The following is a 139889-nucleotide window of genomic DNA, read 5'->3' as shown; positions in this document are numbered from 1 at the left end:
CAACTCTAGATCAACAAATCAAAGACAAATCACTTCCGTGACCAAATCAAAGACCATGGGATCGCATATGATAACACACAAATCTTTAAACAAAAAAGGTTATAAACACATTGACTACAATACCGGTTAGTAAGACGAAGGTGAGTCTCTCATTAGTATTGTTAGTCAGACATTAAATAACTACGCAGGTTAGTATTTATGTCAGGTAACTTCTCGTTATATATATATATATCAGTCTCATTAACGTTTAGGTACAGAGAAAGATCCTATCATTACTTGTTACCACAATTTCCCTTAACTGATTATTATTCAATGATTAAGGATAGGCAGGGCCACCAATAATCTAATGTCTATTCACTTGTGTCAATTTCAGACTAAACAGTTAAACAGGAATGAGAAGATATTTCTCGGCGTTGACAGATTTTATTTCTAAAATTATCAACAAAACAGTTGAATGCAACACACATTTATATTTAAGAAAACTAAATGATATTACACATTCTAGAGTTATGAATCACAGATTAACATTTCTAATTGATTTCTTAAATGTCATGAATCACAAACTCCAAACTGTTAAACTTATCTGAACTTCATCGCAGAGAGGCCTCTCTGGCTTCGGGCTCAGATAACAGCACACGGCACGAGGTCCGTGTGGTTTGGAACAAAGGCAGTCTGGTTCGGCTTTGTCCAAGAACTTCCACTCAGTCGATGCACCTGGAAGTTGGGGTTTCGCGAATGTAGAGTCTTTTCCAAACAGATTTTCCACTGGTTTGAAGGCTCCAAGGTTGTGCACAAAATCTTCTTTGTAAGCAGGGTTCCACCGTAGTTACTTGAAGACAAAGTCTTTGAGGAAAGCAGGGCCCTGTTCGTTCCAAGGGTCAAGTTTCTTAAGACTCAAATAGCTATTTAAATGACTGACACTTTCGTATTCAGTCGACTTAGTCAATTGTCCAGCTGTAAAACTCCACTGATCAGGTGGGTCTGTAAAGTTATTTATTTAATAAAGTCCTTTAAAAGAATTCTTCGTACGGCTGTGTTTACCAGCATGCTCTTTATACTGTAAATGGTGGCCGGCGGCTCTACAGAGGAGGCGGGGTGTGGGTGGGGTTGGGGGCGTGTGTGGGGACACGTGGGTAAATGGGGGGCAGTGGCTCTACAGAGGAGGAGGAGTGTGGGCGGAGTTGGGTGCGTGTATGGGTGCCACGTGGGTACAGTCATTTGTACCCATTAGGCTCGTGTCCATAACAAATATGTGATAACAATTTATCTCTCCAAATGGTCACCTCACCCAGTGTGTACACGTTGTTTTGAACGTGAGACCATGACCATAGCACGCATAGATACAGATGTCTGTTGGAGATCAACTTTATCGGAGTGAAATAGACACCCCAACATACCGCCCCAACTGAATTCTGTAATAAGAACAACATTTTTGGCGGTTTCCTGGTATGTTATGTGGAATACAATTTTGTGTGATTCTTAGAAAAATTATGAAATACCATTTTGCCCCCCCATAAATAAGCCGCTCCAAGCAGTTAATTTTACACATCCAATATAATATATGAAGGGACACACTCTTCATAATGGCATCTGACTGGGGTCCATTTGATGAGGAAGAGCAAGTAAATGCGTTATCATGTATTGATGGTAAGAATGTTTTTTATAGTAATAGAGTTGGGTTTAAAAGTGTTAGTATATCATGCATAGTTCATGGTTTGTATAATTTAAGGTGAGAGAGAACCGAGATATTACAGCACAGAATAACAGAGCCGAGACTGTCGGGCCGAGCACCCCGCAGGGGACCACGGAGAGTGGAACTCACAACCCCCAACGCCTACGTCCCGAACAGCGCCTTCCAAACCGCAGGAGACACGTGTTCTGAAGGTGGGCCAAAGCAATGTGTTTAATGGCCAGTTTTATTCAGATTTCATGGTATGCCATAGAACAAGTTGTTACATATTATGAATTAATTACATCTTCTAAAACATAATATCGTGTACATTTATGTGACCAATGTTTGTTTTTTGATTTGACAGTTGTTTAACCCACATAACTACACACTCCCCCACCCACCCCAAGTCACAGAGCAAACTTTGAATGGAGGTGTGTAACATTCACCGTTTTTACCAATGTTATTAATAATAATAATAATAATAATAATATATTTTGTATTTGTTCGAAATGTAGTGAAAAGTCACTGTATAAAGTGTAATTGACATGTTTGTTTTATTATAGCTAAAAATGCGGCACAGCCTGCATTGCCCTGCTTGAGAGGCGTGTCAAGTGGAAAACAGCTGAAGAGATCCGATCGTGCTGATAAAGGGAGGTCCGTTCTACAGCGGGGGAGACAGCCACCAGTCACACAAAGGGGAAACACAGCGCCCAGAAAAGCCCTGAGTAAGACAAACCGGGTGGCACACGACACCACCGATGTGGGGGTGCAATGTGTGAAAGTGAACCGACCGAGCTCCGCTACTGTAAAAAGAGGTAAACGGGGTAAAAGCACGGTTAAAGCCACCACTAGTGGGGATACTGAGATGAAATGTGATCAATCACCCTGTGTTGACATACAGACCCCTGGTGATTGTAGGGCCCTGGTGTTTAGCAAGATATGCAGTCAGCTTGTGGAGGCGTTAAACACCGCTCAGTGCAAAATACATGTTTTGACAAATTTGTTAAAACAAATAGGGAATTGACCCGTTTCTGATGAGAGTTTGATGAATCTGTAATTCACACTGTGAATCAATCAGTCTCTGCAAGATCGAGAAGGGTTGTTACAAAAAACAACCAATTCTGAAAACAACAATTGACAAACAATGAAAAAGGAGAAGCACAAAAACTGTCAGTCTGCTTGTGTAATTAGGGGGGTAATGCGAAATAAAATTAATGCTGCGAAAAGAATGCTGCGTAGGCTTAAATTTAGAACAAATGTGTCACAATTAGCACGGTCACAGACACTGTTGCACACTCTCCAGACGGGAGGCCATCCGGTAAACTTGGAAATTCAGGAATATATAGATCAGGATGTATCTAAGGAACTAGCATCGGTAGCTAATAACAATGATAATCAGTTCGGGGGTGGTGATGCTGCAATGTTAGAGATGAATAATGAAAATGATGAACAAATGGCTGAGGGTGGCGTTGGCGGGGACCCTCCTCGGGGGTTTTTGGAGATTATTCGTCGCTATGACCGAGAAATTAATAGGTTTCGGGCTATGGAGTTTTATGAAGAATTCAGGTTTGTGAACCTGGATCTGGTACAATCTTATATGAATGCTGTCCGTATTGTGCATGGAGCTGTGCAAGGATTGCTAAATGAAATATCACACAATGTGGGTCCTAATGATTTTGTACAGCTGAGACCGAGCTCGGGGTCATTAAATAATCCTTTCTAATCGAGGAGGCGAAATGTGGGGGAGCTGGACGCTGCAGATTTCTTAGAGAGCATAGCTAATTTACTACAAAGTCACAACAAAATTCTATCACATGTGAGTTTGCGAATAACGGTCACTGTGATTAGAAATATGCAAGGTGGTGGTGGTGCGCGGAGGCGCTTAAAAGGTATTTTATTTAGTAAAATAATAGACATAAACCAAGGTAACAATTTATGTTTTGCTGCCAGTGTGTACCGCCTGTGGAAGGGTAAAGAATGCACAGATTCCGAAATGTTATATGGTGCCAAACGAATGCATAGCCAGCTGGGGTTTTCAATTCAGAAAAAAAAATGTTTATCAGATATTCAGGCATTTGAAAGACTATTGGGGGTCATTATCAAAGTATTGTACCATGAAAACGGATGGGAATATTTTACTACGGGGCCTACACCTATAAATTCTAAGTATCCGTTGCTCTTATCCTGTATCAAGTGTTGCTCATTGCTTCGCTGTCCTCGTCCTGTACCCTCAGTGTTTTCAGAGCCCGTTCTTGATCTTGTAGAAATATATTGCAGAAGAGCAGAACTACAATCACACTTTTTCAATGCTATTGCTGTTTTCTACCTCCCTGGTGAGGTACCAATGCGGGAAGTTTGTGAGAGTATTTCTAAAATGTGTATGATCCAATACACACAGTTATTTAAAAAGCTGACGTCTTGTACATGCTCACCAGAACCAAGCCTAATTAAATAACACATTTAATATTAAATAAGTACATGTGCAGTAGCCACTTGGACAATTACAGATCCCCAGGTCAAAACACAACAGAAAGACATGGAAGATCGTATTTTCAAATCACACCTGTGGCCCCCCTAACTGTAATTTGGTATTAGTGGGTCAAAGGATTTATTTAGTTCAAGTCATAATAAGATTATATTTTGAAAGGAAACACTACAGGATGTAATATTTAAAATGACTGTGAGTACCTTTCATTAACATTGTTTTAAAGGCTGGGACCAATATGGTGGAATATCTCCAACACACGGACATTGAGAGACTCGACCCCTTTGTGCTGCTGCTCAGAGACCAACTCTCAGTTGTCTCTGAGTAGGCTATGGATCAACTTCCTTTCCTAATATGAAGGAGACAATGGATACAAAACCTATAGGCAACTATGAAAAACAGGCGATTATTGTTATTCTTCTCATTATAAACTACTTAATACATCTCTCGCATAAAGTACAACAGGATAGTGGTGACGTCATTCAGGATTGGATTGCCATTGGTCAAAAGCCCTCTGAGAGAAATTGTGTGGCGACACTCCACACTCTTAGAAGAAATTGTTCTGCACAGAACCATAAAGGGTTCCTCGAGTAATCGCTCTGGTGGATCCCTTTATGGTTCTATGTAGAACCCCTTCAAAGGGGTTACATGAAGAACCCCCAAACATAGCGTTCTACACAGAACCATTCGTTTTAAAATGTTATATATAGAACCCATTCAAAAGGGGGACACGTGCTATACCTGAATTTGTTTTCCAAATACAATCTTTAAAAAATGTATGAGTTCATATATACAAACACACATACACAACGTAGAAATCACACTACTAGTGAAGTAACTTCATTTACATTATATGCCACAACTCCTCAATTTGGAAAGCAAAAACAAGACATCTGATGTAAAAGTGTAAACTAATTACGAACAGCACTTTTGATTTTTATCTTCAATTCAGGGGCTACTTATTCGAACAGTAAACTGTATTCTCTCTTCAGAGTGACTGGAATGTTTTTGCCTACATTCAACTTAAATATGAAAGTTTCCAAAAACGGCATAGTTTTCTTTAAGGCTATTCAATGCCAAACACAAAATTCTCTCTGCTTTCAGTGCTTGTCCTTCAGCACAATTACACAGGTTCATGATGTTCTCATTTCAATACATTGTTTTCTTATTTAAACTATTTGACTTTGAGCTTACATTGAGAATAAAATCACGTTTGCAAGTAAAACCTGGCCAAGAAAAGAAGCAGCACTACAATAAAACAATACACAGAATACAAAGCAGTTCCTTCAAAAGTGAAAGTGATAAAGAGTGATGTCTGTCAGTAAATTACGTTGAGATCTATTGCATAATCTACAACACCTTATACATCAAACCCAATTTACTAATATTATTGTTATGCATTAATTTGTCACATCTGCCTTTGTTGGTTAGGATAACAGTACAGGATCATCAATATGTACTGAAACGAAACCTGTCCTAGTAAGGTCGTGTCCTAACTGGATTTGACAGAGGAGCGTGTAGCTGCCACCACCTTTGGTTTACCGGACGGTCCGGTCGAATAACCCTGGAAGCTAAAATTAGTGATGTTAAAGGGAGAGTGAAAAGCCAAGAGGAAGTATATAACCAAGTCTTTTTAATAACCAATTTAATACGCTGGGTACACAATGTGCAATTTAGGCAAATAGAATAACAATCACAGTATCACTAAACAATCCATAAAAAGTCAATATCCATTAAACAGTTAAGTTAATTTCTCCCTCAAATACATACGACCAATTATTATAATAAAACCGCAATTGACCTTCATTAAAGAAATACTAAAATAAACCATACAATAAACACCAATGTAAGTGAAAAGAAACCACAATATAAACATCAGATAAACCATACAATAAACACACCAATATAAGTTACCACAATTACAACAGCAATTTCAACTATAAAAGCACACAATACAAACTCTTCAATGTAAAGCCAAAATTCACAACAAGCCAAAAAAAAAAAAAAAAACGGGTTAATTGCTGTTTTAGATCAATTGATTGGAATATAGCTAATAGGATCAGCAAAATCCAATCAATCAATCACTCACTTGGCCCTGTTACACAGACTGATTAATAGCAGTATGTTTAAGTCTAACCATAAATTCATAAATTAAAGCAAAGAAACTGTTACTATGGGCAAGGACTTGTATAAAACCAAGTTTAAACAATGAAAACATGTAATCAAATACACATAATCCCACAAACAAACACATATAGATTTAAAATAGAGTCAGAGAGCTCCCGTCAACTGAACAGCTCCCCAGTGGCTCCAGAGGTTCAGCTCCAGGCTGGATCTAAACATTTAACTGTATATAGAGTGCATATAGAGTGCATAAGGCATCACAAATTATAAATAAATTATATATTCTATTATGAGAATAATGTTAAAGTAATACACAATATACACTAAATAATAAAAATAAAGTAATAATAAAGTAAATAAATAGTAATGGTGTCGTCTAAGACCCAGAAGGACAAGGATTTGTTTGTTAAAAATCATATTATGGACAAATTCTATAAAGTCAAATTAAAGGGAAATGAAAGGCTGACATCCACAGGAGCAGCACTCTGGTGCAGCCCTGACAGCCTGATGTAAAATCCAGGCAGGAGAATGTAAACAGAATAGTGATATATTATAGTCTTATTTTCAGAAAATGTTTGGGGCCAGCATAAAATACCTGAAATAAATTAGACCTTGGATTTAAGATGAGTGAAGTAGTCAAAGGGTACGAATTTGAAGGATACTATAGAAATATAAAATGACAAGCATTGAAGAAGTGAGCTAAATTAACATTGAACCATTTAAAGGAGAAAATAAAAATAAAATACTATTTTACAACCCAGAAATACAAAATAAAATGTTGAAAATTGAATTTGAGCTAATTTCTGAAATGGGAATCTGAGGAAACAGTAAAATATGGTGAAGATATGAATACATAGATGTAGAACCGTCTCGCAAATAAGTGGAGAAATCGTGGAGATAAAGCAAATAGAACTTTAATCAAGCCGCTCGGAAGCCCCACGTCAGGAATAATTCCTTCAGTGAGAACTTAATGTTTACCAACATGAGTGCAGCTTTATAGGAAAATGACGTAACATCTTATGGCCGTTCATCCAATCAGAAGATACAGGTCCGGGTCTGTTTTATGATCTGTCCTCCCGTGAAGAGGTGATGGATCCAAAGCAGATGTCCGTCTTTGATGTGCACTAGGAAGATGCGATCCCACGGTCGTCATTTACCTAGTGTCAATCGCTCGTTAACAGAAACAATTCCTGCCTATCTGGAGAAACGATTAAGTCATAAACAAATTCTCAGCAGACATCTGTAGGCTATTTCGGCACTGGGTGATCTTTCATTTCTGACAGGAGTTTCTAACAAATCAACCTTGTTGACCCTTTACTTGTGCTGCTAAATCTAATCTGCTCAGTCTGTATACAAACTACTTCTAATGCTAGTATTAATATAAAACATTATATAATTATCACAAAACACTTTCTTCAACTTCCTATACAGAGTCTTCAATAGATAACCAGATACTCCAGGAAATTAAAGGGTCGTTTGGTAGCTGTGAGTTCCACAATGAAGAGTTTTTGAAATTCCCAGATATAAGATCCCTAAATACAATGTGTAGGTAAGAAATTAACTATTGATCAGTTCAACCTAGTTTCGGGAACAGTTCTTCTGAACATGTACCGGTGTAGATTGGACTTCAATAGGAGGAAGTTGACACAATAAGGACATATGAGCCGCGCAGGTGGACAGTCTTAGTGCCCACGCAAACTCTTCATTGGGGAAATCATTGACTGGACACATTTTTTGAAACTTTGTTTTCCTGAGGTACCTGGGAATCATTATTGAAATCAATTAAAAGGCTTATTTTCTAAAAGATATTTTGTTAAGTAAATATTTTAGTTAAAATAATGGAGTGAAATGTGTGTATAAATAATAATAATACATGTCAATAAATATAACTTGAATTTTCTTGTAAGAAATTAGGAAAAGGAGAAAGAACAGCTTTTAGGATACAGAGCAATTTAGTGGGTCTGAGCGATGTTGAGGAAGGTTTGAGGAAGTTGACGAGGGGTTTAAGAGTTGATGAGGCTTGGGAAGCTGGAAAAAGGGAGTTTGATATGTGTGAAAGATATGTGCTGCCACTTTCAGCATGAGAGTTGTGAAGGTGGTTGAATGGAATATGAGGGAAAATAAGGAAGTTACTGAAGGTATAACTTAATGTAAAATAAATAAATCATTGAATGAGATATAGTTTAAAGTCTAAAGTCATGATATTGTATGGAAATAGTCCTTTCACTAACAGAAATACCCTATCAATTAGGAAGGGATTCACCCCCCAGGAAGGAGGGGGGGTCAGTGAAAGTGTCTGTGAGCTCAGCTGGGAAATTGAGAATAGTTACATTACTAATGCTAATAATATTGATGTTGATAGTCTTTGGCAAGATGGGCAAGATGGGCACTGCCTGTGGTATCTGTTCCAACAGAGCTCTCGATTGCTTAATTGAACCTTAATCAGAGCATTTTCATTATTTTTAACTGTAGAGGGTTTAAGTTAAGCATAGAATTGTATGAATAACATATTAAAGAACCAACTCTTTTTTACACAATTTGAAAAGTACAATCTAAGCCGGTTGTTCATTCAATGGAGTCATTGAGTGTCCGGTTGAACAGAAAGCAGCAGGTCGGGGCCTAACCGATGAGCCGCTGCCCTCTGCTCAAACCTGCAGCTCGCCAGGCAGGCGAGTAGATCCAACACAATTCATATTAAAGATGCGACTCGGGTCCGAGACCGGCAGCAGCCAATGAGAGTCGAGCACATCCACGAAAACAAGTTACATTATTTTGAGTTTTTGATTTTGACTTTCATAAGTATTGATTCAAATACCTCAAATAACAATAGTTGTTTTGGGGCATCATGATGCAAAAGACCTAAATTCCGTGAAATCCTGCCTGTCGTTAAATGTGAGCAGCCCACCATTTTAAATATCGTCTGGGATTTAAAGAATCGCGTTAGCGTGGGTCTAGCTTTAATTTCAACACTTGTCAAGACACTTTTGGACTTTTGCACTTTTTTTACACAACATGAAATGAAAGCTTTTACTTTGCAGAACAATCTGAAGCAGAGTGACCATGATTTCACTTCGCTGTAAAATCATGGTTGCTCTGCGTCAGATTGTTGTGCAGAGTAAAAGTGTGGAAGTGGAAACAGTGTAGCTCATTGCCAGAGCCAGGGATCGGACCTGGGGCTTCATACCTTCAGTCTGACGCGCTCCCGACTGAGCTACTCGGGCAACTCCGGAAAGACCCGGAAGAGCGCTATTAACTGTGCGCTGTTTCTGCTGTCACTCATCTCCTGCAACAGGCCCGTAGCCAGCCTAGTGGAAGGGGGGTTCTTTTTTTCAAAAAGTGGACCTTTTTGCAGTTTTTCCCCTCATTTTGTATTCAATTATGAGGTTTAAATACTTCATTTTGGTTACTTTTTATGCACTAATTTGTGCTGGATTAGCTTGTCTGCTGGTATCTTAACGAGGACGCTTTTTGATGCACCGAAAATATTTACTACAATGTTGTCAAATTGCTTACCAAGATCATGTACCACCTTTTTCAGTCCAAACACACGCATGCACGGACGCACACACACACACACACACACACACACACACACACACACACGTGAATGGAGCGCCGACACATCACACATATTCAGGGTAAAAATCTTCTGAATCGGTCACTGTAGCTAGCTAGTCCCACTGGATGGATAATGGTCAGAATTTACTGTGTTCTTCCTTGACCCATGCTACACCCCTCCACTGAGTTTCGTGAAAATCGGTCTTGTAGTTTTTGTGTAATCTGACAGACACAGACACACACGAGTAAAAACATTAGCTACCTTCTGCGTGGAGTTGACGACTGTTTGCTAGCACGTAGTTAGCGTTATCTATCTCAACTGTTAGATTAGGTAGTAAATATAACAACCTTACCCTGTTTGGCAGTGTTTTTGAACATATGTTCAATATTCTGCGACAATGACGCTGCTGCCTGCTTTCTCTCCCGTCTCTCCTGCTCTTTTCACCCCATACTCACTATCCAGCTTGATGTCGTTTGCATAACGTCAGTTGCCGCGCACAGGGCCAATTTGGTGCCCTAGGCAAGATTTTAAGTGGTGCCCCCTGCATCGCAGGGTCATTGTGTTCATACACTCACAGACTGCATAGCTTTATGTCTTTGAGATCTTCTTTATTTTAGAAACAAAACCCCCACACAAACAGTATAAAAACAGTATTAAAGAAACAAGTGACATAAAATGAATTATAAATACAGTATTATAAAAGTATTGCACGAAAAAACGATATTACAGACACCTTAGTGCAATATGCATAATGTAGCAATGTTCTACAGCAGGGGTAGTCAATTATGTTGTGTCAGGGTCCACATTTCTTGGTCAAGGTATAATCAAGGTCCAGACATGGACTAAATCTGTGAATTAGTCATTTACCCCGTTGCTTATATTTAGTACATTCATTTCACAAAGTACAAAAATCAACTGGTTAAATAAATGTATATATTTGTATTAAAACGGTTTCAGACCACTTACATTTTAATTTGTTAAAGATTATTGTAGTCATATAGATAAACATAATAGAAACTTTCAAGCATTTTGTGTCTTATTAGATTCAAGTCTGTACCATTTCCCTTTGTCCCACTGTGCACTGCACAAAATTAGTGTTGAAAAATGAGGGCGAAGACGATTGAGTAATTCAGGGTGCGGGTTCTGGGGAAGATGTTAACAACTGGAGACAAGTCAAAAAACAGCTCAAAATCTCCATGAAATCAGGCAGATTTGGACTCAAACATATCTTTGCTTCACAACCACACATCAGCAGCGGAAAATCCCATATCAAGCAACATTATATATGCAAACTGGACGCGGTGCCGGTGGGTGTGATGGAAACGTGTCGCTGCTGAAACGCGTCTGCACTGAAATCCGCTGCGTCCGCCGCTGCCGGACGAGTTTCTAGGTGAACACAAGCTATGGCACCGTGACCCCCGGTCGTGTGCGCACTTTTATATTTTAGAGGCGAGGTTGACAATGTCCAATTTTAGCTGCTTATGTATAGAAATCAGCAAAACCCAATAGCTGTGTTTGTGTTGTTTTTGACAGTACAAAGTGCCGCTGTTGCCCAGTGCAACTCACTGACTGACTCCCTAACAGCAGCTCTTTACAGGACATCCCATATTAACACTCACATCCTATTGGCTAATAACCAGGAATTGCTGTGACTTGGTTCCACACAATAACAAGCACTGAGTGCAACAAACCTCCGTACAAATGTTCACTCTTTCGGGCGCCCCTAGCATTTGCCTGTTCCGATAGGGCCGGCCTTGGCTTCGCATGTAATACTCCTGTAAAGGATCATTTTAATGAAGACAAAAAAACGGACTTTGGCTACAGGCATGTGCAATGCCGTGTTTATGTGAGAGCTGTGACGCGCTGTAGCAGCAACTACATGTTTTCTACATCTCATCTCTAATGTGAGACAATAAATACATGCATGTGCAAATAGTGCTACATGTTCAATGAATCGGCAGGGACATGTATCTATGTATTTAATATTGGTTTAGTTATTTATTCCTGTAGTGTAAAATAAAAACCGCAAGAGTAGAAAAAGCATTTTTGCACGACCACGGTGTATTTCTGCGCTCGATCATTGTAGCAGTGAATGACGTCATACAAGCCCGCTGTGTCAATCACAGCCAGTGGGCGGTGTCCAGTGCGCTTATTGGCCGACATTATACTTCAGCGTTTAGTGTCACCGTCTCACAAACACTGAAACCCCAGAGGAGATGAGATGTAGTAAACATGTAGTTGCTGCTACAGCGCGTCACAGCTCTCACATAAACACGGCATTGCAGGAGATGAGTGACGGCAGAAACAGCGCACAGTTAATAGCGCCCTTCCGCGCCGATGTTCCGTTGCCGGAGTAGCTCAGCTGGAGAGCAGCAGGGTGACGATCCGGAGGATCCGGGTTCGAGGTCTGGCCCGGCAATGTGTGACTTGACATCCAGCCAATGTTTTTTTATTTGCAGGACGATGTCAAGCAGCGACCATGATTGCACTGCGCTGTATAAGTCATGCTCGCACTGTCCCGGGCCTTTGCTTTTGTATGCAGGATAATCCATGCCAGAATTAAAAATGAATACACAGAGAAAATCATCAATGAATCAATACATGTTGAAAGAAATAAATGAATACATCAATAAATAAATAGACATTTAGACAATAGACATAGGTCAATATGCAGCGGCTCGTTTGGAAAACCGAGCTCAACATCCTTCCCCAACAAATAGGCCACGACTTGCCGCAGCCCTGTAGACGGGGCGTCCATTTTCCACATGAATTTACTAGCTAAGAGTTGTATTGTTGTGCAGAAGCTATTTTTGACTTTGTTCTGAATCGCACTGTCTGTTACACGTGGCTCGAAGCCCAATGTTTGCGCTACAATGTTAACGTTCATATTTCACACTTTCTATTTTTGTCTTTTTTTTAGCCCAAGTGTCCAGGCTTTTCGCGCATGTAGACGATGTGCAAAAAGAAGCGCACTTTCCCGCTCCAGCGCCGCGCTGTTATGTCATGCTGTAAATATAGTAGTACTGTGATGAGCCAGTCGGCTCTGTCACTGAATGAATTGGCTCTTATTAACCCTAATTGGACTGAGCATTGCGACCAATCACGGGATGTCATACCGGGAGCAGATGGGGATATAAGCAGTGCTCAGAAGACACAAGAGAGACTCTTTCTACGGCTAGCATTGCTTGTGTTGGTTTGTGTGCAGATAATAGGGGGCTGCTTGTTTTTACATGTGCAGTGTGCAGTGTGCAGTGTGCAGTGTGCAGTGTGCAGTGTGCAGTGTGCGCCAAATGCTGGGGAGCTGTTCAGTTGACGGGAGCTCTCTGACTCTATTTTAAATCTATATGTGTTTGTTTGTGGGATTATGTGTATTTGATTACATGTTTTCATTGGGCAAGGACTTGTATAAAACCAAGTTTAAACATAGTAACAGTTTCTTTGCTTTAATTTATGAATTTATGGTTAGACTTAAACATACTGCTATTAATCAGTCTGTGTAACAGGGCCAAGTGAGTGATTGATTGATTGGATTGTGCTGATCCTATTAGCTATATTCCAATCAATTGATCTAAAACAACAATTAACCCGTTTTTTGTTTTTTTTTGGCTTTACATTGAAGAGTTTGTATTTTGCTTTTATAGTTGAAATTGCTGTTGTAATTGTGGTAACTTATATTGGTGTGTTTATTGTATGGTTTATCTGATGTTTATATTGTGGTTTCTTTTCACTTACATTGGTGTTTATTGTATGGTTTATTTTAGTATTTCTTTAATGAAGGTCAATTGCGGTTTTATTATATTAATTGGTCGTATGTATTTGAGGAAGAAATTAACTTAACTGTTTAATGGATATTTACTTTTTATGGATTGTTTAGTGATACTGTGATTGTTATTCTATTTGCCTAAATTGCACATTGTGTACCCAGCATATTAAATTGGTTATTAAAAAGACTTGGTTATATACTTCCTCTTGGCTTTTCACTCTCCCTTTAACATCACTAATTTTAGCTTCCAGGGTTATTCGACCAGACCGTCCGGTAAACCAAAGGTGGTGGCAGCTACACGCTCCTCTGTCAAATCCAGTTAGGACACGACCTTACTAGGACAGGTTTCGTTTCAGTACATTTTGATGATCCTGTACTGTTATCCTTACCAGCAAAGGCAGATGTGACAAATGAATGCATAACAATAATATTAGTAAATTGGGTTTGATGTATAAGGTGTTGTAGATTATGCAATAGAGGGCGGTGACGTGCACTAGGAGACTATACTATTTTGTGCATATGGCTCTCCTAATATTTTCGGTCAGCTTATTACCCAAAATATCAAATACTCTTCAGGATTGCATTCCACAAATAAAGCCAATCCGTTTTTAGTGTTTCTCTGAACACATCCAAGCTTACCTAGGCGCTACATATTCTTTTCAATTACCCGTAATTCTGATCTGTATTTTGGCTTGTTAATAGAAGATATTGAAGTTGGACTCCTAATTCAAAATAACCAATATGTATCTCAACGTAATTTACTGACAGACATCACTCTTTATCACTTTCACTTTTGAAGGAACTGCTTTGTATTCTGTGTATTGTTTTATTGTAGTGCTGCTTCCTTTCTTGGCCAGGTTTTACTTGCAAAAGTGATTTTATTCTCAATGTAAGCTCAAAGTCAAATAGTTTAAATAAGAAAACAATGTATTGAAATGAGAACATCATGAACCTGTGTAATTGTGCTGAAGGACAAGCACTGAAAGCAGAGAGAATTTTGTGTTTGGCATTGAATAGCCTTAAAGAAAACTATGCCGTTTTTGGAAACTTTCATATTTAAGTTGAATGTAGGCAAAAACATTCCAGTCACTCTGAAGAGAGAATACAGTTTACTGTGTGAATAAGTAGCCCCTGAATTGAAGATAAAAATCAAAAGTGCTGTTCGTAATTAGTTTACACTTTTACATCATATGTCTTGTTTTTGCTTTCCAAATTGAGGAGTTGTGGCATATAATGTAAATGAAGTTACTTCACTAGTAGTGTGATTTCTACGTTGTGTATGTGTGTTTGTATATATGAACTCATACATTTTTTAAAGATTGTATTTGGAAAACAAATTCAGGTATAGCACGTGTCCCCCTTTTGAATGGGTTCTATATATAACATTTTAAAACGAATGGTTCTGTATAGAACGCTATGTTTGGGGGTTCTTCATGTAACCCCTTTGAAGGGGTTCTACATAGAACCATAAAGGGATCCACCAGAGCGATTACTCGAGGAACCCTTTATGGTTCTGTGCAGAACAATTTCTTCTAAGAGTGTGGAGTGTCGCCACACAATTTCTCTCAGAGGGCTTTTGACCAATGGCAATCCAATCCTGAATGACGTCACCACTATCCTGTTGTACTTTATGCGAGAGATGTATTAAGTAGTTTATAATGAGAAGAATAACAATAATCGCCTGTTTTTCATAGTTGCCTATAGGTTTTGTATCCATTGTCTCCTTCATATTAGGAAAGGAAGTTGATCCATAGCCTACTCAGAGATAACTGAGAGTTGGTCTCTGAGCAGCAGCACAAAGGGGTCGAGTCTCTCAATGTCCGTGTGTTGGAGATATTCCACCATATTGGTCCCAGCCTTTAAAACAATGTTAAAGAAGATGTTAAAGATCTTGTAGAAATATATTGCAGAAGAGCAGAACTACAATCACACTTTTTCAATGCTATTGCTGTTTTCTACCTCCCTGGTGAGGTACCAATGCGGGACGTTTGAGAGAGTATTTCTAAAATGTGTATGATCCAATACACACAGTTATTTAAAAAGCTGACGTCTTGTACATGCTCACCAGAACCAAGCCTAATTAAATAACACATTTAATATTAAATAAGTACATGTGCAGTAGCCACTTGGACAATTACAGATCCCCAGGTCAAAACACAACAGAAAGACATGGAAGATCGTATTTTCAAATCACACCTGTGGCCCCCCTAACTGTAATTTGGTATTAGTGGGTCAAAGGATTTATTTGGTTCAAGTGATAATAAGATCATATTTTGAAATGAAACACTACAGGATGTCATATTTAAAATGACTGTGAGTACCTTTCTTTAGTGACGGTTCTGAGGGGGGCAGGGATTAGTTGAGTGTGCTAATTGGAGCTGTGAAGTGTGCAGAGAAAATACAAATGTTTTCTTTTAATATGAAAACAAAGAACTTTTTTTTAACACCGACCTGGGATTGTGTTTCTTTCCAAGTTTCCTTATTGTTTCTGAGAAGAGACTGTTCACTTGCAAAGTGAACTGGACCCGTGTGACTCGCAGGTAAGGAGAGCCCGTGTTGAACTAAGATGGCTACAGTGAGTTTTCCTGGACAAAGCTCGGGCAAAGGATAGCGCAGAGTGCACCTGCACCTGAGATTGTGTTGAGAAGCTTTGTGATAAGAGCAGGTAAAGAGGGAAAAGAAACACAAGTATTTTCTTTGTTTGAAGAACACATTTTGTTTTAACTGAAACGGGACTACAACTTTTGAAAGGGAAATAGTTGCTAGTGCACTGTATTTGTATTGAGTTTATTAGAAGAAAAAAAGCTTATATTTTGGACAGAACGAACTCGTTTGGCATGCAACTAGCAGCAAACGATGAGAAGCAAACAAAACAGTTAGCAAGTTAGCAAGTTACAGGCTGTCCTAGGTCCGGGGGTGCTTATGGTTGTTTATGGGTTCCCTTACCTTAGCCAGTGTCATGTACGGGTGTCCGTATCTTACTAGAGTGTTTGTTTTTATTATAATATATATATATATAATATATAATAATGTAATATTTCAGATAAATCGTCACAATGAGTGACACCAGCATTATTGGTTTTTTGAGAAATAATAAAACAGAATGTAGAGAAGAAAATGTTGGAAGGAAGTTGGGAGAAAGACTGGTCTTCGAAGGAGCACCGGGACTGGTGGAAGCAACAACAACCAGATAAGACAGAGAAAGGAATTGTGATATTGTGTCAGGTTGGTGAGAATCAAGAAAAGAAAATAACAGAAATGGAAGATCATCATAAACAGTAATGTGAATTGAGAGAAGAAGTTGTGAAAAATACGATAGAATTAATAGAACTACAAGGCAAATTAGAAGGGCAAGAAAAGTGGTCAGAAAAGGTGAAGGTGTAGGTGCGCGATGTGCTGCCGTGTTAGGAGCGCGTCGCGACACAGATCACTCCGAGGACGACAGGCCCGATTGGGATGATTTAGATCGCAAAGCATGGGAATATGAAAAAGGAGGTTTTGCTAGCGCTCCTCCCCCATATAATCCGGAATATAAATCAATCACTGATTTTGGTTATAATAATACATTGTATCCAGATCTGACCGCTCTGAAAACGGTCCCAGCTGCACCCATGCAAGTCAAAAGAGGAAGGTCAATCAATAGTCTATACGACTAAAACCCATGTCCCCTTCTCCCCAGGAGAAAAAGAAATGATATGGGCGTCCCTCCCAAAATTAAAACCAAACCAGGGTAACACAACTTTTTGGGATATTCTAGATGAAAAGATGGTTATTCACCTCCTTCACCCGCACGATGTACACATCATCGTGAAGGCTAAATGTCCGCCCAACATTTGGATACAGTTACTACGAGAATATCAGACCGGGGAGTGGGCTAATGTAGCCTCTACAGATGAGGAGGAAATAACAGAACTTTTTCACAATGGATCAAGAAAACTGAGATAGTGAAATAATGAAATAATCGAGTGGGATTATTTGACATTTTATTCTAAATAATCATAACCTTAAATAATAAGTTATAAGGGCTGTTTGAGACACTGCAGGGTCAATAAAACATGCCACAGATCGGATATCTGAATTATCTTTAGATATCAATGTGTATGTGCTTTGTGTGTTTATGTATATGTATAGTTTGAAGGTGATATAAGGTAAATGTCTATGTTTTGGCAATCATTTTAGAATTATATTTAAAAATGTAACAACAGATTTATCATATTCATGAGGATCTTTGGCTCTATACAGAGTGCCTCAAGCATCAGAAATCAGAAAGAAAGACTATTATAAGAAAAGTAATCCAAAATATACATTGAATAAACAGATGGATAATAATAGTAATACATAAATAGTCATGGTGTCTCCACAAGAAGAACCAGAATTTGTTTGTTAAACATCATGTTATGGACAAGCTCTGTCAAAAGTCAAATTCAAGGAAACGAAAGGCTAGAAGAGAGCCTGGTGCAGCCCTGACAGCCTGTGAAAGCAGGAGAATGTAAACAGTCTGGTGACATGTTACAGTCTTTCAGAAAATGTTTGGTTATTGGTGCCTAGCATATAATACCTGAAATGAAAGTCAAAGTAGACCATGGTTTTAAGATGAGTGATGTAGGAAAAGGGTAAGATACCGCAGAAGTATAAGATTACAACTATAGAATAAGTAAGCTCAAGTAATATAAAATGCTTTACAGGAGAAAAGTAAGAATGGAAAGGAAGAGTAAAAGAGAAGGTGTCCTAGGATTATGGGAATCATTATTGAGATCAATGGCCTATTGGCTAATATTTTGTTAGGTACATATATGACTTCAATAAACGAATAATGGAGTGACATCTGTATAAATATAAATAAAACATATTGATAAAAAAACCTGAATACATTTCTTGTAAGAAATTAAGAATAGGAGAAAGAATAGCTGTTAGAATGCAGAGCAATGTTGACCAAGGTTGAAGAGGGTTTGAGTAAGTTGACGAGGGTCTGAGTAAGTTGATAAGGCTTGGGAAGCAGGAAAAGGCGAGTTTGATGTGTGTGAGACAAATGTGCTGCCACTTTTAGCACAGAGAGCTTCTGATGGTGATTGAATGAAACGTGGGAAAATACGGACGTTACTGAAGATATAACTTGATGTAGAATAAATGAATAAATAATTGAATGAGATATGAGTTAGTTTAAAGTCTAATGTCATGAAACTTTGACTGTATGGAAATAGTTCTTTCACAAACAGTAATACCCTATAAATTAGGAAGGAAGTCCATAAATAAACCAGTGCAAGGGATTGAGATTAGGGAACTGCCTTATGAGTAAATGCAAGTGTTCTACTACAAACGGTGCAACAGTGTCTATAAACTAATGTCCTGGGATATAAGGAATGGTTACATTACTAGACGCAACACCACTTTTGCAACAGGGCCTAACCATCCTCACTGCTCCCTGGACAAGTCGGTGGCTCCCCCTGTCCAGTCCACGGTCCCTGTCACCCCCTGTGTCTGGACCGGACGGACCCCCACTTCTACCATGTCTGGATATCGGAACTGGAATGTCGCCTCATACTCAGTGATAATGTCCTGCTGGTCTATACGGGAGAGTCTAGCCAGTGGGCAGCGCTGGGGCACATCTACAGGGTAGGGGAAAAGATTTAACACTGGCAACGGGACCCTACCCTGGCATACCCACGTGATGGTCCGTGCCACCTGCCGCTCTCGCTCCTCATCCCAAGCCTCTATCAGGACACAGTATTCCGCTATGTGGGGGAACTCTGGCACCTGTGCCCACAGCACCATCTCACTGCAGGGCGGAATCTGGACAGTGGACTGCCGGGTCAGCCTCGTTAACGTTAATGTTAACCCTCTTCTCGCTTTCTCTGTTTGCCGGTTTCCCTGTTTGCTGGTTTCCAGCTGCCCTGCCCACTGCATGGAGGAATACCCAAGCAACACAGCGCCCAGGTTAGTAGGTCCAGTATGTAAACAGACACTGTAATGTTCAATGTCTTTCCTCGATCGCTTATAATCCAAGGAGGGGAGAGGGGTGGGCACAGCAGGAAATCACTCGCAGCTTGGCGTCTTAAACTTCTCTACGTTTCCACACTCCATGGAAATCAGCGAAACCAAAGGTGCACTCACTGTAGCCTCCAGAGGAATCCATCTCTCTCTGCTTCTGTCCTAGTGATGGGAATTCCGGCTGGTTTCAGTGAGCCAGACCATTTGGCTCAATTCAGCAATAAGAGCCGGCTCTTTCGGCTCCCAAATGGCTCTTCATTTAGTACCACTTCTGGCTTTTATAATTCAGGCAAATTTAGCAATGTTTGGACCTATGATTGGTATGTGTGCAAATACATCACTTATTCAATGTAATTATACTTAATCTTATAATTTCCAGAATACCATAATTTACATGTTTTGTATTAAAAAAAAAACGTAAATCATGTGAAAACATCAAACACTATTACACGTGTATTGAACGTTTTATTTATATTGAACTATCCAAAACACAAACCATTCCAAGCAAACCACACTCAAAATGGAACCATATAACAAATAAAAAATGAATTACAATGCGCATAACGGCAGCATCCAACAGTTCTAGATGTATATATTACCAGTGACCTTGTCTTTAGTGCAGACTGGCATTAAGAAAGTCTAAGTGCCTCAGCTTACAGGGGCTGATCCGGTTTCTGTTATTATCTGCCCTGTTTTGGAGAAGATTCTTTCTGAAGGGACTGATGTTGCTACGATGCAGAGTCTCCCTGCCATCACCTTGACCAGTCGTGGGTAGACTGAAGCCTCGGTCTCCCACCAGCTCAGCGGGTCTGTGGCTCTTTGGATAAGGGGCTCTTCAAGATAGGATCTTACTTCCACTATAGCATCTGCTGTGGGATTCCTTCTTGCAGTGTCTCCTGTTGCTCTTTCATCAAAGAACCTCCAAACAGCAGACGTTTGTGGCTCCACTTCTAGTGCCCCTGCTCCCTCTTCTCCCTCTTGGCCTCCTAGTGGTGTAGCCTGCTGGCTGCTGGGGCTGCATCTTGCTGCTGCTGTTACTCTTTGAGGTGCCTCATCAACAGCTCTGTTGTCATTGAAGGACAGCTGTTTGAACCTTGGGTCCAGTATGGTGGTTTCTGAGAGAACAGTATTGTATTCCATTCTGTGGATCTTTCTTTCCATAGATGCACAGAGAGCAGTCACCAACTCTCTCTCTTTCCCTTTGGTTACTGTTCCTCCTGTCTGGTGGTGGGCTGTTATTCTCTGCAGACCCTTGCACAGGAGTAGCATTTTGGAGGCTGTCACGTAGCTGAAAAAAAAAGAGAAAACTCAGAATTATGCTTTGTTTTATTATGTGGTATATGGACTTTGTTCAGTTTATTCTTGTCTATTATTACTGCCATTCCCCTCTAATATGCACCTCAAATATGCAATTATGTAATACTAATGTAAAAACAGTTGTCCATTGTACCTGTCTGCACTGATCTCCACAGTGACTGCTCAAAGGGTTCCTGAACAGTGCATGTCTCTCGCACTTCCTCCCACTCTTCTTGGCTCAGAGCATCAACAGGTGCATTGATAATGGCCAAGGTAGAGATGATTGCATCCTTGGACTCCAGAACCCGTTTCAGCATATGAAATGTTGAATTCCACCTTCTTGTTTGGACCTCAGCTCAGGCATACCCATCTGGCGTTGAGAAGACTTCAGCTTCTCTGTGGCTCGTGTGCTCTTATGGAAGAATTCCCGCATCGCCTTCACTTTGTTCACAGTGGGCTTCATCACCTTCAGGGCATCTCTTACAACCAGGTTGATTGTGTGCACGAGACATGGGTGGTGGGTCCATTTCAAGATGTTAAAAAGCTTTGGTGATGTTAGCTGCGTTGTCAGTAACACAGCAATCCACTTTGTTTTCTACTTGCCACCCTTTTTTTGCACTCTTAGCAGTCCCTCTGCCAAGTTATCTGAAGTGTGTCTGCCACTAAACTCAAAACAGTCCAGAAGATTGGACACCATTTTTTATAATTTTCAATGAAGTGACATGTAGCAGACATGAAGGAAGTGGTGGCTCTGGATGTCCAGCAGTCAGTTGTCAGGCAAACTGCTGTAGCCTTTTTAACCCTTTCTTGCAGTGAAGCACATTGTCTGTCATACAGTCTTGGAATAGTTGTTTGGGAGAGTGTTTTCCTGCTTGGAAGAACATACATTGGATTGAGAGCATGGGTGTAGCTTCTAAATCCCTTGTCCTCCACGACTGAGAATGGTTGGAATTCCCTTGCAATAATTTTAGCCAATACCTCATCAATTGTGTTTGGTCTTGCTGGGGTCATGGCCTTTGGCATAAATTGGCTTATAGAACTATGGGTTGCAATAGGTCGCAGTACCTGATGCCTGAGGGGTGGCTGTGAGCACTGCAGCAGCAATGGTTCCAGTAATCGCACAGGTATTTTCATTTTCAGTAGCAGGCATGCTAGCTTGCCTGTTTTCTTCCAACTGCATTGATGGATTTATAATTCTAATGTGTCTGTGAAGGTTGTTAGTAGACCCTGCTTGATATGATACTTTACAATTTTTACATTCTGCCTTTGTTGTTTATATTATCAAAATGCATCCAAATGCTACTTCGTTTGTGCCTGTCACTCATCTTGTTTTCTGACCCGTAATTAAAGATGAACTTTTCGCCACACTGCTCGGCCGCACCACTCGCACTGACTGAATGTTGTGTTGAGGTGTGTGTGCTGCACCAAACGGGAGCACCGGGACAATGTCATCATACGCAGCACATCAACACAACATTCATACTTTTATTCTGTCTTGTATTCATTTATAAGAAATAAAAACATAAGAACAGACATCCTTTCTCAGACGGGACCCGGCACATTCGCGAACGACATCACTATTCTGTCCCTGTGCGCCGTGTTGATCTGGGTCCTGCTCCCAGGTCTGCCACCTCCCCTCCTGTCTGCTGAAGTCCACTTTCCAATGTGGGAGGTCTCTGCGGCTCGTATCAGACGCTCCCTCCTCTCCTCTCCCAGGGCAGGGTGATTAAGTGGGGACGCGTGTGAAGAGTGCAGGTGGACCCAGGTGAGTTGTGCGGTGGTGATTGGCTCAAAGAAACACAAATAATAAGGCACGCGTGCAAACAATCAAAATAATACTAAGTGAATAACAAATTAAACAATAAAGTGAAAGATAATCAACACACAAAATAATGGCAATATAGAACCAAACAAAATACACAAGCCATATTGCATAAAGTGAAGTGAAATATAAATATAATAAGTAATGGTGATTAAGTAGCTAATTAACACCGTCCGTGACATTTACATTGGTTGGGTGTGTGGATACCAGTAATTATTTTTGTTTTATTGAAATACAAAATAATTCTATTTTTCCGAAGTGCTGAACTTTAATACAGTCTAGAAAGATTAATATTTTTTGTCTTGGGCTATATTATTATTACCATAGTTTTTCTATTGTATAAGTATCTTGGAGTAGGGGCATCTCACCTGTCCTGTAAGATTTGGGAGGGTAGGAATAGTGTAGTTATTTTCTCTGTTTACTTGTTGTGTGCCCCATTACTGTTAGTTCAGGTAGCCACTGTGAATTTAAATCCTGAACCCTACTTTGCCAAATAAGGTCACAGCTTTACTTTGGTATGTAAAAAAAAAAAAGAAATAAGAAAGAAAAGAAAACGCAGGATAGGCACATACCTCAAATTTGGCACATACCCCCTGTGGCCCCCCTAACTGGCACCGTGGACAAAACACTGTCAGCACCCCCCCCACCACTAACATCATGGACAATACACCCCCCCGATGATGGCCCCGCTACGATTACAACTGGCCCCAGCCATGCCCCCCGAGATGAAAGGGGCTAGAACCACCGCTGAATGGCTTGTTAGTGAGTTTGACTTAGGATCATGTTTTTAGTTGTTTAATATCTGCAATATGAATAGCCTACAATCATTAATTAAAGGTTAGATATACTGTATAACTTTGAATACTATTCTATACGGAGACATTATGTATTCTTACCATGGCAACTTCGATATTCTTGTTTCTATTAACTTTTGCATGTAAAGATTACATATTGTGGTTATGGGATACTTCGTTGCATTTTTTGGCATGTTGTTGTTTTCTTTTATGTGTGACTTTTAACTTTATACCCTATAGGATCCAATAACTTTAAACAGTATAACAATAATAATATTATAAGAGAAGACCAGCTGTATTGTTTACATGCAAAACCTTGGAAAAACATACTATAGTAAGCAAATGTAAACTATGAGGAAATATAATATTTGCACCCACAGTATAATGGACTGGGGGATAATCAGTATTTAAAAACTTTAAACTTTCAATATTTCCTTAAGTGACATTACGTGTACATCTAGATTGGTGATTGTTTCGTTACTCTGTAGTATTTCCTTCTCTGCGTCATCCTGCCGAGCTCATGAATTCTTGCCAAGGATGTTTTTCCTTGACTCCTTTGTCTCCGCAGTGAGGCTGACTGGGACGAAGTATGGCTGTGGAGATGGGGGTGTGGGGCCTGCACGGTCATGGTCTCGCAATACCAGCCCCAGTCCAAGAGGATACTGTATATTTTCTGTGACATCTTCCGAGGAACAGTGCCTTCATTGAAACTGTGGCGACATAGAAACTAAAGCAATCTTCTGTCCTATCTCGAAGCAGTACAAGGAGAAGCTGACATGGGAGACGTCAAACAGCAGTTAGATTATTTATTATTATTTGTAAACCTAATAAACTGCCTGGCTTGAAATGTCTCTATGGTGACATAGTGAAAAAAGGTGTTACGAGTTGGACGCCATGGCGTAACAAACTGAAAAAAACAGTTTTCGGCTAGAGAACATTTGACAGTACCTGATATTATGGCAACTGCCCTGTTTTGGAAATTACAACATTTAATATCTTTGGTTTATATTTACAATAGGGCTATTTTGAAACATTAAGGCAGATTGCATGCTTCTCCTGAAACCTCCGAAGTTTTCCTGTCCTGTCTTCCTGTCATGCGATATGTTTATATTGTATATTGTTCAGCTCGGCTACTCTTTCTGATTAGCCAGCTATGTATTATATTGTATTTTTCTCATTGGGTCTGTGACCCGCTCCTATTGGATCAGGGGTCCACTGCCATGATATTGCGCGGAGGCCGCACAAGTGCTTGATTGCCTACACCAGACATTGTGCAAGTAGATTACGGCCTCGCTCCTAGCTGCACTAGTAGAGCAGCCGGCCTTGTTCTTGTAAGTGGAGGGCATAAGAGTTAACCTCTGTAGCCCCGCTTTGTATATGCTGATAGCAGACAGCTCCCGGTAGAGCGTGACTATGGTCCTCGCTCCTGGACAGCTCAGGTGCGGCCCTACGGGATCCCTGAGGTAACTGTCTGGAGTTGTGTTGCCTAGGCACCCTTGCGGTGCACCTCGTGGCAGGCTCCCTTATCAGCTCGCTGCCTCCGCCCCTGCGACGGCTTTGTTATACAGCAACCCCTCCCCCTTGGGCAGTGCTTCCGACTTGAAAGATAACGATAGGTTGCGTATGCAATACAGTACACACAAACCATTATTTGAATAGGCACACAAAGCGCCAACTAAGCATGAATGATAGTATAAATGAAAAACACTTGTGGCTTTTGCTTTTTCATGTACAGGGCATAGCAGTTTGCAATAAAGTTTATTCATACATGTAGTAAACACACATACACACAGGCATCCAAATGTGTAAAGTATGCTTCCAACAAGGCCGACTTCATCTCCGCCTTCGCCTCCCACCACTCTCTGGATTTCCTCGCTCTCACTGAGACATGGATCTCCCCGGAGAACTCATCCACCCCTGCTGCCTTATCCTCTGTGTTTGTCCTGTCCCACTCCCCCTGTCTTACTGGGTGGGGGGGGAATAGGGCTCCTGCTCTCCCCTTCTCTGCTATTCTCTGTGCCACCCCCCTCTCTCTCCTCTATCGCCTCCAACAGCTTTGAATTCCCTCTCACCTCTTTCTTCTAGTTCTCTACTGTCCTCCTGGTCCACTCACCACCTTCCTGGATGAACTCGACTTTCTTCTCTCCTCCCTCCCCTCGCTGTCCTCACCTACCATCCTCTCCAAACCCTCCCACTCTGCCGGATTTCTTCCTCTCTTTTACTCCTTTAACTTCTCTCTCTCCGTCTCCACCCACTCACAGAGCAGGCTGCCAGTTAGACCTCATCTTGTCTAGAGGCTGTTCCCCTTCGCAACTCTTCGTGACACCCCTGGACATCTCAGACTCAGAATCACCACCGAGACGGCTCTCCTGGCAGTCACTGATTCCCCCCGGTGTGCTCGGGCGGCCTCCCTCTCCTCAGTCCTCATCCTCCTTGATCTCTCTGCAGCATTTGACACTGTCGATCACTCCATCCTCCTCTCCTACTTCGCTGACCTCGGTATCTCTGGAACTGCTCTCACCTGGATCTCCTCCTACCTCAACGACTGGACCTACCAAGTGACATGGCAAGGTTCCTCATCCACCCCCCAACCTCTCCTCATAGACGTACCCCAAGGCTCCATCCTGGGCCCGCTCCTGTTCTCTCTCTACACTCGCTCCCTGGGCCCCCTCATCGCATCCCATGGTTTCTCCTACCACTTCTATGCAGATGATGCCCAGATCTTCCTGTCTTTTCCCTCTTCTGACCCTCTCATCCCTTCTCGCATCTCTTCCTGTTTGTCTGCTATCTCCGCCTGGATGCAGTCACACCACCTCAAGCTCAACCTCTCTAAATCGGATCTCCTCTTTTTCCCCCACTCTTCCTCACCTTCTGCTGATCTCCCCATCTCAATCCCCTTGGAATCCACCACACTTTCTCCTGCTTCTTCCGCTAAAAATCTAGGAGTCATTCTTGATCCTGCGCTCTCCTACACCCAGCACATCACCACACTGACAGGCACCTGCAGATTCTTCCTGAGCAACATACGCCGAATCCGTCCCTTCCGCACCAACTTCTTGACTCAGCTGCTCGTCCAGTCACTGGTCCTCTCCCGCCTGGACTACTGCAACTCCCTCCTGGCCGGCCTGCCTGCAACTACTACCCGCCGCTCCAGCTCATCCAGAACTCTGCGGCTCGCCTGGTAATCTCTTTCCCTCGCACACACTACTCCACTGCTCCGCTCCCGCCACTGGCTCCCGATACCGACACAATATTATTATTATTTTTTTTATTTCTTGGCAGACGCCCTTATCCAGGGCGACTTATAAAATAAGTGCAATACAAAGTGCAAGAATACAGTTAAATACAAGGCATCAAACATTACAGATTCAAATTTACATTAAACAAAGCAATTCAAGATATAATACATTTTACAACTTCCAATTTATACAGTTAAGTGCAGTAAGTGCGGACATACATCCTGGAAAGTAAAGCTAAGTGCTGTCAAGATGTAAGGTACAGTCAAGGGTTACAGGAAAGGGAGCAAGGAGGAAAATCAATCAATAATCCAAGAAGCATGACAAAATGCTATGAAGTGCTATCTAACGGGGATTAAAGGGACTAATATTACAAGTACTGTCTGAAAAGATGTCTTGAGTTAGCGCCGGAAGGATATATTAGTTGTAATATTAGTCCCTTTACTCTCCTGTAAGGTAGCACTTCACAACATTTTACCATGCTTCTTGCCTTGTATTACTAATACTTGTATTATTGATTTCCCCCTTGCTCCCTTTCCCGTAGCCCTTGACTGGGACCTAACATCTTGACAGCACTTAGCTTTCACTTTCCAGGATGTATGACTTTACTTATTGTATTTACTTGTGTAAATTGGAAGTTGTAAAATGTATTATGTTTTGAATTGCCTTGTATAATGTAAATTTGAATTTGTAATGTTTGATGCCTTGTACTGAATTGTATTCTTGCACTTTGTATTGCGCTTCTATTTTGTAAGTCGCCCTGGATAAGAGCGTCTGCCAAGAAATAAAAATAATACTAATAATGTGTATTCCCGAACATACAGTGAGGGGAAAAAAGTATTTGATCCCCTGCTGATTTTGTACGTTTGCCCACTGACAAAAAAATGATCAGTCTATAATTTTAATGGTAGGTGTATTTTAACAGTGAGAGACAGAATAACAACAAAAAAATCCAGAAAAACGCATTTCAAAAAAGTTATAAATTGATTTGCATGTTAATGAGGGAAATAAGTATTTGATCCCCTATCAATCAGCAAGATTTCTGGCTCCCAGGTGTCTTTAATACAGGTAATGAGCTGAGGTTAGGAGCACTCTCTTAAAGGGAGCACTCTCTTAAACGTACAAAATCAGCAGGGAATCAAATACTTTTTTCCCTCACTGTAACCCATTATCAATACAAATAAGGGGAATGTTTTTTTTTCTTTCTCTCAATGTTCTAACACTCCTCAAACAACAAAAATGCAGTAGAAGAAAAGACATTTGTGCTAGGAAAAAGAACAGAAAAAATTAGGCTACATCTCACCTTCTTTGTGGGTCTGGCCATAAGACTTCATCCACATCACATGCGATGTTGTCTTGAGCCAGGCAGCATGGAAAGTATCGCTTGGAGTGCCATATCCAGGCCTGGCATGACCCCTGATCGATGTCTCCACAAGCCTCCTCCATTGCCTGTAGAAGGGGTATGCGTTGGTGGGGCTGGCGATCATACACCTTCCAACGTCATACAGAGAAGAATTCTTCAATAGGATTCAAGAACGCAGATTATGGGGGCGATTGAGTTTGATGAAAAGTGGGTGACCTGTGAACCAATTGCGGACCACAGCAGCCCGGTGGAAACTAACATTGTCCCAGATGATAACGTACCTGGGCTTTTCTGGCACCCAGTCATTAGGGATTAGTCTGTTTGTGGAGGGTGTCCAGAAATGTGATGATGTGTGCAGTGTTGTATGGGCCAAGGATTGCATGATGGTGAAGGACCGCACACATTGTTACGTTGCCACCACGTTGTCCTGGGATGTTGATGATTGCACGGTGTCCGATGATATTTCTGCCGTGGCCGCTTGTTTTTGCAAGATTGAAACCTGCCTCGTCCACATATATTAGCTCACGATGCACTGAATCTGCTTCTAGCTCCATGACAAAACAATGTAGCACAGTATGAAAAGACAGGGATCAGTCAATATGATGTAGCACCGTGCACTTCCAGATCCAGTACCAATGATAGGATAGTATAGCTTACGTGCAGATATTCATATCTCAGTTGTTTTACACGGTCTGAGTTTTGTTCGAAAGGAACTCTGTATAGCTGCTTCATCCCAATTCTATTAAGTTTCAGTAGACGAGAGAGTGCCGAGAGACTCACTCTGTTGATGTTGTGGAATGTGTGTTATCTGCCATTATGTGGTCCTGCAGTTCTCTGAGTGTGATGCAGTTATTTTATATTTACAATGTGCGTTTCCTGCTCTGGGGTGAACAGTCGACCAGATACTGGTTTTCTTGCAGTTCTCTAAAAACATTTGAATGGTTTTATAGTTTTTCCCAATTGCATACACACTATTATACCACAATACTCCTAAACTGTTAACACAATGCCCATAATAAAAAGTCACATCTGCTAAACACACACAGGGGAAAATTCTGGCCTAAAAACTATATACACGGCCCTCAAAATCAAAGAATTGGGTCAGAATCACACACACATACATCATATCTGTTTCTCACACTGAGCATTAAGAATACACTGTGTTTAGAAAAATAAAACTCTCTCCTCAAAATGGAAGATTCATGTAGGAAAACAAAAAGAATCCATCAACACAGACAGTAAAGAACTTTATATTATACAATGTTTGATCCTGGCCAGTCGTGGCACAGTGGTGTGTTGCCTTACAGCTCTAGGGGTCCCAGGTTCAAGACCCAGCTTGGGTTGCCTGTCTGTATGGAGTTTGCATGTTTTCCCCAGGTACATGTGGGTTTCCTCCCACCGTCCAACGACATGTGGGTTAGCTTAATTGGCCATACTAAATTGCCCTGTATGTGTGTGTGTGTGTTGCCCAGTGCTGGCCTGGCATCCTGCCCTGGGTGTGTTCCTGCCTTGCACCCTATGCCTGCTAGGATCAGCTCCAGCTTCCCTGTGACCCTAAGTGGTTTTGAAAATGGATGGATGCATGGATGATCCTGCCTACCCAAAAATTATCAATGTATTTATATATAACAAGCAACAAAATGCAATGACTGATAGCAGCCCACATGGTTATGTTTCCACCCCTTTGGCCAGGGACCTGCTCGCTGGCCAATGATGTTCCTTCCCCAGCACCGCCTCTTGAATCCTACCTCGTCCACATAGATTAACTCAATGTGGTCATCGCTGGCATCAAGCTTGAGTATTCTCTGACCATGTAGGAACAGTGATTAGAACATGGTGCATTACTGCACTTCCTGGACCTCTGTCTCTACCAAGTGCACAATAGTACTGTAAACAGATTCATACTCTCTTGCATGTAAAAGTAGCACATCTCTTTCACACGATCAGAGTTCCTCTCAAATGGTACACGATATATTTGCTTCATGCTCATCCTGTGCCTTCTCAGCAAACGATCAATAGTGGATATTGAAACATGGTCTATGTTCTGAAACATCCCATTATCCTCTATTATACACGTTTGGATTTCTCTGAGTCTAATTGCATTATTTGCCATGTGCCGTGTGGGTTTTCTCCAGGCTCTGCAATTTCCTCCCACTGTCCAAAGACATGCAGTTTAGGTTATGTTAAATTGCTGTGTATATGTTGCCCAGCGATGGCCTGGCATCCTGTCCTGGTTGTATTCCTGCCTTGTGCCCTATCACTGCCGGGATCGGCTCTGGCTGCCCCGCGACCCTCACAGGAATTGTGTGTTTTGAAAATGGATGGATGGGTTTGCAGACGTGAAGTGTGTTGTAGTACATTAGCACTTTGAGTTTTGTCTGATGACTCATGTATTGCACAAAAGGTACAGGTGTTTTCTCAATGACAATTGTGCCAACACATTGAGAGTTGCGAGTAATGTTTTGCAACATGAGTGAATTGGACTCACCAATTGAGTTGAAGCAAGGTGAAGGTGTGCATAGTCCTGCAGAAGTGGTTCTGGGATGTTAGCTTGAACCTCGGATCACTCTGTGCATGCTTTCGGTCACAGTGTATAAACGACTGAGAAACTGTAGTGAGAGATCCTTCTCATTATGAAAGTACAGTACATATTACTGTACCAGTAAGACTACAGCACTTACCGGTTTCCATCTCAAAATATCCCAATTATACCTGCAACAGTATAACAGCTCATATTTGATTGAACCCATTGCTCACTTGTTAAATACATTGCCTAAAAGTGTTAATTATTTCAGAGATAGTACTTCAAGAATCACTGTTAGTGTTTAAGCATTCAGAAAAACCTGAAAATTGTCACGAGTGGCAGTGAACAGTGGGTCCAGGGGTGTCGCAAATGGGAAACCCCACCATGCTCTCCCTGGCTTCACCATCAGGATTTATTTTGCCTGGGGCCCCCACATACCCTAGAATCACCTCTGACTGGGTCGCATGAAGTCTCGCTACGCCATCCCAACTGAGTTACGCGAGGTGGGGACTCGCTCCCACTCACTTATTTCCCCCTGCAGGTAAGGTCCCAGGACAGACGTCACCAGTAAGTAAGAAAGGTCTTATTCTAGTCCATTAAATAAAATTCACCATGTACAATACAACAGGGGCAACTAGCAGGGCACGAAATCTGACCGTTCTCTCAATGTTTTTTTTACAATTAAAATTGCCTTTAATCACCTGGGCAAAAATAAAAATACAGAAACCTATACAAAAGCTGAAAATATAATAAACTATACTAAATTCCCAAATAAAACTAAGCCCAGACAATACCCCCTATATTCACAATCAAAAAACGTATGTATGAAACGATGGAGAATGGCGAGAGAATGGTCTCAATTACACAGTCCCAACCCGGCTCGGCCTCCGGTTCCGTCCCAGGCTAGAGATCCTCACAAACGAGCAGCTCGTCCGCACAAGCAGCCCCAATCCAGGACAAAGAGCAGTCTCAGGAGGAGGACACGCTCGCTCACTGGCAAGTGCTGCGATCACAAGCTCACAGGGATATTGAGCGCGTCCCTCTCACCCGTCCGCTATGTGCTTCTCCCTCCGGCTGCTGGTCCGGAGCCCCAAAGTGCCGTCTATCGCCGAGAAGCTGGAAACCGCAGAGCCAAGAAGGCAAGTCCAGGAATACAGTCTTGTAGAAGCCAAGTCAATGTCTCTGGCCAGTAATAGTCCCTTAGATCCTCTTGTCGCTGTCGAGTCACTGCGTCCAGCGGCTAATGTTTCTCCAGGCAGCTCCCGATCTGCAGGGACCCGCTCCGACCCTGCGAGGAGTTAGTGCCTACCGGCTGGCACCCTCACAGCCGATATCCTCTCCTCTGTAACCCGTCCCGCAGTCACTGTCCCTGCTGGTGCTCCGCCGTGCCCCTTTGTTCTGGCAGGGCAGCCTTTATCTCCAGCTGAGTGTCCACAGGTGTAGTGGCCATGAGGGAAGGCGGCCGCTGCTCAGTGATACAGGTGCGCCGCATTGGGGATCAAAGCTTCTGCCTGTTCAATAATAGTGAATATCAATTAAAGTCAATCAATCAGTGAATACAATCAATGAAAACAAACAATTTGAGAACACGACTCAATCAGTGAATAATTAAAATTAAATCAAATAAACAATAATAACAGTATAAGTGCAATAAAGAATCACATGGAGCCTTGGTACAGTCTGTGATTAATGCAACACTGTGGAGTAGTGCTTAGGGCTCTGGACTCATATTGTGGGTTTTGGGTTCAAATCCCAGGTGGGGCAGTGCTGTTGTACCCTTGAGCAAGGTACTTCACTTAGATTGCTCCAGTAAAATACCCAGTTGTATAGACCAACTCTGCCTCCTCCAGAACCGCTCCTTCTCATCCCTGGCACCTAAATGGTGGAACGAGCTGCCCACCGAAGTCAAAACAGCAGAGTCCTTGACCTCATTCCGGCACTTACTCAAGACGCATCTCTTCCGACAGCACTTGTAATATTAGTCCTCTATCCCTGCTAGATAGCACTTCACAGTTGTATTATGCTTCTCGCGTTCTTGATTGTTTTCCTCCTTGCTCCCTTTCCCGTAGCCCTTGACTGTGACCCTACATCTTGACAGCACTTAGCTTTCACTGTCAAGGATGTAGGATGTCACTTACTGTACTTGTGTAAATTGTAAATTGAAAATTGTAAAATGTATTATTTTGAATTGCTGTTTTAGCTAAATTTAATTTGTAATGATTGATTGCCTTGTAGGAGGAGTAGAATTAGACACACGGAAAGGAACATAGAAACTCGCTGCCTAAATCCCACTGCTATTCATAAATTCACTACCCTGTTGCCAAATGCTAGCTTTATCAAAAGAAGGATCTGCAGATGAATTATTAAATAATTTCAACAATACACTAAGCACTGCTTTAGTAGCCCCATTAAGGACACGACAAATAAAAACCAACAAAACACTCACCGTGGTTTGACGAACACACTCGCTCACTTAAAACAGAATGCCGTAGATGTGAGCGTAAATGGAGAGAATCAAAACTAGAGGTCTTCACATGGCATGGAATGACAGTATAATAAGATACAAGCAGGCCCTGTCCTCTGCTAGGTCTGCCTACTACTCCAATTTAATAGAGACGCATAAGAATAACCCGCGTTTTCTTTCTAATACAATAGCGACACTTACTAACCAGAAGGTAAAGCCTTCAGAGGTCATCCCCCCCAATTTCACCTGTAGTGACTTCATGGATCATTTCAATAGCAAAGTTAACAGCATTAGAAAACAGATAGAACAGGAAACATACACAGATACTATAGCTGACACATGCAGTCCTTCACAGCCCCTGCCTACCTTGGACTCATTTAACGTAGTAAATCACCAGAAATTGGTCTCCTTAATTACTAAAATGAAAACAACAACCTGCGCACTAGACCCTATACGCACTAAACTGCTAAAACAATCTCTGCCATGAATTATTCACAGAATACACAATATTATCAATGTCTCTTTATTCTCAGGATCTGTTCCTGAATCATTTAAAATAGCTGTAATTAAACCACTTCTTAAGAAACCCAGTGTCGACCCTAACCAACTTAAACACTATCGACCTATCTCAAACCTTCCCTTCCTTTCTAAGGTTCTAGAGAAAGTAGTTGAAAACCAACTGCAAGCTTTTTTAACCGATAATCATCTTTATGAAGAATTTCAATCAGGCTTCCGTTCCGGCCTTAGTACAGAAACGGCCCTGTTAAAAGTATTGAATGACGTGTTTCAGTCCTCCAATGTAGGGCACACCAGTGTTATTATTTTATTAGACTTAAGTGCGGCTTTTGACACAATCGACCACAAAATCTTGATACACCGCTTAGAAAACAGTATTGGCCTATCTCGCAATGTGCTTTCATGGTTTAAATCATATCTGTCAAACAGACTCCAATATGCACAGATTAACGAGAACCACTCAAATTTAACTGAGGTTAAGTACGGAGTCCCACAGGGCTCAGTCCTCAGACCTATACTTTTTTCATTGTACATGCTCCCTTTAGGTGATATCATTCGACGACATAATATTAACTTTCACAGTTACGCAGACGACACACAATTATATCTGTCAGTAAATCCTAACAACACCATAGACCTAGAAAAACGAATCTGCTGTCTGTCTGAGATTAAAACATGGATGAGAAAAAAAATTCTTATGCTTAATTCTGACAAAACAGAAGTCATAATTTTAGGAGACAAAAATCGAACTGTTCATCATTCACTAACAAAACTGAGTAATGATAACTTTAATTTCTCCCCTAAGGGGATGGCATGAAACCTGGGTGTCATCTGTGATCATAATCTATCTTTTGAATCACACATTCAGAATGTGTCGAGATCTTCCTTCCTCCAGCTTAGAAACATTGCTAGACTAAGACAATTCCTCTCGTTACAGGACACTGAGAAATTGATACACGCATTTGTTACATCTAGATTGGACTACTGTAATGCCATTCTGTCAGGCAGCACAAACAGAGCTATTTGCTTTATTTACTTAAATGTTCACTCACTGTATTCTAGATCATGTAAAATGTTTACAGGTCTATATTTGATTTTATTGTATTTATGTTTTTTATTTTGCTGTACGTTTGTTGTATGTTTACCAGTCTGTAAAGCACTCTGTGGCTACCCTGCGAAGGGCGCTATACAAATAAAAATGGATTGATTGATTGATTGTACTTCACTGTATTTTTGCAGTTATGTTGTAAGTCGCCCTGGATAAGGGCGTCTGCCAAGAAATAAAAATATTAATAATAATAATAATAATAATAATAATAATAAATGGGTACAAATGTAAGTCGCCCTGGATAAGAGCGTCTGCTAAATGACAAATAATGTAATGTAAACTCTGCCACCTACTGTTTGACATGTTAAATAGATAAATTCTGTGATCAAATTGCATTTCAACGATACAAACCAAGACCAGTTAGGGGAATTAAGAATTAAATATTTGAGACCCAAAGAAAGTAGAGATTAACTTTAAAGCTTTCCTTTTATACAAGTTAAAATGGTATTTCCACAACACAGTCCTAAATTCCTGTCATTTCTTTGGGGATTGTGTGCTGGAAATATATCACATTGACCATTTATAATGTGCTCTTTTTAGGGGTTTTAACAACTGATACAGAAAACATTGTCAATAATGTATAATATCCTTACAAAAATGAATTATCTATAGCTGTACTTTAAGATTTACTTGCTTATTTATTTGGTGATCCTATTTTTTAACCCAGAAACATTGTGGAAATATCTCAGGTTCATGTTTAACTTACAGTTTCTCTGCTGTTCCTATGGATGTTTTACACCATCCCCCTTAAAGTATTCTTTATTTATTAATATGCTGTAAATGCATTGTTTGCTAGGGCTGTTAAGAGGGACATGAAGTCTTTGAAAATTGATATGTTTCACTGACTATTCAAAATGTATCAACACTATTTTCCTGGAAATTACACACAATTAAAGGTGAAAAATGCACGTTACTGAGACTAATGTGTTAATATATTTCTATATTGGATAATAATAATCATAGTAATGCAGTAAACTAGGTATTTTGAATAGATGAGTAATGCATTACATGCATTTGCTGGCAGTTTGTAATAGCAGGACTTTCTTTATGTTTGTACACTTATGTCCTCATTACTGGCATATTCCACTGAGGAGCTGTTTCCAATTGTCAACGGTGACTGTTGGGGTAAAATTGCCTCCTATGTATTGTATATACCCACTGTATAACTGTTAGAAAATATAGGAAACTTTCCAGTAAGTTACTAGTTAGGAACTGTGAGTTATTCATAACTTTACTTATTATCTATGTCTTATGCACACTGCTGAAATAGCTTGCAGAACTGCTTGTAATCCAAGCAGCTGTGGCAGACACAAAACATGTTGTTCGTACAGTATGTGCTACATTTTCCCCTTCCCGAAACACAAATATATTATGGGTTACACACATCCTCGGACAATAACATTCCCACGAGGCATGACGTGTACCTGCTTGTGGGAACACTGCAAAATCAGTACTATTATGGTGTGTAACTACATATCGGGACTGCCCCGTAACTATCACTGAAGATGTTTGTTAGACTGTATAAAGGCTGTGTGAAACTTTAAATAAACTGAAGATAAACGAACGGACTACTTCTGTGTCTGTGCATTTTTCTTCCCGAGCGCTCGTCTCCTGCTGAAAAGTCTCCCCTGTAGCTGAAACGCTGACTGGCCTGACTGCCCGATTCACTGGGATCCGAAGGGCTGCTTCAACTGAAGCGTTGTACCTTAACAGTGACCTTGACAGATTTCCCTTCAAATAACCGAGATGTTAGATAGAGTCAGAGGGACATTAGTTATAGAATCAATAGCAAACTGTGATCACAATATGGTCATCTTTGAGGCATTCTTTCTAGAAACAAGGCCCAAGTCTAAAGCAATGGTCTACAATTTTAGAAAAGCAAACCTTGAAGGTATGAGGCGACACTTGGAAGAGGTAGACTGGAGCACACTGGATCAGATTCAGTTGAAAATGGATGGGTATATTTAAGAATATACTACTTGAGGCTCAGGAGAAATTTATACCAAAACTTAGCAAATTGAGGACCAAAAAACATTGGCCAAAATGGTTTAATGGAAGTATGCAAAAAAATTTGAAGAGAGAGAAAATGTGGTATAGCGCATACAAAAGGGATAGAGACTAAACAAAATACAAAGAATATGGTGAACTGCAAATAGATCTTAAGAAAGGGATCAGGAAAGCAAAGAGGGAAATAGAAAGAAACATAGCTCTATAACGAATGCAAAGAGCTTTTTTCAATACTACAACAGCAAGAGGTCAATAAAGGATGAAGTGAAACAGATAGAGGGCAAAAATTGAAGTATTTTGGAAAATGAACAAGATATGGGGTGGGGGTGTGTGGGGTTTTGGCCCAGGGTTGTGTCCTTGAGGACCTTTGCGAAGATCCTCACACCCGTCTTGTTGAGGTGGACGTGGTCATACAGGTGATGTGGCTGGATGTCTCAGTGGTGTGCCAGGTGTACGTTGGGGAGGAGGGCACATCTTCGGGACACTTCTGCGTTGATGGCCTGGATGATGTGCAGGGGCACGTCTGTGCGGGGCAGCAGTGTGGAGATGGTGATTTTGGCAGTTGGGAATTCCTCTGTGGCTTTCGTTGCCACCTGTCTCAGGGCTGAGGCCACATCGCCCCTGCGGGCACTCAGGTCGTTAGTGCCGGTGTGGATGAGGATGTGTTTGACCTGGCACAGCCTCCTCTTGGAGAGCAGCTCCAGGGCTCTCTGTGCTGTCGGGCACCAAAGCTTTTTCACTTTTCACCCAGGGAAGAGGCGCCTCTCATCCAGGAACTTCCCATTGGAGTCGCTCAGAATGACCACCTCTGTGTTGACCTGCCACTCCGGGTTTGCGTCGGGAGTGGTGGGGGCAGCGGGTGTGTTTTGGGGGAGTGGCGTTTCAGGGGTTTGTGTATTAGTGGCAGGTCTGGTGATAGTGGGGGTGTCAGGAGTGGTGGGGAGTGTGGGTGGATCAGTGGGTGCATCAGTGTTGGAGGTGTCAGGGGTTGGAGGTGTTGTGGGTTCAGTGCAGTGCAGTCTCTGTGCTCCAGTGATGTGTAGCTCCTCTCTTAGCTCCTCCAGCTGGCTCTGCAGGCTCCTTAGCTGGCTGTGCTGGGGTGTCCTGGTCAGCTCCTCCCTCGCTCTGCGCAGCTCCGTCCTCAGGGTTTGTCTCTGCTCCTCCAGGTCTCTCACTGCTGCTCTCAGCTCATGGATCTCAGCCTTGTGGTGCATCTTTAGTCTGTGCATCTCATCCCGGAGCTGATCGCACAAGGAGGTCTGGGCCAGGGTGCTCAGGGTCTGCTCCCTGAACTCCGCAAACTCCAGCTCCAGCACTGATAGGCATTCCTTTAGTGTTTTAATGTTGCTGGAGAGTTTTGGGGAGACAGGGGGGCAGTCTGTGGGAGATGGGGCACTGTCTGGCTCCGTGTGGCTGGGGGCAGACTGCAGGGTGGCTGGCTCTGGCACGTTTCTCTACCTCAGTCTGCTGCTTTGAGGTGTGGAAGCCGAGAGATAATTGGTCCAGGCTACTCTCGCTGCCCTGCACCATGATGGTCCCGTTGTGGTATACATTAAAAGTGAGCATCACACTGTCTGTGTCTTTCTCTACCAGCACTGAGATCTGCCTGCCTCTGCTAATGCCCCTCTTGTTGTTATTGGGGTATGTCTGGCACAGGGTTTTGTGAAAGGCGCTGTAGAACAGTAGATTGTTCTTGACCCTGTTTTCTCCATTACCGGTGTAGTCTAGGAAGAGGGTCTCAGGAGATGCTCTCATCACAGCTTGTTTGTAGTCCTTCTTAGCCTGTGCAGAGCGAATGTCTTCAGGGTATCGGATTTCAAAAGGCAGCTCTGCAGTCAGACTGCTGTTCGATAGATTTGTATCAGTCTCAGTGGCAGTTGGGCTCTCTCCTACTGTCACTCTATTCAAATCGGAGCTCTGCATTTTCATTGGCTGAGTCAACTACTGAGAATGCTTATTTATTTTATTAATATATATTGTTTTGTTTAATAATTTGTCTCTATAGGTGAAAGGTCTTACCTCCAATTCTTGTCTTCAGCTTTTCTTTTCTCACTTTTCTTCCAGAACTGTCTCTCTGCTTTCTTCTTTTTGTGTTTTTCTTAAAATTATTATTTTTTGAAAACTTTTTCTTCTGAATTTCTATTCCATGTCTTCAGTGTATGTTTATAGTGCTATATATTCATTTGTAAATGACAAATTAAATCTGCTTATGTATAAAAACAAATGTTTTTAGGAGCTCATATTCCTCTCTCTCTCTCTCTATTTCTCTCTCTCCCTCTCAATTCAATTCATTTGTATTGTCAAAGCAATTGGACATACATACATATACATATATATATATATATATATATATATATATATACATACATACATACATGCTAGAAAGTCATTACTATGTTATCTTAAAGGCTAACTAAGCAGAACATATATCATTATAGAACAGAGTTCATAGGTCTACACATGGTATTAGGGAACAGGCACATAGGTCATTCTGTTTGACATTGTCCTGACCTTCTAGCTTGACCTTATCTTTCTTAAGTATACAAGAAAGAAAAACAGTTGTGAGAAAAGAATTTCTAACTTTCCTTCCACACATACATACATACATACATACATACATACATACAAACCAGAGGCATGCAAAAAATATAAAGAGGAAGAAAATGTTGTATAGCACATACAAAAGGGATGGTGATGAAACAAAATACATAGAATATGTTGAGCTGCAAAGAGATCTTAAGAAAGGGATCAGGAAAGCAAAGAGGGAAATAGAAAGAAACATAGCTCTTGGAGCTACAACCAATGCAATGAGCTTTTTTCAAAATTACAACAGCAAGCGGTCAATTAAGGAGGAGGTGAAACAGATAAAGGGCAAAAATGGAGGTATCTTGGAAAACGAACAAGATGTGGCAAATATTCTAAATGAGTATTTCACAGAGGTTTTTACAAAAGAAAAAACAGATGACATGCCACAGGTTGACAATCAGTCCAGTCAAACCCTAAGAGAGATGAGGATAAATAAGGAGGAGGTACTAAAGGGACTAGCAGAATTAAAATCAAACAAATCACCTGGGCCAGATGGGATATTTCCAACAGTACTTAAAGAAATGAGGGAAATTATGTATAGGCCGTTAACTCGATTATTCCAAATGACACTTAGAACAGGGGATGTTCCCACTGACTGGAAGACAGCAAATTTCATACCAATCCACAAGAAAGTGGAGAAAATAGAGGAGCATCTCAATGAAAAACATATTCTTGGAGATAGTCAACATGGGTTTAGACGAGGCAGATCATGTCTTACTAACTTAATAAATTTTTTTGAACATGCAACTGCAGCTGTAGATCACGTGAAAGCATATGATATGATATACTTAGATTTCCAAAAAGCTTTTGATAAGGTTCCACACCAAAGACTGATCCTCAAATTGGAAGCTGTAGGCATTCAGGGTCATGTAAGTAGATGGATTATGAACTAGTTGATGTATAGGAAACAGATTAGAGGAGTCACTTCTAACTGGAGTGAGGTTGTTAGTGGAGTTCCACAGGGATCAGTACTAGGGCCTTTGCTTTTTCTAATCTATATTAATGATCTGGACTCTGGGATACTTAGCAACCTTGTCAAATTTGCAGATGATACTAAAATAGGTGGCTTAGCAGATACAATCTTGGCAGCACATGCTATTCAGAGGAACTTAGATAAATTCAGTTGTGGGCTGACACCTGGCAAATGAAATTCAATGTGGACAAGTGCAAGGTAATACATGCAGGAAACAAAAATGTCCACTATAATTACACTATGGGAGGTACAGATCTAGATGAAGTAATGCATGAGAAAGACCTAGGAATCTATGTGGATTCACTTTCTCCATCGAAACAATGTGGGGAAGCAATACAAAAGGCATACAGAATGCTAGGGTATATCGTCAAAAGTGTAGAATTTAAAACAAGGGAAGTAATGTTAAGACTGTACAATGCGCTAGACCTCATCTGGAATACTGTGTACAGTTCTGGGCACCACACTTCAAGAAGGATATTGCTGCTTTAGAGGCAGTTCAGAGGAGAGCAACCAGACTTATTCCAGGTCTGAAGGGAAAGTCCTACTCGGAGAGACTGAGGGAACTGAACCTTTTCACCCTGGAACAGAGGAGATTACGTGGGGACTTGATCCAAGTCTTCAAAATCATGAAAGGTTCCTCAAACCAGAGGAGCTTTTCCAGATCAGCAGGGACACACGAACCAGGGGACACAAATGGAAATTGGGCTTCAAGGCATTCAAGATGGAAAGTGGTAGAAGCTGAAAGTTTGGGAACATTTAAAAATAGACTGGATAGGATCCATGGATCACTTAGATATTAATGGACACCAAACGAGCATGATGGGTCGAATGGCCTCCTCTCGTTTGTAAACTTTCTTATGTTCTTATGTTCTTATGTTCTTATGAATGTTCCCTAAGCATGTTTCAAATGTTCCCTAATTTATGTTACAAATGTGCCTTAGCACCTCTCTCTCTCTCTCTCTCTCTCTCTCTCTCTGTAGATGCATCATAGGGAACATATGTAACAATCTCTCTTTTTGTTTACCAAAAATGAGAGTGAACGTATTTCAAGTGGGTGTTGCCTTGGTTGGAAACGTTTTAAGATTATTTACGAAGTGTAAAGTGGATTTGTCTCAGTTCTCCGTAGTTTTCAATGTATGTGCCATTCAGTAGCGTTCATGTTACAGATGTGCCCTATGCAGTGGTAGGGTCAATAAAATGTCAGTAAAACTTTATTTTAGCAATTATGGAGGGGAAGAACTGCAAATAGAGGGTCCCCACTAATTATCTAACTTACCAACAACGTTTCAAATTAGGTCTTGCGAAGCTGCCAAATAATGCTGTATAATCGTATGTGTCTTCATACACCGGCTGCTATAGTCTGATAGCTTTGATTATATATATATATATTTTCTCGTGAACCACAAATGCTATTTGCTTGATTTTTACAGAGTATGTTATAAATACCATTCTTATGAAGCCTGACAAATTGTATGATTATGAATATTTTCAAATCATTTGTTTGTTTTTCCTAACATGTTACAAATGTTCCCTATGTGAAAGATGCATTATATCTTAATAACGTCTAAACAATTAAAGATATACAGATTATTATTTTCGGTAAAGTTATAACACATTGCTATTAACTATGTGTGTCAGTAAAAGTTTAAAAAATCCTAACAATTTTTTATTGATCCTGCAAAATAAGTGTTTAGGGAACATTTGTAACATAGTTAGGGTTAGCCACTGGGTAAGGGTTACATCTTCAGCAGTAAGTTTATTCATGTTAATTATTCTCATCAATGTTAAAGAACAATAAGTTCTATCATGTGTGTCGATAAAATGCTGATATTCCATAACGTTTGCTTGTGTATTCTGCAAAACACATATTTAGGGAACATTTGTAACATTAGGGTTACGATTTGCCATAGACGCGGAATGAGTTTGATTGTGATGTTAAATGGGGTTTAAAGACGCAGTCGCCTCAGTGCTGATTACTATTGCTGTGTTTCTCCACTTCTACTCCATGCTTGGGAACGCCCACATCCAGTGACGTCAAAACCGGTGGAAAAGCGGGCCGGTTCAAAAAAGATCAGCTGGATCCCAGGCCGAGCAGCAGCTCCGGCTCCAGCACCGGCACCATGTCGCTGGAAAAGCGCTAAGTGAGCTCACAGTGAGCTCAGTGTAATGTCTGCTCTGGTGAGCTCACAGTATGACCTAGTCGTGAGTTCACGTCTTCACTGGGTAGTCCTTGACAACTTAATTGACTCAATTCTTGGGCTTAATTGGTCAAAATGACCATTGCAAATCGATTCTGAAAAGCAGAAGTCAGGCCAGCAACACACAGACACAGCCCGGTAAGCTGTACAACCTTAATTAAACATACAGATGGGCTCCAAACAGCACAGAGGAATTTAACAAAGCAATCAGTTCTACAGAAATAACCAACATCATCAACTCTTTCCTCAGCTCACAGTATCAGCCTGACATCTCAGGACTAAATCTGGCCATAAATGATATCAATCAAATATTTCAAATTGCAGCCACAATGGCAAATCTTAAAAAGACAAAGAAAAAGATAAACCAGAATCACACACACACACAGACATGGTTTGATGATGAGTGTAAATCAATACGAACAAATTTAAGGCACCTATCCAATCAAAAACATCCAGTTCTGGGAAATGTGGAACAATTTAAATTCAACAAAACAACAAGAATTGGCAATACAAAATGGAACCATTTGGAAAAAATACTTTGAAAAGCTTTATAAAGATATCCAACAAAATGATCTGACACACAAACAAATTGAACCCAGGGAAAAACTGAAATTACTCGAACAATCAATTAAAAATAATCAAAACCCAACTGATGCTCCAATCACCCTACAGGAAATATCTAAAAAGCTCCAGGCACTTCCACCCAGAAAAGCCTGCATCCCGGACAGCATCAGCACTGAGATGCTCAAACACAGCAGCGCACAACTGCAGGAGGCTGTGCTTAAATTGTTCAACATGGTCCTCAGCACCCCTGACTTTAACCTGGCAGTGAAGGCACTCAAAGACAAAACAAGAAGAGCTTTCTACACAATCAGAAGAAGAACACACCAAACCACGCATGCAGGGCAGAATAAGGCCGCTACCCAACTCTCATTAATATAAAGAAAAGAGCACTGCAATTCTGGTGCACCTGAAGAAAAGTGAGTCAGACTCACTGCAGTACAAGGTCCTCCAAACCCAAGAGTTCAGCCCTGAAAAGAGTCCCCTGAGTCAGCTGGCCCTGAAGCTCACGGCACTGACCCCCGCTAATACTGCGAACAGAGACCAGCTTCAGGTCAGCACTGCTTACCTGCCCCCAATTAGAGTCAACCAAATCATAAAGATAATCAAAACCTCCTATCTGGAACATTGGAACAATGAAACCAAATTCCCAAAGTAAACTGGATTGCTATCGGGCCCTAAACAGAGAAAACACCCTGACAGAGTATCTCTTCACTGTCAGAGATACGAAGCAGAGACGCATCCTGACCAAGTACAGGCTCAGTGACCACAGCCTGGCCATAGAGACAGGCCGACACAGGCAGAGCTGGCTGCCCAGAGAGGAGCGGCGCTGTGGTCACTGCGAGACAGGAGAGGTCCAGACAGAGATGCACTTCCTCCTCCACTGCAATAAATATGCCAAAATAAGGGACACATTCTTTAATAAATTCATAAATATTGTAAAATCATTTTCTGAATTGATACATGAAAAACAAATAGCTATCCTCCTGGGGGAGGGACACACTGCCCCCCTGGCCGCCCAATATGTAGCCGCCTGCCACAGCCTGAGGGGCTCACTGTGAAAACATACAGGAGCACCAGCTGTAAACTTGTTAAGTATAAATAAAGTAAATGTAAATGTCTATTAAGATTTTATTTATACATTATTTTTCTTACCTTTTATTATTTTTCAATTTATGTATATAATATTAACTGCTTTGGCAACACTACGAAACTGTTTGTCATGCTAATAAAGCACCCTTGAATTGAATTGAGAGAGAGAGAGAGAGATTGTGTGAACAGAGCACTGCTGTAATACAGCATGAAAAGAGCCGGTGCAGTGAAGCGATGATTACAATAATGATTATTAAAAGAGTTCTATATGATATTAATGATTTAATTGGGGTTATAATGGACAAGTCAAAAGGTTAAAATGTTTGGCTCTATGTAGGTTTCGAGCCGCACTGTTTGGGGGCCCAGTGCTGCTCCGACGCCGCCGCTCTGATGCTCTGGGCGTTTAACCCGCAGCGCAACCGGAGCAGCACCGTAAAACAACTAGAAGACAGATCTTATAAAGTGTTATTTAGTTGTACATATACTGCACAGCACAAGAAACATTGGGAAAACAAGACAGCTATATGAGTGACATGTAATGTTATATGTACCTTGGATATTTTAGACGTTTTATTAAAGCACTGTCCTGTGCTACTGAAATATCATCAACTATTACAATTTGAAAGCTCCCCAAATCCTTTCAGATGCCTCTCCTAATGAAATGTGTGGAATTCAGATCGGGAATATTTGCCCGTTTGTGATCCATTCGCTTGTTCTACGTGCACATGCTATACAAATGAAAAGAATAGAAACCTATTGTGAATCCAAGGTTGTCTATTAGTGAGTAAGATGTTCATTAGATTCACATTTGAGTTGTATGTCATGTCAGGATGTGAGCGCAGTTGTGAAGGATTCAGAAATCAGTTCTTGGAATCGTATCCTAAACTGAGTGAGGGGCTGGATTTGAACTCATGAAGATTTCAGGATCTTGGATGTTATTCCTTGCCCTGATGAGGGGTACTCATGAAATATTGAAGGGACCCAGAAATCCACATTGGCTCTGCCATGATCTATGTAAGGCCACTACAAAGAGATCTTAATATGGATAAGGTACGAGCTTATTGTTTTTTGTTTTCATGTGTTTCCTAGTGCCAGTACATGATTATTCACCAGTCTTCTGTGCTGGGTTTTGAGGGTTTCACATGAAGCTGTATTGTAACATTTTTTTTGCTGTGAATCATGTGACTGCTGCAGTGCATGTTTTAGGTTCCTGTACTGTCCTTATCAACTGGGCCCCTGATGACGTGCCTCTTTTGTGACGGAGAGAGAATCACAGTGATGGCTGTAGCAGCGGGTATACAGTACTACATGATCTATTTTTAAAGTCTTACTTGTAGCAAAATGTATAAATGTGTTTAGTTGGTTACAGGAAATATGCATTCTAATTTAGTCTTACCAAAATAAATGTAATGCTCTCATTAAATGATTTCAAAATGAAGAAAAGCTGATTGGCTGCGATTTGATTTAATATCGTTTAAACTGTGATTATATGGTGTAGAACCGTGTGGGAAATAAGTGGAGAAATCGTGGAGATAAAGCAAATAGAACTTTAATCGAGCCGCTCGGAAGCCCCACGTCAGGAATAATTCCTTCAGTGAGAACTTAATGTTTACCAACATGAGTGCAGCTTTATAGGAAAATGACGTAACATCTTATGGCCGTTCATCCAATCAGAAGATACAGGTCCGGGTCCGTTTTATGATCTGTCCTCCCGTGAAGAGGTGATGGATCCAAAGCAGATGTCCGTCTTTGATGTGCACTAGGAAGATGCGATCCCACGGTCGTCATTTACCTAGTGTCAATCGCTCGTTAACAGAAACAATTCCTGCCTATCTGGAGAAACGATTAAGTCATAAACAAATTCTCAGCAGACATCTGTAGGCTATTTCGGCACTGTGTGATCTTTCATTACTGACAGGAGTTTCTAACAAACCAACCTTGTTGACCCTTTACTTGTGCTGCTAAATCTAATCTGCTCAGTCTGTATACAAACTACTTCTAATGCTAGTATTAATATAAAACATGATATAGTTATCACAAAACACTTTCTTCAACTTCCTATACAGAGTCTTCATTCTCTGCTGTTTGGCAATAGAGCAAAGCAGAAAGAAGCCAAAAAGTTATGTTTGTCAGTTACAAGCAAATCCCCTTAGGGGTTAGGAAGATTTGACGCTGCGTTTTCAGCTCCTTCATCCCAACCCTTCCCCGTGGGGTGTATATGTGTGTACGGCGAGTGTAAGGGTGTCCCTGCTGTCTGGGAGAGCGATAAGTGTGTGTCCCTAAATGTGAATGTACAGAATGTCCTGAAGGTGTCTCATGGAGCAGAGTGACCTTTGTAATAGTATCTTTCCAATGCATCCTTTGGTTTTCCTTGAGTCATGAGGTTTATTGCCTTTGATACTAAATCCATTTGTCCTCAGTCACATGGAGCCTCCAGAACCAAGGGGATAGAATAAGATTTGTGTCAATGGGTGTGTGAGTTTTGCTCCTCCCGAGTGAGGGACGGTGTCGTTTAGTAGAAATTTAGAGAAAGTCTGCCAACGAGGGTGTTTTAATTGCAGCTGTAACCATAGTAGATACATTATGAGGTTTACAAAGTTGTTGAGATGCTCTTTGAACAGTGTATTTAAGACATAAAAAAGAAACATACAGACATAGCAGAATAGTAACTACCGATATCAATCCATGTAACACAATCATACCCAGATTACCAAAGGTATCAGCAAGCCATCCCCAGAGGGTTTTTCCTCCGGAGGACTGGTGTATCTTTGTAGTTGCTTTGATTATTCTGATCCATCTTCGGTCTAAAGTACCATTCTCCTGTGATGCCTAAGGCATAATCATATGCATACCGTACATTAGAGGCAACTCTAAGTTGTGAATAATCAGAAAATCCTGGAATTGGAATGGGGATCATTGGAACCCCTTTCTTAGTGTCGTGTGGAATGTGGGAACAAACCCAACATTTTGTTTTATTAAGGGCATTTGCATAGGTGCGTGTCATTTGGATACATTTGTTATCTGTCCATGATTCAACTAAGGACATACTCATAATTTTTGATTACTTCTCCTGCTGTTGTTATAAACCCTCTACGTTCCCAGGTTGCCATATAGTCGTGTACTACTCCAAATGCATAGTGACTGTCAGTGAAAATGTTAACTTTAATGTCTTTCGCTATTTTTAATGACTCAGTCAGCGCCACGAGTTCTGCCACTTGGGCTGAACAGTGTCCTGGCAGGGATCCTGTTTTTACGACGGTGCTATCATCCAATACCACCGCCCACCCAGTGTGGGGAATTCCATCTTTTATTTTCCTGGATCCATCAACATATAGTTCCAAGTCAGGGTCTGTGAGGGGGTTTTCTAGGAAGCGACTGTGGTCCTCCTGGAGAACCAGCTCAGAGCATGTATGCTCTTCTCCCTCCCCTAACATCCCATCTGCTGGGTTTACTCGTGTGTCTTTTATTATTTGTATGGATTTATCTCTGGGGAGCAAAACAGCTTCCCATCTAGCTCGTCTACTATCGGAGACTGAACGCAATTTGCCGGTGTGTAATAATTCAACTAACGTGTGTCCTGTGTGCAGAATCAACTGTGTGTTCATTACAATCGAATCGCATGCCTGCACTGCCCAAGAGGCGCAGTCTACTGCTGCCATACAGCGATGCATGCCTGCTGCTACCGTAGGTTGCTTTGTGGAGTAATAGGCGACGGGACGTGTCGGAACTGCTGTATAATAGATCCCATCTTGGGAACAGTAGAGGTGAAATGGTTTAGTATGATCTGGTAACCCGAGGGCGGGGGCATTGCTGAGAGCCTGTTTTATTACACGATAGGCTATTTCCTGTTCATGTCCCCAGTCTATGGGGTCCAAGGGAGCCGGGCTCCCTTTGATTAACGCCTGTATCGGACCTGTGGCTTGTGTGAAATTAGGGATGAAAGTGCGGCAATCATTAAGGAGCCCCATAACTTTACGCACAGCCCTAACATTATGTGGTTTTGGCATATTTAGAATGGCTTCTTGCCTATTATGCGTCATAGATTTTTGTCCTTGTGAAATGTTGTGTCTGAGATATTGAACCTTAGTTAAGCCTATTTGTGCTTTCTTAGGGCTTGCTTTAAATCCTGCCTTTTGTAAGACACCGAGGACTCATCAGGAGACGCAATCAAAAGATCATCCACGTACTGGATGATTAAACTATTCCAGGGTGTCAGATCCATTCCTTCTAAGGTCTTGACCATTGCCTGGTGAAAGAGTGTCGGACTGTTGTGAAATCCCTGTGGCACTCTAGTCCATGTGTACTGTTTGTCACATACAGTAAACGCAAATTTATCTTGGGAATCAGAGTGGAGTGGCAGGCTCCAAAATCCATTGCTAATATCCAGGACGGTAAAAATAGAGTGTTCAGGTTTCAAATCATTTAATATAGTGTTGGGATTGGCTACAATCGGGTGTAACCGGGGTGTAACTTTATTCAATTGTGTGTAATCAATTGTGAGTCACCATGAGCCGTCTGGTTTTGCCACTGGCCAGATTGGAGAATTAGTGGTTGAATGCGTTTCGCGTATTATTCCTTCATTTTGCAATGTTTGAATAATTGTCTGAACTGCTGTAAAAGCTTCTGGTTTAATAGGATACTGTTTATGTGCTTTGTGTACTGGACCTGGGATTACTATAGGTTCAATTTGTGCCAGACCACAATCTAGTTTATGTGTTGCCCAAACATCAGGAAATTCCTGACATACGTGTCCAAGTGGTGTGTCTGGCCATATATGAGGTGTTGACGGTGTGAGTGAGATACTAGCACAATTTGTTGCGTATCTTTGTGTATTCTTTTTATTCCCGTGTGTATTGGTCCATATTATGCAATTATTATTAGCATCCACTAGTGTGCCGGCTTCTCTAAGGATATCTATACCTAATATTGTCCCCTTTTATACAGGTAACGAGCTGAGATTAGGAGCACTCGCTTTAAGAGAGTGCTCCTAATCTCAGCTCATTACCTGTATAAAAGACACCTGTCCACAGAAGCAATCAATCAATCAGATTCCAAACTCTCCACCATGGCCAAAGAGCTGTCCAAGGATGTCAGGGACAAGATTGTAGACCTACACAAGGCTGGAATGGGCTACAAGACCATCACCAAGCAGCTTGGTGAGAAGGTGACAACAGTTGGTGCGATTATTCGCAAATGGAAGAAACACAAAATAACTGTCAGTCTCCCTCAGTCTGGGGCTCCATGCAAGATCTCACCTCGTGGAGTTTCAGTGATCATGAGAACGGTGAGGAATCAGCCCAGAACTACATGGGAGGATCTTGTTAATGATCTCAAGGCAGCTGGGACCATAGTCACCAAGAAAACAATTAGTAACACTATGCAGTGAAGGACTGAAATCCTGCAGCGCCTGCAAGGTCCCCCTGCTCAAGAAAGCACATGTAGAGGCCCGTCTGAAGTTTGCCAATGAACATCTGAATGATTCAGAGGAGAACTGGGTGAAAGTGTTGTGGTCAGATGAGATCAAAATCGAGCTCTTTGGCATCAACTCAACTCGCCGTGTTTGGAGGAGGAGGAATGCTGCCTATGACCCCAAGAACACCATCCCCACCGTCAAACATGGAGGTGGAAACATTATGCTTTGGGGGTGTTTTTCTGCTAAGGGGACAGGACAACTGCACCACATCAAAGGGACGATTGACGGGGCCATGTAGCGTCAAATCTTGGGTGAGAGCCAGTCTCCAGACCTTAATCCCATAGAAAATCTGTGGAGGGAGCTGAAGGTTCGAGTTGCCAAACGTCAGCCTCGAAACCTTAATGACTTGGAGAGGATCTGCAAAGAGGAGTGGGACAAAATCCCTCCTGAGATGTGTGCAAACCTGGTGGCCAACTACAAGAAACGTCTGACCTCTGTGATTGCCAACAAGGGTTTTGCCACCAAGTACTAAGTCGAAGGGGTCAAATACTTATTTCCCTCATTAACATGCAAATCAATGTATAACTTTTTTGAAATGCGTTTTTCTTGATTTTTTTGTTGTTATTCTGTCTCTCACTGTTAAAATACACCTACCATTACAATTATAGACTGATCATTTCTTTGTGAGTGGGCAAACATACTAAATCAGCAGGGGATCAAATACTTTTTTCCCTCACTGTATATATATATATGTGATTTGATGTGTATTCTTATTTGATTTCCTCCCTCCTCAGGAATCACTGATAAAACATTGTTATTTGAAGGAGAACCTGACCACTTAATTCCCTCCATATCGGAAGTCCTGCAATGATCCATGTGCTGCTTGGAGGTGCACCAGAAACGGCCAGTCTTGATATTTATGATTGTCCAGATATTGATGTCCGTGAAACAATCAAATTAGTAAGTATTTCAATGGTTGAAACTTGTGTTTGCTCTGTATTCTAAGTTTCTGTGCCTTAGGGAACCTTTGTGACATACTAAAAGGACATACTGGTAAGATGTTGGGCACTTTTCAAACAACAAAAATGGCATTTGGTTAGTTATAAGGGACATTTATACCAGTCTGTGCAAATATCTATGCATATTCCAATGTTTGCTGCAGGACTTACAGATTGAGTGAGGGGGTCAATATGTTTGATTCAGAACTAACCACTGCTTCTTCAATTTTGTTTTAAACATAATTTAAAAGAAAAGTGGGCTATACATTGGTCTTGATAAAAGGAGCAGTGGTCCCTGAAGCAATTATTTTAGTTTTTTGGTCACAATTCCTAAAACCCATTTTCTGTAAAATATGTTATCAACTTGCATTAATATATTATCCAAAGTACAATCATACTAATCATGAAGATGTTCGTATTATTATATTCTAAGGGTTCTAGTCTATTGTGTATTGTGTTTATTATTAGGCCCTTCTCTTATGTTTTACAGTTGTTATTATTATTCCATACAATACAGGGATTAAATTAAGTATTGTAACCACAAACTTGAAGACAAAGTCTTTGAGGAAAGCAGGGCCCTGTTCGTTCCAAGGGTCAAGTTTCTTAAGACTCAAATAGCTATTTAAATGACTTTCGTATTCAGTCGACTTAGTCAATTGTCCAGCTGGATGGCTGGGCACAGGCGGGCAGCGCAGTCTGTAAAGTTCTTTATTTAATAAAGTCCTTTAAAAGAATTCTTCCTACGGCTCAATCTCCTTCTCCCAGTTTAACCCTTCTGTTGCTGGCAAAGACTTAGTTGGTTTCTGGTTCCGGTTCTGGCAACAGAGATACAAGTTCAGCTGTGGCAGCGAGTTACTGGTTTAGGTGAGAGAGAGATAGAGATGCCGTGCGTTATCCTTTATAGGCCTGTCAGATCAATAGGTGATTGGTTCTTTAGTTTGTGAGATTGGATTCGGCTTCAGCCCCCAGTGTCCTATTGGAGGGGGGCTTGATTTATGACTGATGTCAATCCATGCCATCTTTTGGAAATGCCGGTTGGCACGGGTTCGTAGCTCTGTGTCGGGATTTCGGCTCTCGTCCATTTCAAAGAGTTTTTATTTCCTACAGGCCCCCTTCCCCAGACATCTCACAGCAGGGATTCCAAGCTATTTGGCCCATTCTCGGTGCCATCCTCCCAAGACTGTCACTTTGATGTAAACCAGTTCACATGCTGATGAGTTAAGGAAATCTGATAAATTTGGGGGGGAGAGGTCTTCTTTAGATCAGTGCTTCAGCTCAGAGCTAAAATGCTCTTATCAGAATACACCCAACATAACGCTACACTGGTTAATTCTGTTCTGGGAAAACCACAATCCTGCAGGTTTAATAAGTCTCTCTACACATCAGTCCCTGAGTACCTTCAACCAATGGTCATTTTGACCAATTAAGCCCAAGAATTAAGTCAATTAAGTTGTCAAGGACTACCCAGTGAAGACGTGAACTCACGACTAGGTCACACTGTGAGCTCACCAGAGCAGACATTACACTGAGCTCACTGTGAGCTCACTTAGCGCTTTTCCAGCGACATGGTGCCGGTGCTGGAGCCGGAGCTGCTGCTCGGCCTGGGATCCAGCTGATCTTTTTTGAACCGGCCCGCTTTTCCACCGGTTTTGACGTCACTGGATGTGGGCGTTCCCAAGCATGGAGTAGAAGTGGAGAAACACAGCAATAGTAATCAGCACCGAGGCGACTGCGTCTTTAAACCCCATTTAACATCACAATCAAACTCATTCCGCGTCTATGGCAAATCGTAACCCTAATGTTACAAATGTTCCCTAAATATGTGTTTTGCAGAATACACAAGCAAACGTTATGGAATATCAGCATTTTATCGACACACATGATAGAACTTATTGTTCTTTAACATTGATGAGAATAATTAACATGAATAAACTTACTGCTGAAGATGTAACCCTTACCCAGTGGCTAACCCTAACTATGTTACAAATGTTCCCTAAACACTTATTTTGCAGGATCAATAAAAAATTGTTAGGATTTTTTAAACTTTTACTGACACACATAGTTAATAGCAATGTGTTATAACTTTACCGAAAATAATAATCTGTATATCTTTAATTGTTTAGACGTTATTAAGATATAATGCATCTTTCACATAGGGAACATTTGTAACATGTTAGGAAAAACAAACAAATGATTTGAAAATATTCATAATTACAGCATACAATTTGTCAGGCTTCATAAGAATGGTATTTATAACATACTCTGTAAAAATCAAGCAAATAGCATTTGTGGTTCACGAGAAAATATATATATATAATCAAAGCTATCAGACTATAGCAGCCGGTGTATGAAGACACATACGATTATACAGCATTATTTGGCAGCTTCGCAAGACCTAATTTGAAACGTTGTTGGTAAGTTAGATAATTAGTGGGGACCCGCTATTTGCAGTTCTTCCCCTCCATAATTGCTAAAATAAAGTTTTACTGACATTTTATTGACCCTACCACTGCATAGGGCACATCTGTAACATGAACGCTACTGAATGGCACATACATTGAAAACTACGGAGAACTGAGACAAATCCACTTTACACTTCATAAATAATCTTAAAACGTTTCCAACCAAGGCAACACCCACTTGAAATACGTTCATTCTCATTTTTGGTAAACAAAAAGAGAGATTGTTACATATGTTCCCTATGATGCATCTACAGAGAGAGAGAGACAGACAGACACTAACTCTCTCTCTCTCTCTCTCTCTCTCTCTCAGCTGGGAGTGTGTGGGAGGGGTCTGCAGTGAGCGGGAGTGCTGCTGAGAGCTCTGTCCTTTGGCTGCGTTTTTTTGTTGCTTTACTTTTTTCAGTTTGTTTATTTTGTCTTCTGTTTTCAGTGCTTTTCTTATTGTGGGGGAACAGGGGAGGGGAGGGGGGAGTACCGGTAGTTCTTCCCGGGTCGGGGGGTCGGACCCCCTGAATGCGTCTTTTGAAAAACTGACCCAACGCCATGGAGTCAAGATCGCTCCGGTGCAGTTCTGCCCCCTAGAGCAGTGTGTGTTAGCGGTTGGGGAGGTAGCAGGGTGTGAAAATATCAAGTCTGCTGCCATTGTTATCTTCTTAAAAACCACTGATCTGCTCAATCAGCTAGTGGCTAATGGCACAGTGTTAGACGACACTTTCACCCCGGTGTTGCCGCTCGCTGCTCCTGCCCGGAAGGTAACGCTGTCTAACGTCCCTCCGTTCATCCGCACCGGCTCGGGCAGCTGATGTCCGGCATTAAGAGGGTCCCGCTGGGCTGCAAAGCCCCGCAACTGAAACACGTCGTGTCCTTCCGAAGGCAGCTGTATATGATCCTCAATAACATCAATGAGGATCTTAATGTCATTTTTAAATTTAAGATCGACAATACCGACTACGTCGTGTTCGCTACTTCGGAATCCATGAAGTGTTTCAGGTGTGGGAGCGAGGGGCATGTCATGAGGAACTGTCCCGAGCAGGACAGGGAGCGGGAGGAGGAGCGGGGCGACGCGGGGAGGAATAGAGACACCGGCCCGCAGCCACAGATGCAGCGGGCAGACAGAGATCGAGCCCCGGCGGAGGAGACAGTCGCCGGTCGGACCGATGGTACCACTGATGCCGTGACGGGGGAAGAGCTGCCCGGAGGCGATGACGCACAGCTGGGGGACGGGGTCGAGGCAGCGGGGGATAGTGACGACCGAGACGCCGGGGGGAGATGGTGTTGAGGCGGTGCACGGGGCGCTGGTTAGTGACGAGGAACAACCTCAGCAGCCAGCAGACGGGCGGACAGACACACAGGGTGTAGCCGAGGAGGAGGCAGGGCCAGGCTCGGCGGTACAAGCCGAGGCGCCGGGTGGAAAAAACGCACTAAGAAGGTGCTGGGAGGGAGCACGGACGGTGTTGGTAAATAGTGGCAGTAAAAGAAGTGGTGGCACAGTAGTGAAGCTGGGGTAGCGAGCGGCTTGGTGGGGAAAGGTCCGGCTACACGCTGGAGCATCGCGGCTCGGAGTGACAGTGAGGGCGGCTTCACGGATTCCTCTCTCGCCTCCTCGTCCTCGGTGAGTCAGAGCTGCAGTGAAGGATATCAGGAGGTTTTTAGAGAAAACGAAGGGAAAGAGGTCTGTTGTAGTGGAGCAGTTTTTCCCAGATCGTGCACGCCTGCTGGCCTCTATTAAGTTTTTACAGAAACCCTGACCTATCAATTTGTACAACACTCACTGAAAACCATGGTTGGGGTCAATTCCTGTTTTTCAATTCCAATTCCTCCTACAAATCAATTCAAAATTGCAATTACTTTTTGCATTCACAGAATATTCTTTATTGGAATTGAATTGAAAAGGGAATTAAAAATTGAATTGGAATTGACCCCAACCCTGTTGAAAACAAAACAAAAAATACAGATCTGGTTCTTCAAATCTTCACTCTGGTTTCATTCTGTGTCGTAGTTCATTTATCTTGCTGTTAATTGCACCACCAATTACACTCTTTGGGGTACTGGGCAATTTTTTCAAGGTAGCCCCTAAAAAACATGTATCACATAGATTTAATGACTTGCACATAGATATATAAAAATCTTTTAATAAACATACCACATATCTTTGAGAAGGGTTCATTAGTTACATATTGCCACAGTAAATCAACATTTTTGTGTGTGGGTGTATTTAAACGTTTTGGTGTATGCTCTTAAACTTGTCTTACACTAGTTCATAGTAAAATCTGTACTTGGCGAAGCAGCTATGCAAAGGCAGTCTTTTCTCCATTAATACCTTGCTTAAGCATTACATTGATGTGGCACAACTGGACTGAAATGTGAAGTATTTGCTCAAAAGTCAAATTTAAATGAGACATGAAAGTTTATATTGTCAAGGATCCCATGGCACTATTCATTATTATTATGTATTAATATGTCTGAAGCATTAATCCAAGGTGATTTACAAGGTGTTGTTGAAAGAGTGACGTGGCTGAATTCTAAGTCAGGCTTCCCTCAATCAGGTCTAACAAATTTGTTATGACTCCACCTTTACTGCTGTGTAGTAATCTGCTGGTACAAAATGGCTGCACCCCAGAGGGTGGTGGGTGAAGTGAGTCTGTAGAGCACTTTGGGATCTTTCCAGCTGCTACATGTAAGGTATTATTATTTATTAATAAATTAACTCTAGTCTCTGAAACTAAAACAAAGGCCAAAGGAACATTTCAAATGCTAACCCTTTGTGTTCTATACAGTTAAAAAGGAGAGTTAGAAATTTTGTACAACAGCATTTACATACCATATATGGCTTCCACCTTTAAGCGATCCAGAGGTGTCTTTTTCTCCGAAGTTGGATCTCTCTTGCTGCCACCACCACGAAGATTGCTCTTTAATAATGTTGGAAAGTCAAAGACAGCAACCGTCAGGGTTCTTGCATATGACGTATTCGTGCTGCACCTCTCTGCAAGGATCCAGGACAGTTTGTCAATGTAAACTCCAGTGCCTGGGAATATTTCCACCTAAAAGACAATGGTAAATAAAAAACAAGTTTATCCCCAAACTATTCTTATATTATGTTAAGTGGAATACATTATCAGTAAGGCTGTGATTTTGTTACAGAAATGTGTTATTAAAGACCACAGTATGTCTCAATTCTAAGTTTATTAATTTACAGACATAATAAAGTCAGTGAATCTGTGACACCCATAATTCAATTACATTCTTATTATCAACTATAACTATGAATATAACTGATAATGTAGCATCATTAGATTGTTTACAACCAATATTTGTTTTCAATATATATATTTTTACCTTGTCTTTGTAATATTGTAGACCAAGAGTGTTATACCTGTTTTGGTGATTCTTTGTCAGATTCAGAACAATTTGCTGTGGGGCTGTCAGAACCACTTGATGGTGACACACTTTTGTCTTCATTGCTGATCAATGTGGCTTTTGTTACAATTTTTTTCAGATTGTCCAAAAGGTCTGGAATCTCTGGAGAAAAAAACCTTAGTATTAAATGATAATCATTTCTAGTAATATATTTAATACAAAGTGAAAACAAAACCATCAATGCCTGCAATTATACTTGAGAGACTTGCTCTATGTTATTGGCAAACTGACCTTTTTGTGGGTCATTAACATTAGCTACGAAAAAAATAAAAGAGATAAAATACAAGAATTACCAGGTCTAATGTAATGCATATAGTCATTAATGTAGCATTATGAAGTTATGTTGAAAAACTTTATTTAATAATCAGTATTATTAAACTATTAGACAGTGCACATTAAGAGTCTGTATTGTGGTTCTAGATTACTTCAGTATGATCAACTATAATACATTACTCTGGAATCTAAATTACTGAAGAATAACATTTATCAAGGTAAGGAATTATTTGCTATAAATAAAAAAACTTACCATCAACCATACGGTTTCGAAGACATTGGTTTTCATTTTTAAGTCTTGTGTTTTCCTTTTCGAGCTGCTTAACGTTTTGCTGTAGCTCAACTTCACTGGACTCTTTAAATGTCTGTAGAATATGACGGGATCTAATTCTTGAAGCTCCATCGGTTTTCTTTCTTATTTTGTGCTGTATTCAGAGAGGAAAAGAGTTTAAAATGAAAATATATATATATATGAATATGATTAAAAAAAAACAATCCTGCAATACATTTATTTAATATTTGCAGTAATTATCTCACCGGTAACTGTGGTTCATCAAGGTCACTATCATCTGAAATTTGAAGTTTTTTGTTTGGTTTAGGTACTCTCTTCATTTTAGGACAGGGCATTTTTGTTAGGTCATTAAGTTTTCTTCTTAGTTCGCCTTCTTTTCCTAAAATAAAAATAAAATAAATAAAACCCTGCATTATGTCCACAGATATTTGGGGATTATATTTATTTGTCATAAAAATACTGTGCTTTGACCATACAAATTAAGATGAACAGCCAACACTGAATCAAAACTGAAGTTAAATTATATCTGGTTTAATTTATTTTGTGATTTGGGGGATTTTATTGTAAAGCACAACACACAATAAATCGTTCTTACAAATGCCAGTCAAGTATGACGAGTTTTTAGCGCCCTCACCACCACCTACCATGTTATAAGAGTATGTTAGAAGTACAACACATTAATAACTTAAACATTCATTTCAAATATACTGTGATTGTATATATCAAATAGCATGTAAAGACTTTAATGTTTTTTTTTTAAATAAACATTGTTACCAGTCATAATGATCTGCGCTTCATGGACAGGCCATCCACCTTTTGGAGGTTTGTTCGTGTCTCTCCACTCTGCTCTGAAGTTTCGAGTCGTCTCTTCGTCATCATCAGCAATGCTGAATAAATCAAAATTGCGAAAGCAAGCAGTGGGAATCACGCTGTAAGAGTCTTTGTCGACCCCGCTTTCCCACTTCACCAACGCGTGCATCACCGCCATACTACCTTCACCTTCTCGTCCGTTTTTTCTGCGCCTTTTTCCCCCGACAAGTCACGGCACAAAAAACAGTCCCGCTCTGCATTCTGGTACTTGGCGTTCTTAATAACACCAACAGGGTGTAATCGCATAGACCACTCGAGCATAAAGTACTACATATCCCATCTGTTACAGTTTTTTTTCATCTTCTGAAACTGCAATTTAGCACTTTCAACTGTTTCTTAGTGATTCCTAGAATTACTAACCGGTATTGTAGTCAATGTGTTTATAACCTTTTTTGTTTAACGATTTGTGTGTTATCCTATGTGATCCCATGGTCTTTGATTTGGTCACGGAAGTGATTTGTCTTTGATTTGTTGATCTAGAGTTGAATTTTAATTAGTTTTTCCCTTTTGTATAATTAGTGTAGTGCTACATTTAGTCTTTGTTTTTAAATAAATTTGACAATTTATATCTTTGGAATTGGTGTCTGCGTCCAATTATTACAGAAATTGAGTTCTACAAGACTCCAGGATTCGTGATAAGGTGATACTATGAATTCACTTCTTTAATTGAAATGTATAAGTGTACCTTACGCTACATATATGTATGTATGTATGTATGTATGTCCAATTGCTTTGACAATACAAATGAATTGAATTGAGAGGGAGAGAGAGAGAGAGAGAGAGAGAGACAGACAGACAGACTGACAAACAGAAAAACAGACAGACACAGACACACACACACACAGAGCCAGCCAGCCAGCCAGCTCAGCGATGACATCACGAGCCTCTCTCAGCTGACTGCTATGACATCACAGAGCACGTACATTCCGTTGCTTGCCGTCTGTCAACCACTCAGTCACTGCCAGCCAGACTGGCTGGCTGGCTGGATGGGGGGGCTGCTTGCTGCTGCTGCGTACCTTAGCAAGCTTATTTGCTTGACCGGCCTTCCTACTCCTCTGCCCACATGCCCACCTATGCCCGATCTGCTGTTCACCTGGATCACAGCTCCGCCCCAACAAGGCAGAGCCCCCCAAGAATGGTACAAACTCACCCACGATCCCCTCCACGGAAAGCTTTAGCAAAAGGCAAAAGCGTTATACGTAATGAAGAGGAACCCGAGTCCAAGACGCATCCGACCAGCCATACATATTTGTGTGTATTAAAGATCACATTTTCTTACATTTAGTTTTTCTGTACTTTATTACATCTTATTGTGATTTATAAAAGTATTGTTTCTATTCCATATGTATGTATGTATGTGTGTGTGTGTGTGTGTGTGTGTGTGTCTGTCTCTGTGTGAAAGTTAGTGTGTGTGTCTGTACGTGTGTGTGCCTGTCTCTGTGTGAAAGTGTGTGTGTGTGTGTGTGTGTGTGTGTGTATATGTCTCTCTGTGAAAGTGTGTGTGTGGGTGTGACAGTGTGTGTGAGTGTCTGTCTGTCTGTCTGTCATGTAACTCGCACATCTGTGAGGGCACCATTTTTGCAGAAGAGATGTACACATTTTGGAGCAACATATGCTGCCATCCAGACATCATCTTTTCCAGTGACGTCCCTGCATTTTCAAACAGATCACATTTTATTACACTTTGTTTATCTGTACTTTATTACATCTTATTGTGATTTATACTTGTAATGTTTCTTTTCCATATATATGTATGTACAGTGGGGGAAAAAAGTAATTGATCCCCTGCTGATTTTGTACGTTTGCCCACTGACAAAGAAATGATCAGTCTATAATTTTAATGGTAGGTGTATTTTAGCAGTGAGAGACAGAATAACAACAAGAAAATCCAGAAAAATGCATTTCAAAAAAGTTATAAATTGATTTGCATGTTAATGAGGGAAATAAGTATTTGACCCATTTTCAATGCCCTGGCTTAGGGAAGGAGGTTCTCACCCATGATTTGACGGTACATGGCCCCGTCCATCGTCCCTTTGATGCGGTGCAGTTGTCCTGTCCCCTTAGCAGAAAAACAGCCCCAAAGCATAATGTTTCCACCTCCATGTTTGATGGTGGGAATGGTGTTCTTGGGGTCATTCCTCCTCCTCCAAACACGGCGAGTTGAGTTGATGGCAAAGAGCTTGATTTTGGTCTCATCTGAGACCACTTTCACCCAGTTCTCCTCTGAATCATTCAGATGTTCATTGGCAAACTTCAGACGGGTCTGTACATGTGCTTTCTTGAGCAGGGGGACCTTGCGGGCGCTGCAGGATTTCAGTCCTTCACGGCATAGTGTGTTACCAATTGTTTTCTTGGTGACTATGGTCCCAGCTACCTTGAGATCATTAACAAGATCCTCCCATGTAGTTCTGGGCTGATTCCTCACCGTTCTCATGATCATTGAAACTCCACGAGGTGAGATCTTGCATGGAGCCCCAGACTGAGGGAGACTGACAGTTATTTTGTGTTTCTTCCATTTGCAAATAATCGCACCAACTGTTGTCACCTTCTCACCAAGCTGCTTGGTGATGGTCTTGTAGCCCATTCCAGCCTTGTGTAGGTCTACAATCTTGTCCCTGACATCCTTGGACAGCTCTTTGGCCATGGTGGAGAGTTTGGAATCTGATTGATTGATTGCTTCTGTGGACAAGTGTCTTTTATACAGGTAACGAGCTGAGATTAGGAGCACTCCCTTTAAGAGAGTGCTCCTAATCTCAGCTCGTTACCTGTATGAAAGACACCTGGGAGCCAGAAATCTTGCTGATTGATAGGGGATCAAATACTTATTTCCCTCATTAACATGCAAATCAATTTATAACTTTTTTGAAATGCGTTTTTCTGGATTTTCTTGTTGTTATTCTGTCTCTCACTGCTAAAATACACCTACCATTAAAATTATAGACTGATCATTTCTTTGTCAGTGGGCAAACGTACAAAATCAGCAGGGGATCAAATACTTTTTTCCCTCACTGTATGTATGTATGTATGTATGTATGTATGTAAGTGTGTGTGTGTCTGTCTCTGTGTGAAAGTGTGTGTGTGTGTCTGTCTGTGAAAGTGATTGTGTGTGAAAGTGTGTGTGTCTGTCTGTCTGTCTGTGAAAGTGTGTGTGTGTGTGTGTGTGTGTGTGTGCGTGTGTCTGTCTGTGAAAGTGTGTGTTTGTGTGTGTATGGGTGTGACAGTGTGTATGAGTGTCTGTCATGTAACTCGCACATCTGTGAGGGCACCATTTTTGCAGAAAGAGATGTACACATTTTGGAGCAACATATGCTGCCATCCAGACATCATCTTTTCCAGGGACGTACCTGCATTTTTCAGCAGGATAACGCCAAACCACATTCTGCCCAGATTTCAAGCGCATGGTTGCATAGGCAGAGAGTGCGGGTGCTAGCATGGCCTGCCTGCAGTCCTGACCTGTCTCCGAATTGAGAATGTGTGGCGCACTATGAAGTGCAAATTAAGACAACGAAGGCCCTGTGCAGTTGCGCAGCTGAGGAAATGCATAATGGATGAATGGGGGAAAATCCCGCTTGCTAAACTTAACCAAGTGGTGTCTTCAGTGCCCAAGTGCTTAATAAGTGTTATTAAAAGAAAAGGTGATGTTACATAGTGGTAAACAGTCGACTGTCCCAACTTTCTTGGTTTCTTTTCACTGCTAATGAGATGCTGTAGAGTGAGTTAGTTATATTGCTTTCAGGAGCTCTAATCGTATTGATGAGTTCATGCAGCATTTGTAATTGAATTTCAAAAAGAAATCTTTGCTGTCTGGCCTGTGTGTATGAGATGTACTCTGTCAATCTTTGGCTAACAACTGAAACATTGGTAGAACAGAAATGGCAACATAAAAAAGAAAAGTACATTTTAAAAGAGCACATTAAATAGGATGAATATACAGTTTTTTACAATCACTTTGTCACTAATTTCAGAACCTTGATGTCATTTTTCAAAACTCTAGACACAAAACTCAAAACGGTCATCACTTGTAACACAGGCTGTCCAATGTTCAAAACATTGCATTGTGCATTCATATCTTTAAAGAAACCTAGCACTTGCAGACTTGTTGGTTCAAATAACTCATTTATCATGAAATACCATAGTAACATAGTAACACAGAAGATACCGATAGTTTCACTGTGTAGTTGTTCGTACAATCATTAAATATTGTAGTACAAAATATGTGATACATGTTTCATTATGGTACTACACATAAATACATCACTGTAAAAGGACTAGTAGAGAGAAAACTACAGATTTGATTGAATCATTGTAGCTGCCTCAGTCATGGTCATGCCATGATTTACAACATGTTCTACAACTATTTCTCGGATTTCACTGGACACTATTTGCTGTTGCTGCCGCTGTCTGGTCCGTGGCCTTGTCCTCTACCACGTTCCCCCAACACCTCTCAAATGAGGCCCATGGCTGCCTCTCTGGTGAGGCCTAAGCCCTCCTCTATGACGAGGCCCACGACCACCTCTCAGAAGGGGTGCATGTCCCCTTCCATTCCTTTGACCACCACGTCTTCCTCCTCCCACTGCTTGACCTCTATTGTGACCTGGATGACCTGCCGGCTCCATGTTATCACTGTGTTGCTCGGGTGGATAGCACTCATTTCACTCGATACTCGTACCACAATGTGAAATCAATCATCAATAACCAGTTGGCAGTATTGGAAAAGCAATTACAAGGGCCTGCATACATACAGTAATGTCAAATCTGATGTGGAAGAACAATCATCTTCAACCAGGTTGGAGCGTTAGTTGCAATGCCTTTAATACATGCAGCGTGGAGAGGAACAGTGACTCAAGAAGATCCCAAAGTCGCTCTGCCTTCATTTTAACAGTCAGAGCTTTTATACACAAAAATCAAAGAGCTGGTTATAATCAGAAAGTCATTACTATGTTATCTTAAAAGTTAGCTAAGCAGAATTTATATCATTATAGGACAGAGTTCATAGATCAACACATGGATTAGGGAGCAGGCACTTCAATCATACTGTTTGACATTGTCTCCAAGATTCTCATCGTAAATAACAAGCAGAAATCAAACTACCTTCTGGCCTGACCTTCTAGCTTGACCTTATCTTTCTTAAGTATACAAGAGAGAAAAACAGGTATTAGAGAAAGAATTTCTAACTTTCCTTCCACACTGAAAACATGGTGTGGAAAAGTGCTACATGATGATGAATGATGATGAAATATTACATCCATAGATAATGTAGTCCAACTGGTTCATGCTCCTCGGTTATTGGTGTCAATGGATCTCATTATCCTGAAACTTTCATGATCGAAACATGGAATACTGTTCGTCAGTTTCCATAAAACTATGAATTAAGAGTAATGCAACAGTCACTTATCATTTTGAGCAGCTGTATCAATTGATAGTTAGATCTTTGTAATGAAATGAATAGACAGTGATCTCAGATGTAATGTGTGAATTGCATTTTGAAATGGTAATACTTTGACGTTAAGTTGTATCATTTTAGTTCAATGAACAAATGATCTGAGGTTGATGTGTATTGTATCCAAGCAATTGAAAAATGTGCATTTTGATCATCGGGTGTGAGTTTAGTGTCTAGAGTTTTGAAAAATGACATCAAGGTTCTGAAATGAGTGCCAAAGTGATTGTAAAAAAGTGTAATATCAGGGGACAGTGGCTATTACTGATCTGGCCTTCCGTGGCCTCTGTATTAATGTAACAGGTCACATTGTATGTGTACACTGATACTTGATAGTATAATATAGTACAAGTAAAAAACATACATAGGTATCATAGAAGTATTTTGCAGAAATGATTAAGGATACTTATCAAAATGGAGAGGAAATGCTAAATCCAGTCTCCCCAGGCTGAGCTTCTATTGCTACACCTGCTAAGTGGCTGCTGGCCCCACTATATGGATAGAGCCACACCAAGTACAAGAGTCTCCCCATTGCTATTTATATCTCCCTATCCAGTCTTCTATACGTGTCAGGTATACAAGTGTGTGTGTGTGTGTGTGTGTGTCTGTCTGTCTGTCTGTCTGTCTGTGAAAGTGTGTGTGTGTGTGTGTGTGTGTGTGTGTGTGTGAAAGTGTGTGTGAGTGTCTGTCTGTCTGTCTGTCATGTAACTTGCACATCTGTTAGGGCACCATTAATGCAGAGATGTACACATATTGTTTATTTTCCATATATATGTATGTATGTATGTATGCATGTCCAATTGCTTTGACAATACAAATGCACTGAATTGAGACAGAGAGAGAGAGAGAGAGAGAGAGAGAGAGAGAGGTGCTAAGGCACATTTGTAACATAAATTAGGGAACATTTGAAACATGCTTAGGGAACATTCATAAGAACATAAGAACATAAGAACATAAGAAAGTTTACAAACGAGAGGAGGCCATTCGACCCATCATGCTCGTTTGGTGTCCATTAATATCTAAGTGATCCATGGATCCTATCCAGTCTATTTTTAAATGTTCCCAAACTTTCAGCTTCTACCACTTTCCATCTTGAATGCCTTGAAGCCCAATTTCCATTTGTTGTCCCCTGGTGCGTGTGTCCCTGCTGATCTGGAAAAGCTCCTCTGGTTTGAGGAACCTTTCATGATTTTGAAGACTTGGATCAAGTCCCCACGTAATCTCCTCTGTTCCAGGGTGAAAAGGTTCAGTTCCCTCAGTCTCTCCGAGTAGGACTTTCCCTTCAGACCTGGAATAAGTCTGGTTGCTCTCCTCTGAACTGTCTCTAAAGCAGCAATATCCTTCTTGAAGTGTGGTGCCCAGAACTGTACACAGTATTCCAGATGAGGTCTAGCGCATTGTACAGTCTTAACATTACTTCCCTTGTTTTAAATTCTACACTTTTGACGATATACCCTAGCATTCTGTATGCCTTTTGTATTGCTTCCCCACATTGTTTGGATGGAGAAAGTGAATCCACATAGATTCCTAGGTCTTTCTCATGCATTACTTCATCTAGATCTGTACCTCCCATAGTGTAATTATAGTGGACATTTTTGTTTTACTGCATGTATTACCTTGCACTTGTCCACATTGAATTTCATTTGCCAGGTGTCAGCCCACAACTGAATTTATCTAAGTTCCTCTGAATAGCATGTGCTGCCAAGATTGTATCTGCTAAGCCACCTATTTTAGTATCATCTGCAAATTTGACAAGGTTGCTAAGTATCCCAGAGTCCAGATCATTAATATAGATTAGAAAAAGCAAAGGCCCTAGTACTGATCCCTGTGGAACTCCACTAACAACCTCACTCCAGTTAGAAGTGACTCCTCTAATCTGTTTCCTATACATCAACCAGTTCATAATCCATCTACTTACATTACCCTGAATGCCTACAGCTTCCAATTTGAGGATCAGTCTTTGGTGTGGAACCTTATCAAAAGCTTTTTGGAAATCTAAGTATATCATATCATATGCTTTCACGTGATCTACAGCTGCAGTTGCATGTTCAAAAAAATGTATTAAGTTAGTAAGACATGATCTGCCTCGTCTAAACCCATGTTGACTATCTCCAAGAATATGGTTTTCATTGAGATGCTCCTCTATTTTCTGTCTAATCATTTTTTCCAACATTTTACAGGTGATGCAGGTGAGACTGATTGGTCTGTAATTTCCTGGCTCAGTTTTGTCCCCTTTCTTGTGGATTGGTATGAAATTTGCTGTCTTCCAGTCAGTGGGAACATCCCCTGTTCTAAGTGTCATTTGAAATAATCGAGTTAACGGCCTATACATAATTTCCCTCATTTCTTTAAGTACTGTTGGAAATATCCCATCTGGCCCAGGTGATTTGTTTGATTTTAATTCTGCTAGTCCCTTTAGTACCTCCTCCTCATTTATCCTGATCTCTCTTAGGGTTTGACTGGATTGATTGTCAACCTGTGGCATGTCATCTGTTTTTTCTTTTGTAAAAACCTCTGTGAAATACTCATTTAGAATATTTGCCACATCTTGTTCGTTTTCCAAGATACCTCCATTTTTGCCCTTTATCTGTTTCACCTCCTCCTTAATTGACCGCTTGCTGTTGTAATTTTGAAAAAAGCTCATTGCATTGGTTGTAGCTCCAAGAGCTATGTTTCTTTCTATTTCCCTCTTTGCTTTCCTGATCCCTTTCTTAAGATCTCTTTGCAGCTCAACATATTCTATGTATTTTGTTTCATCACCATCCCTTTTGTATGTGCTATACAACATTTTCTTCCTCTTTATATTTTTTTGCATGCCTCTGGTTTGTATGTATGTATGTATGTATGTATGTATGTGTGGAAGGAAAGTTAGAAATTCTTTTCTCACAACTGTTTTTCTCTCTTGTATACTTAAGAAAGATAAGGTCAAGCTAGAAGGTCAGGAGGCCATAAGGTAGTTTGATTTCTCTTTGTTATTTACAATGAGAACCTTGGAGACAATGTCAAACAGAATGACCTACGTGCCTGTTCCCTAATACCATGTATAGACCTATGAACTCTGTTCGATAATGATATATGTTCTGCTTAGTTAGCCTTTAAGATAACATAGTAATGACTTTCTAGCATGTATGTATGTATGTATATATATATATATATATATATGTATGAATGTATGTATGTCCAATTGCTTTTGACAATACAAATGAATTGAGAGGGAGAGAGAGAGAGAGAGAGACAGACAGACAGACTGACAAACAGAAAAACAGACACACACACAAACACACACACACACACAGCCAGCCAGCCCGCCAGCCAGCCAGCCAGCCAGCCAGCCAGCCAGCTCAGTGATGACATCACGAGCCTCTCTCAGCTGACTGCTATGACATCACAGAGCACGTACATTCCGTTGCTTGCCGTCTGTCAACCACTCAGTCACTGCCAGCCAGACTGGCTGGCTGGCTGGATGTGGGGGCTGCTTGCTGCTGCTGCGTACCTTAGCAAGCTTATTTGCTTGACCGGCCTTCCTACTCCTCTGCCCACATGCCCACCTATGCCTCTACTCCAAGATACTTATACAATAGAAAAACTATGGTAATAATAATATAGCCCAAGACAAAAAATATTAATCTTTCTAGACTGTATTAAAGTTCAGCACTTCGGAAAAATAGAATTATTTTGTATTTCAATAAAACAAAAATTATTACTGGTATCCACACACCCAACCAATGTAAATGTCACGGACGGTGTTAATTAGCTCCTTAATCACCATTACTTATTATATTTATATTTCACTTCACTTTATGCAATATGGCTTGTGTATTTTGTTTGGTTCTATATTGCCATTATTTTGTGTGTTGATTATCTTTCACTTTATTGTTTAATTTGTTATTCACTTAGTATTATTTTGATTGTTTGCACGCGTGCCTTATTATTTTTGTTTCTTCTTTCTTTCACAACTCACCTGGGTCCACCTGCACTCTTCACACGCGTCCCCACTTAATCACCCTGCCCTGGGAGAGGAGAGGATTATCTGCTGTAGTCCACTTTCCAATGTGGGAGGTCTCTGCGGCTCATATCTCATTCAATTATTTATTCATTTATCCTACATCAAGTTTATTTATTTTCCCACGTTTCATTCAATCACCATCAGAAGCTCTCTGTGCTAAAAGTGGCAGCACATTTGTCTCACACACATCAAACTCACCTTTTCCTGCTTCCCAAGCCTTATCAACTTACTCAGACCCTCGTCAACTTACTCAAACCCTCTTCAACTTTGGTTAACATTGCTCTGCATTCTAACAGCTATTCTTTCTCCTATTCTTAATTTCTTACAAGAAATGTATTCAGGTTTTTTTATCAATATGTTTTATTTATATTTATACAGATGTCACTCCATTATTCGTTTATTGAAGTCATATATGTACCTAACAAAATATTAGCCAATAGGCCATTGATCTCAATAATGATTCCCATAATCCTAGGACACCTTCTCTTTTACTCTTCCTTTCCATTCTTACTTTTCTCCTGTAAAGCATTTTATATTACTTGAGCTTACTTATTCTATAGTTGTAATCTTATACTTCTGCGGTATCTTACCCTTTTCCTACATCACTCATCTTAAAACCATGGTCTACTTTGACTTTCATTTCAGGTATTATATGCTAGGCACCAATAACCAAACATTTTCTGAAAGACTGTAACATGTCACCAGACTGTTTACATTCTCCTGCTTTCACAGGCTGTCAGGGCTGCACCAGGCTCTCTTCTAGCCTTTCGTTTCCTTGAATTTGACTTTTGACAGAGCTTGTCCATAACATGATGTTTAACAAACAAATTCTGGTTCTTCTTGTGGAGACACCATGACTATTTATGTATTACTATTATTATCCATCTGTTTATTCAATGTATATTTTGGATTACTTTTCTTATAATAGTCTTTCTTTCTGATTTCTGATGCTTGAGGCACTCTGTATAGAGCCAAAGATCCTCATGAATATGATAAATCTGTTGTTACATTTTTAAATATAATTCTAAAATGATTGCCAAAACATAGACATTTACCTTATATCACCTTCAAACTATACATATACATAAACACACAAAGCACATACACATTGATATCTAAAGATAATTCAGATATCCGATCTGTGGCATGTTTTATTGACCCTGCAGTGTCTCAAACAGCCCTTATAACTTATTATTTAAGCTTATGATTATTTAGAATAAAATGTCAAATAATCCCACTCGATTATTTCATTATTTCACTATCTCAGTTTTCTTGATCCATTGTGAAAAAGTTCTGTTATTTCCTCCTCATCTGTAGAGGCTACATTAGCCCACTCCCCGGTCTGATATTCTCGTAGTAACTGTATCCAAATGTTGGGCGGACATTTAGCCTTCACGATGATGTGTACATCGTGCGGGTGAAGGAGGTGAATAACCATCTTTTCATCTAGAATATCCCAAAAAGTTGTGTTACCCTGGTTTGGTTTTAATTTTGGGAGGGACGCCCATATCATTTCTTTTTCTCCTGGGGAGAAGGGGACATGGGTTTTAGTCGTATAGACTATTGATTGACCTTCCTCTTTACTCTGTCTAGTTTTGACTTGCATGGGTGCAGCTGGGACCGTTTTCAGAGCGGTCAGATCTGGATACAATGTATTATTATAACCAAAATCAGTGATTGATTTATATTCCGGATTATATGGGGGAGGAGCGCTAGCAAAACCTCCTTTTTCATATTCCCATGCTTTGCGATCTAAATCATCCCAATCGGGCCTGTCGTCCTTGGAGTGATCTGTGTCGCGACGCGCTCCTAACACGGCAGCACATCGCGCACCTACACCTTCACCTTTTCTGACCACTTTTCTTGCCCTTCTAATTTGCCTTGTAGTTCTATTAATTCTATCGTATTTTTCACAACTTCTTCTCTCAATTCACATTACTGTTTATGATGATCTTCCATTTCTGTTATTTTCTTTTCTTGATTCTCACCAACCTGACACAATATCACAATTCCTTTCTCTGTCTTATCTGGTTGTTGTTGCTTCCACCAGTCCCGGTGCTCCTTCGGAGACCAGTCTTTCTCCCAACTTCCTTCCAACATTTTCTTCTCTACATTCTGTTTTTTTATTTCTCAAAAAACCAATAATGCTGGTGTCACTCACTGTGACGATTTATCTGAAATATTACATTATTATATATTATATTATGTATATATATTATAATAAAAACAAACACTCCAGTAAGGTACGGACACCCGTACATGACACTGGCTAAGGTAAGGGAACTCATAAACAACCATAAGCACCCCCGGACCTAGGACAGACTGTAACTTGCTAACTTGCTAACTTGCTAACTGTTTTGTTTGCTTCACATCGTTTGCTGCTAGTTGCATGCCAAACGAGTTCGTTCTGTCCAAAATATAAGCTTTTTTCTTCTAATAAACTCAATAAAAATACAGTGCACTAGCAACTATTTCCCTTTCAAAAGTTGTAGTCCCGTTTCAGTTAAAACAAAATGTGTTCTTCAAACAAAGAAAATACTTGTGTTTCTTTTCCCTCTTTACCTGCTCTTATCACAAAGCTTCTCAACACAATCTCAGGTGCAGGTGCACTCTGCGCTATCCTTTGCCCGAGCTTTGTCCAGGAAAACTCACTGTAGCCATCTTAGTTCAACACGGGCTCTCCTTACCTGCGAGTCACACGGGTCCAGTTCACTTTGCAAGTGAACAGTCTCTTCTCAGAAACAATAAGGAAACTTGGAAAGAAACACAATCCCAGGTCGGTGTTAAAAAAAAGTTCTTTGTTTTCATATTAAAAGAAAACATTTGTATTTTCTCTGCACACTTCACAGCTCCAATTAGCACACTCAACTAATCCCTGCCCCCCTCAGAAGCGTCACTAAAGAAAGGTACTCACAGTCATTTTAAATATGACATCCTGTAGTGTTTGTTTTCAAAATATGATCTTATTATCACTTGAACCAAATAAATCCTTTGACCCACTAATACCAAATTACAGTTATGGGGGCCACAGATGTGATTTGAAAATACGATCTTCCATGTCTTTCTGTTGTGTTTTGACCTGGGGATCTGTAATTGTCCAAGTGGCTACTGCACATGTACTTATTTAATATTAAATGTGTTATTTAATTAGGCTTGGTTCTGGTGAGCATGTACAAGACGTCAGCTTTTTAAATAACTGTGTGTATTGGATCATACACATTTTAGAAATACTCTCTCAAACTTCCCGCATTGGTACCTCACCAGGGAGGTAGAAAACAGCAATAGCATTGAAAAAGTGTGATTGTAGTTCTGCTCTTCTGCAATATATTTCTACAATATCTTTAACATCTTCTTTAACATTGTTTTAAAGGCTGGGACCAATATGGTGGAATATCTCCAACACACGGACATTGAGAGACTCGACCCCTTTGTGCTGCTGCTCAGAGACCAACTCTCAGTTGTCTCTGAGTAGGCTATGGATCAACTTCCTTTCCTAATATGAAGGAGACAATGGATACAAAACCTATGAAAAACAGGTGATTATTGTTATTCTTCTCATTATAAACTACTTAATACATCTCTCCCATAAAGTACAACAGGATAGTGGTGACGTCATTCAAGATTGGATTGCCATTGGTCAAAAGCCCTCTGAGAGAAATTGTGTGGCGACACTCCACACTCTTAGAAGAAATTGTTCTGCACAGAACCATAAAGGGTTCCTCGAGTAATCGCTCTGGTGGATCCCTTTATGGTTCTATGTAGAACCCCTTCAAAGGGGTTACATGAAGAACCCCCAAACATAGCGTTCTACACAGAACCATTCGTTTTAAAATGTTATATATAGAACCCATTCAAAAGGGGGACACGTGCTATACCTGAATTTGTTTTCCAAATACAATCTTTAAAAAATGTATGAGTTCATATATACAAACACACATACACAACGTAAAAATCGCACTACTAGTGAAGTAACTTCATTTACATTATATGCCACAACTCCTCAATTTGGAACGCAAAAACAAGACATCTGATGTAAAAGTGTAAACTAATTACGAACAGCACTTTTGATTTTTATCTTCAATTCAGGGGCTACTTATTCGAACAGTAAACTGTATTCTCTCTTCAGAGTGACTGGAATGTTTTTGCCTACATTCAACTTAAATATGAAAGTTTCCAAAAACGGCATAGTTTTCTTTAAGGCTATTCAATGCCAAACACAAAATTCTCTCTGCTTTCAGTGCTTGTCCTTCAGCACAATTACACAGGTTCATGATGTTCTCATTTCAATACATTGTTTTCTTATTTAAACTATTTGACTTTGAGCTTACATTGAGAATAAAATCACTTTTGCAAGTAAAACCTGGCCAAGAAAGGAAGCAGCACTACAATAAAACAATACACAGAATACAAAGCAGTTCCTTTAAAAGTTAAAGTGATAAAGAGTGATGTCTGTCAGTAAATTACGTTGAGATACATATTGGTTATTTTGAATTAGGAGTCCAACTTCAATAACTTCTATTAACAAGCCAAAATACAGATCAGAATTACGGGTAATTGAAAATAATATGTAGCGCCTAGGTAAGCTTGGATGTGTTCAGAGAAACACTAAAAACGGACCTTCCTCACACCCGTCTTGTTGAGGTGGATGTGGTCATACAGGTGATGTGGCTGGATGTCTCAGTGGTGTGCCAGGTGGACGTTGGGGAGGAGGGCACATCTTCGGGATACTTCTGCGTTGATGGCCTGGATGATGTGCAGGGGCACGTCTGTGCGGGGCAGCAGTGTGGAGATGGTGATTTTGGCAGTTTGGAATTCCTCTGTGGCTTTCTTTGCCACCTGTCTCAGGGCTGAGGCCACATCGCCCCTGCGGGCACTCAGGTCGTTAGTGCCGGTGTGGATGAGGATGTGTTTGACCTGGCACAGCCTCCTCTTGGAGAGCAGCTCCAGGGCTCTCTGTGCTGTCGGGCACCAAAGCTTTTTCACTTTTCGCCCAGGGAAGAGGCACCTCTCATCCAGGAACTTCCCATTGGAGTCGCTCAGAATGACCACCTCTGTGTTGACCTGCCACTCCGGGTTTTGCGTCGGGAGTGGTGGGGGCAGCGGGTGTGTTTTAGGGGAGTGGCGTTTCAGGGGTTTGTGTATTAGTGGCAGGTCTGGTGATAGTGGGGGTGTCAGGAGTGGTGGGGAGTGTGGGTGGATCAGTGGGTGCGTCAGTGGGTGCGTCAGGGGTTGTAGGTGTTGTGGGGTCAGTGCAGTGCAGTCTCTGTGCTCCTCTCTTAGCTTCTCCAGCTGGCTCTGCAGGCTCCTCAGCTGGCTGTGCTGGGGTGTCCTGGTCAGCTCCTCCCTCGCTCTGTGCAGCTCCGTCCTCAGGGTTTGGCTCTGCTCCTCCTGGTCTCTCACTGCTGCTCTCAGCTTATGGATCTCAGCCTTGTGGTGCATCTTTAGTCCCTGAACTCCGCAAACTTCAGCTCCAGCACTGATAGGCATTCCTTTAGTGTTTTAATGTTGCTGGAGAGTTTTGGGGAGACAGGGGGGCAGTCTGTGGGAGATGGGGCACTGTCTGGCTCCGTGTGGCTGGGGGCAGACTGCAGGGTGGCAGGCTCTGGCTCGTGTTTCTCTACCTCAGTCTGCTGCTTTGAGGTGTGGAAGCCGAGAGATAATTGGTCCAGGCTGCTCTCGCTGTCCTGCACCATGATGGTCCCGTTGTGGTATACATTAAAAGTGAGCATCACACTGTCTGTGTCTTTCTCTACCAGCACTGAGATCTGCCTGCCTCTGCTAATGCCCCTCTTGTTGTTATTGGGGTATGTCTGGCACAGGGTTTTGTGAAAGGCGGTGGGGTACTGAGTGTAGAACAGTAGATTGTTCTTGACCCTGTTTTCTCCTTTACCGGTGTAGTCTAGGATGAGGGTCTCAGGAGATGCTCTCATCACAGCTTGTTTGTAGTCCTTCTTAGCCTGTGCAGAGCGAATGTCTTCAGGGTATCGGATTTCAAAAGGCAGCTCTGCAGTCAGACTGCTGTTCGATAGATTTGTATCAGTCTCAGTGGCAGTTGGGCTCTCTCCTACTGTCACTCTATTCAAATTGGAGCTCTGCATTTTCATTGGCTGAGTCAACTACTGAGAATGCTTATTTATTTTATTAATACATATTTTTTTGTTTAATTATTTGTCTCTATAGGTGAAAGGTCTTACCTCCAATTCTTGTCTTCAGCTTTTCTTTTCTGACTTTTCTTCCTGAACTGTCTCTCTGCTTTCTTCTTTTTGTGTTTCTCTTAAAATTATTATTTTTTGAATACTTTTTCTTCTGAATTTCTATTCCATGTCTTCTGTGTATGTTTATAGTGCTATATATTCATTTGTAAATGACAAATTAAATCCGCTTATGTATAAAAACAAATGTTTTTTAGGAGCTCATATTCCTCTCTCTCTCTCTCTCTCTCTCTCTCTTTCTCTCTCTCCCTCTCAATTCAATTCATTTGTATTGTCAAAGCAATTGGACATACATACATATACATACATACATACATACATACATACATACATACATCTACACGGAAAATAAATAATAGAATTATGAATCACAATAAGATGTAATGAAGTACAGAAAATGAAAATGTAAAAAAATGTGATCTTTAATACATACAAATAAAGAAAATAGGTTTACTATTTCCAGATTCCTTTTTTGAAATACAATGACATGCATAACAAACAAGTATTTACATTATATTTACAGCCGGTGCTCGTGTGTCACTGTGTCCCTCAGGCTGTGGTAGGCGCTGACATATTGGGCAGCCAGGGTGGCTGTGTGTCCCTCCCCCAGGAGGACTGGCGTTTTTCTTTTTTCTCAGTTTTGTCACAGGTTGGGTGGGCATCCATTATGTTGTTACAGAATTTGTCCCTTATTTTGGGCTAAAGCTTTCCGTGGAGGGGAACGTGGATCAGTTTGTACCATTTTTGGGAGAATCTGCCTTGTTGGGGCGGAGCTGTGACCAGGTGAACAGCAGATCGGGCATAGGTGGGCATGTGGGCAGAGGAGTTGGAAGGCCGGTCAAGCAAATAAGCTTGCTAAGGTACGCAGCAGCAGCAAGCATCCCCCACATCCAGCCAGCCAGCCAGTCTGGCTGGCGGTGACTGAGTGGTTGTCAGACGGCAAGCAACGGAATGTACGTGCTCTGTGATGTCATAGCAGTCAGCTGAGAGAGGCTCGTGATGTCATCGCTGAGCTGGCTGGCTGGCTGGCTCTGTGTGTGTGTGTGTATGTCTGTGTGTGTGTGTGTGTGTCTGTTTGTCTGTTTTTCAGTCTGTCTGTCTCTCTCTCTCTCTCTCTCTCTCTCTCTCTCCCTCTCAATTCAATTCATTTGTATTGTCAAAGCAATTGGACATACATACATGCATAAATGCTAGAAAGTCATTACTATGTTATCTTAAAGGCTAACTAAGCAGAACATATATCATTATAGAACAGAGTCCATAGGTCTACACATGGTTTTAGGGAACAGGCACGTAGGTCATACCGTTTGACATTGTTTCCAAGGTTCTCATCGTAAATAACAAACAGAAATCAAACTAGCTTCTGGCCTGACCTTCTAGCTTGACTCTATCTTTCCGCCTTATATACTTGGTGAATAATTGAGGAAGTAGCACCAAGTGACCACATTAGGCTGCCTGAGGGTTTCTGGGGAGTGTAGTTGTCTAGGGTCGGTTTTCTTCCCTAGAGTGCAGACCTTGCAGCAGACCTGGCCTGACATGTCTGCCATGTATGACCCTGCCCCTTGGTTTGTCCCACATCCTCCCCCCCAGCTGCGACCCCATAGGTCGAGCGACAGCCGCAAAAAAGCATGCACCCGGGACAGCCCATCAACATTCCCCATGGCCTTCCCTGGCCTGTGCTGCAGGGTGAAATGAAAATGTTGGAGACTCAAAAACCACCTCATCACACGGGCATTCCTGTCTTTCGAACGATGCATCCAAGTGAGGGGGGCATGGTCAGTGATCAGGGTGAAGTGCCTGCCCAACAAATAGTATCGAAGACTGTCCAAAGCCCACTTCACTGCCAAACATTCTTCTTCAACTACCAAATAATTTATTTCATTGGATTCCAACTTTCTGCTAAGGAACAACACCGGGTGTTCGTGATCACCCATTCTTTGGGACAAAACCACTCCGATCCCCACCTCAGAGGCGTCCGTCTGGACTATAAATTCTTTCTGAAAGTCAGGTACCATTAAAACGGGGTTGCGGCAGAGCGCCTCCTGTAGGCTCCGGAAAGCCCGGTTTGCTGTATCACCCCATCTAACCATATTGGGTTCTGTAGCCTTAGTCATATCAGTCAGAGGGGCCGCTAAGGTAGCATAGTTGGGAATAAACCTCCGGTAATACCCAGTTAACCCTAAAAATGCCCTAACCTGCTTTTTATTGACAGGCCTAGGCCAAGAGTTTATGGCTTCAACCTTGGATATTTGGGGTTTCACCATACCCCTCCCTACTGTATAGCCCAAGTATTTGGCCTCTTCCAACCCCAAATTGCATTTGGTTGGATTAGCCATCAGGCCTGCTGCATGTATTGAATCCAATACCGCTTGGAGCTGAGACAAATGTGATTCCCAATCTGGACTGTGAATGACCACATCATCTAAATATGCTGCCGCATACGTCCTGTGTGGTCTAAGTATGTGGTCCATCAACCTTTGAAAGGTGGCAGGAGCACCATGCAGGCCAAAGGGCATCACTGTGTAGTGAAACAGACCATCTGGGGTTGCAAAGGCTGTTTTTTCTTTGGCACCCGGGGTCAAGGGAATCTGCCAGTAGCCCTTGGCTAAGTCAATAGTTGAAATATAGCGAGCATTCCCAATATTCTCTAACAATTCATCTACTCGGGGCATTGGGTATGCATCAAACATTGAAATTTCATTAACCTTTCTAAAATCATTACAGAATCTCCAGGAGCCATCAGGTTTGGAAACCATGACTATAGGGCTGGACCACTCACTGTGGGATTCTTCAATAACCCCTGCCTCCAGCATTTCCTTAACCTCATTTCTAATAGTGTTCCTGCGAGCTTCTGGTACCCTGTAAGGCCTCATATTTACCTTCTTTCCTGGGAGAGACACAATGTTGTGAGAGACTAAATGGGTACGCCCCGGTATGCCTGAGAAAACTTCCCTATTACGTATTATCAAGTCGTTCACCTCCTTCAACTGGTCAGGTGACAAGGCAGCTGCAATATTCACCTTCGGTGTCCCTAGTGGCTGAGGGGGGTAAGTCAACATCAACACTTCCCTGTCCTTCCAGGCTTTTATTAAGTTGACATGATATATTTGTTCTGGGGGTCGGCGGCCGGGTTGCTGAACCTTATAGTTCACTTCCCGTATTCGCTCTATAATCTCATAAGGTCCCATCCACGTAGCCAGAAATTTACATTCTACAGTGGGAACCAACACCAACACCCTATCACCAGGCTGGAACACCCTCAGTGTAGCCTGATGATTATAGGCGAATTGTTGGTGTTCCTGTGCCTGCCTTAGGTGCTCTCTCACAATGGGAGTGACTGTGGCTATTCTCTCTTGCATAGCATTGATGTGCTCGACTACACTCCGGAAAGGAGTGGACTCGTGTTCCCACGTTTCACGGGCTATGTCTAATATCCCCCTGGGGTGCCTCCCATATAACAGTTCAAAAGGCGAAAAGCCCAGGGAAGCCTGTGGGACTTCCCTAATGGCAGACATCAAGTAGGGCAGCATGAATTCCCAATTTTTCCCATCCTTATCGATTACCTTTCTTAGCATGGACTTCAGGGTCCTATTAAATCTCTCAACCAACCCATCTGTTTGTGGGTGGTAGACTGATGTTCTCAACTGCTTAACCTGCAACAATTTACACAGATCGGTCATAACCTTAGACATAAAGGGTGTGCCCTGATCTGTTAATATCTCCCTCGGTATCCCCACCCTACTACACATCAACATTAGCTCTTTTGCAATACCTTTTGAAGCCATGGTCCGCAGTGGAATGGCTTCTGGGTACCTGGTGGCATAATCCAAAATAACCAGTATATACTGATGCCCTCTGGCTGATTTCGGGAGAGGTCCCACCACATCCATAGCTATCCTAGCAAAGGGGGTCTCTATGATGGGCAAAGGGACCAGTGGGCTTCTGAAGGCTGGTTTAGGAGCATGTAGTTGACATTCAGGACATGAGCTACAATGTTCTGTCACGTCTGCATGTACGCCTGGCCAGTAAAACCTCCTCAGGAGTCTATCCTTGGTTTTGTCCATCCCCAGATGTCCCCCCAGGATATGCCCATGTGCCAGATTGAGAACTGTTCGTCTGAATGGGGTGGGAACTAGCAATTGCTCCACAATGTCCACCCCTATCTTATTTACACGGTACAATAGGTCATTTTTTACCATAAAATAAGGATAAGCTGTTGGCGGGTCTGCAGTAGTCATAGGGGTCCCATTTACTACCTTCACATTTTCTTTAGCATAGTGTAGAGTGAGATCTCGCACCTGTGCGCTGCCAAAATCAGTGGGGAGTCCCTCTAACACTGACACTTCTACATTGTCAGCTTCAGGGGTCTCTATGAATGGATTCTCACCCACCCTGCTAGTGCTGGGTTCCTCACCCTCCATAGGGTCATCTACGTCACTACATTCCACCCCTATGTTTTCAGTTTAATTTTCCCCAACCAAAACCTTCACTGTCGACTCAACTGGAACCAGGTCTACTTTTAGCTCTAGTTGTGGGATCGAGGCAACTTGTGGCTTACAGTTTTCAGTGTGCATTTCCAATTTACTATGTTTTCTATCTAGTTTTCCAAAATTAGGAAAATATCGTCCCAGTATCACATCATATGGCATGTTGGGTACCACACCGACTTCGTAATCTAGTTTCCCGGCCTCTGTCTGTATGTTTACAAGGGCTGTGGGATAGGGGCGTGTGTCACCATGTGTGCATGTGATACTGAGCTCCTGATGTCTATCCAGCTTGTTGGTCGCTACTAATTTTTCTGTGACCAGTGTAACCATACTGCCAGAGTCGAGTAGAGCAGCCACTTCTTTCTCATCGACTATCACTGTACACATGTGTTTTGGATTAGGTACTCCGCCTATGAAAACATCCGTCCCAACAGGGCAGGCATAAAATACCGGTTTCTCTTTCCCCATATCACACACATTACATTGCATTGGTTCCTCTCTACCTGGGCAGTGGGCCGCAATATGTCCTACTTTGTCACAATTGTAGCAGACAATTGGTTGTGATGGTGACCCCCTATAACCCTTAGTCTCGGCTTTAGGCCCCACCTTTGCCCCCCCCAGTCTTGCTCTTTTCTTCCAATCCAGCGCGTCATGTTTCCCAGAGTACTTTGGAACCATCTTACCCGGTCCGCTGGTTCGTCATGGCCTGGGGAACGAGTTTTAAACCTCCGGTACATGCTCTGCTGCTCCGGCTGTATAGAACCGCTCTACAATGGCCACCAAGGTGTCAGCGGACAGCACCTCATTCTGGCCAACCCAGCGTCGAACGTCCTTGGGCAAACAGCGTTGGTAGTTGTCAAGGACTATGGCCTCCACCACCTCGGCTGATGAATGGACCTCTGGCTGTAGCCATTTCCTGGCCAGATGGATCAGATCAAACATCTGCGTTCGGATTGGTTGTCCTGGTTGGTAGGCCCACTGCTGAAACCGATGTGCCCTCACTGCGGTGGTCACGCCCAATCGGGTCATTATCTCCGCTTTCAATTTATCATAGTCCTGGGCGTCCTTCAGCTCCAGTTCAAAGTACGCTTTCTGTGCATCCCCTGCCAGATAAGGTGCCACAAGCCCTGCCCAGGAATCTTTTGGCCATCCCTCTCTCTGCTGTCCTCTCAAAGGTCATAAGGAAGGCCTCAACATCGTCCTGTTTTGTCATTTTCTGCAGAAAGTGATTGGTGCGGGGAGTGGAATGGGTTGCAGCCCCCTGTGGCCCAATCCTGGTTGCAAGTGCTTCAACACTCTCATTCAGCTCTTTAGTCACCTTTTCCTGCTCTTCTCTAAACATTTTATTTGTATCATGCTGGACCTGCAGTGCTTCCTGATGCATCCGCATAGCATCCTGGTGAGCCACCTGCTGCACCCTGGTCGCTTCCTGTTGGGCTATTACAGCCTGTAGTTTTTTTTTTTTTGGATAAAAAAATTCACTCAGCCAGTCTGGGTTTCATGAGGTGCTGCCCGCATTCTACACCAAATGTGACAAAACGCCTTGGCTGTACACATGTGCGGGTCTTCTCTGTGATCTTCTTAGGAGTAAAAACCAGTCATGACCCAGGGAGGAGGTTGCAAATACAGGGCTGTGCCTGTATGTTTACTTCAAACAAAACAAATCTGAAAACAAAACCTAACTCACACTGGAGTTGTAACTAATCTTACATAATCATTCTATTTTAAACAAAGTCTGGAATAAATAAGTCTTGGCTTTCTCCTTATGAGCTACCTCTGTTTTCCAGATAACTCACCCTATTGTCTCTCACTTCTCTCTCTCTCAGGCCCGCCTTATATACCTGGTGAATAATTGAGGAAGTAACACCAAGTGACCACATTAGGTGCTAGAATGGCTGCCTGAGGGTTTCTGGGGAGTGTAGTTGCCTAGGGTCGGTATTCTACCCTAGAGTACACACCTTGCAGCAGACCTGGCCTGACATATCTGCCATGTATAACCCTGCCCCTTGGTTTGTCACAATACATACATACATACATATACACGGAAAATAAATAATAGAATTATGAATCACAATAAGATGTAATGAAGTACAGAAAAAGAAAATGTAATAAAATGTGATCTTTAATACATACAAATAAAGAAAATAGGTATACCATTTCCAGATTCCTTTTTTGAAATACAATGACATGCATTACAAACGAGTATTTACATTATATTTACAGCCGGTGCTCGTGTGTCACTGTGTCCCTCAGGCTGTGGTTGGCGCTGACATATTGGGCAGAATGTGTCCCTTATTTTGGGCTAAAGCTTTCCGTGGAGGGGAACGTGGATCAGTTTGTACCATTTTTGGGAGGATCTGCCTTGTTGGGGCGGAGCTGTGATCCAGGTGAACAGCAGATCGGGCTTAGGTGGGCATTTGGGCATAGGAGTAGGAAGGCCGGTCAGGCAAATTAGCTTGCTAAGATACGCAGCAGCAGCAAGCAACCCCCCCATCCAGCCAGCCAGCCAGTCTGGCTGGCAGTGACTGAGTGGTTGACAGACGGCAAGCAACGGAATGTACGTGCTCTGTGATGTCATAGCAGTCAGCTGAGAGAGGCTCGTGATGTCATGGCTGAGCTGGCTGGCTGTCTGGCTGGCTGGCTCTGTGTGTGTGTGTGTGTGTGTGTGTGTGTGTGTGTGCGTGTGTCTGTCTGTCTGTCAATTCATTTCAATTCAATTCAAAGGTGCTTTATTGGCATGATCTATCACAATATTGCCAAAGCAGATACAAATGTTCTATCAATCAAGACAAAACATTGCAATACAAGATTCAGTGGAACAAATATAGTACACATTGAAATAAAATTAAGTAGGATATAAACCATATTTGTTGTTTGTATCAAAATTTGTGTCATGATATCAGAAAAATCACTGTTTTTATTTTGTTTTGCAAATGGAGTGCCACAGGCTGGTGTCTACACACTGTCTCGCAGGCTGTGGCAGGTGGATACATATTGCGCTGCTAAGAAGGCAGTGCGCTCCTCCTCTCCCAGCAGGACGGGGAGTTTGCAGCAATCGGGGATCATGCTGAACTCAGGGATATGCATTTTTAATATTTTAAAGTATGTCTCCCTGATTTTTGTGTATTTAGGGCAGGACAGCAGGAAATGCGCCTGTGTTTCGACCTCCCCTAGGTCACACTGGCTGCACAGCCGCTCTTCTCTGGCAACCCAGAATTTTCTGTAGCGGCCTTTTTCAATGGCGAGGCTGTGGTCACTGAGCCTGTATTTAGTTAGATTTTGTCTCTCTTTTATATTTTGGATTTTTAAGTATTCAGCCAATGTAATGTTTCTATTCAGGGCCCGGTAGCATTCCAATTTGTTTTGTAATTCTAATTCGTGTCTCTAATCTTTTGTGTATTTGCTTTTCAGGTACATGTCAATTTTCCCAATTGTTGTTGTTTTGGTCATTGTGTGTTCGGGCTCTGTGAGCCTCAGAGCCGTGGGGGCGTTTCTGTGTACGTGTAAGATGTTTTTATTAAATTCTAGGTGGAATATTTCCATGGGGCTTTTGTCCCAATTGTTGTTATTGAGGTTCATGAGGGGACCCCACACTTCGCTCCCATATAGCAGGATTGGTTGGATGATGGAGTTTAATATTTTAATCCAAATAGTTATTGGTATTGTTGTTTTCCCAAATTGTGTCTTTATGGCATAAAATGCCCGGCGTGCCTTGTCTTTTAATGCGTTTATAGCCATGCTGAAGCTCCCTGACGCACTGATGGTCAGGCCAAGGTAGTTGTATCTGGTGCAGTGCTCTAATCCAGTGCTGCCCAGAGTGAAGCGGTACCTGTTTCCCTGAGATGGGGCTTTTTTCTGGAAAACCATAACTCTGGTCTTGTCCAGATTGACTGCCAGGGCCCATTTCTGACAGTACTGCTCTAGCAGCGCCAGGTTCTGCTGAAGCCCCTGCTCTGTGGGCGACAGCAGCACCAGGTCGTCTGCGTAGAGCAGGAACTTGATCTCTGTGTCATGGAGAGTTAGGCTGCGGGCGTCAGACTGCTCCAACACTGTGGCCAACTCGATGATGTAGATGTTGAACAGTGTTGGACTCAGACTGCAGCCCTGTCTCACTCCCCGCCCCTGAGTGAAGAACTCTGTTCTTGAGTTGCCAATTTGAACTCCGCATTTGTTTTCAGAATACATTGATTTAATGATGTCATAAACTTTACCCCCTACACCACTCTGTAGAAGTTTATAAAATAATCCCTTGTGCCAGATTGAGTCAAATGCCTTTCTAAAGTCTACAAAACAGGCAAATATTTTTCCTTTATTGTTTTGGGTATATTTATTTATGAGGGTGTGTAGAGTGTAAATATGATCGGTTGTGCGGTGTTTTGGTAGGAAGCCAATCTGACTCTTATTCAGGACACTGTGCTTGGTAAGGAAGGCCAGTATCTGGGCGTTGATGATACTGCAGAACACCTTCCCCAGGTTACTGCTCACACAGCTGCCCCAGTAGTTATTGGGGTCTAATTTGTCTCCACTTTTAAAAATCGGGGTGATCAATCCTTGATTCCCGACCTCAGGGAAACACCCGGCTCTCAGCACCAGGTTAAAGAGTTTGAGCAGAGCCTCCTGCAGCTGCGGGCTGCTGTGCTTCAGCATCTCAGGGCTGATGCTGTCGGGGCCGCTGACTTTCCTGGGTTTGAGGATTTTGAGTTGATGTTTTAGTTCCTGTATTGTAAATGGGTTATCTAAGGGATTTTGGTTATTCTTAATGATTTCTTCCAATTTATTTAGGTTTTTTAATATTTTAACCTGTTCTGGCTTTGGATTGTTTTCAACATTTTGGTAAAGTTTTTCAAAGTGTGTTTTCCAGATTTCTCCATTTTGAATTGGTATTTCATTTTTTGTTTTTGGGGTATTTATTCTGCCCATATAGTGGTCTTTTTTCTTACTGAGGAGTTGCTTGTAGTGCCGCAGGGCCTGGCAGTAGCTGAGGCGAGCCTCCTGGTTGTCGGGCTCTCTGTGTTTAGTGTTGGAGAGATGTCTCAGGTGTTTCCTAGAAGTTTCACACTCCTGGTCACACCACTGTTCTTTTTTTCTTTTAGACGATTTCATATTTTGGTTTTTAATTGTTTTAATGTTTGATTTTAAAGCCAGTCTCTCAAATATTTCATTCAGTGTTTTGGTGGCTGAGTTTATTCCGTTTTGGTTTATTTGATAGTGTGAGGATTGATATCTGTCTAACATGTTTTCAATCTCATCACTATTCAGGGCTCTTGTGTAGTTCTCTGTGCTGGGCTCTGACCATCTCTAACTGGGTGGCAGGGAGACCAGTTTTGTGGGAAGTTTGGCTCTGACTTGTGGCTGCGCTGATCTTTTTAGGTAAAGTGTTATTTGGCTGTGGTCTGATAGTGGAGATTGTTGTCTGACTATAAACGCATTGTTGGCTTGTGGGTCCAGGTCAGTTATGGCGTAGTCCACCACACTGCTGCCCAGAGCCGAGCAGTATGTGAATCTCCCCAGAGAGTACCCCCTGGTCCTGCCATTGATGATATATAGACCCAGGCTTTTACATAGGCGCACTACCTGCTTCCTGCTCTTGTTTACCACGCTGTCGTGGCTGTGTCAGTGTGGAGGTGTGTGTGTGGCACAGCGGGGAGTCTCCGAACAGGTGTGTGTTCCCCTCTGTATTGATGTAGTCCATCTCTCTGCCAGTCCTGGCATTGAGATCGCCACACAGCAGTACAGAGCCCAGGGTCTGGAAGTGGCAGATTTCGTTTTGAAGCTCATGAAAGCCTTCCTCATTATAGTAGGGGGAGTCTGCGGGTGGCATATAAATTGCACATAGGTATATATCTGTGTTATTTTGTAGGGTGTCTTTTCTGATTTTCATCCACAGGTGTGTGTCTCCTCTCTGTACTGGGCATAGGGCTGCTCGGAGCTCCTCCCTGTACCACACGATAATCCCCCACGAGGCCCTGCCACACCTGACTTTGGGTTTTTTATAGGAGGGCACAATCAGCTCCCTGTATCCATTGTATCCATCCAGTGTATAGACATATCTGCACAGCACCAAGTCTCTACAAGAATGAAAACATCTGAACTATTTACAGTGTTGATCAGTTCAGGGCCTGTGCTCTTCATTCCAAAAGTTGAGGAGCGTAAACCCTGCATATTCCAACTGCTTATTTTAAAGGACATGTTAATATATTTTATTATACTTGTCTCTTCTACATAAGAAAGTTTAATTTGTGGTCTACAACTGATATTATATTACTATTAATAATTATATATGGATATACATAATAATCACTCAAAGATTTTATCTTTGCATCAAAATATCAGAATAATTAAATCACATTTTTTCTTACTCTCCATCTCCACAACCATATATATGTGTGCTGAGGCTCAGTTAACTCAGCAGTGTGGTACAGATGACACTGAGGAGTTGCCTTATCTGGGCCAGCTGGGCAGCATCGGGCCTCCAGGCTCTGGAAGCCGCTGCTGCGTGGCTGTGTGGCTGTGCTGGTCCCCGGCTGTCCGCTCTGCTGTGCTGGACGGGCCCTATGGGGATGGGGGGGTGGGGAATGGAGCCGCGGGGTCTCAGGGGCTGGGGCTGGGGTGGAGCCGGTGGCTGGGGATGTGGCCGGGGGCTGGGGGGTTTGCTCCTGGTCTCGAGGTGGGGGTGTGTGGGGTTTCGGCCCAGGGTTGTGTCCTTGAGGACCTTTGAGATGATCCTCACACCCGTCTTGTTGAGGTGGACGTGGTCATACAGGTGATGTGGCTGGATGTCTCAGTGGTGTGCCAGGTGGACGTTGGGGAGGAGGGCACATCTTCGGGACACTTCTGCGTTGATGGCCTGGATGATGTGCAGGGGCACGTCTGTGCGGGGCAGCAGTGTGGAGATGGAAATTTTGGCAGTTGGGAATTCCTCTGTGGCTTTCGTTGCTACCTGTCTCAGGGCTGAGGCCACATCGCCCCTGCGGGCACTCAGGTCGTTAGTGCCGGTGTGGATGAGGATGTGTTTGACTTGGCAAAGCCTCCTCTTGGAGAGCAGCTCCAGGGCTCTCTGTGCTGTGGAGCACCAAAGCTTTTTCACTTTTCGCCCAGGGAAGAGGCGCCTCTCAACCAGGATCTTCCCATTGGATTCGCTCAGAATGACCACCTCTGCGTTGACCTGCCACTCCGGGTTTGCGTCGGGAGTGGTGGGGGCAGCGGGTGTGTTTTGGGGGAGTGGCGTTTCAGGGGGTTGTGTATTAGTGGCAGGTCTGGTGATAGTGGGTGTGTCAGGAGTGGTGGGGAGTGTGGGTGGATCAGTGGGTGCGTCAGGGGTTGGAGGTGTTGTGGGGTCAGTGCAGTGCAGTCTCTGTGCTCCAGTGATGTGTAGCTCCTCTCTTAGCTCCTCCAGCTGGCTCTGCAGGCTCCTCAGCTAGCTGTGCTGGGGTGTCCAGGTCAGCTCCTCCCTCGCTCTGCGCAGCTCCGTCCTCAGGGTTTGGCTCTGCTCCTCCAGGTCTCTCACTGCTGCTCTCAGCTCATGGATCTCAGCCTTGTGCTGCATCTTTAGTCTGTGCATCTCATCCCGGAGCTGATCACACAAGGAGGTCTGGGCCAGGGTGCTCAAGGTCTGCTCCCTGAACTCCGCAAACTCCAGCTCCAGCACTGATAGGCATTCCTTTAGTGTTTTAATGTTGCTGGAGAGTTTTGGGGAGACAGGGGGCAGTCTGTGGGAGATGGGGCACTGTCTGGCTCCGTGTGGCTGGGGGCAGACTGCAGGGTGGCCGGCTCTGGCTCTTGTTTCTCTACCTCAGTCTGCTGCTTTGAGGTGTGGAAGCCGAGAGCTAATTGGTCCAGGCTGCTCTCGCTGCCCTGCACCATGATGGTCCCGTTGTGGTATACATTAAAAGTGAGCATCACACTGTCTGTGCCTTTCTCTACCAGCACTGAGATCTGCCTGCCTCTGCTAATGCCCCTCTTGTTGTTATTGGGGTATGTCTGGCACAGGGTTTTGTGAAAGGCGGTGTAGAACAGTAGATTGTTCTTGACCCTGTTTTCTCCTTTACCGGTGTAGTCTAGGATGAGGGTCTCAGGAGATGCTCTCATCACAGCTTGTTTGTAGTCCTTCTTAGCCTGTGCAGAGCGAATGTCTTCAGGGTATCGGATTTCAAAAGGCAGCTCTGCAGTCAGACTGCTGTTCGATAGATTTCTATCAGTCTCAGTGGCAGTTGGGCTCTCTCCTACTGTCACTCTATTCAAATCGGAGCTCTGCATTTTCATTGGCTGAGTCAACTACTGAGAATGCTTATTTATTTTATTAATACATATTTTTTTGTTTAATTATTTGTCTCTTACCTCCAATTCTTGTCTTCAGCTTTTCTTTTCTGACTTTTCTTCCTGAACTGTCTCTCTGCTTTCTTCTTTTTGTGTTTCTCTTAAAATTATTATTTTTTGAATACTTTTTCTTCTGAATTTCTATTCCATGTCTTCTGTGTATGTTTATAGTGCTATATATTCATTTGTAAATCACAAATTAAATCCGCTTATGTATAAAAACAAATGTTTTTTAGGAGCTCATATTCCTCTCTCTCTCTCTCTCTCTCTCTCTCTCTCTCTCTCTCTCTCTCTCTCTCTCTCTCTCTCTCTCTCAATTCATTTCATTTGTTTTGTCAAAGCAATTGGACATACATACACATACATACATATACACTCACCTAAAGGATTATTAGGAACACCTGTTCAATTTCTCATTAATGCAATTATCTAATCAACCAATCACATGGCAGTTGCTTCAATGCATTTAGGGGTGTGGTCCTGGTCAAGACAATCTCCTGAACTCCAAACTGAATGTCTGAATGGGAATGAAAGGTGATTTAAGCAATTTTGAGCGTGGCATGGTTGTTGGTGCCAGACGGGCCGGTCTGAGTATTTCACAATCTGCTCAGTTACTGGGATTTTCACGCACAACCATTTCTAGGGTTTACAAAGAATGGTGTGAAAAGGGAAAAACATCCAGTATGCGGCAGTCCTGTGGGCGAAAATGCCTTGTTGATGCTAGAGGTCAGAGGAGAATGGGCCGACTGATTCAAGCTGATAGAAGAGCAACTTTGACTGAAATAACCACTCGTTACAAACGAGGTATGCAGCAAAGCATTTGTGAAACCACAACACGTACAACCTTGAGGCGGATGGGCTACAACAGCAGAAGACCCCACCGGGTACCACTCATCTCCACTACAAATAGGAAAAAGAGGTGAGACATTCAGATGGTAGAGTCAGAATTTGGCGTAAACAGAATGAGAACATGGATCCATCATGTCTTGTTACCACTGTGCAGGCTGGTGGTGGTGGTGTAATGGTGTGGGGGATGTCTTCTTGGCACACTTTAGGCCCCTTAGTACCAATTGGGCATCGTTTAAATGCTACGGCCTACCTGAGCATTGTTTCTGACCATGTCCATCCCTTTTTGACCACCATGTACCCATCCTCTGATGGCTACTTCCAGCAGGATAATGCACCATGTCACAGGTCGAATCATTTCAAATTGGTTTCATGAACATGACAATGAGTTCACTGTACTAAACTGGCCCCCACAGTCACCAGATCTCAACCCAATAGAGCATCTTTGGGATGTGGTGGAACGGGAGCTTCGTGCCCTGGATGTGCATCCCACAAATCTCCATCAACTGCAAGATGCTATCCTATCAATATGGGCCAACATTTCTAAAGAATGCTTTCAGCACCTTGTTGAAGCAATGCCACGTAGAATTAAAGCAGTTCTGAAGGCGAAAGGGGGTCAAACACAGTATTAGTATGGTGTTCCTAATAATCCTTTAGGTGAGTTCATCGTAGCTCTTAATACTCTCTTTCTGTCTGGAGGAGATATAATTGAAGTATTGTACACGTACCCGGCTACTTTCAACACCCATTGCTGCACTGATATTTTTCCCTCCATTTTTCTTTATCCATTTTTTTTTTGCTGGAAGTTCCGTCAATACCCGTCAGCCTTTAAGAGACATCATGCAGCCAGGCCTCTTGGCTTGCGGCCACACCGTCCTGAACGCGCCCAATCTCATCAGATCTCGGAAGCTAAACGGGGCAAGGGCTCGTCAGTACTTGGATGGGTGACCTCCTGGAGATATCAGGTGCTGCAAGTTATTTCGTCTCCTGGGTAACTTTATCGTAGCTCTAAATACTCTCTTTCAGTCTGGAGGAGATATTATTGAAGAATTCTCACGTACCCGGCTACTTTCAACACCCTTTGCTGCACTGATATTTTTCCCTCCATTTTTCTTTTTTCTTTTTTATTTTGCTGGAAGTTCCGTCAATACCCTCCAGCCTTTAAGAGACATCATGCAGCCAGGCCTCTTGGCTTGAGGCCACACCGTCCTGAACGCGCCCGATCTCGTCAGATCTCGGAAGCAAAACGGGGCAGGTACTGGTCAGTACTTGGATGGGTGACCTCCTGGAAATACCAGGTGCTGCTAGCTTTTTCGTCTCCTGGGTAACTTCATCGTAGCTCTTAATACTCTCTTTCTGTCTGGAGGAGATATAATTGAAGTATTGTACACGTACCCGGCTACTTTCAACAGCCTTTGCTGCACTGATATTTTTCCCTCCATTTTCCATTTTTTTTTTTTTTTTTTGGCTGGAAGTATTGTCAATACCCGCCAGCCTTTAAGAGACATCATGGAGCCAGGCCTCTTGGCTTGCGGCCACACCGTCCTGAACGCGCCCGATCTCGTCAGATCTCGGAAGCTAACGGGGCAGGGCCTGGTCAGTACTTGGATGGGTGACCTCCTGGAAATACCAGGTGCTGCAAGCTTTTTACGTCTCCTGGGTAACTTCATCATAGCTCTTAATACTCTCTTTCAGTCTGTAGGAGATATTATTGAAGAATTGTACACGTACCCGGCTACTTTCATAACCCTTTGCTGCACTGATATTTTTCCCTCCATTTTTCTTTTTTCTTTTTTTTTTTGCTGGAAGTTCCTTCAATACCCGCCAGCCTTAAAGAGACATCATGCAGCCGGGCCTCTCGGCTTTCGGCCACACCGTCCTGAACGCGCATGATATCGTCAGATCTCGGAAGCTAAACGGGGCAGGACCTGGTCAGTACTTGAATGTGAGACCTCCTGGAAATACCAGGTGCTGCAAGCTTTTACGTCTCCTGGGTAACTTTATCGTAGCTCTTAATACTCTCTTTCAGTCTGCAGGAGATATAATTGAAGAATTGTACACGTACCCGGCTACTTTCAACACCCTTTCCAGCACTGATATTTTTCCCTCCATTTTTCTATTTTTTTTTTTTTTTTTTTGCTGGAAGTTCCGTCAATACCCGCCAACCTTTAAGAGACATCATGCAGCCAGGCCTTTCGGCTTGTGGCCACACTGTCCTGAATGCGCCCGATCTCGTCAGATCTCGGAAGCTAAACGGGGCAGGGCCTGGTCAGTACTTGAATGGGAGACCTCCTAGAAATACCAGGTGCTGCAAGCTTTTTACGTCTCCTGGGTAACTTCATCGTAGCTCTTAATACTCTCTTTCTGTCTCCAGGAGATATAATTGAAGAATTGTACACGTACCCGGCTACTTTCAACACCCTTTCCTGCACTGATATTTTTCCCTCCATTTTTCTATTTTTTTTTTTTTTTTTTTGCTGGAAATTCCGTCAATACCCGCCAACCTTTAAGAGACATCATGCAGCCAAGCCTTTCGGCTTGTGGCCACACCGTCCTGAATGCGCCCGATCTCGTCAGATCTCGGATGCTAAACGGGGCAGGGCCTGGTCAGTACTTGGATGGGAGACCTCCTAGAAATACCAGGTGCTGCAAGCTTTTACGTCTCCTGGGTAACTTCATCGTAGCTCTTAATACTCTCTTTCTGTCTCCAGGAGATATAATTGAAGAATTGTACACGTACCCGGCTACTTTCAACACCCTTTCCTGTACTGATATTTTTCCCTCCATTTTTCTATTTTTTTTTTTTTTTTTTTGCTGGAAATTCCGTCAATACCCGCCAGCCTTTAAGAGACATCATGCAGCCAGGCATCTCGGCTTGCGGCCACACCGTCCTGAACGCCCCCGATCTCATCAGATCTTGGAATTTAAACGGGGCAGGGCCTGGTCAGTACTTGGATGGGTGACCTCCAGGAAATGCCAGGTGCTGCAAGCTTTTTACGTTCCTGGGTAACTTCATCATAGCTCTTAATACTCTCTTTCTGTCCGGAGGAGATATAATTGAAGAATTGTACACGTACCCGGCTACTTTCAAAACCCATTACTGCACTGATATTTTCCCCTCCATTTTTCTTTTTCTTTCTTTTTTTTTTTTTTTTTTTTGCTGGAAGTTCTGTCAATACCCGCCAGCCATTAAGAGACATCATGCAGCCAGGCCTCTCGGCTTGCGGCCATACCGTCCTGAACGCCCCCGATCTCGTCAGATCTTGGAAGTTAAACGGGGCAGGGCCTGGTCAGTACTTGGATGGGTCACCTCCTGGAAATACCTGTTGCTGCAAGCTTTTACGTCTCCTGGGTAACTTTATCGTAGCTCTTAATATTCTCTATCTGTCTGGAAGAGATATAATTGAAGTATTGTACACGTTCCCGGCTACTATCAACACCCATTGCTGCACTGATATTTTTCCATCCATTTTTCTTTTTTTTTTTTTTTTTTTTTTTTTTGAAGATGGCAGTTCCGTCAATACCCGCCAACCTTTAAGAGACATCATGCAGAACAGGCCTCTCGGCTTGTGGCCACACCGTCCTGAATGCGCCCGATCTCGTCAGATCTCGGAAGCTAAACGGGGCAGAGCCTGGTCAGTACTTGGATGGGAGACCTCCTAGAAATACCAGGTGCTGCAAGCTTTTTACGTCACCTGGGTAACTTCATCGTAGCTCTTAATACTCTCTCTCTGTCTGGAGGAGATATAATTCAAGTATTGTACACGTACCCGGCTACTTTCAACACCCTTTGCTGCACTGGTATTTTTCCCTCTATTTTTCTTTTTTTTTTTTGATGGCAGTTCCGTCAATACCCGCCATTCTTTAAGAGACATCATGCAGCCAGGCATCTCGGCTTGCGGCCACACCATCCTGAACGCTCCCGATCTCGTCAGATCTCGGAAGCTAAACGGGGCAGGACCTGGTCAGTACTTGATTGTGAGACCTCCTGGAAATACCTAGTGCTGCAAGATTTTACGTCTCCTGGTTAACTTTATCGTTGCTCTTTATACTCTCTATCTGTCTGGAGGAGATATATTTGAAGTATTGTACACGTACCCAGCTACTTTCAACACCCTTTGCTGCACTGATATTTTTCCCTCCATTTTTCTTTTTCTTTTTATTTTTTAATTTTTTTTTGCTGGAAGTTCCGTCAATACCCGCCAACCTTTAAGAGACATCATGCAGCCAGGCCTTTCGGCTTGCGGCCACACCATCCTGAACGCGCCCGATCTCGTCAGATCTCGGAAACTGAATGGGGCAGGACCTGGTCAGTACTTGATTGTGAGACCTCCTGGAAATACCTAGTGCTGCAAGCTTTTACGTCTCCTGGGTAACTTTATCGTTGCTCTTTATACTCTCTATCTGTCTGGAGGAGATATAATAGAATTATTGTACACGTACCCGTCTACTTTCAACACCCTTTGCTGCACTGATATTTTTCCCTCCATTTTTCTTTTTCTTTTTCTTTTTTTATTTTTTTTTGCTGGAAGTTCCGTCAATACCCGCCAGCCATTAAGAGACATCATGCAGCCAGGCCTCTTGGCTTGCGGCCACACCATCCTGAACGCGCCCGATCTCGGAAGATCTCGGAAACTAAACGGGGCAGGACCTGGTCAGTACTTGGATGGGAGATTTTCTGGAAATACCAGGTGCTGCCAGCTTTTTACTTCTCCTGGGGAACTTCATCGTAGCTCTTAATACTCTCTATCTGTCTGGAGAATATATAATTGAAGTATTGTACACGTACCCGGCTACTTTCAACACCCTTTGCTGCACTGATATTTTTACCACCATTTTTCTTTTTTTTATTTGCTGGATGTTCCGTCAAAACCCGCCAACCATTAATAGACATCATGCAGCCAGGCCTCTTGGCTTGCAGCCACACCGTCCTGAACGCCCCCGATCTCATCAGATCTTGGAATTTAAACGGGGCAGGGCCTGGTCAGTACTTGGATGGGTGACCTCCTGGAAATACCTGTTGCTGCAAGCTTTTACGTCTCCTGGGTAACTTTATCGTAGCTCTTAATATTCTCTATCTGTCTGGAAGAGATATAATTGAAGTATTGTACACGTTCCCGGCTACTTTCAACACCCTTTGCTGCACTGATATTTTTCCATCCATTTTTCTTTTTTTTTTTTTTTTTTTTTTTTTTTTTGATGGCAGTTCCGTCAATACCCGCCAGCCTTTAAGAGACATCATGCAGCCAGGCGTCTCGGCTTGCGGCCACACCGTCCTGAATGCGTCCGATCTCGTAAGATCTCGGAAACTGAATGGGGCAGGGCCTGGTCAGTACTTGGATGGGAGACCTCCTGGAAATACCAGGTGCTGCAAGCTTTTTACGTCTGCTGGGTAAGTTTATCGTCGCACTTAATACTCTCTTTCTGTCTGGAGGAGATATAATTGAAGTATTGTACACGTACCCGGCTACTGTCAACACCCATTGCTGCACTGATATTTTTCCCTCTATTTTTCTTTTTCTTTTTTTTTTTTTCTGGCAGTTCCGTCGATACCCGCCAGCCTTTAAGAGACATCATGCAGCCAGGCATCTCGGCTTGCGGCCACACCATCCTGAACGCGCCCGATCTCGTCAGATCTTGGAAGCTAAACGGGGCAGGACCTGGTCAGTACTTGATTGTGAGACCACCTGGAAATACCTAGTGCTGCAAGCTTTTACGTCTCCTGGGTAACTTTATCGTAGCTCTTTATACTCTCTTTCTGTCTGGAGGAGATATAATTGAAGTATTGTACACGTACCCGGCTACTTTCAACACCCTTTGCTGCACTGATATTTTTCCCTCCGTTTTTCTTTTTTTTTTTTTTTTTTTTTTTTCCTGGAAGTTCCGTCAATACCCGCCAGCCTTTAAGAGACATCATGCAGCCAGCCATCTTGGCTTCTGGCCACACCGTCCTGAACGCGCCCGTTCTCGTCAGATCTGGGAAGCTAAACGTGGCAGGGCCTGGTCAGTGTTTGGATGGGTGACCTCCTGGAAATACGAGGTGCTGCAAACTTTTTACGTCTCCTGGGTAACTTCATCGTAGCTCTTAATTCTCTCTTTCTGTCTGGAGGAGATATATTTGAAGAATTGTACACGTACCCGGCTACTTTCAACACCCTTTGCTGCACTGATATTTTTCCCTCCGTTTTTCTTTTTTCTTTTTTTTTTTTTTTTGGCTGGAAGTTCCGTCAATACCCGCCAGCCTTTAAGAGACATCATGCAGCCAGGCCTCTTGGCTTGCGGCCACACCGTTCTGAACGTGCCCGATCTCATCAGACCTCGGAAGCTAAACGGTGTAGGGCCTGGTCAGTACTTGGATGGGTGACCTTCTGGAAATACCAGGTGCTGCAAGCTTTTTCGTCTCCTGGGTAACTTCATCGTAGCTCTTAGTACTCTCTTTCTGTCTGGAGGAGATATATTTGAAGTATTGTACACGTACCCGGCTACTTTCAACACCCTTTGCTGCACTGATATTTTTCCCTCCATTTTTCTATTTAATTATTTATTTATTTTTGCTGGAAGTTCCGTCCATACCCGCCAGCCTTTAAGAGACATCATGCAGCCAAGCCTCTTGGCTTGCTGCCACACCGTCCTGAACGCGCCCGATCTCATCAGATCTCGGAAGCTAAACGGTGCAGGGCCTGGTCAGTACTTGGATGGGTGACCTTCTGGAAATACCAGGTGCTGCAAGCTTTTTCGTCTCCTGGGTAACTTCATCGTAGCTCTTAACACTCTCTTTCTGTCTGGAGGAGATATAATTGAAGAATTGTTCACGTAACCGGCTACTTTCAACACCCTTTGCTGCACTGATATTTTTCCCTCCATTTTTCTTTTTTCTTTTGTTCTTTGCTGAAAGTTCCGTCAATACCCTCCAGCCTTTAAGAGACATCATGCAGCCAGGACTCTCGGCTTGCGGCCACACCGTTCTGAACGCGCCCGATCTCATCAGATCTCGGAAGCTAAACGGGGCAGGGCCTGGTCAGTACTTGGATGGGAGACCTCCTAGAAATACCAGGTGCTGCAAGCTTTTTACGTCTCCTGGGTAACTTCATTGTAGCTCTTAATACTCTCTTTCTGTCTGGAGGAGATATAATTGAAGTATTGTACACGTACTCAGCTACTGTCAACACCCTTTGCTGCACTGATATTTTTCCATCCACTTTTCTTTTTTTTTTTTTTTTTGCTGGAAGTTTCGTCAATACCCGCCAGCCTTTAAGAGACATCATGCAGCCAAGCCTCTTGGCTTGCTGCCACACCGTCCTGAACGCGCCCGATCTCATCAGATCTCGGAAGCTAACGGGGCAGGGCCTGGTCAGTACTTGGATGGGTGACCTCCTGGAAATACCAGGTGCTGCAAGCTTTTTACGTCTCCTGGGTAACTTCATCATAGCTCTTAATACTCTCTTTCAGTATGTAGGAGATATTATTGAAGAATTGTACACGTACCCGGCTACTTTCAAAACCCTTTGCTACACTGATATTTTTCCCTCCATTTTTCTTTTTTCTTTTTTTTTTTGCTGGAAGTTCCGTCAATACCCGCCAACCTTTAAGAGACATCATGCAGCCAGGCCTTTCGGCTTGTGGCCACACCGTCCTGAATGCGCCCGATCTCGTCAGATCTCGGAAGCTAAATGGGGCAGGGCCTGGTCAGTACTTGGATGGGAGACCTCCTAGAAATACCAGGTGCTGCAAGCTTTTTACGTCTCCTGGGTAACTTCATCGTAGCTCTTAATACTCTCTTTCTGTCTCCAGGAGATATAATTGAAGTATTGTACACGTATCCAGCTACTGTCAACACCCTTTGCTGCACTGATATTTTTCCATCCATTTTTCTTTTTTCTTTTTTTCTTTTTTTTTTTTGCTGGAAGTTCCGTCAATACCCGCCAACCTTTAAGAGACATCATGCAGCCAGGCCTTTCGGCTTGTGGCCACACCGTCCTGAATGCGCCCGATCTCGTCAGATCTCGGAAGCTAAACGGGGCAGGGCCTGGTCAGTACTTGGATGGGAGACCTCCTAGAAATACCAGGTGCTGCAAGCTTTTTACGTCTCCTGGGTAACTTCATCGTAGCTCTTAATACTCTCTTTCTGTCTCCAGGAGATATAATTGAAGAATTGTACATGTACCCGGCTACTTTCAACACCCTTTGCTGCACTGGTATATTTCCCTCTATTTTTCTTTTTTTTTTTTGCTGGCAGTTCCGTCAATACCCGCCAGCCTTTAAGAGACATCATGCAGCCAGGCATCTCGGCTTGCGGCCACACCATCCTGAACGCGCCCGATCTCGTCAGATCTCAGAAGCTAAACGGGGCAGGACCTGGTCAGTACATGAATGTGAGACCTCCTGGAAATACCTGGTGCTGCTAGCTTTTACGTCTCCTGGGTAACTTTATCGTAGCTCTTAATACTCTCTATCTGTCTGGAGGAGATATAATTGAAGTATTGTACACGTACCCGGCTACTTTCAACACCCTTTGCTGCACTGGTATTTTTCCCTCTATTTTTATTTTTTATTTTCGCTGGCAGTTCCGTCAATACCCGCCAGCCTTTAAGAGACATCATGCAGCCAGGCATCTTGGCTTGCGGCCACACCATCCTGAACGCGCCCGATCTCGTCAGATCTCTGAAGCTAAACGGGGCAGGGCCTGGTCAGTACTTGGATGGGAGACCTCCTAGAAATACCAGGTGCTGCAAGCTTTTTACGTCTCCTGGGTAACTTCATCGTAGCTCTTAATACTCTCTTTCTGTCTCCAGGAGATATAATTGAAGAATTGTACACGTACCCGGCTACTTTCAACACCCTTTCCTGAACTGATATTTTTCCCTCCATTTTTCTTTTTTTTTTTTTTTTTTTTGCTGGAAATTCCGTCAATACCCGCCAACCATTAAGAGACATCATGCAGCCAGGCCTCTTGGCTTGCAGCCACACCGTCCTGAACGCGCCCGATCTTGTCAGATCTCGGAAGCTAAACGGGGCAGGACCTGGTCAGTACTTAAATGTGAGACCTCCTGGAAATACCAGGTGCTGCCAGCTTTTTACGTCTCCTGGGGAACTTCATCGTAGCTCTTAATACTCTCTTTCTGTCTGGAGAAGATATAATTGAAGAATTGTACACGTACCCGGCTACTTTCAACACCCTTTGCTGCACTGGTATTTTTCCCTCTATTTTTCTTTTTTATTTTCGCTGGCAGTTCCGTCAATACCCGCCAGCCTTTAAGAGACATCATGCAGCCAGGCATCTCGGCTTGCGGCCACACCATCCTGAACGTGCCCGATCTCGTCAGATCTCGGAAGCTAAACGGGGCAGGGCCTGGTCAGTATTTGGATGGGAGACCTCCTAGAAATGCCAGGTGCTGCAAGCTTTTTACGTCTCCTGGGTAACTTCATCGTAGCTCTTAATACTCTCTTTCTGTCTCCAGGAGATATAATTGAAGAATTGTACACGTACCCGGCTACTTTCAACACCCTTTCCTGAACTGATATTTTTCCCTCCATTTTTCTTTTCTTTTTTTTTTTTTTTGCTGGAAGTTCCGTCAATACCCGCCAACCTTTAAGAGACATCATGCAGAACAGGCCTCTCGGCTTGTGGCCACACCGTCCTGAATGCGCCCGATCTCGTCAGATCTCGGAAGCTAAACGGGGCAGAGCCTGGTCAGTACTTGGATGGGAGACCTCCTAGAAATACCAGGTGCTGCAAGCTTTTTACGTCACCTGGGTAACTTCATCGTAGCTCTTAATACTCTCTCTCTGTCTGGAGGAGATATAATTCAAGTATTGTACACGTACCCGGCTACTTTCAACACCCTTTGCTGCACTGGTATTTTTCCCTCTATTTTTCTTTTTTTTTTTTGCTGGCAGTTCCGTCAATACCCGCCATTCTTTAAGAGACATCATGCAGCCAGGCATCTCGGCTTGCGGCCACACCATCCTGAACGCGCCCGATCTCGTCAGATCTCGGAAGCTAAACGGGGCAGGACCTGGTCAGTACTTGATTGTGAGACCTCCTGGAAATACCTAGTGCTGCAAGATTTTACGTCTCCTGGGTAACTTTATCGTTGCTCTTTATACTCTCTATCTGTCTGGAGGAGATATATTTGAAGTATTGTACACGTACCCAGCTACTTTCAACACCCTTTGCTGCACTGATATTTTTCCCTCCATTTTTCTTTTTCTTTTTATTTATTTTTTTTTTTTTGCTGGAAGTTCCGTCAATACCCGCCAACCTTTAAGAGACATCATGCAGCCAGGCCTTTCGGCTTGTGGCCACACCGTCCTGAATGCGCCCGATCTCGTCAGATCTCGGAAGCTAAACGGGGCAGGGCCTGGTCAGTACTTGGATGGGAGACCTCCTAGAAATACCAGGTGCTGCAAGCTTTTTACGTCACCTGAGTAACTTCATCGTAGCTCTTAATACTCTCTTTCTGTCTGGAGGAGATATAATTCAAGTATTGTACACGTACCCGGCTACTTTCAACACCCTTTGCTGCACTGGTATTTTTCCCTCTATTTTTCTTTTTTTTTTTTGCTGGCAGTTCCGTCAATACCCGCCATTCTTTAAGAGACATCATGCAGCCAGGCATCTCGGCTTGCGGCCACACCATCCTGAACGCGCCCGATCTCGTCAGATCTCGGAAGCTAAACGGGGCAGGACCTGGTCAGTACTTGATTGTGAGACCTCCTGGAAATACCTAGTGCTGCAAGATTTTACGTCTCCTGGGTAACTTTATCGTTGCTCTTTATACTCTCTATCTGTCTGGAGGAGATATATTTGAAGTATTGTACACGTACCCAGCTACTTTCAACACCCTTTGCTGCACTGATATTTTTCCCTCCATTTTTCTTTTTCTTTTTATTTATTTTTTTTTTTTTGCTGGAAGTTCCGTCAATACCCGCCAACCTTTAAGAGACATCATGCAGCCAGGACTTTCGGCTTGTGGCCACACCGTCCTGAATGCGCCCGATCTCGTCAGATCTCGGAAGCTAAACGGGGCAGGGCCTGGTCAGTACTTGGATGGGAGACCTCCTAGAAATACCAGGTGCTGCAAGCTTTTTACGTCACCTGAGTAACTTCATCGTAGCTCTTAATACTCTCTTTCTGTCTGGAGGAGATATAATTCAAGTATTGTACACGTACCCGGCTACTTTCAACACCCTTTGCTGCACTGGTATTTTTCCATCCATTTTTCTTTTTTTTTTTTTTGCTGGCAGTTCCGTCAATACCCGCCAGCCTTTAAGAGACATCATGCAGCCAGGCGTCTCGGCTTGCGGCCACACCGTCCTGAATGCATCCGATCTCGTAAGATCTCGGAAACTGAATGGGGCAGGGCCTGGCCAGTACTTGGATGGGAGACCTCCTGGAAATACCAGGTGCTGCAAGCTTTTTACGTCTGCTGGGTAAGTTTATCGTCTCTCTTAATACTCTCTTTCTGTCTGGAGGAGATATAATTGAAGTATTGTACACGTACCCGGCTACTTTCAACACCCATTGCTGCACTGATATTTTTCCCTCTATTTTTCTTTTTCTTTTTTTTTTTTTCTGGCAGTTCCGTCGATACCCGCCAGCCTTTAAGAGACATCATGCAGCCAGGCATCTCGGCTTGCGGCCACACCATCCTGAACGCGCCCGATCTCGTCAGATCTCGGAAGCTAAACGGGGCAGGACCTGGTCAGTACTTGATTGTGAGACCTCCTGGAAATACCTAGTGCTGCAAGCTTTTACGTCTCCTGGGTAACTTTATCGTAGCTCTTTATACTCTCGATCTGTCTGGAGGAGATATAATTGAAGTATTGTACACGTACCCGGCTACTTTCAACACCCTTTGCTGCACTGATATTTTTCCCTCCGTTTTTCTTTTTTTTTTTTTTTTTTTTTCCTGGAAGTTCCGTCAATACCCGCCAGCCTTTAAGAGACATCATGCAGCCAGGCATCTTGGCTTCTGGCCACACCGTCCTGAACGCGCCCGTTCTCGTCAGGTCTGGGAAGCTAAACGTGGCAGGGCCTGGTCAGTGTTTGGATGGGTGACCTCCTGGAAATACGAGGTGCTGCAAACTTTTTACGTCTCCTGGGTAACTTCATCGTAGCTCTTAATTCTCTCTTTCTGTCTGGAGGAGATATATTTGAAGAATTGTACACGTACCCGGCTACTTTCAACACCCTTTGCTGCACTGATATTTTTCCCTCCGTTTTTCTTTTTTCTTTTTTTTTTTTTTTTGGCTGGAAGTTCCGTCAATACCCGCCAGCCTTTAAGAGACATAATGCAGCCAGGCCTCTTGGCTTGCGGCCACACCGTTCTGAACGTGCCCGATCTCATCAGACCTCGGAAGCTAAACGGTGCAGGGCCTGGTCAGTACTTGGATGGGTGACCTTCTGGAAATACCAGGTGCTGCAAGCTTTTTCGTCTCCTGGGTAACTTCATCGTAGCTCTTAGTACTCTCTTTCTGTCTGGAGGAGATATATTTGAAGTATTGTACACGTACCCGGCTACTTTCAACACCCTTTGCTGCACTGATATTTTTCCCTCCATTTTTCTATTTATTTATTTATTTATTTTTGCTGGAAGTTCCATCAATACCCGCCAGCCTTTAAGAGACATCATGCAGCCAGGCTTCTTGGCTTGCGGCCACACAGTCCTGAACGCGCCCGATCTCATCAGATCTCGGAAGCTAAACGGGGCAGGGCCTGGTCAGTACTTGGATGGGTGACCTCCTGGAAATACCAGGTGCTGCAAGCTTTTTCGTCTCCTCGGTAACTTCATCGTAGCTCTTAATACTCTATTTCAGTCTGGAGGAGATATTATTGAAGAATTGTACACGTACCCTGCTACTTTCAACTCCCTTTGCTGCACTGATATTTTTCCCTCCATTTTTCTTTTTTCTTTTGTTCTTTGCTGGAAGTTCCGTCAATACCCTCCAGCCTTTGAGAGACATCATGCAGCCAGGACTCTCGGCTTGCGGCCACACCGTTCTGAACGTGCCCGATCTCGTCAGATCTCGGAAACTAAACGGGGCAGGGCCTGGTCACTACTTGGATGTGTGACCTTCTGGAAATACCAGGTGCTGCAAGCTTTTTCGGCTCCTGGGTAACTTCATCGTAGCTCTTAATACTCTCTTTCTGTCTGGAGGAGATATAATTGAAGTTTTGTAAACGTACCCGGCTACTTTCAACACACTTTGCTGCACTGATATTTTTCCCTAAGTTTTTTTTTTTTTTTTTTGCTGGAAGTTCCGTCAATACCCGCCAGCCTTTAAGAGACATCATGCAGCCAGGCTTTTTGGCTTGCAGCCACACCGTCCTGAACGCGCATGATATCGTCAGATCTCGGATGCTAAACGGGGCAGGACCTGGTCAGTACTTGAATGTGAGACCTCCTGGAAATACCAGGTGCTGCAAGCTTTTACGTCTCCTGGGTAACTTTATCGTAGCTCTTAATACTCTCTATCTGTCTGGAGGAGATATAATTGAAGTATTGTACACGTACCCAGCTACTGTCAACACCATTTGCTGCACTGATATTTTTCCATCCATTTTTCTTTTTTTTTTTTTTTTTTGCTGGAAGTTCCGTCAATACCCGCCAACCTTTAAGAGACATCATGCAGCCAGGCCTCTCGGCTTGCGGCCACACCGTCCTAAATGCGCCCGATCTCGTCAGATCTCGGAAGCTAAACGGGGCAGGACCTGGTCAGTACTTGGATGGGAGACCTCCTAGAAATACCAGGTGCTGCAAGCTTTTTACGTCTCCTGGGTAACTTCATCGTAGCTCTTAATACTCTCTCTCTGTCTGGAGGAGATATAATTGAAGTATTGTACACGTATCCAGCTACTGTCAACACCCTTTGCTGCACTGATATTTTTCCATCCATTTTTCTTTTTTCTTTTTTTTCTTTTTTTTTTTTCTGGAAATTCCGTCAATACCCGCTAACCTTTAAGAGACATCATGCAGCCAGGCCCTTCGGCTTGTGGCCACACCGTCCTGAATGCGCCCGATCTCGTCAGATCTCGGAAGCTAAACGGGGCAGGGCCTGGTCAGTACTTGGATGGGAGACCTCCTAGAAATACCAGGTGCTGCAAGCTTTTTACGTCTCCTGGGTAACTTCATCGTAGCTCTTAATACTCTCTTTCTGTCTCCAGGAGATATAATTGAAGAATTGTACACGTACCCGGCTACTTTCAACACCCTTTCCTGCACTGATATTTTTCCCTCCATTTTTCTATATATTTTTTTATTTTTTTGCTGGAAATTCCGTCAATACCCGCCAGCCTTTAAGAGACATCATGCAGCCATGCATCTCGGCTTGCGGCCACACCATCCTGAACGCGCCCGATCTCGTCAGATCTCGGAAGCTAAACGGGGCAGGACCTGGTCAGTACATGAATGTGAGACCTACTGGAAATACCTGGTGCTGTAAGCTTTTACGTCTTCTGGGTAACTTTATCGTAGCTCTTAATACTCTCTATCTGTCTGGAGGAGATATAATTGAAGTATTGTACACGTACCCAGCTACTGTCAACACCATTTGCTGCACTGATATTTTTCCATCCATTTTTCTTTTTTTTTTTTTTTTTTGCTGGAAGTTCCGTCAATACCCGCCAACCTTTAAGAGACATCATGCAGCCAGGCCTCTTGGCTTGCGGCCACACCGTCCTGAATGCGCCCGATCTCGTCAGATCTCGGAAGCTAAACGGGGCAGGACCTGGTCAGTACTTGGATGGGAGACCTCCTAGAAATACCAGGTGCTGCAAGCTTTTTACGTCTCCTGGGTAACTTCATCGTAGCTCTTAATACTCTCTCTCTGTCTGGAGGAGATATAATTGACGTATTGTACACGTATCCAGCTACTGTCAACACCCTTTGCTGCACTGATATTTTTCCATCCATTTTTCTTTTTTCTTTTTTTCTTTTTTTTTTTTGCTGGAAGTTCCGTCAACACCCGCCAACCTTTAAGAGACATCATGCAGCCAGGCCTTTCGGCTTGTGGCCACACCGTCCTGAATGCGCCCGATGTCGTCAGATCTCGGAAGTGAACGGGGCAGGGCCTGGTCAGTACTTGGATGGGAGACCTCCTAGAAATACCAGGTGCTGCAAGCTTTTACATCTCCTGGGTAACTTTATCGTAGCTCTTAATTCTCTCTTTCTGTCTGGAGGAGATATAATTGAAGAATTGTACACGTACCCAGCTACTGTCAACACCCTTTGCTGCACTGATATTTTTCCATCCATTTTTCTTTTTTTTTGTTTTTTATTGCTGGAAGTTCCGTCAATACCCGCCAACCTTTAAGAGACATCATGCAGCCAGGCCTCTTGGCTTGCGGCCACACCGTCCTGAATGCGCCCGATCTCATCATATCTCGGAAGCTAAACGGGGCAGGGCCTGGTCAGTACTTGGATGGGAGACCTCCTAGAAATACCAGGTGCTGCAAGCCTTTTACGTCTCCTGGGTAACTTCATCGTAGCTCTTAATACTCTCTTTCTGTCTCCAGGAGATATAATTGAAGAATTGTACACGTACCCGGCTACTTTCAACACCCTTTCCTGCACTGATATTTTTCCCTCCATTTTTCTATTTTTTTTTTCTTTTTTTTTGCTGGAAATTCCGTCAATACCCACCAGCCTTTAAGAGACATCATGCAGCCAGACATCTCGGCTTGCGGCCACACCGTCCTGAACGCGCCCGATCTCGTCAGATCTCGGAAGCTAAACGGGGCAGGACCTGGTCAGTACTTGAATGTGAGACCTCCTGGAAATACCTGGTGCTGCAAGCTTTTACGTCTCCTGGGTAACTTCATCGTAGCTCTTAATACTCTCTATCTGTCTGGAGGAGATATAATTGAAGAATTGTACACGTACCCGGCTACCTTCAACACGCTTTGCTGCACTGATATTTGTCCCTCCATTTTTCTTTTTTCTTTTGTTTTTTGCTGGAAGTTCCATCAATACCCTCCAGCCTTTAAGAGACATCATGCAGCCAGGCCTCTTGGCTTGAGGCCACACCGTCCTGAAGACGCAAGATCTCGTCAGATCTCGGAAGAAAAACTGGGCAGGGCCTGGTCAGTAATTGGATGGGTGACCTCCTGGAAATACCAGGTGCTGAAAGCTTTTTACATCTCCTGGGTAACTTCATCGTAGCTCTTAATACTCTCATTCAGTCTGGAGGAGATATAATTGAAGAATTGTACATGTACCCGGCTACTTTCAACACCCTGTCCTGCACTGATATTTTTCCCTCCATTTTTCTATTTATTTATTTTTTATTTTTTGCTGGAAGTTCCGTCAATACCCGCCAGCCTTTAAGAGACATCATGCAGCCCGGCCTCTTGGCTTGCGGCCACACCGTCCTGAACACGTCCGATCTCGTCAGATCTCGGAAGCTAAACGGGGCAGGGCCTCGTCAGTACTTGGATGGGAGACCTCCTGGAAATACCTGGTGCTGCAAGCTTTTTACGTCTCCTGGGAAACTTCATCGTAGCTCTTAATACTCTCTATCTGTCTGGAGGAGATATAATTGAAGTATTGTACACGTACCCGGCTACTTTCAACAGCCTTTGCTGCACTGATATTTTTCCCTCCATTTTTCTATTTTTTTTTTTTTTTTTTTTTGCTGGAAGTTCCGTCAATACCCGCCAACCTTTAAGAGACATCATGCAGCCAGGCCTTTCGGCTTGTGGCCACACCGTCCTGAATGTGCCCGATCTCGTCAGATCTCGGAAGCTAAACGGGGCAGGGCCTGGTCAGTACTTGGATGGGAGACCTCCTAGAAATACCAGGTGCTGCAAGCTTTTTACGTCTCCTGGGTAACTTCATCGTAGCCCTTAATACTCTCTTTCTGTCTCCAGGAGATATAATTGAAGAATTGTACACGTACCCGGCTACTTTCAACACCCTTTGCTGCACTGGTATATTTCCCTCTATTTTTCTTTTTTTTTTTTGCTGGCAGTTCCGTCAATACCCGCCAGCCTTTAAGAGACATCATGCAGCCAGGCCTTTTGACTTGTGGCCACACCGTCCTGAATGCGCCCGATCTCGTCAGATCTCGGAAACTAAACGGGGCAGGGCCTGGTCAGTACTTGGATGGGAGACCTCCTAGAAATACCAGGTGCTGCAAGCTTTATACGTCTCCTGGGTAACTTCATCGTAGCTCTTAATACTCTCTTTCTGTCTCCAGGAGATATAATTGAAGAATTGTACACGTACCCGGCTACTTTCAACACCCTTTCCTGCACTGATATTTTTCCCTCCATTTTTCTTTTTTTTTTTTTTTTTTTTTTTGCTGGAAATTCCGTCAATACCCGCCAGCCTTTAAGAGACATCATGCAGCCAGACATCTCGGCTTGCGGCCACACCGTCCTGAACGCGCCCGATCTTGCCCGATCTTGTCAGATCTCGGAAGCTAAACAGGGCAGGACCTGGTCAGTACTTAAATGTGAGACCTCCTGGAAATACCTGGTGCTGCAAGCTTTTACGTCTCCTGGGTAACTTTATCGTAGCTCTTAATACTCTCTATCTGTCTGGAGGAGATATAATTGAAGTATTGTACACGTACCCAGCTACTGTCAACACCCTTTGCTCCACTGATATTTTTCCATCCATTTTTCTTTTTTTTTTTTTTTTTTAATGGAAGTTCCGTCAATACCCGCCAACCTTTAAGAGACATCATGCAGCCAGGCTTCTCGGCTTGCGGCCACACCGTCCTGAATGCGCCCGATCTCGTCAGATCTCGGAAGCTAAACGGGGCAGGGCCTGGTCAGTACTTGGATGGGAGACCTCCTAGAAATACCAGGTGCTGCAAGCCTTTTACGTCTCCTGGGTAACTTCATCGTAGCTCTTAATACTCTCTTTCTGTCTCCAGGAGATATAATTGAAGAATTGTACACATACTAGGCTACTTTCAACACCCTTTGCTGCACTGATATTTTTCCCTCTATTTTTCTTTTTATTTTATTTTTTTGCTGGAAGTTCCGTCAATATCCGCCAGCCTTTAAGAGACATCATGCAGCCAGGCCTCTTGGCTTGTAGTCACACTGTCCTGAACGCGCCCGATCATATCAGATTTCGGAAGCTAAACGGGGCAGGGCCTGGTCAGTACTTGGATGTGTGACCTCCTGGAAATACCAGGTGCTGCAAGCTTTTTACGTCTCCTGGGTAACTTCATCGTAGCTCTTAATACTCTCTTTCTGTCTCCAGGAGATATAATTGAAGTATTGTACACGTACCCAGCTACTGTCAACACCCTTTGCTGCACTGATATTTTTCCATCCATTTTTTTTTTTTTTTTTTTTTTTTGCTGGAAGTTCCGTCAATACCCGCCAACCTTTAAGAGACATCATGCAGCCAGGCCTCTCGGCTTGCGGCCACACCATCCTGAATGCGCCCGATCTCGTCAGATCTCGGAAGCTAAACGGGGCAGGGCCTGGTCAGTACATGGATGGGAGACCTCCTAGAAATACCAGGTGCTGCAAGCCTTTTACGTCTCCTGGGTAACTTCATCGTAGCTCTTAATACTCTCTTTCTGTCTCCAGGAGATATAATTGAAGAATTGTCCACTTACTAGGCTACTTTCAACACCCTTTGCTGCACTGATATTTTTCCCTCCATTTTTCTTTTTATTTTATTTTTTTGCTGGAAGTTCCGTCAATATCCGCCAGCCTTTAAGAGACATCATGCAGCCAGGCCTCTTGGTTTGTAGTCACACCGTCCTGAACGCTCCCGATCATATCAGATTTCGGAAGCTAAACGGGGCAGGGCCTGGTCAGTACTTGGATGTGTGACCTCCTGGAAATACCAGGTGCTGCAAGCTTTTTACGTCTCCTGGGTAACTTTATCGTAGCTCTTAATACTCTCTATCTGTCTGGAGGAGATTTAATTGAAGTATTGTACACGTACCCAGCTACTGTCAACACCCTTTGCTGCACTGATATTTTTCCATCCATTTTTTTTTTTTTTTTTTTTTTTTTTTTGCTGGAAATTCCGTCAATACCCGCCATCCTTTAAGAGACATCATGCAGCCAGGCATCTCGGCTTGCGGCCACACCATACTGAACGCGCCCGATCTCGTCAGATCTCGGAAGCTAAACGGGGCAGGACCTGGTTAGTACATGAATGTGAGACCTCCTGGAAATACTTAGTGCTGCAAGCGTTTACGTCTCCTGGGTAACTTTATCGTAGCTCTTAATACTCTCTCTCTGTCTGGAGGAGATATAATTGAAGAATTGTACACGTACCCGGCTACTTTCAACAGCCTTTGCTGCACTGATATTTTTCCCTCTATTTTTCTTTTTTTTTTTTGCTGGCAGTTCCGTCAATACCCGCCAGCCTTTAAGAGACATCATGCAGCCAGACATCTCGGCTTGCGGCCACACCGTCCTGAACGCGCCCGATCTTGCCCGATCTTGTCAGATCTCGGAAGCTAAACGGGGCAGGACCTGGTCAGTACTTAAATGTGAGACCTCCTGGAAATACCTGGTGCTGCAAGCTTTTACGTCTCCTGGGTAACTTTATCGTAGCTCTTAATACTCTCTATCTGTCTGGAGGAGATATAATTGAAGTATTGTACACGTACCCAGCTACTGTCAACACCCTTTGCTGCACTGATATTTTTCCATCCATTTTTCTTTTTTTTTTTTTTTTTTTGCTGGAAGTTCCGTCAATACCCGCCAACCTTTAAGAGACATCATGCAGCCAGGCTTCTCGGCTTGCAGCCACACCGTCCTGAATGCGCCCGATCTCGTCAGATCTCGGAAGCTAAACGGGGCAGGGCCTGGTCAGTACTTGGATGGGAGACCTCCTAGAAATACCAGGTGCTGCAAGCCTTTTACGTCTCCTGGGTAACTTCATCGTAGCTCTTAATACTCTCTTTCTGTCTCCAGGAGAAATAATTGAAGAATTGTACACGTACTAGGCTACTTTCAACACCCTTTGCTGCACTGATATTTTTCCCTCTATTTTTCTTTTTATTTTATTTTTTTGCTGGAAGTTCCGTCAATATCCGCCAGCCTTTAAGAGACATCATGCAGCCAGGCCTCTTGGCTTGTAGTCACACTGTCCTGAACGCGCCCGATCATATCAGATTTCGGAAGCTAAACGGGGCAGGGCCTGGTCAGTACTTGGATGTGTGACCTCTTGGAAATACCAGGTGCTGCAAGCCTTTTACGTCTCCTGGGTAACTTTATCGTAGCTCTTAATACTCTCTATCTGTCTGGAGGAGATATAATTGAAGTATTGTACACGTACCCAGCTACTGTCAACACCCTTTGCTGCACTGATATTTTTCCATCCATTTTTTTTTTTTTTTTTTTTTTTTTTTTTGCTGGAAATTCCGTCAATACCCGCCATCCTTTAAGAGACATCATGCAGCCAGGCATCTCGGCTTGCGGCCACACCATACTGAACGCGCCCGATCTCGTCAGATCTCGGAAGCTAAACGGGGCAGGACCTGGTTAGTACATGAATGTGAGACCTCCTGGAAATACTTAGTGCTGCAAGCGTTTACGTCTCCTGGGTAACTTTATCGTAGCTCTTAATACTCTCTCTCTGTCTGGAGGAGATATAATTGAAGAATTGTACATGTACCCGGCTACTTTCAACACCCTTTGCTGCACTGATATTTTTCCCTCCCTTTTTCTATTTTTTTTTTTTTTTTTTTTGCTGGAAGTTCCGTCAATACTTGCCAGCCTTTAAGAGACATCATGCAGCCAGGTCTCTTGGCTTGCGGCCACACCGTCCTGAACGCGCCTGATCTCATCATATCTCGGAAGCAAAACGGGGCAGGGCCTGGTCAGTACTTGGTTGGGTGACCTCCTGGAAATGCCAGGTGCTGCAAGCTTTTTACGTCTCCTGGGTAACTTCATCGTAGCTCTTAATACTCTCTTTCTGTCTGGAGGAGATATAATTGAAGAATTGTACACGTACCCGGCTACTTTCAAAACCCATTACTGCACTGATATTTTTCCCTCCATTTTTCTTTTTCTTTTTTTTTTTTTTTTTTTGCTGGAAGTTCCGTCAATACCCGCCAGCCATTAAGAGACATCATGCAGCCAGGCCTCTCGGCTTGCGGCCACACCATCCTGAACGCGCCCGATCTCGTCAGATCTCGGAATTTAAACGGGGCAGGGCCTGGTCAGTACTTTTATGGGTGACCTTCTGGAAATACGAGGTGCTGCAAACTTTTTACGTCTCCTGGGTAACTTCATCGTAGCTCTTAATTCTCTCTTTCTGTCTGGAGGAGATATAATTGAAGAATTGTACACGTACCCGGCTACTTTCAACAGTCTTTGCTGCACTGATATTTTTCCCTCCATTTTTCTTTTTTTTTTTTTTTTTTTTGCTGGAAGTTCCGTCAATACCCGCCAGCCATTAAGAGACATCATGCAGCCAGGCCTCTTGGCTTGCGAACACACAGTCCTGAACGCGCCCGATCTCGGAAGATCTCGGAAACTAAACGGGGCAGGACCTGGTCAGTACTTGGATGGGAGATCTTCTGGAAATACCAGGTGCTGCCAGCTTTTTACGTCTCCTGGGGAACTTCATCGTAGCTCTTAATACTCTCTTTCTGTCTGGAGAATATATAATTGAAGAATTGTACACGTACCCGGCTACTTTCAACACCCTTTGCTGCACTGGTATTTTTCCCTCTATTTTTCTTTTTTTTTTTTGCTGGCAGTTCCGTCAATACCCGCCAGCCTTTAAGAGACATCATGCAGCCAGGCATCTCGGCTTGCGGCCAAACCATCCTGAACGCGCCCGATCTCGTCAGATCTCGGAAACTGAATGGGGCAGGGCCTGGTCAGTACTTGGATGGGAGACCTCCTGGAAATACCAGGTGCTGCAAGCTTTTTACGTCTGCTGGGTAAGTTTATCATAGCTCTTAATACTCTCCTACTGTCTGGAGGAGATATAATTGAAGTATTGTACACGTACCCGGCTACTTTCAACACCCATTGCTGCACTGATATTTTTCCCTCCATTTTTCTTTTTCTTTATTAATTTTTCTGGAAGTTCCGTCAATATCCGCCAGCCTTTAAGAGACTTCATACATCCAGGCCTCTTGGCTTGCGGCCACACCGTCCTGAACGCGCCCGATCTCGTCAGATCTCGGAAGCTGAACGGGGCAGGGCCTGGTCAGTACTTGGATGGGTGACCTCCTGGAAATACCAGGTGCTGCAAGCTTTTTTCGTCACTTGGGTAACTTCATCGTAGCTCTTAATACTCGCTTTCTGTCTGGAGGAGATATAATTGAAGTATTGTACACGTACCCGGCTACATTCAACACCCTTTCCTGCACTGATATTTTTCCCTCCATTTTTCTATTTTTTTTTTTTTTTTTTTTCTTGGATGTTCCGTCAATACCCGCCAGCCTTTTAGAGACATCATGCAGCCAGGCGTCTTGGCTTGTGTGCCACACCATCCTGAATGCGCCCGATCTCGTCAGGTCTCGGAAGCTAAACGGGGCAGGTCCTGATCAGTACTTGGATGGGTGACCTCCTGGAAATACCATGTAATGCAAGCTTTTTACGTATCCTGTGTAACTTCATCGTAGCTCTTAATACTCTTTCTGTCTGGAGGAGATATAATTGAAGTATTGTACACGTACCCGGCTACTTTCAACACCCTTTGCTGCACTGAAATTTTTCCCTCCATTTTTGTTATTTCTTTTTTTTTTGCTGGAAGTTCCGTCAATACCCTCCAGCCTTTTAGAGACATTATGCAGCCAGGCCCCTTGGCTTGCGGCCACACCGTCCTGAACGCGCCCGATCTCGTCAGACCTTGGAAACTAAACGAGCCAGGGCCTGGTTGGTACTTGGATGGGTGACCTCCTGGAAATACCATGTAATGCAAGCTTTTTACGTATCCTGTGTAACTTCATCGTAGCTCTTAATACTCTCTTTCAGTCTGGAGGAGATATAATTGAAGAATTGTACACGTACCCGGCTACTTTCAACACCCTTTGCTGCACTGATATTTTTCCCTCCATTTTTCTTTTTTCTATTGATTTTTGCAGGAAGTTCCATCAATACCCTCCAGCCTTTAAGAGACATCATGCAGCCAGGCATCTTGGCTTGCGGCCACACCGTCCTGAATGCGCCCGATCTCGTCAGACCTTGGAAACTAAACGAGCCAGGGCCTGGTTGGTACTTGGATGGGTGACCTCCTGGAAATACCATGTAATGCAAGCTTTTTACGTATCCTGTGTAACTTCATCGTAGCTCTTAATACTCTCTTTCAGTCTGGAGGAGATATAATTGAAGAATTGTACACGTACCCGGCTACTTTCAACACCCTTTGCTGCACTGATATTTTTCCCTCCATTTTTCTTTTTTCTATTGATTTTTGCAGGAAGTTCCATCAATACCCTCCAGCCTTTAAGAGACATCATGCAGCCAGGCCTCTTGGCTTGCGGCCACACCGTCCTGAACGCACCTGATCTCGTCAGATCTTGGAAGCTAAATGGGGCAGGGCCTGGTCAGTACTTGGATGGGAGACCTCCTGGAAATACCAGGTGCTGCAAGCTTTTTTCGTCTGCTGGGTAACTTTATCTTAGCTCTTAATACACTCTTTCTGTCTGGAGGAGATATAATTGAAGTATTGTACACGTACCCGGCTACTTTTAACACCCTTTGCTGCACTGATATTTTTCCCTCCATTTTTCTTTTTCTTTTTTCTTTTTTCTGGAAGTTCCGTCAATATCCGCCAGCCTTTAAGAGACATCATGCAGCAAGGCCTCTTGGCTTGCGGCCACACCGTCCTGAACGCGCCCCATCTCGTCAGCTCTCGGAAGCTAAACTGGGCAGGGCCTGGTCATTACTTGAATGTGAGACCTTCTGGAAATTCCAGGCGCTGCAAGCTTTTTTCGTCACCTGGGGAACTTCGTCGTAGCTTTTAATACTCTCTTTCTGTCTGGAGGAGATTTAATTGAAGAATTGTACACGTACCTGGCTACTTTCAACACCCTTTGCGGCAGTGATATTTTTCCCTCCATTTTTCTTATTTCTTTTTTTTTTTTTATTTGCTGGAAGTTCCGTCAATACCCGCCAGCCTTTAAAAGACATCATGCAGCCAGGTCTCTCGGCTTGCGGCCACACCGTCCTGAACGCGTCAGATCTCGGAAGCTGAACGGGGCAGGGTCCTGGTCAGTACTTGGATGGGTGACCTCCTGGAAATACCAGGTGCTGCAAGCTTTTATCGTCACTTGGGTAACTTCATCGTAGCTCTTAATACTCTCTTTCTGTCTGAAGGAGATATAATTGAAGTATTGTAAACGTACCCGGCTACTTTCAACACCCTTTGCTGCACTGATATTTTTCCCTCCATTTTTCTTTTTTCATTTTTTTTTGCTGGAAGTTCCGTCAATACCCTCCAGCCATTTAGAGACATCATGGAGCCAGGCCTCTTGGCTTGCGGCCACACTGTCCTGAACGTGCCCGATCTCGTCAGACCTTGGAAACTAAACGGGCCAGGGCCTGGTTAGTACTTGGATGGGTGACCTCCTGGAAATACCAGGTGATGCAAGCTTTTTACGTATCCTGTGTAACTTCATCGTAGCTCTTAATACTCTCTTATAGTCCGGAGGAGATATAATTGAAGAATTGTACACGTACCCGGCTACTTTCAACACCCTTTGCTGCACTGATATATTTCCCTCCATTTTTCTTTTTTCTTTTATTTTTTGCTGTAAGTTCCGTCAATACCCTCCAGCCTTTAAGAGACTTCATGCAGCCAGGCCTCTTGGCTTGCGGCCACACCGTCTTGAACGCGCCCGATCTCGTCAGATCTCGGAAGCTGAACGGGGCAGGGCCTGGTCAGTACTTGGATGGGTGACCTCCTGGAAATAACAGGTGCTGCAAGCTTTTTTCGTCACTTGGGTAACTTCATCATAGCTCTTTATACTCTCTTTCTGTCTGGAGGAGATATAATTGAAGAATTGTACACGTACCCGGCTACTTTCAACACCCTTTCCTGCACTGATATTTTTCCCTCCATTTTTCTATTTTTTTTTTTTTTTTTTTTTTCTGGAAATTCCGTCAATACCCGCCAGCCTTTAAGAGACATCATGCAGCCAGGCGTCTCGGCTTGTGGCCACACCGTCCTGAATGCGCCCGATCTCGTCAGATCTCGGAAGCTAAACGGGGCAGGGCCTGGTCAGTACTTAGATGGGAGACCTCCTGGAAATACCAGGTGCTGCAAGCTTTTTACATCACTTGGGTAATTTCATCGTAGCTCTTAATACTCTCTTTCTGTCTGGAGGAGATATAATTGAAGTATTGTACACGTACCCGGCTACTTTTAACACCCTTTGCTGCACTGATATTTTTCCCTCCAGTTCTCTTTTTTCTTCTTCATTTTGCTGGAAGATCCGTCAATACCCACCAGCCTTTAAGAGACATCATGCAGCCAGGCCTCTTGGCTTGCGGCCACACCGTCCTGAACGCGCCCGATCTCGTCAGATCTCGGAAACGAAACGGGGCAGGACCTGGTCAGTACTTGGATAGGAGATCTCCTGGAAATACCAGGTGCTGCCAGCTTTTTACGTCTGCTGGGTAACTTTATCGTAGCTCTTAATACTCTCTTTCAGTCTGGAGGAGATATAATTGAAGTATTGTACATTTACCCAGCTACTTTTAACACCCTTTGCTGCACTGATATTTTTCCCTCCATTTTTCTTTTTCTTTTTTTTTTTTCTGCTGGAAGTTCCGTCAATACCCGCCAACCTTTAAGAGACATCATGCAGCCAGGCGTCTCGGCTTGTGGCCACACCGTCCTGAATGCGACCGATCTCGTCAGATCTTGGAAGCTAAACGGGGCAGTGCCTGGTCTGTACTTGGATGGGTGACCTCCTGGAAATACCAGGTGCTGCAAGCTTTTTACTTCTCCTGGGTAACTTTATCGTAGCTCTTAATACTCTCTTTCTGTCTGGAGGAGATATAATTGAAGTATTGTACACGTACCCGGCAACTTTCAACACCCTTTGCTGCAGTGGTATTTTTCCCTCCATTTTTCTTTTTTCTTTTTTATTTTGCTGGAAGTTCCGTCAATACCCTCCAGCCTTTAAGAGACATCATGCAGCCAGGCCTCTTGGCATGCGGACACATTGTCCTGAACGCGCCCGAACTCATCAGATCTCGGAAGCTAAACGGGGCAGGACCTGGTCAGTACTTGAATGTGAGACCTCCTAGAAATACCTGGTGCTGCAAGCTTTTACGTCTCCTGGGTAACTTCATCGTAGCTCTTTATACTCTCTTTCTGTCTGGAGGAGATATAATTGAAGTATTGTACACGTACCCGGCTACTTTTAACACCCTTTGCTGCACTGATATTTTTCCCTCCATTTTTCTTTTTTCATTTTTTTTTGCTGGAAGTTCTGTCAATACCCTCCAGCCATTTAGAGACATCATGCAGCCAGGCCTCTTGGCTTGCGGCCACACCGTCCTGAACGCGCCCGATCTCGTCAGACCTTGGAAACTAAACGGGCCAGGGCCTGGTTAGTACTTGGATGGGTGACCTCCTGGAAATACCAGGTGATGCAAGCTTTTTACTTATCCTGTGTAACTTCATCGTAGCTCTTAATACTCTCTTTCAGTCTGGAGGAGATATAATTGAAGAATTGTACACGTACCCGGCTACTTTCAACATCCTTTGCTGCACTGATATTTTTCCCTCCATTTTTCTTTTTTCTTTTTTTTTTTGCTGGAAGGTCCGTCAAAACCCGCCCGCCTTTAAGAGACATCATGCTGCCAGGCCTCTCGGCTTGCGGCCACGCCGTCCTGAACGCGACCGATCTCATCAGATCTCAGAAGCTAAACAGGGCAGGGCCTGGTCAGTACTTGGATGGGTGACCTCCTGGAAATACCAGGTGCTGCAAGCTTTATACGTCTCCTGGGTAACTTCATCGTAGCTCTTAATACTCTCTTTCTGTCTGGAGGATATATAATTGAAGAAATGTACACGTACCCGGCTACTTTCAACACCCTTTGCTGAACTGATATTTTTCCCTCCATTTTTCTTTTTTTATTTGCTGGAAGTTCCGTCAACACCCGTCAGCCTTTAAGAGACATCATGCAGCCAGGCCTCTCGGCTTGCGGCTACACCGTCCTGGACGCACCCCGTCTCGTCAGATCTCGGAAGCTAAACGGGGCATGGCCTGGTCAGTACTTGGATGGGAGATCTCCTAGAAATACCAGGTGCTGCAAGCTTCTTACGTCTCCTGGGTAACTTCATCGTAGCTCTTAATACTCTCTTTCTGTCTGGAGGAGATATAATTGAAGAATTGTACACGTTCCCGGCTACTTTCAACACCCTTTGCTGCACTGTTATTTTTCCCTCCATTTTTTTATTTTTTTATTTTTTATTTTTTGCTGGAAATTCCGTCAATACCCGCCAGCCTTTAAGAGACATCATGCAGCCAGGCATCTCGGCTTGCGGCCACACCGTCCTGAACGTGCCCGATCTCGTCAGACCTTGGAAACTAAACGGGCCAGGGCCTGGTTAGTACTTGGATGGGTGACCTCCAGGAAATACCAGGTGATGCAAGCTTTTTACGTCTCCTGGGTAACTTCATCGTAGCTCTTAATACTCTTTATCTGTCTGGAGGAGATATAATTGAAGTATTGTACACTTTGTCTTAGGGACAGTCTGGCTAGCAGTGACTGAGTGGTTGACAGACGACAAGCAACGGAATGTACGTGCTCTGTGATGTCATAACAGTCAGCTGAGAGAGGCTCGTGATGTCATCGCTGAGCTGTCTGTCTGTCTGTCTGTCTCTCTCTCTCTCTTTCTCTCTCTCTCTCTCTCTCTCTTCCTCTCAATTCAATTCATTTGTATTGTCAAAGCAATTGGACATACATACATACATATATATATATATATATACATACATACATACATCCATACATGCTAGAAAGTCATTACTATGTTATCTTAAAGGCTAACTAAGCAGAACATTTATCATTATAGAACAGAGTTCATAGGTCAACACATGGTTTTAGGGAACAGGCACGTAGGTCATACCGTTTGACAATGTCTCCAAGGTTCTCATCGTAAATAACAAACAGAAATCAAACTATCTTCTGGGCTGACCTTCTAGCTTGACCGTATCTTTCTTAAGTATACAAGAGAGAAAAACAGGTGTAAGAAAATAATTTCTAATTTTCCTTCTACACATATATACATACATACATACATATGTAGCGTTATGTTGGGTGTATTTGGATAAGAGCATTTGGGCTCTGAGCTGAAGCACTGATCTAAAGAAGACCTCTCCCCCCCCAAAGTTATCAGATTTCCTTAGCTCATCAGCTTGGAACTGGTTTGCATCAAAGTGACAGTTTTGGGGAGGATGGCACCGAGAAGAGGCCAAATAGTTTGGAATTCTGCTATGAGATGTCTGGAGAAAGGGGCCTGTAGGTGATAAAAACTCTTTGAAGTGGATGAGAGCCGAAATCCCGACATAGAGCTACGAACCCAGGCCAACCGGCATTTCCAAAAGATGGCATGGGTTGACATCAGTCATAAATAAAGCCTCCCTCCAATAGGACACTGGGGGCTGAAACCGAAATCCAATCTCAAGAACTCAGGGACCAATCACCTACTGATCTGACAGACTATAAGGAACAGCGGACAGTCTTTCTCTCTCTCTCTCTCTCACCTGAACCAGAAACTCGCTGCCACAGCTCAACCTGTAGCTCTGTTGCCAGAACCGGAATCAGAAACCAACCAAGTCTTTGCCGGCAACAGAAGAGTTAAACTGGGAGAAGGAGATTGAGCGAAGAATTATTTTAAAGGACTTTATTAAATAAATAACTTCACAGACCCACCTGATCAGTGGAGTTTTACAGCTGGACAATTGACTAAGTCGACTGAATACGAAAGTGTCAGTCACTTAAATAGCTATTTGAGTCTTAAGAAACTTGACCCTTGGAACAAACAGGGCCCTGCTTTCCTCAAAGACTTTGTCTTCAAGTAACTACGGTGGAACCCTGCTTACAAAGAAGATTTTGTGCACAACCTTGGAGCCTTCAAACCAATGGAAAATCTGTTTGGAAAAGACTCTACATTCGCGAAACCCCAACTTCCAGGTGCATCGACTGAGTGGAAGTTCTTGGACAAAGCCGAACCGGACTGCCTTTGTTCCAAACCACACGGACCTCGTGCCGTGTGCTGTTATCTGAGCCCGAAGCCAGAGAGGCCTCTCTGCGACGAAGTTCACATAAGTTTAACAGTTTGGAGTTTGTGATTCATGACATTTGAGAAATCAATTAGAAATGTTAATCTGTGATTCATAACTCTAGAATGTGTAATATCATTTAGTTTTCTTAAATATAAATGTGAGTTGCATTAAACTGTTTTGTTGATAATTTTAGAAATAAAATCTGTCAACGCCGAGAAATATCTTCTCATTCCTGTTTAACTGTTTAGTCTGAAATTGACACAAGTTAATAGACATTAGATTATTGGTGGCCCTGCCTATCCTTAATCATTGAATAATAATCAGTTAAGGGAAATTGTGGTAACAAATAGGATCTTTCTCGGCACCTAAACGTAAATGAGACTGATATATATATAACGAGAAGTTACCTGACATAAATACTAACCTGCGTAGTTATTTAATGTCTGACTAATAATACTAACGAGAGACTCACCTTCGTCTTACTAACCGGTATTGTAGTCAATGTGTTTATAACCTTTTTTGTTTAACGATTTGTTAAACGGAATGTACGTGCTCTGTGATGTCATAGCAGTAAGCTGAGAGAGGCTCGTCATGTCATCGCTGAGCTGGCTGGCTGGCTCTCTGTGTGTGTGTGTGTGTGTGTGTGTGTGTGTCTCTCTGTCTGTCTGTCTGTCTGTCTCTCTCTCTCTCTCTTACTCTCTCTCTCTCCCTCTCAATTCAATTCATTTGTATTGTCAAAGCAATTGGACATGCATACATACATACATACATATATATGGAAAATAAACAATATGTGTACATCTCTTTCTGCATTAGTGGTGCCCTCACAGATGTGCAAGTTACATGACAGACAGACAGACAGACACTCACACACACTTTCACACACACACACACACACACACTTTCACAGACAGACAGACAGACACACACACACACACACACACACACACTTGTATACCTGACACGTATAGAAGACTGGATAGGGAGATATAAATAGCAATGGGGAGACTCTTGTACTTGGTGTGGCTCTATCCATATAGTGGGGCCAGCAGCCACTTAGCAGGTGCAGCAATAGAAGCTCAGCCTGGGGAGACTGGATTTAGCATTTCCTCTCCATTTTGATAACTATCCATAATCATTTCTGCAAAATACTTCTATGATACCTATGTATGTTTTTACTTGTACTATATTATACTATCAAGTATCAGTGTACACATACAATGTGACCTGTTACATTAATACAGAGGCCACGGAAGGCCAGATCACTAATAGCCACTGTCCCCTGATATTACACTTTTTTACAATCACTTTGGCACTCATTTCAGAACCTTGATGTCATTTTTCAAAACTCTAGACACCCGATGATCAAAATGCACATTTTTCAAAACTCTAACACTTTTTTACAATTGCTTGGATACAATACACATCAACCTCAGATCATTTGTTCATTGAACTAAAATGACACAACTTAACATCAAAGTATTACCATTTCAAAATGCAATTCACACATTACATCTGAGATCACTGTCTATTCATTTCATTACAAAGATCTAACTATCAATTGATACAGCTGCTCAAAATGATAAGTGACTGTTGCATTACTCTTAATGCATAATTTTATGGAAACTGACAAACAATATTCCATGTTTCGATCATGAAAGTTTCAGGATAATGAGATCCATTGACATCAATAAACGAGGAGCATGAACCAGTTGGACTACATTATCTATGGATGTAATATTTCATCATCATTCATCATCATGTAGCACTTTTCCACACCATGTTTGCAGTGTGGAAGGAAAGTTAGAATTTTTTTCTCTAATACCTGTTTTTCTCTCTTGTATACTTAAGAAAGATAAGGTCAAGCTAGAAGGTCAGGCCAGAAGGTAGTTTGATTTCTGTTTGTTATTTACGATGAGAATCTTGGAGACAATGTCAAACAGTATGATTGAAGTGCCTGCTCCCTAATCCATGTGTTGATCTATGAACTCTGTCCTATAATGATATAAATTCTGCTTAGCTAACTTTTAAGATAACATAGTAATGACTTTCTGATTATAACCAGCTCTTTGATTTTTGTGTATAAAAGCTCTGACTGTTAAAATGAAGGCAGAGCGACTTTGGGATCTACTTGAGTCACTGTTCCTCTCCACGCTGCGTGTATTAAAGGCATTGCAACTAACGCTCCAACCTGGTTGAAGATGATTGTTCTTCCACATCAGATTTGACATTACTGTATGTATGCAGGCCCTTGTAATTGCTTTTCCAATACTGCCAACTGGTTATTGATGATTGATTTCACATTGTGGTACGAGTATCGAGTGAAATGAGTGCTATCCACCCCAGCAACACAGTGATAACATGGAGCCGGCAAGTCATCCAGGTCACAATAGAGGTCAAGCAGTGGGAGGAGGAAGACGTGGTGGTCAAAGGAATGGAAGGGGACATGCACCCCTTCTGAGAGGTGGTCGTGGGCCTCGTCATAGAGGAGGGCTTAGGCCTCACCAGAGAGGCAGCCATGGGCCTCATTTGAGAGGTGTTGGGGGAACGTGGTAGAGGACAAGGCCACGGACCAGACAGCGGCAGCAACAGCAAATAGTGTCCAGTGAAATCCGAGAAATAGTTGTAGAGCATGTTGTAAATCATGGCATGACCATGACTGAGGCAGCTACAATGATTCAATCAAACCTCAGAATCAACTCAGGATCAACTGTGGCCTCAATCATCAGAAATGTCCGTACTGAGAAGCGGCAAGTCTTCAGCATGCACTAAACATTAGGCTACTCTCAATTGTCAAATGACTGTATACTGCATACCAATGTGTAGCACAGAGTATAGTGTGCCTTTTGAAAGAAATGCAGACAGAGTGAAGCAGCTGATGACTGAGTATGTTCAGGTATGTTCAGTTTCAAGATGCCTCTTGTGAAAAATGGTTGTGAGAACCTGAACCTGAACACAGGGCTGATGGAAATTCAGAAGTACAGTAATCAATCCTTTGTTTTACACTAAGCCAGGTGAGGAACACTGCAGTTGACATTTTACTGTAGTTTTGTTCTTTTTTGTAGCTAATTATTGTTGCATGGCTTCAAAGAAACCTATGGTGTGATTTGATTGTATTGCATCAATACATTTCAGATTTTGTTCAATGATTCCACTGTGTCTGTAGTATTCTCTCTACTAGTCCTTTTACAGTGATGTATTTATGTGTAGTACCATAATGAAACATGTATCACATATTTTGTACTACAATATTTAATGATTGTACGAACAACTACACAGTGAAACTATCGGTATCTTCTGTGTGGGTGATCTAAATAAATGTTACTATGGTATTTCATGATAAATGAATTATTTGAACCAACAAGTCTGCAAGTGCAAGGTTTCTTTAAAGATATGAATGCACAATGCAATGTTTTGAACATTGGACAGCCTGTGTTACAAGTGATGACCGTTTTGAGTTTTGTGTCTAGAGTTTTGAAAAATGACATCAAGGTTCTGAAATTAGTGACAAAGTGATTGTAAAAAACTGTATATTCATCCTATTTAATGTGCTCTTTTAAAATGTACTTTTCTTTTTTATGTTGCCATTTTTGTTCTACCAATGTTTCAGTTGTTAGCCAAAGATTGACAGAGTACATCTCATACACACAGGCCAGACAGCAAGGATTTCTTTTTGAAATTCAATTACAAATGCTGCATGAACTCATCAATACGATTAGAGCTCCTGAAAGCAATATAACTAACTCACTCTACAGCATCTCATTAGCAGTGAAAAGAAACCAAGAAAGTTGGGACAGTCGACTGTTTACCACTATGTAACATCACCTTTTCTTTTAATAACACTTATTAAGCACTTGGGCACTGAAGACACCACTTGGTTAAGTTTAGCAAGTGGGATTTCCCCCCATTCATCCATTATGCATTTCCTCAGCTGCGCAACTGCACAGGGCCTTCGTTGTCTTAATTTGCACTTCATAGTGCGCCACACATTCTCAATTCGGAGACAGGTCAGGACTGCAGGCAGGCCATGCTAGCACCCGCACTCTCCGCCTACGCAACCATGCGCTTGTAATCTGGGCAGAATTTGGTTTGGCGTTATCCTGCTGAAAAATGCAGGGATGTCCCTGGAAAAGACGATGTCTGGATGGCAGCATATGTTGCTCCAAAATGTGTACATCTCTTTCTGCAAAAATGGTGCCCTCACAGATGTGCGAGTTACATGACAGACAGACACTCATACACACTGTCACACCCACACACACACACACACTTTCACAGACAGACACACGCACACACACTCACTTTCACACAGAGACAGACACACAAACACAGAGACAGACACACACACACTCACTTTCACACAGAGACACACAAACACATACACTTTCACACAGACACACACACACATACATACATACATACATACATATATAAGGAAAAGAAACAATACATTTAAAAATCACAAAAAGATGTAATAAAGTACAGAAAATCTAAATGTAATAAAATGTGATCTTTAATACACACAAATATGTATGGCTGGTCGGATGCGTCTTGGACTCGGGTTCCTCTTCATTACGTATAATGCTTTTGCCTTTTGCTATAGCTTTCCGTGGAGGGGATCGTGGGTGAGTTTGTACCATTCTTGGGAGGCTCTGCCTTGTTGGGGCGGAGCTGTGATCCAGGTGAACAGCAGATCGGACATAGGTGGGCATGTGGGCGGAGGAGGAAGGCCGGTCAAGCAAATAAGCTTGCTAAGGTACGCAGCAGCAGCAAGCAGCCCCACCATCCAGTCAGCCAGCCAGTCTGGCTGGCAGTGACTGAGTGGTTGACAGACGGCAAGCAACGGAATGTACGTGCTCTGTGATGTCATAGGAGTCACCTGAGAGAGATGTTTGTGATGTCATCGCTGAGCTGGCTGGCTCTGTGTGTCTTGCTGGCTGTGTGTGTGTGTGTGAGAGAGAGAGAGACTTTTTGACTTTTATCAGACTTCATTGCCTGTTTGCAACACGCAATAATTCATACAAAAGAAAATAAATAAATAAATAAAAAATAGTGTTCCCCTTTGTTTGTCTCCCCCCAACAAGCATTAACTCCGCCACTGATCTGTACACTTTTAAAGAAAGCAACCCAATACACACAACAAAACAACCATCAAATACTAAACCCTATAAATGAATTACATAATAAAAACCAACTCCCCGTCATACAATTCACAAAGGGCATCATTAATACACCAGACCTGTTCAAAACTCTCCAAATCATTCATCAGCCTGTAATAGTTAAACTCTAGTCTGACTCTGCACTTGACCAGCATGGCAAACACTCTCACTGCATCCTCACTGCCCTCCCCACACACTCTGTTCTTCCTAGTCTTATAGACGGCCATTTTAGCCTGGCCCAGCAAGAAGTTTACCAGCTGGTCCACATGTTTGGTCTTTCTGGTGTATCGCGCCCCTAAAATAAAAACCTTTGTGTTAAAAATCAGGTTAAGATCAGTAAAAAGACGAGTTAAAAGACTAAAAATGGGTGACAACCGAGAGCAAGTGCTGAAACAGTGAAACACGGTCTCTCTCTGAGCACAGAATGGGCAGGCGTCGGACACAGCAGGGTTAAGAACAGTAATAAAAGAATTGACAGCAATAATGGTGTGTAACACCCTCCACTGCAGATTGCCAGCTCTCTTATTGAGGGGGGCTTGTACAGGCTTCTCCAGGCGGGCGCAGTGTCTTCCCCCAGCCCCAGCCTGTAAAGTAATTTTAGGAATCACAAAGAAACAGTTGAAAGTGCTAAATAAGTATTTTGATGCACCATATTAATTTAGGAAATTTACATGTTGTTTTTCATCAGCTTCTGTATCTGATGGCTCCACATCACTGGCTGGATTGACAGCAACGACACTCTAAAAAAAGAAGTGTTAAGTTTGAGCATTCAGGACTTGTTTTGAAGATCCTGAATATCACTGGTCCACAATTTATCTGTGAAACTATGGGTTAATCTCCATATACAAAATACTTTTCACACACACTTTAAATTTACAACTAAATTTACATGTTGATGTCTTTCGTCAGCTTCTGTATTTGATGGCTCAATATAACTGGTTGCATTAACAGCAACGGCACACTACAAGAAAATAACATTATATTTAAACATTCAGGACTGGTTTAGCATCACCTCGAATATCCCTAGCCCTTGAGGTCGATTGTTATTGTGGTCTTCAAGACCAGTGCTTCTCAACCTTAGTCCTGGAGGAGGCCCACTGTCTGCTGATTTTCATTACAACAACATTGTAGGTTATATCAGTGACTGTGGTCCTAAAGTACCCCTATGCCTGCTGTTTTTTTTCCAGTTGAGCTCTTAATTACCTAATTGGCTTAACTGAAGCCATTTAACCCTTTTCCCAGGTCTTTGGTTGTTGATGAGTTACAAAGAGCTGGATTGTGGCCCGCCATGACTGGAAGTGAAGAACACTCACTCTAGGCCTTTAACTTAATGTTCATATGTAGGGGCCTATCCATCTGATTTGTTTTTGCACATTTATTAACAGAAAAATTGATGGTACGTGAAATCATCTGAGCTGAAAAATATAATGTTCCACCAATAATAAAATAAATGTATTAATTAAAATTATAGAGATAATAGAATGTTCACAGATTATTAGTTCAGAAAACAAAATATTTTTTTATATCTTAAATAGAATTAACACTCAAATCAGTTGTAGGGTAAACAAGGTCTATTTTTTGGATTGATTTTATAATTATACATGTATGGCTGCATGAAGCTTACCTGAGAATCTGATATTTTAGTAACTTTGTTGCTTCTTGTTGGGTAGTCCACATTTGCCGCCGTTCTTTTTCTGTAAATGTAAATCAAAAGGCAATAATTACATACTGTAATTAAAATACAAAAAGTATAAACATTGTATTATTATTTTTGTATCCTGTTTCTCCATCTCGATGCTGTTCTTTTTGGAATTGCATATCTAGGTTTACTTAAATACTGTTTATAAGATTGTAAACTCATCATCCAAATTTCTTCATTTGCCAAACTTTATGTAGTGCGCTTGCAGTTTCAGAAGAAGAAAAAAAACTGTAACAGATGGGATATGTAGTACTTTATACTCGAGTGGTCTATGCGATTACACCCTGTTGGTGTTATTAAGAACGCCAAGTACCAGAATGCAGAGCGGGACTGTTTTTTGTGCCGTGACTTGTCGGGGGAAAAAGGTGCAGAAAAAACGGACGAGAAGGTGAAGGTAGTATGGCGGTGATGCACGCGTTGGTGAAGTGGGAAAGCGGGGTCGACAAAGACTCTTACAGCGTGATTCCCACTGCTTGCTTTCGCAATTTTGATTTATTCAGCATTGCTGATGATGACGAAGAGACGACTCGAAACTTCAGAGCAGAGTGGAGAGACACGAACAAACCTCCAAAAGGTGGATGGCCTGTCCATGAAGCGCAGATCATTATGACTGGTAACAATGTTTATTTAAAAAAAAAAAACATTAAAGTCTTTACATGCTATTTGATATATACAATCACAGTATATTTGAAATGAATGTTTAAGTTATTAATGTGTTGTACGTCTAACATACTCTTATAACATGGTAGGTGGTGGTGAGGGCGCTAAAAACTCGTCATACTTGACTGGCATTTGTAAGAACGATTTATTGTGTGTTGTGCTTTACAATAAAATCCCCCAAATCACAAAATAAATTAAACCAGATATAATTTAACTTCAGTTTTGATTCAGTGTTGGCTGTTCATCTTAATTTGTGTGGTCAAAGCACAGTATTTTTATGACAAATAAATATAATCCCCAAATATCTGTGGACATAATGCAGGGTTTTATTTATTTTATTTTTATTTTAGGAAAAGAAGGCGAACTAAGAAGAAAACTTAATGACCTAACAAAAATGCCCTGTCCTAAAATGAAGAGAGTACCTAAACCAAACAAAAAACTTCAAATTTCAGATGATAGTGACCTTGATGAACCACAGTTACCGGTGAGATAATTACTGCAAATATTAAATAAATGTATTGCAGGATTGTTTTTTTTTAATCATATTCATATATATATATATTTTCATTTTAAACTCTTTTCCTCTCTGAATACAGCACAAAATAAGAAAGAAAACCGATGGAGCTTCAAGAATTAGATCCCGTCATATTCTACAGACATTTAAAGAGTCCAGTGAAGTTGAGCTACAGCAAAACGTTAAGCAGCTCGAAAAGGAAAACACAAGACTTAAAAATGAAAACCAATGTCTTCGAAACCGTATGATTGATGGTAAGTTTTTTTATTTATAGCAAATAATTCCTTACCTTGATAAATGTTATTCTTCAGTAATTTAGATTCCAGAGTAATGTATTATAGTTGATCATACTGAAGTAATCTAGAACCACAATACAGACTCTTAATGTGCACTGTCTAATAGTTTAATAATACTGATTATTAAATAAAGTTTTTCAACATAACTTCATAATCCTACATTAATGACTATATGCATTACATTAGACCTGGTAATTCTTGTATTTTATCTCTTTTATTTTTTTCGTAGCTAATGTTAATGACCCACAAAAAGGTCAGTTTGCCAATAACATAGAGCAAGTCTCTCAAGTATAATTGCAGGCATTGATGGTTTTGTTTTCACTTTGTATTAAATATATTACTAGAAATGATTATCATTTAATACTAAGGTTTTTTTCTCCAGAGATTCCAGACCTTTTGGACAATCTGAAAAAAATTGTAACAAAAGCCACATTTATCAGCAATGAAGACAAAAGTGTGTCACCATCAAGTGGTTCTGACAGCCCCACAGCAAATTGTTCTGAATCTGACAAAGAATCACCAAAACAGGTATAACACTCTTGGTCTACAATATTACAAAGACAAGGTAAAAATATATATATTGAAAACAAATATTGGTTGTAAACAATCTAATGATGCTACATTATCAGTTATATTCATAGTTAAAGTTGATAATAAGAATGTAATTGAATTATGGGTGACACAGATTCACTGACTTAATTATGTCTGTAAATTAATAAACTTAGAATTGAGACATACTGTGGTCTTTAATAACACATTTCTGTAACAAAATCACAGCCTTACTGATAATGTATTCCACTTAACATAATATAAGAATAGTTTGGGGATATACTTGTTTTTTATTTACCATTGTCTTTTAGGTGGAAATATTCCCAGGCACTGGAGTTTACATTGACAAACTGTCCTGGATCCTTGCAGAGAGGTGCAGCACGAATACGTCATATGCAAGAACCCTGACGGTTGCTGTCTTTGACTTTCCAACATTACTAAAGAGCAATCTTCGTGGTGGTGGCAGCAAGAGAGATCCAACTTCGGAGACATTAAGATCCTCATTGATGTTATTGAGGATCATATACAGCTGCCTTCGGAAGGACACGACGTGTTTCAGTTGCGGGGCTTTGCAGCCCAGCGGGACCCTCTTAATGCCGGACATCAGCTGCCCGAGCCGGTGCGGATGAACGGAGGGACGTTAGACAGCGTTACCTTCCGGGCAGGAGCAGCGAGCGGCAACACCGGGGTGAAAGTGTCGTCTAACACTGTGCCATTAGCCACTAGCTGATTGAGCAGATCAGTGGTTTTTAAGAAGATAACAATGGCAGCAGACTTGATATTTTCACACCCTGCTACCTCCCCAACCGCTAACACACACTGCTCTAGGGGGCAGAACTGCACCGGAGCGATCTTGACTCCATGGCGTCGGGTCAGTTTTTCAAAAGACGCATTCAGGGGGTCCGACCCCCCGACCCGGGAAGAACTACCGGTACTCCCCCCTCCCCTCCCCTGTTCCCCCACAATAAGAAAAGCACTGAAAACAGAAGACAAAATTAACAAACTGAAAAAAGTAAAGCAACAAAAAAACGCAGCCAAAGGACAGAGCTCTCAGCAGCACTCCCGCTCACTGCAGACCCCTCCCACACACTCCCAGCTGAGAGAGAGAGAGAGAGAGAGAGAGAGAGAGAGTTAGTGTCTGTCTGTCTCTCTCTCTCTGTAGATGCATCATAGGGAACATATGTAACAATCTCTCTTTTTGTTTACCAAAAATGAGAATGAACGTATTTCAAGTGGGTGTTGCCTTGGTTGGAAACGTTTTAAGATTATTTATGAAGTGTAAAGTGGATTTGTCTCAGTTCTCCGTAGTTTTCAATGTATGTGCCATTCAGTAGCGTTCATGTTACAGATGTGCCCTATGCAGTGGTAGGGTCAATAAAATGTCAGTAAAACTTTATTTTAGCAATTATGGAGGGGAAGAACTGCAAATAGCGGGTCCCCACTAATTATGTAACTTACCAACAACGTTTCAAATTAGGTCTTGCGAAGCTGCCAAATAATGCTGTATAATCGTATGTGTCTTCATACACCGGCTGCTATAGTCTGATAGCTTTGATTATATATATATATTTTCTCGTGAACCACAAATGCTATTTGCTTGATTTTTACAGAGTATGTTATAAATACCATTGTTATGAAGCCTGACAAATTGTATGCTGTAATTATGAATATTTTCAAATCATTTGTTTGTTTTTCCTAACATGTTACAAATGTTCCCTATGTGAAAGATGCATTATATCTTAATAACGTCTAAACAATTAAAGATTTACAGATTATTATTTTCGGTAAAGTTATAACACATTGCTATTAACTATGTGTGTCAGTAAAAGTTTAAAAAATCCTAATAATTTTTTATTGATCCTGCAAAATAGGTGTTTAGGGAACATTTGTAACATTAGGGTTACGATTTGCCATAGACGCGGAATGAGTTTGATTGTGATGTTAAATGGGGTTTAAAGACGCAGTCGCCTCGGTGCTGATTACTATTGCTGTGTTTCTCCACTTCTACTCCATGCTTGGAAACGCCCACATCCAGTGACGTCAAAACCGGTGGAAAAGCGGGCCGGTTCAAAAAAGATCAGCTGGATCCCAGGCCGAGCAGCAGCTCCGGCTCCAGCACCGGCACCATGTCGCTGGAAAAGCGCTAAGTGAGCTCACAGTGAGCTCAGTGTAATGTCTGCTCTGGTGAGCTCACAGTGTGACCTAGTCGTGAGTTCACGTCTTCACTGGGTAGTCCATGACAACTTAATTGACTCAATTCTTGGGCTTAATTGGTCAAAATGACCATTGGTTGAAGGTACTCAGGGACTGATGTGTAGAGAGACTTATTAAACCTGCAGGATTGTGGTTTTCCCAGAACAGAATTAACCAGTGTAGCGTTATGTTGGGTGTATTCTGATAAGAGCATTTTAGCTCTGAGCTGAAGCACTGATCTAAAGAAGACCTCTCCCCCCCAAATTTATCAGATTTCCTTAACTCATCAGCATGTGAACTGGTTTACATCAAAGTGACAGTCTTGGGAGGATGGCACCGAGAATGGGCCAAATAGCTTGGAATCCCTGCTGTGAGATGTCTGTTGAAGGGGGCCTGTAGGAAATAAAAACTCTTTGAAATGGACGAGAGCCGAAATCCCGACACAGAGCTACGAACCCGTGCCAACCGGCATTTCCAAAAGATGGCATGGATTGACATCAGTCATAAATCAAGCCCCCCTCCAATAGGACACTGGGGGCTGAAGCCGAAATCCAATCTCACAAACTAAAGAACCAATCACCTATTGATCTGACAGGCGTATAAAGGGTAACGCACGGCATCTCTCTCTCTCTCTCACCTAAACCAGTAACTCGCTGCCACAGCTCAACTTGTATCTCTGTTGCCAGAACCGGAACCAGAAACCAACTAAGTCTTTACCAGCAACAGAAGGGTTAAACTGGGAGAAGGAGATTGAGCCGTACGAAGAATTCTTTTAAAGGACTTTATTAAATAAAGAACTTTACAGACTGCGCTGCCCGCCTGTGCCCAGCCATCCAGCTGGACAATTGACTAAGTCGACTGAATACGAAAGTCATTTAAATAGCTATTTGAGTCTTAAGAAACTTGACCCTTGGAACGAACAGGGCCTTGCTTTCCTCAAAGACTTTGTCTTCAAGTAACTACGGTGGAACCCTGCTTACAAAGAAGATTTTGTGCACAACCTTGGAGCCTTCAAACCAGTGGAAAATCTGTTTGGAAACGACTCTACATTCGCGAAACCCCAACTTCCAGGTGCATCGACTGAGTGGAAGTTCTTGGACAAAGCCGAACCGGACTGCCTTTGTTCCAAACCACACGGACCTCGTGCCGTGTGCTGTTATCTGAGCCCGAAGCCAGAGAGGCCTCTCTGTGACGAAGTTCACATACGTTTAACAGTTTGGAGTTTGTGATTCATGACATTTGAGAAATCAATTAGAAATGTTAATCTGTGATTCATAACTCTAGAATGTGTAATATCATTTAGTTTTCTTAAATATAAATGTGTGTTGCATTCAACTGTTTTGTTGATAATTTTAGAAATAAAATCTGTCAACGCCGAGAAATATCTTCTCATTCCTGTTTAACTGTTTAGTCTGAAATTGACACAAGTTAATAGACACCAGATTATAGGTGGCCCTGCCTATCCTTAATCATTGAATAATAATCAGTTAAGGGAAATTGTGGTAACAAGTAATGATAGGATCTTTCTCTCCACCTAAACGTTAATGAGACTGATATATATATAACGAGAAGTTACCTGACATAAATACTAACCTGCATAGTTATTGAATGTCTGACTAACAATACTAATGAGAGACTCACCTTCGTCTTACTAACCGGTATTGTAGTCAATGTGTTTATAACCTTTTTTGTTTAATGATTTGTGTGTTATCATATGCGATCCCATGGTCTTTGATTTGGTCACGGAAGTGATTTGTCTTTGATTTGTTGATCTAGAGTTGAATTTTAATTAGTTTTTCCCTTTTGTATAATTAGTGTAGTGCTACATTTAGTCTTTGTTTTTGAATAAATTTGACAATTTATATCTTTGGAATTGGTGTCTGCGTCCAATTATTACAGAAATTGAGTTCTACAAGATTCCAGGATTCGTGATAAGGTGATACTATAAATTCACTTCTTTAATTGAATTTTATAAGTGTACCTTACGCTACACCTTTGACCACCACGTCTTCCTCCTCCCACTGCTTGACCTCTATTGTGACCTGGATCACCTGCCGGCTCCATGTTATCGCTGTGTTGTTGAGGTGGATAGCACGCATTTCACTCGATACTCGTACCACAATGTGAAATCAATCATCAATAACCAGTTGGCAGTATTGGAAAAGCAATTACAAGGGCCTGCATACATACAGTAATGTCAAATCTGATGTGGAAGAACAATTCCTTTATCCCTCTGTTCTCCACCAGGGTTGTGCTGATCGCCTCGATTGGCAAGTTTGCAGTGTGAGGAGTGGATCCATGTCGTCGTTCCTAGGCACTTCACAGCTGTGTGGGTGGTCAGGAGCACCTGGTAGGGCCCTGTCCACCTGGGCTGTTGGGAGGACTTTCTCTTGTGTGCTTTGATATACACAGTCACCTTGCTGGAAGGGGTGGTAAACCTGCTGGGATGGTTCAGTCTGGGCGGCTTTCATCTGTGAATGGACAGCTTCGAAAGCACGTGTTAGTCCCATACAAAAAGACAACATAGCATCATCCATCAAGTGGATGTCCATTTCCCTTACAGACAATGGAGGAGTGATGGAGAGTCTCATAAGTCATCCCATAATAATCTCACACGGAGAAAGACCTGTTTTTCTCAATTTGCTGACGATTTCATTGTCATTAGGACTATAGGAAGGGGATCTGGACGTTTGAGTCCTGTTTGTTTGCATATATTAGACAGCTTATTCTTTAATATCCCATTTTGTTTCTCCACTGCTCCAGCTGACTGAGCCTGATGGGGCAGTGAAAATGTTGTTTACCTCGCAGGGCTTTGCATAGTTCCTGCACTATTGTCCCAGTGAAGTGAGTGTTCCTATCACTGGAAATTTCCCTGGAATGCGAAATCTACATATAACATCCCTTAACTGTATTTTTGCTACTTTTACTACTTCAGCCTTCCTACGGGATAGGCTTCAACCCATTTAGAACACCTATATATTATTACAAGTATATATTCATATCCACAACATTTAAGCTTTTGAACACAATCTATTTGCATATTGCAGGATTATGAGCTTGACAAATGTGGCAAGTTCTACAATATTGCTAAGCTGTTACTATAAAACCTGGGGCAAACCAATTTAAAAGACTGATGCACACATCCCCCCTTTGCCCGTGTGGCCAACACCATGCGCCACATGGGCAAACCAGGGAAAGAGTGCCTGTGAGGCAACCAATGCATTAGCAAATGTTTGAGCTCTCTTATGGAAGGTGCAGTGGCCAGTTGCAATTTCCTGGAGCTTTTACAGTGCATCTCAAATTAAATTTCATCCAGCCCCAGGTCATAAAAGTCAAACCCTAGTTACGACATACATAACACATACATTTTGTTGCTTCAAAGAGAATACAAAAGTCAGCAAAACATTCTTTTTTACAAATTCAGTTTGTAAACTGTATTGTACATATATTTGTTGCGTTTTGATTTATAAACATTATACATTGTACAAATCTTAAGTGAAGGGCAATGGACTGATTCTGACTTCATGGCTGTCATTCTATTCATTTGAATAATGTGACATCTCCACTAATAGTACATTATAAATTAAACTATCAATAGAAGAATATGTGCTACTGCGGACGTCATCTGAGCAGTTTCACAATATATTGTAGATTCCTATAATCTGGAAAACCTTTAATTATAGTATTTTAACTTATTTCTCCACTGAGTCAAGCATCACTTCAGCGTAGTGGACCTCAGCATTGGTCTGTTCAAGTTGCTGTGAGGCTGTCTTTAAAGCCGCGCCCTCGGCCTACTGTGTCTCAACAAGAACACCAGCATCTTCTCCATATGGGTCAGACATCGGTTCCTTCAGGACACGATTCATAATATGCATATCTGCCATGTGGAATAAATCAGTCTGAAGACACAATGTGTGGTTCACACAACATCAGAGATCGTCCTTATAAAAGGCATCTCTATCACATTAGTTGACATTCGCACAATCTATAAGGTTTCTAGTAAAGGGACAATTCAAAATAATAATAATCTTGATTCCAATTTATCTCATTTATCAAATTATTTCAGTACAGCACTCAGCTGTCGTCAGCAGCATCATATCTCCTGTGTTTATTGAATCAGCTTTACTTCCTAGTGTAGATACTCTTTTTGTGTGGAGTTGTCAAAGTTTCAAAACAATGTGCTTATCTTTGTCCTTTTATCTAACTTAAATACCTGAGAACATTACAATAACTATTACAGCAGCTCCTTCAACACCATAGTTAATAGTAGTTGGGTAAATGATGGCAGTTATTAATCTTTGTTTCTCAATTCATTTTTTACCAATAAACCATAATTTGAAATTATTTCCATACTCCTATTATTCCTATTTTCATTATTATTAGTTTTATGCGGTTGTCATCTAGTATGTGATGTATTCGTCTGTATCAACATCAATATTATTATCATTATTAATACAAGCAGTGTAAATTACCATTCATTACACTCTTGCTCTGTTTGTAATAAGTTATGAACCCTTACACGTACTTACAGTCTCTGCCTTGTCTCTGACTTCTCTCTCTCTCTCTCTCTCTCTCTCTCTCTCTCTCTCTCTCTCTCTCTCATCTCAGGCTGCTTGTCTGCTCAGGCGAACAGGGGGAGCAGAGGAGCACATACGGCCCTTGCCCCCTGCCCCCCTCTTCCTAATTGATAGGGTATTTCTGTTTGTGAAAGGACTATTTCCAAACAGTTTTATAACTTGCCATGACTATGTTTCATTAAATTAGTTATGTTACACCTTTAGTTATACCTGTAGTAACTTCATTATTTTCCCTCATATTCCAGTCAATCACCATCAGAGTCTCTCGTGGCAGTACATTTGTCTCACACAGAACAAACTCTCCTTTCTCAACCGCTTTCAATTTTGGATAACATCGCACTGCATCCCAACAGCTGTTCTTTCTCCTATTCCTAATTTCTTACAAGAAAATGCAAGTTATATTTGATCGATTTGTATTATTACTATTTATATACATTTCACTACATTATTGTAGTTAATGAATGTATTTAATCTTTGGAAAATAAGCCTTTTCATTGATCTGAATAATGATGTCCAGGTACTTCAGGAAAGCACATTTTCAAAAAATGTGTCCAGTCAATGATTTCCCCAACTAAGAACCTGCGTGGGCACTAAGACTGTCCTCCTGCGTGGCTCATGTCTTTATTGTGTCACTTCCTCCTATTGAAGTCCAATCTACACCAGTACAGGTTCAGAAGAACTGTTCCCGAATCCAGATTGAACTGATCAATAGTTAATTTCTTACCTACACATTGTATTTAGGGATCTATTTCTAGGGATTTAAAAACTCTTCATTGTGGAACTCATAGCTTCCAAATGAGCACATCGTTAATTTCCTGGAGTATCTGGTTATCTATTTATCAATATGTAAGAAACCTTCACCGAATGTTTGTGGTTGCCTCGGATTCCTATTTCTAAATTTGGCTCTAATTCCATTTCTAACATGTTACTTTTAACTTCTGTATTCGTAAGACCTATTTAAATAACTTAATTTTGTATTATTATTTCTGTTTGCAATAGCATTCTGTGTACAGTTAAATGCTGACTTTCTTGTAGGTCTGTTATTACAACATATTTAACTGGCGTTTTTTAGCTATCATTCTGTAACTATTTGTGACTTATGACTCTCTTAGTCATATTCTGGACTATACAGTACATGAAAAAGTCAAAATATGGACATTTACCTTGCGCAAACTGAAAACGTACAAACATACAAAGAGACACATATTAATTTATATCCATAGTAAATTCAGATACCATGGTTTTGGTTGGCATGTTATATTGACCTGCAGTGTCTCAAACTACCCTTATTTATTACTTATCTAGTAATTTTCCTTCAGTATCTTGAGGACTGTCATTTATACTGAAAAACATATATATATATTTTTAATTTGTCTTCGGGGCATTCAGATTGAATTATGCCTGTTGTCTTTTCTTTCTTTTCTCTAACAAATGTTTTAAGATAGCTAGCTTTGGTTTCTCATTTCTTAATGCTTTGTATTCCTATTTTGCAAAACCGTTTTTAGGTGCTCAAGTCTATCTGAATCAAAAGTCCCATCTTCTGGAAACCTTAATTTTCTGTCACCTATTGTCCAGTCAAACGCACCGCTTCACTCCATAGTTATCATACATGTACCTTACATGTGTACCTTTAAGTGGCGGGTCGCCCGTCTTACTAGAGCTGTTCCCACACAGTAACACGTTTTCCCATTTTCTATGTATCGTTTTGTACACAACAACCAAGGCGTGCAAGCCCGCAAAATAACAATAAACGACAGGGGAGAAAACATAGCAAAAAACAAGAAAACACAAATAATACTAAATCCTATATAGGAATAACAACAAACATGCTTTTCAATGTTTGCATTTATAGAACTTGTATATAACTTAATGACTTTTCTTCATTTACCATAAACACTATAAACTTCTATAAACTATAAACATGTTATTTTATATTATCACCGGCGTATCAGATATTGAACAATTAATTAGCGCTCCTTTTTTTTTTTTTTTCTAATAGTAGGTCAAACCTACGCTGCAGTTTACAAACACACTTAAGCCTGCGGAACCCAGACAGGAAAACACAGTCCTGTTCCTTCACAAACAAGAAGACACAGTCAAGTCTATGGTAACCCTAAGAAACCATGCTCCTCGGTTATTGATGTCAATGGATCTCATTATCCTGAAACTTTCATGATCGAAACATGGAATATTGTTTGTCAGTTTCCATAAAATTATGCCTTAAGAGTAATGCAACAGTCACTTATCATTTTGAGCAGCTGTATCAATTGATAGTTAGATCTTTGTAATGAAATGAATAGACAGTGATCTCAGATGTAATGTGTGAATTGCATTTTGAAATGGTAATACTTTGATGTTAAGTTGTGTCATTTTAGTTCAATGAACAAATGATCTGAGGTTGATGTGTATTGTATCCAAGCAATTGTAAAAAAGTGTTAGAGTTTTGAAAAATGTGCATTTTGATCATCGGGTGTCTAGAGTTTTGAAAAATGACATCAAGGTTCTGAAATGAGTGCCAAAGTGATTGTAAAAAAGTGTAATATCAGGGGACAGTGGCTATTAGTGATCTGGCCTTCCGTGGCCTCTGTATTAATGTAACAGGTCACATTGTATGTGTACACTGATACTTGATAGTATAATATAGTACAAGTAAAAAACATACATAGGTATCATAGAAGTATTTTGCAGAAATGATTATGGATAGTTATCAAAATGGAGAGGAAATGCTAAATCCAGTCTCCCCAGGCTGAGCTTCTATTGCTGCACCTGCTAAGTGGCTGCTGGCCCCACTATATGGATAGAGCCACACCAAGTACAAGAGTCTCCCCATTGCTATTTATATCTCCCTATCCAGTCTTCTATACGTGTCAGGGTGGGGTGCCTATTCCCCTGCATGCTTTGAAACCTATAGCACCTGGGACGCACACTTGGGATCCGGTTCCTCTGCCCCTCACATACACATGAGGAATCCCAGGTGCTCAATACGTCATACTGTCTCTTTCATCTCATGTGTAAACTATGGACAAATACATGACTAAACGTGTTTAGTTGCTTTTCCCAGAATGCTTTGCGCCACGATATGCAAATAACGGGGACTATGATTGGCTCCCTGACATTACCCACACTGCGACTGATGCTACCCATTTCACTACCCAACAAAGACCCATAATATGCGTGTGTCTGTCTGTCTGTCTGTCTGTCTGTCAAAGTATGTGTGTGTGTGTCTGTGTGTGTCTGTGTCTGTCTGTCTGTCTGTGTGTGAAAGTGTGTGTGTGTCTGTCTGTCTGTCTGTCATGTAACTTGCACATCTGTGAGGGCACCACTAATGCCGAAAGAGATGTACACATATTGTTTATTTTCCATATATATGTATGTATGTATGTATGCATGTCCAATTGCTTTGACAATACAAATGAATTGAATTGAGAGGGAGAGAGAGAGAGAGAGAGACAGACAGACAGACAGAGAGACACACATACACACACACACACACACACAGAGAGCCAGCCAGCCAGCCAGCCAGCTCAGCGATGACATGACGAGCCTCTCTCAGCTTACTGCTATGACATCACAGAGCACGTACATTCCGTTTAACAAATCGTTAAACAAAAAAGGTTATAAACACATTGACTACAATACCGGTTAGTAAGACGAAGGTGAGTCTCTCATTAGTATTGTTAGTCAGACATTAAATAACTACGCAGGTTAGTATTTATGTCAGGTAACTTCTCGTTATATATATATATATATATCAGTCTCATTAACGTTTAGGTACAGAGAAAGATCCTATCATTACTTGTTACCACAATTTCCCTTAACTGATTATTATTCAATGATTAAGGATAGGATAACAGCACACGGCACGAGGTCCGTGTGGTTTGGAACAAAGGCAGTCCGGTTCGGCTTTGTCCAAGAACTTCCACTCAGTCGATGCACCTGGAAGTTGGGGTTTCGCGAATGTAGAGTCTTTTCCAAGCAGATTTTCCATTGGTTTGAAGGCTCCAAGGTTGTGCACAAAATCTTCTTTGTAAGCAGGGTTCCACCGTAGTTACTTGAAGACAAAGTCTTTGAGGAAAGCAGGGCCCTGTTTGTTCCAAGGGTCAAGTTTCTTAAGACTCAAATAGCTATTTAAATGACTGACACTTTCGTATTCAGTCGACTTAGTCAATTGTCCAGCTGTAAAACTCCACTGATCAGGTGGGTCTGTAAAGTTATTTATTTAATAAAGTCCTTTAAAAGAATTCTTCGTACGGCTCAATCTCCTTCTCCCAGTTTAATTCTTCTGTTGCCGGCAAAGACTTGGTTGGTTTCTGGTTCCGGTTCTGGCAACAGAGCTACAGGTTGCGAGTTTCTGGTTCAGGTGAGAGAGAGAGTAAGAGAGAGAGACCGTGCGCTGTTCTTTATAGTCTGTCAGATCAATAGGTGATTGGTTCTTGATTTTTTTAGATTGGATTTCGGTTTCAGCCCCCAGTGTCCTATTGGAGGGGGGCTTGATTTATGACTGATGTCAATCCATGCCATCTTTTGGAAATGCCGGTTGGCCCGGGTTCGTAGCTCTATGTCGGGATTTCGGCTCTCGTCCACTTCAAAGAGTTTTTATTACCTACAGGCCCCTTTCTCCTATCTCATAGCAGGATTCCAAACTATTTGGCCTATTCTCGGTGCCATCCTCCCCAAAACTGTCACTTTGATGTAAACCAGTTCCAAGCTGATGAGTTAAGGAACTCTGATAACTTTTGGTGGGGGGAGAAGTCTTCTTTAGATCAGTGCTTCAGCTCAGAGATAAAATGCTCTTATCAAAATACACCCAACATAACACTACAATAATATATGGTTTGCTAAGTTGTAAATAATGGCTAAAATGCATTTACTGTGCATTCGGTTAATCATTAATTACTAGGTTTATGTTTATTCATTGCATGAATGTGGATCCTTCAAATGTTTAATAAATAATGACTAATATGTAAAGTTAAAAATTAATTACGAGTGTGTTTGTGCTTAACTAATGCATACTTCTGGCCCCTTAAAATAAAGTGTTATCAGATCTCCTTTGAGATATGACTCCCTCCCCTTCAGGTTCTGCAACGTTGAATAAATAAACTTAGATAGCCGCGACTGTTTCCCAAAAATGTATTGTTTCAAATATGCCGTTTAACAGCATTTGTTAGGGGTGTAACGTTACGGTACACAAAACTGACAGTTCGGTACGTACCTCGGTTTTGAAGTCTCGGTTCGTTATGGGTTCGGTACAGCGGGGGGGGGGAACTAAACATTAATTCCGTAGTGCATGTTTCTAAGCTATGCAAAAGAGATTTCACTTCTTTCTCAGTCTGTCTGGTGATGCATAGCCCACATGGGGCACGTGCAACACATAACACAACATTTAGAAAGTGGGTGACACTTATTTTGTTACATATAAGAGCGACACTACTCCAGACACTCCCTTGCTCATGATCTAAAGTTAGACAGAGATGCTGTGCTTGGCTGGAGTCACCTATCAGACAGGCCTCACACTTATCAACTAATTCACGGCCAATACAATGTTGTAACACTAGCGCAATAATGCCCTTTATGGTGTGTGTCATCACTAGTGTTACATGATCATCATAGTTTTTACAATTATATCTCGGAACTTCCCTGTCTGAATCAAAACTCTTGTGGGTTCTAGCAAGGCAAGAACAGAAGCATGCAATGTTCAATCTTGTTCGGGGTCTTAAAGAGTTGACAGAGGAATCCATATCACTGGTGTCTGGTACTCCACTATTCTAATGAAGAGAAAAGAAAATAACACTTAAAACTGTAATGTGTGTCGGTCAGTAAAGAAGTACACAACTATACACAGTTGTAGGACCTCTATATTTACCTCTCTTTCCATTGATGGTCCAACTCCATCATCAGTGTCTGAGGTTTTATCCTCCCTGCCATGTTCATGGTCCTTGTCATCATCTTCAGACTCATCACCAGTGTTGACACCTTCGTCTTCATCAGACATTGGGAGAGCATCCCTGGGGCTCGGAGGAGGAGCGCTGACACTATTCTTTTGATAAACATACAAAGAAGAAAACATGCATTTAAATTCACTTTGCATTGAAATTTATATATACACACATACGGCCTAACAGCATGTAAACACCGGCATACGTTTAAAATTAATAATAATATTCTAAACACGTTTTTAAAGTAAAATAAAGTGTTACCTCTTTTGGGTCCCTGTCTTCCGACCACCTTAATTTTGTGTTAGGTGCCCCCGCATCTTCATCAGCAGCGTGGTCGCTAGGGGGTGTCTTCTTAGCTGGTGTAGCCATAGTGCGCTATGGGGGTTTCCACCAGTTACCGCAGACCTGTTCTGTCCCGAACGGGTGACATGTTTTCTGTGTTTACCAGCATGCTCTTTATACTGTAAATGGTGGCCGGCGGCTCTACAGAGGAGGCGGGGTGTGGGTGGGGTTGGGGGCGTGTGTGGGGACACGTGGGTAAATGGGGGGCAGTGGCTCTACAGAGGAGGAGGAGTGTGGGCGGAGTTGGGTGCGTGTATGGGTGCCACGTGGGTACAGTCATTTGTACCCATTAGGCTCGTGTCCATAACAAATATGTGATAACAATTTATCTCTCCAAATGGTCACCTCACCCAGTGTGTACACGTTGTTTTGAACGTGAGACCATGACCATAGCACGCATAGATACAGATGTCTGTTGGAGATCAACTTTATCGGAGTGAAATAGACACCCCAACATACCGCCCCAACTGAATTCTGTAATAAGAACAACATTTTTGGCGGTTTCCTGGTATGTTATGTGGAATACAATTTTGTGTGATTCTTAGAAAAATTATGAAATACCATTTTGCCCCCCCATAAATAAGCCGCTCCAAGCAGTTAATTTTACACATCCAATATAATATATGAAGGGACACACTCTTCATAATGGCATCTGACTGGGGTCCATTTGATGAGGAAGAGCTAGTAAATGCGTTATCATGTATTGATGGTAAGAATGTTTTTTATAGTAATAGAGTTGGGTTTAAAAGTGTTAGTATATCATGCATAGTTCATGGTTTGTATAATTTAAGGTGAGAGAGAACCGAGATATTACAGCACAGAATAACAGAGCCGAGACTGTCGGGCCGAGCACCCCGCAGGGGACCACGGAGAGTGGAACTCACAACCCCCAACGCCTACGTCCCGAACAGCGCCTTCCAAACCGCAGGAGACACGTGTTCTGAAGGTGGGCCAAAGCAATGTGTTTAATGGCCAGTTTTATTCAGATTTCATGGTATGCCATAGAACAAGTTGTTACATATTATGAATTAATTACATCTTCTAAAACATAATATCGTGTACATTTATGTGACCAATGTTTGTTTTTTGATTTGACAGTTGTTTAACCCACATAACTACACACTCCCCCACCCACCCCAAGTCACAGAGCAAACTTTGAATGGAGGTGTGTAACATTCACCGTTTTTACCAATGTTATTAATAATAATAATAATAATAATATTATATTTTGTATTTGTTCGAAATGTAGTGAAAAGTCACTGTATAAAGTGTAATTGACATGTTTGTTTTATTATAGCTAAAAATGCGGCACAGCCTGCATTGCCCTGCTTGAGAGGCGTGTCAAGTGGAAAACAGCTGAAGAGATCCGATCGTGCTGATAAAGGGAGGTCCGTTCTACAGCGGGGGAGACAGCCACCAGTCACACAAAGGGGAAACACAGCGCCCAGAAAAGCCCTGAGTAAGACAAACCGGGTGGCACACGACACCACCGATGTGGGGGTGCAATGTGTGAAAGTGAACCGACCGAGCTCCGCTACTGTAAAAAGAGGTAAACGGGGTAAAAGCACGGTTAAAGCCACCACTAGTGGGGATACTGAGATGAAATGTGAT

General features: G+C 42.3%; 32 non-coding genes and 46 pseudogenes across 32 annotated transcripts; 77 read left to right on the top strand and 1 right to left on the bottom strand.

Moving 5' to 3' along the window:
- Window positions 1-58963: 58963 nt before the first annotated feature.
- LOC136729257 (U5 spliceosomal RNA) lies at window positions 58964-59078 on the bottom strand. The gene has a single exon (XR_010808871.1). It is a non-coding gene; the product is annotated as a U5 spliceosomal RNA (small nuclear RNA).
- A 28940-nt stretch (window positions 59079-88018) lies between these two features.
- Window positions 88019-88137, top strand: LOC136729124 (uncharacterized; annotated as a pseudogene).
- A 214-nt stretch (window positions 88138-88351) lies between these two features.
- LOC136728974 (uncharacterized) lies at window positions 88352-88470 on the top strand (annotated as a pseudogene).
- A 217-nt stretch (window positions 88471-88687) lies between these two features.
- On the top strand, window positions 88688-88805 carry LOC136729319 (5S ribosomal RNA). Its single transcript, XR_010808927.1, has one exon. It is a non-coding gene; the product is annotated as a 5S ribosomal RNA (ribosomal RNA).
- Window positions 88806-89021: 216 nt separating this feature from the next.
- Window positions 89022-89140, top strand: LOC136729212 (uncharacterized; annotated as a pseudogene).
- Window positions 89141-89358: 218 nt separating this feature from the next.
- On the top strand, window positions 89359-89477 carry LOC136729400 (5S ribosomal RNA). The gene has a single exon (XR_010809000.1). It is a non-coding gene; the product is annotated as a 5S ribosomal RNA (ribosomal RNA).
- Window positions 89478-89696: 219 nt separating this feature from the next.
- On the top strand, window positions 89697-89815 carry LOC136729378 (5S ribosomal RNA). The gene has a single exon (XR_010808981.1). It is a non-coding gene; the product is annotated as a 5S ribosomal RNA (ribosomal RNA).
- A 218-nt stretch (window positions 89816-90033) lies between these two features.
- LOC136729520 (uncharacterized) lies at window positions 90034-90152 on the top strand (annotated as a pseudogene).
- Window positions 90153-90379: 227 nt separating this feature from the next.
- Window positions 90380-90498, top strand: LOC136729452 (uncharacterized; annotated as a pseudogene).
- Window positions 90499-90725: 227 nt separating this feature from the next.
- Window positions 90726-90844, top strand: LOC136729429 (5S ribosomal RNA). Its single transcript, XR_010809026.1, has one exon. It is a non-coding gene; the product is annotated as a 5S ribosomal RNA (ribosomal RNA).
- A 210-nt stretch (window positions 90845-91054) lies between these two features.
- LOC136728956 (uncharacterized) lies at window positions 91055-91173 on the top strand (annotated as a pseudogene).
- Window positions 91174-91399: 226 nt separating this feature from the next.
- LOC136729173 (uncharacterized) lies at window positions 91400-91518 on the top strand (annotated as a pseudogene).
- Window positions 91519-91744: 226 nt separating this feature from the next.
- Window positions 91745-91863, top strand: LOC136729096 (uncharacterized; annotated as a pseudogene).
- A 210-nt stretch (window positions 91864-92073) lies between these two features.
- Window positions 92074-92192, top strand: LOC136729630 (uncharacterized; annotated as a pseudogene).
- Window positions 92193-92418: 226 nt separating this feature from the next.
- Window positions 92419-92537, top strand: LOC136728848 (uncharacterized; annotated as a pseudogene).
- A 216-nt stretch (window positions 92538-92753) lies between these two features.
- On the top strand, window positions 92754-92872 carry LOC136728957 (uncharacterized; annotated as a pseudogene).
- A 562-nt stretch (window positions 92873-93434) lies between these two features.
- On the top strand, window positions 93435-93553 carry LOC136729291 (5S ribosomal RNA). The gene has a single exon (XR_010808902.1). It is a non-coding gene; the product is annotated as a 5S ribosomal RNA (ribosomal RNA).
- A 220-nt stretch (window positions 93554-93773) lies between these two features.
- Window positions 93774-93892, top strand: LOC136729356 (5S ribosomal RNA). Its single transcript, XR_010808961.1, has one exon. It is a non-coding gene; the product is annotated as a 5S ribosomal RNA (ribosomal RNA).
- A 215-nt stretch (window positions 93893-94107) lies between these two features.
- On the top strand, window positions 94108-94226 carry LOC136728819 (5S ribosomal RNA). Its single transcript, XR_010808819.1, has one exon. It is a non-coding gene; the product is annotated as a 5S ribosomal RNA (ribosomal RNA).
- A 215-nt stretch (window positions 94227-94441) lies between these two features.
- On the top strand, window positions 94442-94559 carry LOC136729392 (5S ribosomal RNA). The gene has a single exon (XR_010808993.1). It is a non-coding gene; the product is annotated as a 5S ribosomal RNA (ribosomal RNA).
- Window positions 94560-94775: 216 nt separating this feature from the next.
- On the top strand, window positions 94776-94894 carry LOC136729343 (5S ribosomal RNA). Its single transcript, XR_010808949.1, has one exon. It is a non-coding gene; the product is annotated as a 5S ribosomal RNA (ribosomal RNA).
- Window positions 94895-95119: 225 nt separating this feature from the next.
- LOC136729088 (5S ribosomal RNA) lies at window positions 95120-95238 on the top strand. The gene has a single exon (XR_010808843.1). It is a non-coding gene; the product is annotated as a 5S ribosomal RNA (ribosomal RNA).
- A 210-nt stretch (window positions 95239-95448) lies between these two features.
- On the top strand, window positions 95449-95567 carry LOC136729002 (uncharacterized; annotated as a pseudogene).
- Window positions 95568-95776: 209 nt separating this feature from the next.
- LOC136729373 (5S ribosomal RNA) lies at window positions 95777-95895 on the top strand. The gene has a single exon (XR_010808976.1). It is a non-coding gene; the product is annotated as a 5S ribosomal RNA (ribosomal RNA).
- A 218-nt stretch (window positions 95896-96113) lies between these two features.
- LOC136728926 (uncharacterized) lies at window positions 96114-96232 on the top strand (annotated as a pseudogene).
- Window positions 96233-96442: 210 nt separating this feature from the next.
- Window positions 96443-96561, top strand: LOC136729248 (5S ribosomal RNA). Its single transcript, XR_010808863.1, has one exon. It is a non-coding gene; the product is annotated as a 5S ribosomal RNA (ribosomal RNA).
- A 219-nt stretch (window positions 96562-96780) lies between these two features.
- Window positions 96781-96899, top strand: LOC136729428 (5S ribosomal RNA). Its single transcript, XR_010809025.1, has one exon. It is a non-coding gene; the product is annotated as a 5S ribosomal RNA (ribosomal RNA).
- A 210-nt stretch (window positions 96900-97109) lies between these two features.
- LOC136728952 (uncharacterized) lies at window positions 97110-97228 on the top strand (annotated as a pseudogene).
- Window positions 97229-97454: 226 nt separating this feature from the next.
- Window positions 97455-97573, top strand: LOC136729076 (5S ribosomal RNA). Its single transcript, XR_010808842.1, has one exon. It is a non-coding gene; the product is annotated as a 5S ribosomal RNA (ribosomal RNA).
- Window positions 97574-97783: 210 nt separating this feature from the next.
- LOC136728950 (uncharacterized) lies at window positions 97784-97902 on the top strand (annotated as a pseudogene).
- A 226-nt stretch (window positions 97903-98128) lies between these two features.
- LOC136729064 (5S ribosomal RNA) lies at window positions 98129-98247 on the top strand. Its single transcript, XR_010808841.1, has one exon. It is a non-coding gene; the product is annotated as a 5S ribosomal RNA (ribosomal RNA).
- Window positions 98248-98459: 212 nt separating this feature from the next.
- Window positions 98460-98578, top strand: LOC136728821 (uncharacterized; annotated as a pseudogene).
- Window positions 98579-98794: 216 nt separating this feature from the next.
- Window positions 98795-98913, top strand: LOC136729760 (uncharacterized; annotated as a pseudogene).
- A 559-nt stretch (window positions 98914-99472) lies between these two features.
- LOC136729313 (5S ribosomal RNA) lies at window positions 99473-99591 on the top strand. The gene has a single exon (XR_010808922.1). It is a non-coding gene; the product is annotated as a 5S ribosomal RNA (ribosomal RNA).
- A 220-nt stretch (window positions 99592-99811) lies between these two features.
- On the top strand, window positions 99812-99930 carry LOC136728966 (5S ribosomal RNA). Its single transcript, XR_010808832.1, has one exon. It is a non-coding gene; the product is annotated as a 5S ribosomal RNA (ribosomal RNA).
- A 215-nt stretch (window positions 99931-100145) lies between these two features.
- On the top strand, window positions 100146-100264 carry LOC136729688 (uncharacterized; annotated as a pseudogene).
- Window positions 100265-100473: 209 nt separating this feature from the next.
- Window positions 100474-100592, top strand: LOC136729158 (uncharacterized; annotated as a pseudogene).
- A 215-nt stretch (window positions 100593-100807) lies between these two features.
- On the top strand, window positions 100808-100926 carry LOC136729407 (5S ribosomal RNA). Its single transcript, XR_010809006.1, has one exon. It is a non-coding gene; the product is annotated as a 5S ribosomal RNA (ribosomal RNA).
- Window positions 100927-101151: 225 nt separating this feature from the next.
- On the top strand, window positions 101152-101270 carry LOC136729052 (5S ribosomal RNA). The gene has a single exon (XR_010808840.1). It is a non-coding gene; the product is annotated as a 5S ribosomal RNA (ribosomal RNA).
- A 219-nt stretch (window positions 101271-101489) lies between these two features.
- LOC136728944 (uncharacterized) lies at window positions 101490-101608 on the top strand (annotated as a pseudogene).
- A 215-nt stretch (window positions 101609-101823) lies between these two features.
- On the top strand, window positions 101824-101942 carry LOC136729300 (5S ribosomal RNA). Its single transcript, XR_010808910.1, has one exon. It is a non-coding gene; the product is annotated as a 5S ribosomal RNA (ribosomal RNA).
- Window positions 101943-102167: 225 nt separating this feature from the next.
- On the top strand, window positions 102168-102285 carry LOC136728922 (uncharacterized; annotated as a pseudogene).
- Window positions 102286-102501: 216 nt separating this feature from the next.
- On the top strand, window positions 102502-102620 carry LOC136729395 (5S ribosomal RNA). The gene has a single exon (XR_010808995.1). It is a non-coding gene; the product is annotated as a 5S ribosomal RNA (ribosomal RNA).
- A 220-nt stretch (window positions 102621-102840) lies between these two features.
- Window positions 102841-102959, top strand: LOC136729501 (uncharacterized; annotated as a pseudogene).
- Window positions 102960-103174: 215 nt separating this feature from the next.
- LOC136729174 (uncharacterized) lies at window positions 103175-103293 on the top strand (annotated as a pseudogene).
- Window positions 103294-103514: 221 nt separating this feature from the next.
- On the top strand, window positions 103515-103633 carry LOC136729522 (uncharacterized; annotated as a pseudogene).
- A 221-nt stretch (window positions 103634-103854) lies between these two features.
- Window positions 103855-103973, top strand: LOC136729330 (5S ribosomal RNA). Its single transcript, XR_010808937.1, has one exon. It is a non-coding gene; the product is annotated as a 5S ribosomal RNA (ribosomal RNA).
- A 210-nt stretch (window positions 103974-104183) lies between these two features.
- On the top strand, window positions 104184-104302 carry LOC136729525 (uncharacterized; annotated as a pseudogene).
- Window positions 104303-104523: 221 nt separating this feature from the next.
- LOC136729066 (uncharacterized) lies at window positions 104524-104652 on the top strand (annotated as a pseudogene).
- Window positions 104653-104867: 215 nt separating this feature from the next.
- On the top strand, window positions 104868-104986 carry LOC136729345 (5S ribosomal RNA). The gene has a single exon (XR_010808951.1). It is a non-coding gene; the product is annotated as a 5S ribosomal RNA (ribosomal RNA).
- Window positions 104987-105202: 216 nt separating this feature from the next.
- Window positions 105203-105321, top strand: LOC136728899 (uncharacterized; annotated as a pseudogene).
- A 216-nt stretch (window positions 105322-105537) lies between these two features.
- On the top strand, window positions 105538-105656 carry LOC136729311 (5S ribosomal RNA). The gene has a single exon (XR_010808920.1). It is a non-coding gene; the product is annotated as a 5S ribosomal RNA (ribosomal RNA).
- Window positions 105657-105872: 216 nt separating this feature from the next.
- Window positions 105873-105991, top strand: LOC136728846 (uncharacterized; annotated as a pseudogene).
- Window positions 105992-106211: 220 nt separating this feature from the next.
- Window positions 106212-106330, top strand: LOC136729121 (uncharacterized; annotated as a pseudogene).
- Window positions 106331-106539: 209 nt separating this feature from the next.
- Window positions 106540-106668, top strand: LOC136729104 (uncharacterized; annotated as a pseudogene).
- Window positions 106669-106884: 216 nt separating this feature from the next.
- On the top strand, window positions 106885-107003 carry LOC136729420 (5S ribosomal RNA). Its single transcript, XR_010809018.1, has one exon. It is a non-coding gene; the product is annotated as a 5S ribosomal RNA (ribosomal RNA).
- A 216-nt stretch (window positions 107004-107219) lies between these two features.
- LOC136728915 (uncharacterized) lies at window positions 107220-107338 on the top strand (annotated as a pseudogene).
- A 221-nt stretch (window positions 107339-107559) lies between these two features.
- On the top strand, window positions 107560-107678 carry LOC136729120 (uncharacterized; annotated as a pseudogene).
- Window positions 107679-107897: 219 nt separating this feature from the next.
- LOC136729643 (uncharacterized) lies at window positions 107898-108016 on the top strand (annotated as a pseudogene).
- Window positions 108017-108239: 223 nt separating this feature from the next.
- LOC136728793 (uncharacterized) lies at window positions 108240-108358 on the top strand (annotated as a pseudogene).
- Window positions 108359-108905: 547 nt separating this feature from the next.
- On the top strand, window positions 108906-109024 carry LOC136729566 (uncharacterized; annotated as a pseudogene).
- Window positions 109025-109240: 216 nt separating this feature from the next.
- On the top strand, window positions 109241-109359 carry LOC136729284 (5S ribosomal RNA). Its single transcript, XR_010808895.1, has one exon. It is a non-coding gene; the product is annotated as a 5S ribosomal RNA (ribosomal RNA).
- Window positions 109360-109579: 220 nt separating this feature from the next.
- LOC136729069 (uncharacterized) lies at window positions 109580-109699 on the top strand (annotated as a pseudogene).
- Window positions 109700-109912: 213 nt separating this feature from the next.
- LOC136729157 (uncharacterized) lies at window positions 109913-110031 on the top strand (annotated as a pseudogene).
- Window positions 110032-110247: 216 nt separating this feature from the next.
- Window positions 110248-110366, top strand: LOC136729143 (uncharacterized; annotated as a pseudogene).
- A 216-nt stretch (window positions 110367-110582) lies between these two features.
- On the top strand, window positions 110583-110701 carry LOC136729372 (5S ribosomal RNA). The gene has a single exon (XR_010808975.1). It is a non-coding gene; the product is annotated as a 5S ribosomal RNA (ribosomal RNA).
- Window positions 110702-110917: 216 nt separating this feature from the next.
- On the top strand, window positions 110918-111036 carry LOC136729201 (uncharacterized; annotated as a pseudogene).
- A 547-nt stretch (window positions 111037-111583) lies between these two features.
- Window positions 111584-111702, top strand: LOC136729614 (uncharacterized; annotated as a pseudogene).
- Window positions 111703-111918: 216 nt separating this feature from the next.
- On the top strand, window positions 111919-112037 carry LOC136729424 (5S ribosomal RNA). Its single transcript, XR_010809022.1, has one exon. It is a non-coding gene; the product is annotated as a 5S ribosomal RNA (ribosomal RNA).
- A 221-nt stretch (window positions 112038-112258) lies between these two features.
- On the top strand, window positions 112259-112377 carry LOC136729678 (5S ribosomal RNA). The gene has a single exon (XR_010809050.1). It is a non-coding gene; the product is annotated as a 5S ribosomal RNA (ribosomal RNA).
- Window positions 112378-112593: 216 nt separating this feature from the next.
- LOC136728937 (uncharacterized) lies at window positions 112594-112712 on the top strand (annotated as a pseudogene).
- Window positions 112713-112930: 218 nt separating this feature from the next.
- Window positions 112931-113049, top strand: LOC136728799 (uncharacterized; annotated as a pseudogene).
- Window positions 113050-113265: 216 nt separating this feature from the next.
- Window positions 113266-113384, top strand: LOC136729164 (uncharacterized; annotated as a pseudogene).
- A 214-nt stretch (window positions 113385-113598) lies between these two features.
- Window positions 113599-113717, top strand: LOC136729623 (uncharacterized; annotated as a pseudogene).
- A 216-nt stretch (window positions 113718-113933) lies between these two features.
- LOC136729397 (5S ribosomal RNA) lies at window positions 113934-114052 on the top strand. Its single transcript, XR_010808997.1, has one exon. It is a non-coding gene; the product is annotated as a 5S ribosomal RNA (ribosomal RNA).
- A 209-nt stretch (window positions 114053-114261) lies between these two features.
- Window positions 114262-114380, top strand: LOC136729008 (uncharacterized; annotated as a pseudogene).
- Window positions 114381-114601: 221 nt separating this feature from the next.
- On the top strand, window positions 114602-114720 carry LOC136729583 (uncharacterized; annotated as a pseudogene).
- Window positions 114721-120906: 6186 nt separating this feature from the next.
- Window positions 120907-121021, top strand: LOC136729276 (U5 spliceosomal RNA). The gene has a single exon (XR_010808888.1). It is a non-coding gene; the product is annotated as a U5 spliceosomal RNA (small nuclear RNA).
- Window positions 121022-139889: the final 18868 nt, after the last annotated feature.

The sequence above is a fragment of the Amia ocellicauda genome, unplaced genomic scaffold (assembly GCF_036373705.1).
Source record: "Amia ocellicauda isolate fAmiCal2 unplaced genomic scaffold, fAmiCal2.hap1 HAP1_SCAFFOLD_30, whole genome shotgun sequence".
Classification (NCBI taxonomy): Eukaryota; Metazoa; Chordata; class Actinopteri; order Amiiformes; family Amiidae; genus Amia; species Amia ocellicauda.
This window is presented reverse-complemented; position numbering and strand designations above follow the sequence as displayed.